At 40.4% G+C, this 138,819-nt stretch overlaps 19 protein-coding genes and 2 pseudogenes across 20 annotated transcripts; 11 read left to right on the forward strand and 10 right to left on the reverse strand.

Annotated features, from left to right (window-relative positions):
• Window positions 1-8,407: 8,407 nt before the first annotated feature.
• Window positions 8,408-26,175, forward strand: rftn2 (raftlin family member 2). Its single transcript, XM_067516813.1, has 9 exons — window positions 8,408-8,864; window positions 18,573-18,753; window positions 19,338-19,446; window positions 20,314-20,488; window positions 20,570-20,788; window positions 21,787-21,893; window positions 22,159-22,262; window positions 22,358-22,439; window positions 23,624-26,175. Exons 1-9 carry the CDS (start codon window positions 8,726-8,728, stop codon window positions 23,825-23,827), a joined length of 1,320 nt encoding a protein of 439 aa, XP_067372914.1. The 5' UTR covers window positions 8,408-8,725; the 3' UTR covers window positions 23,828-26,175.
• A 1,139-nt stretch (window positions 26,176-27,314) lies between these two features.
• mob4 (MOB family member 4, phocein) lies at window positions 27,315-32,211 on the reverse strand. Of its 2 annotated transcripts, XM_067516816.1 has the most exons (9): window positions 32,066-32,211; window positions 31,132-31,194; window positions 29,924-30,024; window positions 29,515-29,557; window positions 29,173-29,259; window positions 28,912-28,991; window positions 28,684-28,795; window positions 28,306-28,472; window positions 27,315-28,152 (listed from the first exon to the last, which is right to left on the reverse strand). In XM_067516816.1, exons 1-8 carry the CDS (start codon window positions 32,123-32,125, stop codon window positions 28,338-28,340), a joined length of 681 nt encoding a protein of 226 aa, XP_067372917.1. In that variant the 5' UTR covers window positions 32,126-32,211; the 3' UTR covers window positions 27,315-28,152; window positions 28,306-28,337. The 2 variants fall into 2 exon arrangements, with proteins under 2 accessions (XP_067372917.1, XP_067372916.1); XM_067516815.1 differs by having other exon boundaries at window positions 27,315-28,472.
• A 4,835-nt stretch (window positions 32,212-37,046) lies between these two features.
• LOC137133268 (trace amine-associated receptor 13c-like) lies at window positions 37,047-38,332 on the forward strand. The gene is made up of 2 exons (XM_067516721.1): window positions 37,047-37,216; window positions 37,513-38,332. Exons 1-2 carry the CDS (start codon window positions 37,047-37,049, stop codon window positions 38,330-38,332), a joined length of 990 nt encoding a protein of 329 aa, XP_067372822.1.
• A 3,310-nt stretch (window positions 38,333-41,642) lies between these two features.
• LOC137133420 (trace amine-associated receptor 13c-like) lies at window positions 41,643-43,126 on the forward strand. The gene is made up of 2 exons (XM_067517035.1): window positions 41,643-41,812; window positions 42,304-43,126. The coding sequence occupies exons 1-2, from the start codon at window positions 41,643-41,645 to the stop codon at window positions 43,124-43,126; spliced, it is 993 nt and encodes a 330-aa protein (XP_067373136.1).
• A 2,176-nt stretch (window positions 43,127-45,302) lies between these two features.
• On the forward strand, window positions 45,303-46,727 carry LOC137132923 (trace amine-associated receptor 13c-like). The gene is made up of 2 exons (XM_067515954.1): window positions 45,303-45,472; window positions 45,908-46,727. The coding sequence occupies exons 1-2, from the start codon at window positions 45,303-45,305 to the stop codon at window positions 46,725-46,727; spliced, it is 990 nt and encodes a 329-aa protein (XP_067372055.1).
• A 2,344-nt stretch (window positions 46,728-49,071) lies between these two features.
• Window positions 49,072-50,566, forward strand: LOC137132443 (trace amine-associated receptor 13c-like; annotated as a pseudogene).
• Window positions 50,567-52,994: 2,428 nt separating this feature from the next.
• On the forward strand, window positions 52,995-54,464 carry LOC137132527 (trace amine-associated receptor 13c-like). The gene is made up of 2 exons (XM_067515113.1): window positions 52,995-53,167; window positions 53,645-54,464. The coding sequence occupies exons 1-2, from the start codon at window positions 52,995-52,997 to the stop codon at window positions 54,462-54,464; spliced, it is 993 nt and encodes a 330-aa protein (XP_067371214.1).
• A 3,164-nt stretch (window positions 54,465-57,628) lies between these two features.
• Window positions 57,629-61,818, forward strand: LOC137132924 (trace amine-associated receptor 13c-like). Its single transcript, XM_067515955.1, has 7 exons — window positions 57,629-57,801; window positions 58,092-58,902; window positions 60,106-60,210; window positions 60,510-60,662; window positions 60,980-61,132; window positions 61,616-61,709; window positions 61,793-61,818. The coding sequence occupies exons 1-7, from the start codon at window positions 57,629-57,631 to the stop codon at window positions 61,816-61,818; spliced, it is 1,515 nt and encodes a 504-aa protein (XP_067372056.1).
• Window positions 61,819-63,180: 1,362 nt separating this feature from the next.
• Window positions 63,181-64,434, forward strand: LOC137132925 (trace amine-associated receptor 13c-like). Its single transcript, XM_067515956.1, has 2 exons — window positions 63,181-63,356; window positions 63,615-64,434. Exons 1-2 carry the CDS (start codon window positions 63,181-63,183, stop codon window positions 64,432-64,434), a joined length of 996 nt encoding a protein of 331 aa, XP_067372057.1.
• Window positions 64,435-66,718: 2,284 nt separating this feature from the next.
• LOC137132926 (trace amine-associated receptor 13c-like) lies at window positions 66,719-68,208 on the forward strand. The gene is made up of 2 exons (XM_067515957.1): window positions 66,719-66,900; window positions 67,389-68,208. The coding sequence occupies exons 1-2, from the start codon at window positions 66,719-66,721 to the stop codon at window positions 68,206-68,208; spliced, it is 1,002 nt and encodes a 333-aa protein (XP_067372058.1).
• A 3,800-nt stretch (window positions 68,209-72,008) lies between these two features.
• LOC137132927 (trace amine-associated receptor 13c-like) lies at window positions 72,009-73,314 on the forward strand. The gene is made up of 2 exons (XM_067515958.1): window positions 72,009-72,178; window positions 72,495-73,314. Exons 1-2 carry the CDS (start codon window positions 72,009-72,011, stop codon window positions 73,312-73,314), a joined length of 990 nt encoding a protein of 329 aa, XP_067372059.1.
• A 3,802-nt stretch (window positions 73,315-77,116) lies between these two features.
• On the forward strand, window positions 77,117-78,602 carry LOC137133650 (trace amine-associated receptor 13c-like). Its single transcript, XM_067517459.1, has 2 exons — window positions 77,117-77,289; window positions 77,783-78,602. Exons 1-2 carry the CDS (start codon window positions 77,117-77,119, stop codon window positions 78,600-78,602), a joined length of 993 nt encoding a protein of 330 aa, XP_067373560.1.
• A 2,149-nt stretch (window positions 78,603-80,751) lies between these two features.
• Window positions 80,752-81,987, reverse strand: LOC137133254 (trace amine-associated receptor 8a-like). The gene is made up of 2 exons (XM_067516697.1): window positions 81,815-81,987; window positions 80,752-81,571 (listed from the first exon to the last, which is right to left on the reverse strand). The coding sequence occupies exons 1-2, from the start codon at window positions 81,985-81,987 to the stop codon at window positions 80,752-80,754; spliced, it is 993 nt and encodes a 330-aa protein (XP_067372798.1).
• A 2,346-nt stretch (window positions 81,988-84,333) lies between these two features.
• LOC137132928 (trace amine-associated receptor 8b-like) lies at window positions 84,334-88,879 on the reverse strand (annotated as a pseudogene).
• A 7,460-nt stretch (window positions 88,880-96,339) lies between these two features.
• On the reverse strand, window positions 96,340-97,539 carry LOC137132929 (trace amine-associated receptor 13c-like). Its single transcript, XM_067515960.1, has 2 exons — window positions 97,298-97,539; window positions 96,340-97,156 (listed from the first exon to the last, which is right to left on the reverse strand). The coding sequence occupies exons 1-2, from the start codon at window positions 97,537-97,539 to the stop codon at window positions 96,340-96,342; spliced, it is 1,059 nt and encodes a 352-aa protein (XP_067372061.1).
• A 4,296-nt stretch (window positions 97,540-101,835) lies between these two features.
• LOC137132930 (trace amine-associated receptor 4-like) lies at window positions 101,836-104,408 on the reverse strand. The gene is made up of 2 exons (XM_067515961.1): window positions 104,382-104,408; window positions 101,836-102,690 (listed from the first exon to the last, which is right to left on the reverse strand). Exons 1-2 carry the CDS (start codon window positions 104,406-104,408, stop codon window positions 101,836-101,838), a joined length of 882 nt encoding a protein of 293 aa, XP_067372062.1.
• A 2,363-nt stretch (window positions 104,409-106,771) lies between these two features.
• On the reverse strand, window positions 106,772-111,260 carry LOC137132931 (trace amine-associated receptor 13c-like). Its single transcript, XM_067515962.1, has 3 exons — window positions 111,220-111,260; window positions 109,901-110,013; window positions 106,772-107,619 (listed from the first exon to the last, which is right to left on the reverse strand). The coding sequence occupies exons 1-3, from the start codon at window positions 111,258-111,260 to the stop codon at window positions 106,772-106,774; spliced, it is 1,002 nt and encodes a 333-aa protein (XP_067372063.1).
• Window positions 111,261-115,570: 4,310 nt separating this feature from the next.
• Window positions 115,571-116,419, reverse strand: LOC137132932 (trace amine-associated receptor 7a-like). The gene has a single exon (XM_067515963.1). It carries the CDS (start codon window positions 116,417-116,419, stop codon window positions 115,571-115,573), a length of 849 nt encoding a protein of 282 aa, XP_067372064.1.
• Window positions 116,420-118,714: 2,295 nt separating this feature from the next.
• Window positions 118,715-121,402, reverse strand: LOC137132933 (trace amine-associated receptor 13c-like). Its single transcript, XM_067515964.1, has 3 exons — window positions 121,374-121,402; window positions 120,896-121,126; window positions 118,715-119,531 (listed from the first exon to the last, which is right to left on the reverse strand). Exons 1-3 carry the CDS (start codon window positions 121,400-121,402, stop codon window positions 118,715-118,717), a joined length of 1,077 nt encoding a protein of 358 aa, XP_067372065.1.
• A 1,831-nt stretch (window positions 121,403-123,233) lies between these two features.
• Window positions 123,234-124,367, reverse strand: LOC137132720 (trace amine-associated receptor 13c-like). Its single transcript, XM_067515606.1, has 2 exons — window positions 124,201-124,367; window positions 123,234-124,050 (listed from the first exon to the last, which is right to left on the reverse strand). Exons 1-2 carry the CDS (start codon window positions 124,365-124,367, stop codon window positions 123,234-123,236), a joined length of 984 nt encoding a protein of 327 aa, XP_067371707.1.
• A 12,864-nt stretch (window positions 124,368-137,231) lies between these two features.
• Window positions 137,232-138,356, reverse strand: LOC137132934 (trace amine-associated receptor 8a-like). Its single transcript, XM_067515965.1, has 2 exons — window positions 138,190-138,356; window positions 137,232-138,048 (listed from the first exon to the last, which is right to left on the reverse strand). The coding sequence occupies exons 1-2, from the start codon at window positions 138,354-138,356 to the stop codon at window positions 137,232-137,234; spliced, it is 984 nt and encodes a 327-aa protein (XP_067372066.1).
• Between the last annotated feature and the right edge of the window lie 463 nt (window positions 138,357-138,819).

Genomic DNA, 138,819 nt, shown 5'->3' on the forward strand with positions numbered 1-138,819 from the left:
TTATTTCGCCCTGTGCGCTCTAAAGAGTCATTTGGGGACCTGTTACCACTTCATTGGATTTGTGTTTAGATAAAAAGTACAAATTCGCTTTTTAATTTGACAACTCGATTTCATGAGTTGTGTTGAAATAACAACGTTGGTAATTGCAGCAACCTCTTTTTGTTCGTCATGCACACTTACATTTCTGCATCGCATTCATCGATGTCAAAAGAAATTGAATTTAAAGGAAAAACAATTGCAGTTAAATCACGGTAACTTAATAAAACGAACTTGGTAACTCAATTTCGTTCGAGTGCAGCACTTTAAGTCCCCTGGTCCGTCCACTCAACACAAAACAAGTAGCGACTGTGCTGTACATGGCACGGAGATGTAAACAACACTTTCAAGGTGGAAATGATTTGAAATTATTTGACGTTCGGTTGTAGAATGTCTTACTGTCTACAGTTCTAGTGGAGTGATGGATTACAAAGCTAACAAACGTGATAGAATCTTTTGTCCTGGTTGCATTTAGCCACGTAAACCGACTGTCGTTGTGTCAGCAGATAAGGTTAATAAAGTGAAAACATAAATGCACTTGATTTTTGAAAGAAATGTTCATTTCCTCCGCGCAGTTTACTTTGTTGCAAATGACATTGTATTAACGTAAAAAGCTTGATGCGAACTTTTGCGGTAATTTTTTTCATTTTGTTTGTTTTGTTTTGTTTTTTTCTTTTTAGATTGCGGCTCAAGTGTGGCGTCCCAGCTCCTGCTGGGAAGGTGTTGCACAATCTGGATGCAGAGCAGCAACCGATGTACATTATCTGGATACTTACGGTGCACTGTGGTGTATCCAGCCATCATCTTGAACCACTTATCCTGTCACGGGGGGCCGGAGCCTTTCCCAGCTGAGCGAGAGGCAGCGTCTACCCTGGACAAGTCTAAAGTCTATGTCAGACAACCATTCACACCCACATTCACACCTACAGGTAATTCCGAGTCACCCGTGAAGCTAACATGCCCAGACAAGCATGGGCAGAACAAAGAAAGGCCACAGCGGCTCGGGATTCGAACAGAAGAACTTCTAGCTGTGAAGCAGCAGAGCTAACCACTCCACCACTGTTCTGTACCCGGAAGTGGGAATGTCCGAGTTCCCATTGGGGAATTTCAACTGGAACGCCGCCTAGAGTCTGATCTCTCGTTTGGAAAGTCGACTCTGATGTTGATGCTGGGAAGGAGCAATGTTCACAGTGTGAATAAACACAAAACTGGTTGAAATGTTATTAGTTTTGAATGTAAATAGACTCACCTCCCACTTTATTAGGCACACCTGTCCAATCTGATGACAACTGATACAGCAGCTCTCCAATGAGTCCTACAATACCACGTAGTAGAATATGCACTTTCCCGACAGTTTCAACTTAAAAACCGATGAATTATAAGCTCGTAAAAGTAGGATTAGACAAGTTGTAATACAGACCTCAAATACAGGCTCAAAATTAATCCGATAGTTGTTGAAACATTCCACTAGAAAATACCAATCACCTGATGATTGTTATTGCGGTGCTAAAAGAAAACTCATCAAAGTCAATTATCCTCTGGGAACCAGGAATGACTGTAGTAGCTCCAGAGGGAGGCAGGACATGGAGGCAGACAGAGAAGGGTGAAGTGTGGTCTGCAGAAAAGTTCCCAGGCTGGGAATTGAACCGTGGCTTTTTTGCAGTTTTGTGTAGAAACACTTCTATGTGGTGACTCCTGGAGGTACGCTGGTGGGCATCAACATAAAAATAATTCTATCAATATCTGCTTTTATAAAGTGAACAGTTATAGTTCACGTGAACGGATATGGAGAGGTGCTTCAGCTGTGACGGGGCTGTGGAGGGGAGGATTACACTGCTTTCATCTTTGTACTTATTGTCCCTATCTGAAACATTAGACTTTCATCCCACAAGGCCAGGATGAAGGTTAGCACGTCTTCAGAAGAGTTTATGTCCTAAATCCCACACGAACTGTGAGCCGTTTCTCATGTCGTGGAAACAGCTCGAAGGCAGCTGGGACTTGGCTTAAAAACTCGCCGCCTCCCCCGAATCACCCGAAATCTTTTTTTTTTGAAGTGGTTCCCGAGCGAGCAGATATGAGGGAGGTACGAGTATGTTTGCTTGGACCTTGAGCCACACAGCTGTGGAATGTGGTCAGCTGGTGAGGTCTATTAGCACAAGAAGCTCAGCAGTCTCACCTCAGCGTTAGTGTTTCTGAAAGCAGTGCTTGTTAGAGGGAAGACCGAAAATTACGCTGTTTTTCATTCAAGCTAAAGAATAGAATGTGAAGACGCAATGTCAAATGTCAGAATGTCAGACTCCCCTGTTGTATCCTGTAGTTATTTTATGTTATTTTAACCCTACTGCATTAATTCTGAGTGCAGCTATGATTTAGCAGGACAGCTTTTATATGAAAGGTGCCCCGTTATGTATTTATGAACAAAAAAAAAAAAAAATCCATTTGACATTTTGGGAAATGCACTAATTGAGTGAGATAAATGTACAGTATGATGGACCCAACTGTACATGAGTGGTCTGGGAAAGGAGGAACGGATTGTGCAGTTTGTCTGGTTTGATCCCAAGAAAGCACCAACCGCTGAAAGTTTTAATGCTGGACATTTGCTGGACTGGAGGCTGCGTAGCTAATTAATGCGTAAAGACCATCAGACGTGAGTCACGTTTTCAGGTCATGTGGTCATGTGGACAGATGGGAGTTTTAATGCTGTGGCTGATCAGTGTGAGCTATATTCCTTTACAGTCCTCGACTACTGGTTTCAAAATATCCTTCGGCGTGATAACAAAGCTGTGGCTGCTTCTATTCAAAATGGAGGTGCATTCACTTTCCTGTTTACTTCTTGGAGAATGCGATTTTTATTCCAGGCGTCAGTGACATTTAAATGCCACTTCACTGTGCTCGGCTGCAAAATGACAAAAAAAGGTTTTGAGATGAGGTGACAGTTAAATAAATGACGTCTGAAAAAAAAAAAAAAAGAAGAAAAAAAAAAAGGAATGCGACTGCTAAAACTCATGCCTTCATGCTACAGTGCCACCATGGTGTGAGAAGGTCAGAGCAAAGGCCTGACGACGACGATGATGATGATGATGTGTGCGTGTGTGTGTGTGTGGTGCATACTGTTCTCAGTTGGGTTTGTCTGCCAGTGCCCTCAGGACCTTGACAAAAACAAAAAAACCAATGCCGAGGAACAGGTCATCCTATTCTACAAACTCCTCTGTGTCAAGTAAACACATTAGTCCTCTCACAGTGCCTCACTTTGCTTTTGTGATTTTAACGGACAAAATATTACGGGGAGCTTTTCCTCGGTTTATTCTACCATTACTCACATAGACAGCTATAAAAAAAACATTCAGCGGTGAAGCACACGGCAGTGATCCACCACCTGGGTGGCTAATCCCCTCTTATCCCTTTTCATTGCCATACATTTGCACCAGTTGAGTGAAAGTTAAGCCTGGCAATCATTACTATAAATCATCCCGCCGGTGGTTTTCGACAATGGCCGCACATTTTGAGCAAAGGCCTCTGCAAATGGGGACATTTCTATCCGTGTTTGCAGCTGTCTCTGCGGATCCACCACACATCATCTCACACACACACACACTGTTCACATGCGAGTAAGTGGCAGGTGGGCCGAGGAGTGTCTGTGTGTGTGTTCCAGTGTTCAGGATGCTCCATGGGGAGCATATCGTACATAATGCATAATGTGTCGCAAACCTCTGTCTCTGCTTGCTGGGTCAGAGTGACAGCAACATCTTACACCCGACCATTTTTTTTCCATGTCATGATGACACCAAAGGCTGACAGACATGCTCCTATTGGTGCCATTAGTATAATAATAATAATAATGATAATAATGGCAAACGACTAGCTGACGAATCCACTGTTCTGTGTGTTTTCATTTTTGGCCTTTTTTCTGTTTCTTTCCAATCATTTTGTGATTTTTTTTTTTTAAACAAGAGACACACTGCTCTTTTTCAATAAACTCCAATAGTGTCAGACATTCTTATGGTCACATCTCACATCGTTTGTCAACTCTAAATCAGTGACATCATCAGCAGTCGTCAAAGGTAACTGCAGAACATCAAGAGGTGAATCACAAAGACTGCAGCTTTGCAGCAGCATCGTCGTGCAAATATTCAAATATTTTAACCAGAGATAAGAAAATCAACTTTATTTTATGTTTACAACATGGACCTTGAACAACATGACATCATACTTTTTAGAGTGTGTCCAGAGGACGAAAGTCCAAATATATCAAGTCTCCAGTGTTAAGAGAACAGCACACAAATAGGAACAATGTCTTAAATTACGTGTGTGTGTTATTTTTGTGCAACATATTAACCACGACCAGGCATCTGGTCTGACGTCTTCTGATTTTAAAAACCCTTTGCAGAGTTTAGTGCGTTTTCTCCAGCGAAACATGACACTGGTCAACACTAGATGGCGCCAGCTCCAAACAAATCAACACAGACAGCTGAGGCGACGGAGTGAATCACAGTGAATCGTTAGATTTTATGCACATATTTGTTTTAATACTTGTAACACAACCACGTGAGGGTCCATCGAATGTGTGACAATTAACATTTGCTTTCATTTGGAGCTTTTTCGTGTGCTCACTGCTCACATTACCATAGACCAAAGCTACTGTTAAAACTCCAGAAACCGCGACTTTTGGCTTGTTCCTATGTTTATAGAACAGCTGATCAACTTCCCCCATATTGTTTCACAAACCATTGACAAGTGTAGTTTAGTAATTAGATATTTTAGTACAGATATTTAAACAACTGCACATTAGCTATTTTTTTCCTGCTTGTAATCAATTACCATTAAAGGACCAGTCACACTGTGGGGATGCTATAAGATTATACATATATATTATATAATCATTATATATAATTATTAAATGATGGCTACAAACCTCTAAACTGAAGACAAATGACATTCAGTGGCTTTAGGAAGACAGACCCCTCACCTTTGCACACTTTTCTGGGTTGTAGGCTTCATTGTAAACTGATACATTTTGTGCTAAAAGTGCAGGACAAAAATAAAAAAGACACAAATTAAACCAACTCTGATCTAATCGTGATGTCATACACAACATTAGGGGGAAAACGTTTCCTGATTGCAGGTCATTGTACGGGTTTGCTGTATAAACTCTCCTCCTCCTTCCACAACTCTGGTCTGTGTTTAGTGAACACGGGGCTCCGGGTTTCCTTCCCAGCGCGTCTCGGCCCGGGTGGAGCTTCTAAATGATAGTGGTTTCCTGCCGAAGCCTCAGTCAAATTTAAAGCACGTGGGGTTATTTCTGAGACATACTTTACTTCCAGCATGGGCTTGAGCTTGTTTCTGCTTTGCTAAGTGTAAAACATGAACATATAGAAATTTAGCCTTTATTTGCTATATAACACTTAATACATTTATGAGAACACACTATATTATTTATAACTCCAGCTCCATACATAACAACAATTACAACCTCACATGAAGACATATGTTACATTAATATACACACAAACACTGCGTATAAATGCTAAACCGCGCCAAAGCTTAAACTGGAGACTGCAGGTGTTTGTGCTGAGCAGGCGACAAGAAAACTAATAAATATACATAAGCAGAGTTTACAAGCAGTAAATATATTTTTAGGACTTCCAATGCTTCCTTGCTCCCCTCCAATAGTTCCTCTCATCCATGTAGCTGCTTCCTTCCTTCCTTTCATTCACTCAGACAAAAGACTAGTAAATGTGGCAGATATCATCACACCGGAAAACGTGTGTGTGTATGTGTGTGTGTGACAGCACCTGGCAGCGGTTTCGGTATGATGACATGCAGCTGGTGTTACTGGCTCGAAGCCTCAGCTGCCACTTGGGCTTCACTGTGTACGTACTGATATCTCTGTGGGGACCGATTTTAGTTTAAAAGCATTGTATTGAGGACACTTCTAGGTAATGAGGACATTTCGGTTGTTCAAAAGACTTCGTGAAGGTTCGAGTTGTTTTTAGGATAAGGGTTGGGGTCAGTTAGCCGTTAAGTCATAATGCTTAAGGTTTGGATTAGGGGCTGGGGAGTCGACAAAGGTCCTCACAAGAGTAGAAAAAGGTTTTCAAATGTGAGGACGACTTCTCTTATTTAATATTTTCACATGCGTTAGGATTTAATGATGTTATCTCAGTGTTGTTTACCTTTATCCGTTGTAAGAAACCCAATTTTATTCGGCCACCTTCCTAAAGTTTGTGTTCCATCCACTCTTTATCTGTCACCACTTATCACGTTCAAGGTCACGGGGGGCTGGAGCCCCCCACCGAAAGGTCAGAGGACCCATGGACCACAAACGTCTTAAGTTAATGTTCATATTTCTTGGGAAAAATAGCGAAGTAAACGACACACAATGACCTCTAAAAAGCAAAAATGCAGACTGGTTAAAATATGATCGACTATGCAAAAGCGACCATGAAATGGCTGTAAGCAAAGCAAAAGAAAAAACAAAAAGCCAAATAACTAAATCCAGACAAAAGACAGAGTAAACATTGACTAAACAGGGACACAAAATGACAAACAGGAGGCTTAAAGTGATTACAAATAGACACTAAAGTAGTGGAAACAAACACATAAATAAACAGAAATGTGCACAGAACGACTGAAAAAACAAACACAACAATAACAAAAAAACAGACACGAAATATCTAAGATAGACGACACATCGACTAAATGTACACAATGATTGTAAATAGACCCAAATTAACAAAATAACCCAGAACCACTAAAAACAGAAACAGAATGACTGAACAAACAAAGTAACTGAAACGAGACACGAAATGAACTGAAGTTTGAGCCACAGTGACTTAGAAAACAGACTGAAAAAGAAACAGAACGACTGAAAAATGACTCCCTGCCTTCTGCATCTGCACCCGACTAAAAACCCAAACATTACACTTTTACGTGTTGATGAACCAAAAACAATGGAAGCACCAACACTTTTATGTTTGTATTTCCTTTCCCTAGTGAGAGACTTGAGCTGAGGTGGGGACTTCTGTCCACCAGGCCCCAACTCTCTAATGGTCTGAGTGATAGGAAGCAGAGAGTGACTGAGGTCAGAGGTCGGCAGTATTAAGGGGAGAGTGCAGGGAACCCAGACTAGACCTCACGTTTGATGCCACATGTTGCTCGTGCTCCAGATGTTGTTACACAGTCGTTCAGTGACATAAGAACATGAAGTGTGTCCACCTCAAGGATGGACTAGGACATAAAGGGCCCCCAGATACAGACCCAGGGCTGACAAAGGTGGCATGTTCAAACTAATGTAAGCAGTGCAAGAACGTGTGTTGGAAACAAATTCTGATCCTCCAGCAGCTGTTTCTTTAAATGTAAATGTCCCCGTTACAACTGAGTGCAAATGTGTTTTCCAGTTCCACGGCTTGTAAACAGGAAGCGCGTCCACGCCGCAAAGTCCTTCGGGCGCGAAGGACTCATGTGGCACCAAGTTTTCCAGTTACAAGGCTCCTCCCTCTGGGACGGACCAAGTCCAAATTATCCCTGCGAGACTTTGTGGATGTTTCATTTCATCGGCGGCGTCCTCCGTTAGTAAAGTTCAGCTTAAGTAAACGCATAACGAGGGGCAGGTTCTGCAGCTGCAACTTCGTCCTGCACTGAGAAACTTCCCAACATCAAGTGAACCACCAGTACTGGCCAAGGGACCGGAAGTTGTGCAGAACATTCTTCAAAATAAAGGCCTAAGTGAAGTGAACGTGACAAGGTCCTGAAATTAGGATCAGTATTTTTTTTTTCTGTGACCGAATAAAATATTTGAAGACTAAGTTGTTGTTGAACTATTTTCTGTGCGTGAACAAACTGACTGGTCGGTTTGGCTCTAAAGAGAAACCAGTTCACATTAAACCAGGTATTGAGAACTCAAGTCACAAACAGATAGGATGTGGGATGGACAAGTGAATTGGCCTGCTGGGGCCAGGGTGAGGGGCCCGGGGCATCAGGGGGGCCTCAAACCATCAAAGTGTGATGCAAAATGTTCTCAAAGTGACACAACATTTCCACAAATGCAGAGAAACAACACAATGTTTTGCCAAATGAGCACAAGCAAACGCACAAATGACCAAAAGGTGGAAAAAAGAGCACAGAGATGCAAACTACAAGCAGCTTTAAAGATACGAGACAAGTGCATAATGTCATGAAAAGACATAAATAACAGTAAAGACCAAACCCATCAACCAAAACCATCCAAAAACGAAGTAGCAATGGGCACAATGATGCAAAACCATCATACAGAGAGGAATTTTATTTTGAAAATTGCAAAGGAAGTGGCATTGTGTTGTCGCGCGTGTCTGTGGAGGAAACTTTTCTCCAGGGGGAGCGCTCCTCCTCCTCCTCCTCCTCCTCCTACTCCTCCTCGTCTCCACGCTCCCGACGTGCAGCCGCTCCAGCAGGACACTTTTCAGAGGACAAGCCGCGTCTCGAAGTCCCCCACCACCACGACCCACCTCCTCCCAGGTTTCTGTTCTCCTTACGGACCCGTTGCTTCTCGTCCCCGCTCCTCTGCCACTCTTCACCGGGACCAGCAGCGGGCACAGCGCGGGGATGGAGCGGGTCCGCTGAAGAAGCTGGAAGCGCAACAAGAGTCTGGTCCGTTGGCTCCTCCGGTTCTCCCACCCCCGCTGAGCGAGAGCCTGTCCACGCCTCTGTGGCCATGGGCTGCGGCTTGAGGAAGCTGGAAGACCCGGAGGACAGCAGCCCCGGGAAAATCTACTCCACCTTGAAGAGACCACAAGTGGAGAGCAAAGCCGACACAGTGTACGAGTATGTGCTGCTGGACTTCAGTTTGGAAGGTAGGACGTGGAGAATTTTCTTCCTGTCCCTTCTTTGATAAATCGATTAGTTTCGTTGACTAAAAATGTCAGAATATGGGGAATATGTTGGTAATAAAACCCACGAGCCACAAACCTCAGATGTTCAATTTACTCTCAAAAATGAAATGTCCACAGACCGAGCAAGCATCATAATCACTGCAACGGCCAATATAAGTTGCTTAGTAGTTTTCTCTTGTTCAACTAATCGATTAATTGTTCCATCTTCCAGCACCTCATACTCTACACAAAGGGCGATGTAACCCTTTGTTTAGGAACAATCGTTAATTAACCGATTGGTTGTCGTTGATTAACCGATTAGTCGATAGACAGTAAATGAAATCGGTCAAAGCTGTAACAATCAGTGGATTGATTGATGATTTGATCTACGGAGGAAAAAAAAGAGAAACTGTTTGGAATTTTGTGCATCTTTTTATGAAAGCGTCAAACATTTGCAGGTTCCAGCTGCTCATGTGACATAAATGTTAGTAGACAGAAGTAGTAGAACTTATTTGAAAGATGTTGTGATGCATTGTGGGAAACGTGACAAAGTGCATTAGTCACAAAATGATTAATCGATTGACCTAGAAGAAAGAAAGCGGCAGCATTCTTAGAGCAAACCTTCCACACATTATCCAGTCTTTGCGTTTTTAAATGGAATATATTTGCATGCTGGTCAAACTATTTTGATAATTCAATAATATAGTTGTTTTTTTTTTAAAAGCAAATATATGCTGTTCATACTGCTGTGGCTCCGGCTTCATCGGTGTGAGGATTCATTCATAGTGAAAACAATGCAGTTGCTTGTTTTGCAGAACAAGCGACTGACTGATTAATCGGTTACTTCATCGACAGAGAAGTGTAGATTCGTCACTGGCCATTTGTATAGATATCTTCATTGTAAACCTGATTAATCAGTCGGTTATTCTGGCTGTAATGGGTTTTTCTCAAACACTGGTCTTATAAGAACCCAAAGTGTTCAGTTTTACGATGGCCCTGAGAAAACCCAAAAACATTGCTTCCGGGGGCATTTTCTTCACTTTTAGGCTCAAATGATTGATTGCAGTAATAGTCGCTGAATCTTTTTTGATCAATCAACTAATCATTCTCAGCCAATGTAATATAAAGTATTGTTTTGACTAAACATCCCTATGCGTCTTTTTGTGTTACTGGTCATAAATAGCAGACAGACGCCCAACTGTACGGCCAAATGGGGAGCAGTTAGCGTTCGGTTTTCTTTTAAAGCCCTTTTTAAAATTGTTGCCAGACACACGGGCGTATGTAGCCGTGGACTTTTCCTAGCAACAGGGCTCTTCGCTCAGCCTATCTGGAAATAGGTCACACGAGGTTTTGTCCTGCCCTTGCTGGTAAACTGTCTTCCTTCAGCACACATGCGCACACACACGGTGTGGTAGGCGTTTGCGGGAGAATGCAGGAAAACCCACCCGCTGGGATACGGAGTCTACTTTGAACATGTTTGATAATCTCAGATGGCAGAGACGACTGCCATTTTTTTTCTTTTTTCTTTTTTTTCCAATAGTAATCCCTTCGTCTGGTCTTCGGACCGGCTGTTTTGACTGTGACCTATTTGGAAGGAAGTGGTGATTAAGTTGTGAATGGGTGCCTAAGCATGTAAACAGCAGGCCGCCACAGTAATGAATCATGGAGGAAAGTGCGGATTTTCCAAATTAGGGGCGACGGGGGAAGTATGGATCCTGCCTGCTAATGACATCAAGATTGGGCAACGTTCGGCCAATAGTTTTTTTCCCTGTGGACCATTGTCTCTGCGTCTACTGACGATTTTGTCCACAAAATGTCAGAAAATAGTTAAAATGAATATAGTTGCGACGTCTAAAGCCGCAAGTCTTCAAACAGGCTGAAAGGGTGTCACCGTGTGTATCCATCATCACACAACAACCCCGTGTGACAGGGTTGCCATGCATGCTGGGAAATACTAATAAAAGACGACTACTTTAAGGCAGCCTTCTAGTTATGGACATATCCCAAAAATAAAGCTGCTCCCAGCTCATAGAAATTGTAGACAAGCAACAAATTGGTACTGGGAGCTGGATGTGCTTTCAGATTGTCAACAACTTTCTATCATTCATTGTACTGGATTAGTTGCCTACAAAAGTTTGAAAACTGAGAAAATGTGCAGCACGTGTTCTCAGAGTCCAAGGTGTCCAACAGTCCAACAGTCTGCAGGGATATTTGGGGAAAGCAGAGGGACAGCACCTCCAAAAGTCTGGGAGGAGCATCAGTGTTGTAGAAAATACAAATAATATTGTGCTTTAAAAACTGCTGCTGCACGAGATTTTATTTGAGTCAGTCGTCAGCATGGAGTCATGAGTTCTGCTCTCAGACTTCTAAATACAGTGCGTCAATACAGGGTGTGTGCGTGTGTGTTTGTGTGTGTGCATGAGTAATACATCCACTTTAAACAAACAGTTCACACCAGTAATCAGCACACACCTCCAAGGCTTCTGCATGCGATCAGTGGTTAACTCATCCCCGGGTACAAACCTCAGAACGTCGTCCAAGTAGTTGGAAAGATCGGTCTTTTCCGTTTGTGAACAGGAGACACACGTGTCAAATGATGCCCGACAAATGATATATTCTCTGGTGCGGTCGCTGGTTGTTTGCGTCCTTCACTACCTCGAACTGTGTCTGGAGCCACTGGATCCTTAGTAGATGTTCAGTGCACAGCGTCATGTTTGGGACTGGATCACCCAGAGTTGCATTTTGCGAGACAAGTGGAGACAAATCCAAACACACTAACTACACTTTTGTGGTGTAATTAAATGCTGTAAATGCACAATTAAAGTGGGGGCTGTTGGTCATTGAGGATTTGTGCGACTGTGTGATCTGACTTGAAATCCGTGAACGCTCCCTAATTGGCACAGCTAAAAATAAAGGCCAGCGATTGCAGTGCAGCCTGGTGGAGAGCAGACGCATTAGTTATTGTTTGAAATCTGTGCCTCTAAATGCTCATTTTCCGGACTGTGAGCCAGATTCAAACTGCCTACATCTTCCCTTTGACCAAGTCTGCTGGCAGAATCCGCTTTCCACTTGGAACCATCTCTGTGGTGGACAGGATATTTGATGTTCTCCCAGATTTGCTCAGTGCTCACACCTCCCAGATGGAGCAAAAATGTGTTAAACAATCGCCTCGGGTGGTGTTTGGAAATATCTGGGCGTGACTGGACTAATATCAGGGGTGGAGGAATGATTTGATCCTTTACTTCCGTAGAACTACTAACGCCACAATGTTTTTGACTCGTATTTAATGAACTCTTTCGTTGCTAAAAGCCTGTTGCGTAAAGTTACAGGGGGCATAAAAAGGAAAAACTATGGATTAATGCACTAATTCCTTTACTGCAACAGCATCATTAAGAATGGAATCAAATAGAGCAGCGCAGGTTTCCAGACCCTATAGCCATCCCCTGATTTCTGACCGGTTGGAGGTGTTCGTGATGCTGGATTGAGAAGTAAAATTTAGTTATTATGCTTTTGTTCAGATCAAAAAGGAGTTGCCCAAGGTAACGCTGCAGCTCTTTGAAGTCATTGTCTTTTAAAAAAAAAAAAAAAAAAAAACAGTTAATGGGCAAAACCAACTTTAACTTGTGCATTGAGCTTTTAATTTTTAACGGAGGAAGTGAGACTTTACATTTTTAGGCCATTAACATCACATCTGGCAGTACATTCCTGAGCAGCACCTGGCCTGCAGATGCCGTACAGTCGAGCACGAGTTAACGGAAGTCATTGTTGAATCTCGTTGAACTTCTCCGACATGGTTTTGTTGAGGCGAGTGTCACCACCCGTATCACCTTGGTCCTATCATGGCTCCTGATGAATCTCTAAAGCTGCCGAGTGTCTGACCACTAGTGATGAGACATGAAGCGCCGTAGACACAGAAAGTCTTAAGGCATCATCACCACCCTGCTCCACCTTCCTTTGGCCTCCACGAGAAGGGTTGATGCGTTTCTGGGACACAGAGCGAGAGTCACACTTTCTTCCTCTCATTAAAGCTGGGATGCGGAAACACACACACACACACACACACCAGTCTCCTGTGAATCTCCCAGTTCTGTGCCCAGTAGCTGCTGCGCTCCCAGTCAGCTTGGCCTTGTTTCACTCTGACTGAGAGGACGGTGGACGTGGGGCCTGGTGCCAGAGGCAGCCAATCAAAGGACCTAGTGGCTAATACTTTCCCGAGCTGAAAGCTCTATATATAGTGTTTACTGTACGCTGTGTATAGCCTGTGTGTGTGTGTGTGTTTGGTTTTTTGTGTGAGCAAGAAAGCATGTGGACGTCTTTATGGTTATTGATCTCACAGTGCAAACTGCTCATTGCACTTTTTATGTTGCCTGCAGTAAACGGCCTCCACGTTGAGTTTGGCACTGTTTTTAAAAATCCGACGGCGCATGAAGCAGCACAACTGAGGGCTTCAAACTGCACCATAAGGACTCAACTATTTACGTGTCTCTGAACTCACTCGTTAGCAAACTGTAACATTTGTTTCATTGTTTCCATTTTAATTGCACGAGTCGCACCACGTTAACACGGTGACTAGATGTGGGGATGTAATGTTTCACAAGTGCTAGAATTTCTAGACAACACCTGGAATCATGTGAAGATATGTGTCGTTTTTACGGATTTCTTTACATTTTACAGCGAAAAACAATTCAAAGGAAGACAAACGATACAGGAAATAATAAAATGTGGGTTGAATCCCGTGAGAGATGGTGGCTGATTTGTTCAGAGGCGGTTTGACCGATCTAGGCCACAGTCCACTGTCTGCCAGCCTTTATTATTTCCAGGGATGAGTGCAGTTGTCTGTAATCTCTTTCTAATCTGGGAATCGAATGGACCATGTTGGATTATTGTGGATTAAGTTGGTATTTTGAATATTAAATTCAGAGGAGGTTTGAAGGGCAGTGCAAGACAGGACAAACCTGGAAAACTATAGTCAGGGATCAGGGTTAAGTGCCTCCCTAATCATTTACATCACCTCACATTTAATGCTTTAATTTATATATTACTATCAGGGGCAGTGGTGTTTATGTTGTTAGGGATGTCCTGATACCACTTTTCCCCAGTACAAGTACTGAGTACAAGTACTGTACCTCCATTTCAGTACTCGCCGATATCGAGTATTTATACAAGTGGTACAATGGTTTTGCTTCTGACATGAATTAAGCAGGAAAATCCTCATCGATACATTACAGAGGGGAGGTTCTTCTGTCAAAACAAATATGGCGGCAACCAGGGATTAATAATTGAGCAACCTTTGCACAGACAACATGGACAGCAGGGTCCATAAAGGTAAAAGAACTTTGTAAAACAAAGTGAACTTCAGGTAACATTCTAGTTATGAAACCTTGTGTCAGTCGCAAAACGTTGAACGTTTTTAAATACTCTTGAGAAACATGAGTAGGACTTAAGCACAGCTTACTTTGCATTTGGATTTACTTAAAACCTCTCTAATCCACAGGCATTTTCCACCTGTGGTCTGGTACCTTAGACGTTGTGCAAGTACCCGAGGATCATCCCTAAGTACTGTGATGGACAGGGGTCGGCATAGGGAAAGTTTAATGATCCACTGTGTCCACCACTGTCTTTACCTTCCTTACAGATTCAGGGAGATTTTTTTTAATATTCTGATTATCAGTAAACATGTAGTATAATATACAGTAAAATGTCGAGCAATTATTCTAATGCTAATTCTTTAATTAATTAATTAAATTTTGACTCAGATCCTAAGTTGTTCTGTTTAGTGTCGTAACTGAGAAAGAACTGCATCAAATACTGACGTAGAAGGATGTGACAACCGTAAATATCTGGCCACGTTGCTTAAAAATTAAAGCTAACAGAAGACTTGTCGATGAACGTTCTTTCATTTATCATTTATTTCATTTACACTTGGGTGGCTGTAGCTCAGTTGGTAAGGTAGGTAACCATAGACCACAGGGTCAGTGGTTCGATCCCTGCTCCTGTCTACAAGTCAAAGTGTCCTTGGGCAAGACACTAAACCCCAAGTTGCTCCCGGTGGGTCAGGTGAGCACCTTGCATGGCAGCCACCGCGATCGGTGTGTGAATGGGTGAATGGGAATCAACATGGTAAAGCGCTTTGGATAAAAGCGACTATTTCCCATTTATTTATCGAGTGATCCTTGCAGCTCTAAAGCAGATTTGCTTCCCCTGGAGCTGGATGTGTCACGTTTGCTGACACGTCAGCCCCACTCGACTAATTTGCAGACTTACTATCACAAGAACGCTTCTTCATGCCGAGTGTAAATGATGTGAAAGTACCGGTAATGCATCCTCTTACAGAGTGTGTTGGGATAGTGAACGCATCGCCCTCCTTGTTGCCAGGCAGCTTTGTCCCCTTCACACCTTTTCAGCTCCTTATTCACACATCATAAAATCCATCTTGTAGCCTCCTCCTTCCTCTCTCCTTCACCTCCCATTTTCCCAGCTCTGTCACCCCTCTCTGTGCCTTCAGTTGTTGCTCAACTCCTCTTCAACACCCAAACCCACCCTCCAGTCCCCTCCTTTTTTAACCTCCCCTGCCCTCCCTTTTTGTCTGTCCTCCTCCCTGTTTTTTTTTCTTCTACACAGCCCTGAACAGAGGCCTCAGTGTGCAGGTTGTCAGGGCTAAGTGGCAGCAGGGTGGGAGGGGGTGTGAGGACTGAAAGCATGGGAGGAAAAGGCTGCAACAAAAGCTTTGGAGGCGTGTGTGTGTGTGTGTGTGTGTGTGTGTGTGAAACAGTGGGTCTAGAAACTAGCAACAATGTTTCAAGCTCCAATAACTCGTAGCTGCACTTAGATATTTATTGTTTTTATTTTATAACTAAGTGCAAATGTCCATCATCCATGGACAGTTGGAAGTCTGGACACAGACATGCAGACTTTCCCCAGCGGGAGACAATGTGACCACATTGTTATTAGTCACCGTAGTCATTTTGGAGACATTTTGCTTCTGTTTTTCGATGCCTTGTTGTTTTTCATCCATTTGTGGTAGTTTTGTATCTCTGTGGTTGTTTTTTTACCCTTTTGTAGTCGTTGTTCTTCTGTTCTTTACCTCGTTGTGGTCGTTGTGTATCTCTGTGGTTGTTTTGAGGTCTCATTGTTTTTAGCATCTTTTTTCTGCTTGTTTGTAGCTCTTTGTGGTTGTTCTGCACCTTTTAGACATTTTGAAACTGCTGGCTCCATGCGTCTCCATTGTTTCTTGTTGGAAAGTCAGTCACTTTTGATATTTAACAAACCAACTATTGCCAATTATAGCCGCTTCTGTCTCCCTGGCACCAGAGGTCATTGGGCCTTTACCTCTGGTCCTGCTCATGGTCCTCCAGGGGGCCATAAATTGCAGCCTGGTTGTCTGCTTTTTTATTTTATGGTGTAACTCTCCAGACACTGCTAGTGATCCGTGTTTAACTTCACCGACTCTGGTTTGTCCTCCACTGGAAAGGTTGTTTAAAGTTGCATGTTCATAGTGAGGCATCACTTTCCTCCACCAGCTGCAACATGGAAGCCCATGTTAAATTTACATTCACCTCAAGCGTTTGGAGAGGGGTTTAAACCCGCAGGAATGCCTGCAAACTGTAGCCGTGTTTGCCCAGCCCCTGCTTTAGTGGCTTCATTGAGGTTCTGGTGGGCTTTAGTCTCATAATGGAGCCAGGCCGACAGCCCATTCAGAGGCTGCACTGATCTCTACTGTGTGCTGGTCTCCCCGAGCTCTGGGGTGCTCGTGAGAATGTGGGGGGTTGTGTTGAGGAATTTGTGGGGTTTCTCACGCACACACTTTCTCTTTTTCACCGTCTCAATCCCAATTTTTCTCATTTAATGGTGCATCTAGAATAAACCATTGGGTGTGTTGGAAATGCTTTAAATTGACTTTTTGTGTGTGTGTGTGTGTGTGTGTGTGTGTGTGTGTGTGTGTGTGTGTGTGTGTGTGTGTGTGTGTGTGTGTGTGTGTGTGTGTGTGTGTGTGTGTGTGTGTGTGGTGGGGGGGCACAAAGCCAAACCTCCCTGTGAACAGCCACTCTTTGTGGACACAGGAAGTATGGTGATAGTCACAGGGATTTCCAGCCAGGGTTTGAAGAAAAATGGCCAAAGACTTCAGCAAGAACACAAACAACTCGTCAACACTGACTGTACTCATTACACTGCTGATTGGAGACGGGAGCAAAAGAAATAAACTGAAAGGAGAGTTAAGAATAACAATGATGTAAAAGTGTATAGGCTTAAAGCAGGCTTCAACAAAGTGCATGTGAGACAGAGAGATAACTGTTAAACACAATAAATACAATATGAAAGCATGCAACTATTTAAAAACTAGTAAAATAAGGGAATGTTTTAGCCAAGGATTGTTAAAAAAAATAAAAAACAAGAGACTTCAATCCCATTATTGTTCAACCCCATATTACTCATTAGTGGCTCACAGTGGGTGATTTCAGGTTAAAGGTTTTATTATGTTTTTGGGTTGCTCTTAAATCTGTGTACTGTTCCAATTTTTGTGAGAGTAATCTTTTCCAGAACACCTTAAGTTTTTATAAATTTGGCTCAAACATCACCTTGGACTCGACGATCAACTGATTAGATTTTAGTGGTTAAAAGAAAAAGTCACTGTGGCCAACGCATCCACTTGGATGAACTGATTAGAAAGCGAGTCTAGGACAGACGAGTATGCCAACTGCAACTTGACTGCAAGAGACTTTTAACTGGGAGGTGATAATTCTAGTATTGCGTTGGGTTTAGATAACATACTATCAAGCTCGGATCCTACAAGCGAGTAAAAATGAAAAGCTAAGAGTTGGGACTGAAAACAATATTAGTTTCTGCCCTATAATAATCAGCTACACACAAAAAAAACCCCACCACAGCAGTATAACAACTACACTCTGCGCCTCAGAGCCACACCTTTTGCTGGGCCTCAGCAGTCTCAACCACGCCACACGCCACCACAGCTGGAGAAACGGCTCCGAAAGTATAGATATCCCGGAGTTTGTCTTTGTGCATCTATAAATTCTTTACGTAAAAATGTGGTAAACCCATGTTTCCTAAAACGTTTCTTTTTTTAGCCCAGACTGAGCCGACATGAGTATCTGAAAAGTCTCAGACTGAGCTGGGGACATTTTTAGCCCCCAGATCAAGGGTATCTTGGACATTTCTGTTTTATACACTGTACAATTTGTTTTCGTATGTAGGAGGTTTTAATAAATGGTTCCATGTGAGGTTTTACTAAAACTGCATCAACAGTGAGAGTTTTTACTAGTGGGATACAATACGTAACGGAAATTAATATAAATAGCTATAAAATAGTAATAGTTATTAAACAGTATATATTACTGGTGTAAGCAGCGATTTTGTGTTCGTGCTGTTCGTCTCCACAGAAGGTCCACAGGGGAAGTCATTAAAGGGGACGGAAAAGAGAACTTTCCCACACGGCAGATAGGATGATGATGATTTGTATTTTGTTAGGTTCCTGTTGGATGTTGTTGATTTGTATTCTGCTGCCATGCTGAAGTGACAGAAAATGTTTTAGTGCTCATAACACTGGTTTTGTTTGTTTGTAACGTGAACGATGAGGGAAATTGAAAAACGTCGGTGACAGTTTTATACACTGGCTAAAATGTTTGGCTAATTTTTTATTTTTTTTTTTGCCGACCCTCTTCTCTGTGCCTGCAGGCAGCCGTCCCACTGTGCAGTATGTGGCTTCGCTCTCCGATCTGCCTCAGGCCCTGCAGCCTTACTACACGCAAGGCTACGTCCTGGCCGCGCTGCATCCCATCATCTTGTCTGTGGGCCGAACACGCTCGCTGCCCTTCAGCCTCCTCTACCGCGCCATCCTGACCCGCCCTAGACCAAGGTACATGAATCCCTTAACCCTTTTTTCCCCCCTAAAGGCTAATAAAGCTTGATGTACATGAGCTGCGTGCGACTCTCACTGCCACACGCTCACCATCATACTGTCTAGTAAATGGATAAATCATAGATGAAGTCGGCTGCATAGTCTAATAAAGCTCACGTGGGAGGAGGAGGAGGTGGCATTGGTGGTTGGGGACTACTGGTTAGAAATCCCCCCAACAACAGGGGTCCCACAGCAGCCAATGGAGACGGAGCCTCTCTTAGGTTTGATAGGTCGAGTTACCGTATCCATGATGATGATTTCAGAACCTGGCAATGACAGTAGAGGTGAATTATGCTTTCCTTTTTATTCACTATAAATTGCCCATGTTGTTGTTTACTCTGTGTGTAATTGCTTAGACAGTAGCCACCTCCCATTGAGCCTATGAATGATTAACGTGTTAGTGTCTGTGAACTGTGAACCCTGCAGGTTTGCTGCCGCTAACCCACTAACTCCCCACTGACCTTAACAAAAAAAACCAAAAAAAAACAACTGGTGAGACGCTATTTCTGCTGAGCTCATCTCTTCTCTGTGTGTCTTTTCAGCAAGCAGACGGCGCCCATGTGCCACAGCGTGCCGATGTTGAGGGTGGAGGAGTGGCCGTTACCTGGCGACTCCCTGACGAGCGACACTGTCCGAGCGCTCATCGACAGGGTCAGTCCCACTGTGATATTTACTGCGTCATGGTTCCCACCCGTATTCTGGTTGTATGCTTTGCGCGCACCATCCTGGTTGCAGAAACAAATCAGAAACCGTGTTTTAGGCCTTGCAGGGGTATCAGTCAGTGGCTGCGTCAACACTCAGATGAAATGTCCTTACAGGATAATTTTGGATATTTAAAAAGAAAAAAATGTATTTTCAACAAATCTTTATACAGGTACTAAAACCAAATCAAACTATTATAATATATATATAATATATTTCCTCTACTCACTTTTAGGGTCAGTTCGTCTGCAGCCAGGATTAGCTTGTTCATCTGTGCTGGAGACCTTTTGTTACATTAGCTAGACACACTGATCCACCAGGTGACCAGGTTAATCTTTAAAAACGCCACTTTTCTTGAATTGTTTCCTATTTTAAGATGAAAACATCTGTCTTTCTTTCCTAAAACTGAACTTTTCCAAATGTGGCAAATTTGGAAAGTTTAACTTTTTGCTCTCTTCAGATAAACTTTTTTTTAAGTTTTAAACTTTTTGATTTGAAAAACAAAAATCAAAAACACAGACGTGTCTTGTGTCATTGAGACACATGACACATCTGTGTGTCTTGTGTCTTCTGTGTGGCAGAAGTGTAAAACACCTGAACTGGCAGCACAATATTTGTTGTCACTGGACACATTCTACAAAGTGACAAATGTACCATAGTTAACAGCTTGTTGCACTGCAACATGTTCTCATAAAGCCTGATCCCAACAGGCTGCATGGTGGAAGCACAACATTCTAAGTGGCACTTTAAGTCTTAGTTTATTATTATAGTTAATCCCCCACAGAGTTAAAAAGTGACGTGTGGTTTTTCGGGCAGGTCAACAGCAGTGCTCGAGGAGGCGTTCGGTTTGTCGGCTCGGTCCTCCAGCAGGTGAGCGGGATCACCAATGGCAGGGTTCACAGTCCCAGGAGGGGGTGTCGCTCTCCTCCGCGCACTCCTCCTCGTACCCCGCCTGGAGACAGAGAGCTGGAGGAAAACACTTATGGTCCAGGTGAGATATACTCTGCACATGTTGGTGTCACCAGCAGACAGATTGGTTTTAGTTTGTTTCCTTTGTCTTACCTTCTGTCAGACTTGAGGTTGCTGGTCTTCTTCCACTCCTGGGCTCCGGGCTGTGCTCCTCTGGACTCCCTGGCCTGTCAGTACCACCAGGGGGCGCTCTCCATGCGTGTTTCCAGGAAGGGCCAGGTGGTGAGCGCCCTGGAGGCTGACTGGCTGGAGCTGACCGCTGCCTACTACCGGAAAGGCTGGTCGTTGGTGGACTCCTTCGTCTACTGGGACACACCAAAAGGTAGGTGTGGGGTCCGATGGTTTGCTGTTCTTCACTGCTCTCTGAAAAATCCCTGTTGCAACAGTGCAGAGTGAAGATATTAATTATTAACCCATTGATATGTGCATCTATCCTTTTATTGAATCCTAACCAATTATTTCTGTTGTGGTGAAAACATTTAGAGCTACAGGCCAAAAAGCTATTTAAATTGCATGAACCTTTTCTTTTCAAAAAAGCTGGTTTAGAAAATGTGTATTTATTATTGTTACAAAAATAATGCAGTATGGAGGAATAATGACCTAATGCTAACTTGCAGGTGATTTTCTCAGTTAATTAGATTATTGTTATTAAAATACAAGAACTCAGAATCTTCTTTACATCAATCCAAGTGGAAAAAAAAGTAGAAAAACAGACATTTCATAGAGAAGGTCCAAAGGCCTCGTGGAAACTGATGTTATTCTTTGCCCGTTTTTGTCTTTCCGAGTTTAAAAACATGAATCACACAAACACAGAAAAATCAGTCGCTTCCTGTTTTGTCTCCTCTTTCCCACTGCATCTATATTTAGAGCATCTTCCTGACCTTTCAGACCTCACTTCCAGTTCCTCTGCAGAGGAGCAAATATACACATCATCCGTAGCCTAATGCAATATGATGATACAATGATGTGCACATTTTCTTAATCAGACTTTTAGCAGGGTAACATTTCAGTGCAGGACAGGTTTGTCCGCTGTGTTTAACTAAGGGCGTGATTACTTTCTCCACTGACAGGCAGCAAGAACGAGAACCCTCCACACCGCACTCCTTCCACACATGGGAAAACACACACAGAGCTCAACCTATTTCTAATAACTGGGTCATTATCAGCTCAATGACATCCTCCAACTGACATGTTTCCCCTCCAGAGGCTTAAAGCACTAAAAAGATGTGCTGTGTATCACTTAATTGCCCCCTTACTGTTTGATTTGAGCACAAGATTGGTTTTTTTTTGCACACGTCACTGTGAAGGATTGTGTTTCAGGTGAGCCGGTGCCCAGATCTTTGGAAGGGCTGTTTGTGTATGAAGAGAGAAGCACGTCTCCCCCGGCCAACGACACCATTGTCGTGGAGCAGTGGACGGTCATCGAGGTCGGTAACGGACTCGGTAACCTTCCGAGAAAATCGACATAATGGGAAAATAAATGCATGCTGAACGGAGAAGGCAGAGTGACAGAGCCAGTACGGCCAAGTTACAAGAACACAATGTCACTTTTAGCCAGTCGCCTGAGGCTGTGCACATATGTTATGTCCACAAACACATTAGCTGAAACCTGCAATTGAAAAATGAACAGGAACAACGGCAGCCGTGAGATTGTTTGTGAGGTGAACGTGTTTTGTTTGTGTTTACGTCCAGGGATCCGACGTAAAAACGGACTACGGGCCCCTCCTTCACACTCTGGCTGAGTTTGGTTGGCTGCTCACCTGTGTGCTGCCCACACCCATCATCCGTCACGACAGGTGTGTTCTTGACAAACACTAGTTACTAATTCAGTCCATTATGTATTGATTTAAAGTCCTGTTTCGCAAACTAACTCTTCTGTGTGTGTGTGCAGTGATGGTAATCTGGCCACGAAGCAGGTTGTGTTTCTGCAGAGGCCGGTCAGAAGTCAGGCAGCTGGGCAACAGAGGAACCAGGTGAGAGGACATTTATACCTAATCTTACACCAAAAATAAACCAGTTTTTGCAGCTCTCTCTCAAATTTAGTAATTAAGAGCATTATAACAAAGACAACTACTAAGACATGATATTATACCGCTGAACGGGGTTGAATTTTCCAATTAAATGTAACAGTCAAGGGTGAACTTCACAGAAGTTTTCAACTTTTACTTCCTATGTTTTTAGTTTGGGGTGTAAACTTCCCTCTGCCTTCCGTATTATTGTTATTATTATTAAAACATCTATGTGGACATAACTGGGAGTAGTTTACACATCGGATGATGTCATCTGGAGGAGTTCTGGGGGAAAAGCACCAAAGCACCTGTCACCTGGAGGTGTTTTCAGGTGAAGGCGGAGAAATCTTTGAATATAGTGGAGGCAGAGGACTGACTGGGAAAACAATGTGACAATTCAGTTTGGGCCACTCCGCTTTAGAGAGATTCATAGAAAGTTCCACCCCATTCAGTGTCTACACAACAAGTTTACTGCTGGAGTTTAATTCCGCTGCTGCAGGATGTTACGCAGTGGAGCCGTTATTAAATGAAGCCGACCAATAGTCAGGCTCCAATTGTAACACGGCGTTTAAACTGTGCCAAAAAGGTTTTTGGTTAGATCTCTTCGGCAACATCAAGACTGTCACATTTTTAGGAGTATTTGATGAGTAACAGTATATTTAGTCACAATGACTGACTGAAAGATGGAACGATGATACTGCACCCTGGTGCACAAAGTCAAAACTGCAGTTGACTTGCGGTTCCAATGCTTACATACCGATTACAAAAGAGAGTTTTGATTCAGGTTGGATCATCTTGAGGTCAAAACGTTAAAAAAACAGACCATCAGGAAACTTATCGCTCTTATCTCTTCAGAATTGTACCATGAAATATGTTTGTGTATGTTTAAAATGCACAGTTTAAAGGTTCCTCCTCTTAATGACATAAAGGGACATGTACTCTTTGAGCACCTTCCTCGGTTGTCTTGAGAGGGTCATCACCCTGGGGAGGTTGTAGTATCCATTTCTAACAAAGACCCCTAAACATGCCTGAGAAAGTCCAAGTGTAGTGACGGTGACAAGACAAAATTCACTTGAGTTAAGTGTGAAAGCATCTTTTCCCTGCAGTCATGGCGTGAAATTGGATCTAATGCCCGTTTGTGTCTCCAGGCTGTCTCTGTCCACAGCGACGTGACCAGTCGCTCTGTAAGTCGCACTGTCAGCAGCCCAGTCCCTCCAGAGGAGCTCTCCCCTATTGCAGGAGGCATCGTGGGCTTCCCAGTGTTTGGAGGGGGGTACCCCAGTGCCCTGTCCCACCTGGAGGAAGGTGCCTTTGAGCAGGAAGAGGGGAAGGCTGAGGTCACCTGCATGTAAGCAGGGATGCTGATGGATTCACGTGCAACAAAGTTCACGTTTGGTAATATGTTGTTGCATTTCTGAAGAGGTTTTCCAAGAAAAACATGTCGTCTGCAGAGTCCATCAGTCATCGCTTCCCCTTTTAAGAGACTTTGCCGAAGAACTCAGCACTTTTGTATTGTTTAAAAATAAGCCATAATGAAGTTTTATTTACGGGGGGGGGGGGGTCTGCTGCATGTCCCAAATTTTATAGATACACAAACAATAAGTCCACAGAAGACAGTGTGGACGTACTTAAATCCACTTTAGTCACTGTTAAATTGGTTTAGGTGCTCGTGTGGAATTGTTACAGCATTATAAAGCACATTGTGGAAACGACACTGGTATTGAGAGGAGGGAACTGGGCTCTACTTTATCTTTTAACCCGAATGACTGGTGGCTGGGATTCCTTCACAGCTTCGGAGAATTATTGCTATTTGATCCCCTCATCTTTCCTTTTTAAATTTTTAAATGTAAATATCACAACATTTTAACACCTTTGCACGAACCTGCTCCTCATTTACACGTGAAGACAGGTGGAATATAACCTGCAGTAGGATGTGAAGATCCATCAGTATCTGCAGGCTGACACAGGTTCACCTAAATGCAAAGGAGCCCACACACCCTCCCTCCTGAACTTGTTTGGCTGGTGTCATCTCATTATCATTCTGGAAATGAATGTGACTCACCGGGCATATGTTTTAAAGTATTATCGAATATTTGGCAGCAGTGGTGTACATGCTTTTGTCTTCTGTCAAAACTGCTGCTTGTTTTACTACAACTTGTATGGTACTGCGAGTCCTGGTCCCAGAGAAAAGCTGATTACACTTTAGCAGAGAGGAGGCAGTTAACCAAACTTATACATAGAGTTTGTGTATTTTTGTTTGGGGTTTTTTTGGGCGGATGCACTTTTTCTTTATACATGAAGTCACTTTTCTTGCACGCTTTCCTATGAGAAGCTGGGATTAGTCAATTTTTACCTAAATTGTTCCTAATAATTTTCTGTCAATCAAATTATCATTTCAGTTTGAGTAATTGTTTGGTTACTGGGCGTCTTCACAATGCTGATGAAATCACGTGTTTCGACCAAAATATCAAAAAGGTCAACATTTTTTTTTTTTTTTAGTTTATACCCAGGGAATTTTAATTTTTTGCAAAAGAAAGGAAGGCGGCGAACAGGTTGGTTTCGGAAAGGCACACGTGGTTAACTACACTACCTCAGTTAAAATGCAGCTCGCAGTATTTTTTTCTGAGCTTCTTTTGTGGGACCTTCCAGGCCTGTCTCCCACTAAGCAGGGGTCCATCTCAGGGCTTGGTACTGGCGACACATCACCTGTGTTCTCTGCAATGGATAAAGTTATTCTATTACAACTATGACAATTGTGTTACATTTAAACGGGAAACTCCAGCAATGTTTTACAAGTCTTATGTAAACAGCTTAAAAAAAAACGTTGTTGTGGTTTCATTTTACTGGTCCATACGTTACTATTTATTTCCAAATTATATCCTCCAAGAGGTTTAGGGCGGCAGTGGCTGCCCGGTTTGCACCCTGCTCTTCCTGACCACATGTCACGTGTCCCTGGATTTGAAAAACAAACACGTCCTCTAAGAAGTTTCCTGGAAAAACAATGAATTTGGTGCTAGTTACTGTTAAAATAATGGGTGAGGAGTTGGTACATTGTTATTACTAAATGCTAAGCCAGCAACACCCTTGAGTCTCGGAACACAGCAGAAGAAATAATTTATAATAAGGAAATGTGTCTAGAAATACTCAGCATAACCCCAGAACCAAGTTTCCAATAATTTATAGTAATAAATATTTATTGGCTTTTAAAGACAGTAATTTATTTCTCAGAAACTCACATAGACGTCAATGATCAACTGAACTAACTAACCTGAGAACTTTGGTACCAGGCTACGTTGGTCTCTCCAGGAAACTTAATCGGAAATAACAAAATGCAAATGATAAATTGGTAAGGGCTCTTTTATTGCAATAAAAATTTTGTTGTTTTTTTTGTTTAAGAGAAAACCATGTTATTGTATATAGTTTGTGGGTGGGGACACACCAAGCTGACCGGCAGCCCGTGTTAGTCCTTATAGTGCATCTGTTGGTCTAGTCCTTGCAGCGTGCCCCGCACCATTGGTCAGAGGTGAACTACTGGTGGCGACGTCCTTTTGTCCAATTTGACACGTTAAATCCGCGGTGGCCTGTCGGTGAAAGACAGTCTATGCACAAGAAGAGATCTCAGAACAATTTGTAACTTCATATTAGGCATATTTACAATTAGAGGTGGATACAAACCATCTGTGGTGACTGAGAATGATCAGACCCGGGAGCAATAAAAAAAAACAACTAAAAACCAACAACACTCCATCACAGACTGTGTATTTCTAATTGAGAATACGTCTAATACATTACAAATTGTATTGGTGACATTAATAATGTGGTCTTTTAGATATTGATTAGCGATGCTGAACAACCAACGAGTGGCTGATTCTCACACGTAGGACTGAAGTCGGTTTAACAAGACGAAACGGCTGAAAAGCTACTGATGGGGGGATTTGACTACCACCGACACCACGGGGGACACTGCAAAGATGGACACACTGATGGTATTGGTTACTGCCAAAGTGGCTTTCAGCCAGTCGCATTACATTATTTCTGCTTATGAGTAAAAGAAAAAGATGAAGTTGGGTGCAACTGGTGATATTTCCTTTGCGGATAACATGATAGTAAAGACAATTCTTTAAACTTTTGTCTGATCAACAGTCCTAAACCTAGACGTTCAATTTTCTCTCATGTGTGACAAACCTAAGCATCAGATTAATTGAGAAGCTAGAAAGGTTATTAAATTAGTAAAATTCACATTTTACTACAATAAAAAAAAAAAAATTGCTAACTACTGTTGATTAATTTCCTGATTCCATTTTGTATCCACCACCCAGGTATGAAAGCCACAGACTTCCCATCAGACTTTTAACGTGCACTAAGTTCAGTATTAACGCTCAACCTTTCCTTTTTGGACCGATGTTTACATAGATGAGCCACAATAACCAACTAGTGAGTTTAATGGTGAGGTGGACGGGTCTGCCAACCACGGTCAGCTTTACTGCTTTTCACATGGTGTCCACCTCAAATCTAACACCACCAGTCAGTATTGAGGCTCATCTGTGTATCTTTCAGTTGATTTCGTTCGTTTTTTAATTGTATTAAAAACTTATTGTCATGTGAGTTATGTCCTATTAAATTTTTTTTTTTTAAACATTTAATGCCATCCATCATTTGTAACCGCTTTTCCCGTTTCACTGGGCGACACACACTGACAAGCACAAGCTACGAGCAATTTCGAATGTCACCAATTAACCTAACATGCACGTCTGCTGCCCATTCAACATCACGATGAATAATTCGCAATGTCACACCACACATTGTAGGATTAATATTAAATAATTTACCCACGACTGCTTGAATAATAGATCTTTTTTATTAACAGACATGAAAATGTCAACAGTAACAAATTTTTTTTAGTCCATTAAAAAAAAGTGGGTTGGATTGACAAGACTCCCCCCACAAAATAACTTAATGATGGAGAGGGGGAAAAGAAGGCAGGTTGTGCTCCGATATTTAAATGTAGCCGATATTCAATCGCTCGGAAAGAAAGTTTAAAGCTGCAAAGACTTGCTAACAGCAGCACAGTCTCTGCCCATAAAGTCACTATTGTGTCAAAGAAAGGAATATCGGGCACATTTGACATAATATTAAAACGGGGGCACGTCACGAAGCAGGATCAGTTAGCCAACACACCTTCCTAAATACTCAGACACTTCAGAGGCCAGAGAGAAAGAATATCAGAGTGCAAGTACACGTACAAAGCTAGAGATTAAGGTTTTCTTTGTTCACTATCACACAAGCCACACACCTACACTGTGTTTTAATAGCATTATTAAGTCAGCAGGCTAATTTAGTGATCCATCTCATGGGACACCCCAAAAACAGGCAACACAAGCAAATAGAGAACAAAAGCAGACGGAAAAAAGTGAAGCACCATCAGGAAACATGATGGCGAATAGGGAGAAAGAGCAGAAGGGAGTGGGGTGTATATACATAGGGTGGAGGCTGTCAGAGTGGCCCCTTGTCAACAATACAGGTCATCATGATTACATAGGTTCTTGTAAATCCAGCTGCTTACACGGGATTATGGAAAGGGTTTTGCTAAAGAAATAGCGTGAAAGCAGAGAATGTACAGTTTCTAGTCCTGTAGGAATGGCTGAACTCTGCTCCCACAATTCCTTACACTTAGTTCCTTTCAGATAAACAAAGGTGACAAGGGAGGAGAGACATGGACAGTATTACAAGACAGGAGCCGTAATACACTGTAGTGTGTGTGTAAGTGTGTCTTATGGGTGCAGGTGTGTGAATCTGTCTCCTCTGCAATGTGTATATATGGTGTGTTTACATTTGTCCCTGGCGAATGGCAGCAGCTGGGCCTTAGGCCTCGCTCTCCCCAGCCGATGAGGTGTTCTGCACTTCCTCCTCCAGGATGGGCACGATCAGGTTGTCCTTGGACATCAGGTTGTACTTCATGACGAAGCGTGTGAACCGGTGACACAGGAACGTTTCATTCTGTACACAAAGGCACAACAATTAATTTGGTGTTCTCAATATTCGCCATTCTGTGGCTTAACTGTACTCAAATGAAGCAACGTGCTCTGTGGTCTTACAGAGTTCAGAAACAAAAAAACCACTGTGACCTTGTGGTGGCTTGGTAAATTACTAAAACAAGAGCTTTTTAATGTGTACACACATCATGGGAATTCTCTCTTAAGAAACGTACCTCATACTTGTCAAATATCTGGCGGTGATGGAAATAGGCATGAGAGAATATCCTATAGATGCGACGACAGACAGAGCCCAGTTTGGCCACCGAGGACTCCTTGATGCTCACCCTACAAAAACAAAGCAGTGGCAGCTGTGTGAAAGAGTTTCTACCCATTTTAGCTGTTTTAAGTGCCGTTTCATATGTTGTTAGAATGTAAAAAATTAAAATAAAAACTCAACTTACCTGCTGGGGAAGTATTTGTTGCTATTAAGAAGACAGGCAGCTCCGTCCAGCGTGTGCCTGGTATAATCAATGGCAGGGCACTTTGCAGAACACATAACGCAGATATAGAAAGTTTTATTCATTTTAAAAAACACACAATGACAGAGACAAATCGTGCTTTGGGATTCATACACGTGAAAGTTGCAGTTAGAGAGGTGAGTAAGATAAAGTGGTGCTTATTTACATTATTAGAGAAAATGAGCCTAACCACATTCCTCTCACCTCTTTGGGCGTCTTGTGGGCAGCACATAAAAAGATCCACTGCTCTGTGGCTGTCATCTGGGTGCAGGTGTCTGGATGGCATTCGCTCTGCGGGAGGAAACGTGAGCATCACGTATACAGCTCATGTTAAAACCACTCCACAGAACAAACAGCCTATTCTATCCGATACCTGATAGGTTAACTTGGAAAACAAGAGTTTGATTAAATTGCCAATGCTTCAATTTGTTCATGAGGCAACATCACTAATGGAACAGGGACCAATTTGTCCTTACAGAAGAAACTAATTCTCACATTAGAAATTTAAAAAAGAACATTGTGCATCGGGTGACTTCCATCAGTTACCTGCAATTTTACTGCTAAGCCATTGAGCTCCAGACAGAACTGCCTACAAAGGGATACAAGAAAGTCAAAGTTAAAATGAAAGAGTGTGAGAGAGTACAAGTGACTTGTCTGGCCTGATATGATTAGCCAAACTTTGTCCTAACTTTTTAATAAGGATCACATTTTAAAAAAAATATAAAACCTGCAGCCTTTTGCATTCCAACCCAATGCTCTACCGCTGATCAACCAGGCCCCCAGATGTGTGTGCTAATGAGATGTTGATTTAATCTGAATATATTTATGCATGCGTCTTGGGCGTTGAACAGTCCAGGATAATCTCGATAATCTATCAATCATTATATTTTTAAGAAGTGACTTTTGTTTGTACTGTTAGCATGTTGTTAATGATCTTTTTTTTTTATAAACGTACCTGAGGTGCTCATACTTCCACACTCCCTCATCCTGACCCTCTGGAGGTTCCAGGATTTTATCAATATTGGAGCAATCTGATCGAATGTTCTGCTGAATGTACTGAAACACAGTCGGTAAACACACATTAGTAGTTTGACTGAGCCACAGCAACAAGAGCTTAAACGTCTTATGGCCACAATGCAATAAGTACTTGTATTCTGATACTTTATATTTGGATTACACTGCATTTCAAGGCAAATTACTTTTGGCTTCCCTACACTAGATCTGACAGCTAAATTAACCTGTTACTTTTAGATTAACATTTCCATAAAATACATGCTATGCTAACCAAACACAGTTTAAGTAAAATTTCTGTTGTTATGTATGTAATTTATGACCATGAGACCTTAGTAGCTCCATAAACGCTCTAATAAACCAACAACTTTTTGAGCCTTAAGGCACAGTTAGTTCAAATGAGATGAAACAAGAAACATCAAAGAAAATGGCTATTTGTGTTTTTTGTTTCTTGATCTTGATGTCAAATGAGTATTTCTACTATTAATACTGTGAGTTCAGTTTGCCGATAGTACTTCTGTACTTTTACAACTACAAATGATTTTTAGTGCAGGATAAGACAACTTTATTCATCCTAATGGAAAAAAGATGAAAAAAGAAAAGAAAGAGAACATATTATTTCTGCTGGTTCCAAACCAAAGATTTGTCTTCTGAGAATGTGACAACCACTACACTAGACATACCTTACATTGGCAGAAAAGTATTTTTACTTGGGCAAAGGGTGTGATTACATCTCCCACTACTGAATATCAACCAGCCCTTGATTGGCTTAAGAGTACAAAGAGTACTCTCCACTCTACATTTTACTGTTATAGATAATGGAGACAGAGCTAGTTATAATTACTTTATAACCAGTTAAATAGTTTAGTCCAGCAGGTCATAAATTAGAAGCAAGACCCCTCAATGGTTCACAAGATAAATCTAACAGATCAGGATATGATTTAAAGCGAACGCACATTTCTTTCTGTTTTCGGAACTTTTCTGTACAACAAACAGACATCTGAATAACATAAACTAAATTTTTATACAAATCAATCAATCACAGCAAAAAGTCTAATGCTAATAAGGGTATTTGTTACTTGTTAGACCAGGCACACCTGATGGCCTTTAAAACACACACACACACACACACCCCACGGTATGACAACACACCTGCTGGACAGCCAGGGTGCTGTCCATCTCCTCAAATGATTCATCCGGCCAGTTGTAGAAATCCTATACATGGAGAGAGGACAAATTTAGTCTACTACACAAGTGGACAAAGCTGACATTGTAGCATAGCTAATGTTAGCACTGCTGTCATCTCACGTTTACTAACAGTGATTAGACAAGCACAACCCTGAAGTTAGTTCATGGCTTGTGGAAAAGGAGACATGACAACACTGAGACAATGCTGATTCTCCTGTTTCGACACAATTAATGTTACAAAATGGTGTCAGAGGTTTTGATTAAAGACACAAAAACCACTTTCATGGCCAGCTGAAGAACCTCTGACTAACGTTGGATTATACAAGAGAAGATGATCCGATATCTCACACTATGACAACCATGACTAGAAAGAATGGAAACAGGTCGACCGACGCACAGTTTTAAGTTTGATAACGACAAACGACAAGATCTCCCAAGCGAAGTTAACAACCTCAGTTACCTACAGTGTGTTACTGACAGCTAGGAAGCTACGCTGACGGTAGCTCGTTAGGTAAATGGGATGTGACTGCTTCCTGCTAAACTTAACAGCGTACGCGCTAAATGCTGACTTTCTGTGACCTCTCTGTTTCAGGTTCATTTACAAAACGCGTACCGAACTGACTCAATTATTATTTAGGTAACAATAATTAGCGCTACCTATAGAAGCTCAAAAACCAAGCGTCGTTAATCCGGGAACTAGACGGCGCACAAGCTAATGTTAGCTAACTTAGCTGGCCATTTCCAGGTCAGGCCCTTCCTATATGTTGCCTGGCTTCTCCCACAAGTTGTCGATAGACAACGTCTAGTAAAACAACACACCTCGAAGGAGGCAGCATCCCGCCGTCGCTGGGGCAATTTCTCAGCAATGTTGCAGTGTTTCTGTGGGGTGAAAACAAACCTTTGCCTTGGTTCCAGGCCGATTCCTCCTGAGAACTGCAGTACCCTCCGCCATGACCATCTCGACAGAATACCCGGATGTTCGTCCGCCGCTGTGTTGTAGCTGGGGAGACAGACGGCTGTGACGTGCGAAACGTGACCACGTGATTGACGGAGGTAGCCGAATAGAGCCGAGCGCTGCCGACAAAACAAAAAACTGCGAGTGAAGTTTAAAACGAACTTTCACACTGTATGTTTAATAATTAATTTAATGTCATTGTTTTCAAACTTTCTTGTTGCATATATTTCGCATGTGCTTTAATAATAGTTTATTTTTTGGGAACATTACAGAGCAGAGGACGTAGTAACATGACCTGTCCAACAGATGGTGGTATCAACCTTCAAAATGAAATGTGGCCCAACTAATGCAGAATCGAAGTTAGTCTATTTGGAAATTTCCATTATGAGTAAACTGTGAAAGACCCAACTTACTTTACCAATCCTGAAATGTGCCCACAGACAGGCAAATATTATTTATTATCAGACATGTTTGAAATGGAAATGATCATACGCAAACATTAGAAAACCAGTTTTTACATCAGGAACTTTAACATTCAAACTGTGATAACAGTTGACTACTAGTGAGAGTCGATGAAACCCACCCTGTAATAGTAAAAACAATTACTGTAAGAAATGTGCGTGATTGGCCCACAGAGCCAGAAGATGGCAATGTTGCTTCTTTTCAGTAGGAAACAGGAGCAAATTCAGCCCTGGTCGGTATCACATGTCAAAGGTCAAATCTTTATTAATTACATTTCCGTTTAATTTACATTCATTTGCTTTTATTGGAATCCAGAGATAATTGAAGTCAGTCTGAAGAACAAAGAACAAAAATGTTTGACTAATTAAAGCGGCTGACTAATTAAAAAGAGCCATATTTAAAGGGCAACTTCACCAGGTTTCCATTTGATTCTAGTTTGGGGAGCACATTTATGTGAACTTTATCAAACCTCAATTTACGCTACCTATTTATTTGCATATGTCTCTGCTTCTGCCAAAAAAAAGAGTCCTCCAGATGACATCATCTGAACTGGAAACTCCTCCAAATTGTCTCACTTGGAGTTTTTCAGCTAGAAGCAGAAAAATTATTAGATGCAAGGAAGGCAGATGGAAGTTTACAAGCAAATGAGCTAAAGCTGAGAATTGTTTGAGAATTGCCTTAAACACCAATGCATCCATTATTAATGAGATATGAGGTCAAAGTTTCTATGAGCTTCACATTCTCATTAGGGTAACAGTATATCCTGGGCCCCATGTTTATGTTCACATTTAGATATTTTAACACGGTTATTTGATCATACATGTAATCTTACATATCTCGGTGGACAATAGACGAGCGCAGAAGCAGCCACTGGGCAGTTTCCAGAGCAGTTACTTGACTTTTATGGTAGGAAAAGCATAAATGAGGATGGATACGCTCAGGTCCAGTGTAATCCACGACAGCATCAGTACTTGTTTCCATATGTTTATATGAGTCTTTTACAATGGAAACATGGCAGCTGGGGAAAGACAAATGTTTGCCCCAAACAGACAAAAATGCTGGTTTGAAACTGTCACCTGTGCAATAAGACATCAGGGTTAAATTTAAACACTAAAAAAACATAGTTAAGGTTAGTAGGAAGGTCACGGTTTCCCTTTAAAATCCCAGCTTCCACCTGATTTCTACAACTCCCACAGAGGTTATTTGTCCACACCCTCTCATATGACCCAATTAACTATTTGACTGATGAAATAGTGCCGTCACGTAGGGAGACAGTCTCTGTTTGTGTCACAGAATAACATGACGGATACCATTGCACATCTATTTTGATCTGTACAAACACCAACGTTTTAAAGTTAGGTGTTACGGTTAAAAGTCAGAGTCTGCCTTAAAAATCTGTACTTCCTTAGCATCATGCTACTTCACATGCATCACTTTAATGTTATACCAACTGTTGTTGTTCCTGTTTTTTGGTCCAGCGTTCACTACTGTCTCTAGACATCAAGGGTTAATACTTATTTGTTGGTGGGTTTGTACAACCAACCTATGTAATCAGATTTTATGGGTCAATCTCTGTTCACGTGTCACAGTAAATGATTGCGCACCTAAAAAAAAGGTCCATTTGTTGCAAATTTACAAACGAGCTGTTTAGCAGCATGTAAAATGGGATAATGAAGCAAAAGTACGACAGGTCTGTGGCTGTTTTTGATTTTGTGATAGATGTGACAAAGAGGAAAATGTAAGAGAATTTACGTGTGTGTGTGCAGATGGTTTAAAAGCTTATGTAAAACCAGATTAAACGAACAAACTGCAGGACCTCTTCATCCGCAGTGGTGACACAGCCACAGCTGGCATATGGAGATGCCAGCTAGTCAGCATGAGAGAGGCTGGAGTGCAGGTGACAATTTTGTGGATCCATCTTTTCTCATCCAGAGCTGGATAAGGTCAGCTAGAGTGGATCACACTGACACTACACTGATACTGAATATTTAAAGTTTTTTTTTTTTTACACAACATAGGTTTTTTTTTTTTAAATATAAATGCAGGATAATGATAAGCAGTATAGATAATGGATGAATATGCCAGAAAAAACAAGTTTCTATAAATTTAAAATGTTACTATTTTTGGCATCATAGCTGGAAAAACTGTGAGTAGGACAACAGTTTGTTTCTGTGTGTCAAGAAGCTCAAAAACTTCAAAAGTAGTAGAACTGTACAACATCATGCAGGTTGTAAAAACCCAACTGGCAAAGTTGTTCACCCAAAAAAGCAATGACAAACACTTGATGGCACCACAATCTCCCAGGACCTGAAGTGGGACATTCACATTGACTCCGTTGTGAAAAAGGCCCAGCAGAGGTTGTACTTTCTTCGCCAGCTGAAGAAGTTCAACCTTCCACAGGAGCTGCTGAAACAGTTTTACTCTGCAATCATAGAATCCATCCTCTGCACTGCTATATCTGTCTGGTTCAGCTCAGCTACCCAGTCTGATCTCAGAAGACTACGGAGGGTAGTCCGGACTGCTGAGCGAATCATTGGTATAGCCCTCCCCAGTCTCCAAGAACTGTACTTATCCAGAGTGAGGAAAAGGGCAAAGAAGATCACTCTGGACCCCTCACATCCAGCACACTCCCTGTTTGAACTGTTGCCTTCTGGTCGACGCTACAGAGCCCTGAGTACCAGAACGACCAGACACAGAAACAGTTTCTTCCCTCAGGCAATCACCCTCATGAACACTTGACCATCACAGAACACATAACACTATTGCACATAATCTAATTAAAACTCATACTCATTTACTTTTCAAGTTGCACACATAACTACTGTATTCACATTTGTCAATTTTACATTTTGTTTAGCTTTTTGCACTTATCTTTATATTGTATATTATTCCTTTATTCTTATTATTTGTTCTTGTATTGTCACTGTCATTCTGTTGCACTGTGAAGCTTTGTCATCAAAACAAATTCCTAGTATGTGTAAACATGCCTGGCAATAAAGTTCTTTCTGATTCTGATTCTGATTCTGATTGATAAGCATTTGGTAAATAAATATGCTTCAATTTTGTTAGCAAAGCATAAAACAAACTGTTTAATAGAAATGTTTAGAAAGAAAGAGTTTGGCCTCACAGCAGTCAGGCTCCAGTATCTGAAGTGTAACAATGAGTTTAACAGATTTTTTGATCCAAGGGTACAAGAAGGCATAAATAATAGGGTTTAGACAGGAGTTAAAATACAACAGAAACATCTGTGGAGCAGCAGTTGGAGCACTAACCAAGTTAAATGCCCGTGCTACACTGAAACTGTAATATGGACAGAAGCAAAGAAGATACGCAGCTACAACAATAACAAGATTTCTGGCTGCTTTCATTCCAGATTTCTTACATTTTACGTACCATCTCTGAAGCCTGGAGCATGACAGCTGCAGTGTGGGAGCGTTTTGCTCGAGTCTGAGACACAGCCACCCCAAATACGCTCATATACAAAGTTATGATGACAGTACCTGTGGTTCATAACCACTAACAACACTGAACATCACGCCTCAATCTCCAGCTTCAGACTCATCAATCTGTCTGATACTCTTTTCACCTCATGAACATTCCTCACAAACTCCTCTTTCAGGATAACTCCTACTCCATTTCCTCTTTCTATCTGACCCATGGTAGAACAACTTGAACCCTGCTCCTAAGCTTCTAGCGTTGCTGCTTTTCCACCTGGTCTCCTGGACACACAGTATATCCACCATCTTCTCTGCATCATGTCAATCAGCTCTCCAACCTTCCCTGTCATAGTCCCAACTTTCAAAGCTGTCAGTCCTACACTCTTATCTTTCCTTTTCTCTCTCTGCCTACGAACACACCTTCCTCCTCTCTTTCTTCCACCAACAGTAATCCAATTTCCACCGGTACCCTGTCGGTCAACAGCACCGGTGGCGGCCCACCAAAGGCGACTTATTGGTTGTAAGCATCTTAGACTTCACTGCCATCCTAACTGCTTTTGTTTGGGGTGTTAAATGTACGCAAAGAAAACTGAGTCAAGCCCAGGGAGGATGTGCAAAGTTCACGCAGAGAAGTCTAAACAAGGAGGTGGACACCTGGGATGTTCTGCTAACTGCTCCCCCACCATGGTACCCTGCTCAAAAAACCCAAACATCAACATTAACATTGAATTTGCCATTTTAACTAAATAATTTTTCCATGCAAGGCATGTACACAAACACAACTTCAGGTGCTGATGGGTAATTGTCATTTGTTTGAACTTTTTGTTGCTTTTTGTTATGTTAAAGGTTCGGACCACACATTTCAGTTCGACACATTTGCTCGACACAACACACTCTGAGTTAATTTGGTCATTACATCACTGAACAAATACTTTTTTTGGAGGATAAGAGGGAGGAGTGAGATAAATCAGCCTTATCATGATGAACTCTGGTGTCACGGCCTCTCTTGTTTTTGATCTGTTATTATGGAGCCTCGGCAAGAAGCTGAACTGTGCTTTCCACTCATCAACACCTCCTGCAAAAAGGCTTTGCAGCATCGTGCTGAGACCGTGTTCATGTACATTCTGCTTATCTGCATCTCTTTTCTTACTGTGACTCTGAACCTGCTGGTCATCATCTCTATCTCCCACTTCAGGCAAAGAGGCTTAACTTCCTTTAGATTTGTATTTTAATATTAACAAGAGTTTTTGAACCAAGTAAATGCAGAACATTACTATACTATACTATACTAATGCTCACCCTGCTTTATGTTTAGAACTTATTTCATTGCATCTGTTTCGATACAACCTTCTCTCCTATGCACATAAAGTATATTTCCTGCTTCTGTTGTTACATCCATGACTTTCTATTGTGTATCTAATATAGATATACTAGATACTAATATACATATACCGAACTAACTAGTTTAGTAATGATGTGCTTTTCCTCCAGGCAGCTCCATACCCCCACCAACCTCCTCCTCCTGTCTCTGGCTGTCTCAGACCTCCTTGTGGGTCTCCTGGTGATGCCTGGTCAAATTCTCCTCGGTTGGAGCTGCTGGTTTTTGGGCAACTTCACATGTGGATTATTTCACTATGCTTCTTTTATTATCACATCGTCCTCAGTAGGAAACATGGTGCTGATATCAGTTGATCGATATGTGGCCATCAATGACCCTTTGTGTTACTCCACTAAAGTCACACAAGCAAGTGTTAAAATCAGTGTCTGTCTGTGTTGGACCTGTGCTGTGTCCTATAATGGATTGATACTGAATGACTTCCTGAAACATCCAGGTCGATATAATTCCTGCTATGGACAGTGTGTTAGTGTAATTAATTACATTTCAGGAGCTGTAGATGTCATAGTGACATTTATTGCCCCCATCACTGTCATCATAGTTCTGTATATGAGAGTCTTTGTGGTGGCTGTGTCTCAGGCTCGAGCCATGAGGTCTCACATTGCTGCTGTCTCACTCCAGGGTTCAGTTGGTAGAATCGCTAAGAAATCTGAGAGAAAAGCAGCTAAAACTCTTGGTGTTGTCGTGGTGGTGTTTTTAATGTGTTTCTGTCCTTATTTTTACCCCTCTCTTGCAGGCCAGGACACGTCCACCACTGTGATCTTTTCAGTTTTTAGTATGTGGCTGCTTAATTGCAACTCGTGTGTAAACCCACTGATTTATGCTTTTTTCTACCCCTGGTTTAGAAAATCAGTTAAACTTATTGTTACACTGCAGATACTGCAGCTGGACTCTTGTGATGCCAATGTACTGTAGTAGAGCCTGTAACATGTTTAAAATACAGCAAAGCTTAGTCAGGAGACAAAGGGCAAATCAGGGTTTGAGCTTCTTCAGATCCAAATGTAAAAACTGTTAAAGCTTAAAATTGTAGAAAACGCTCTGAACTGACCCTTTGACATTATTATGCTTGATGTAAAGTAATGTTTGAAGGGAAATAAACTACAGTGATTTGGTTTTCGTGGGTGTATTTCTCTACCTGGTTTTCAAAGATTTAGAGCTGAACAGATGAAACCAACCTAAAAATGCAAATACACTGATAGCACAATAAAAGCTAATGAAATAAAATAACGATGTGGATTTTTGATATGATTGTGTGTTATCATGACTCCACAAAAAGACTTTTGAGGCAGCGTCTCAGTTTGAGGAACTTTACGGACTTTATAGCAGCGACAACATGACAACATCTTAGTTAGCACTGCTGCCTCAGCTAGAAAACCGAACTCTTTCATATAAAAAGGTTCACTATATGGACTGATATGGACTGATTCCCAATCGTAGATGAGACTTTTTTCGCCCACCCACAATGTCAAATTTCCTTAAAAAAAAAAAACACAAAGGAGACCAAGTGATGAGAGAGTGAGCATGTGTGAAAGTCACAGCAGGTTCCGTAGCTCAAAAGAAGAAACTTGTAATGATCTGGGATGAGAAAGGGTGCGATATGCTCAGACTGTGAAACACAATTCTTGAATCAGAGTGATGGTTAATTCATGTTTAGTCCTTTAATTGGATTAAAAGTCTTTGTACAGTTGAAAGTGGGGGGCAGTCAATGAAAGCAATGTCATTAATAATCTGTAAAGTGAAATAGATTTTATTTACTACGCCCTCAAGTATTAACACCATAATTGATTAACACGATCTCTGATGAGGGGGGAGTGGGGAAATACAAAGTCAATTGGTATCCTCCAGCTGCTGACTGACTGATCTGATCAGCAGGTGTTGGAGCAGGCTTTTTCAGAGTCTATGATGTGAGATTAGCTTGAGGAAATAAGGACAGACAGCTCTGTCTCTTAGTGCTAGAACAGAGCACGTGACATTCATGTGTCCAAAAGTAGAAGTTGCAGAGTACGGGGTGCAGAATTCATGAGGAAAGGGTGGATTCAGCTGCAGGAAATCCACTTGTTAAGTAAATAATGATGTATTACATATAACTCACATATGGTCCATACTACACTTTGCTGAGCAACAAGGAAGCTCAGCTTGTAAAGTTGCCATGAAACAGTAACCGAAAAAGAAATTCACTAAGCTGAGCCTCTATGGGTTTTGGTGAACCACCACTAGTGAGGATTACTCAAAGGTATCCTACCTTTAACACAATGTACAATATCTTTTAAAGAGGGGTTTTGGATGTGGTCCTGGAGACCTTAACTTGGAGACCTTAACTTGGAGACCTTAACTTGGAAATATAACCCAAGATTCTATGAGGTGCCACCACCCTCAATGCCAACGGTCTCAGTGGGGCTTAGAGCCCAGTGCACTACGCCAACACACAGAATCTTGGGTTGTAATAGATCTGTCTCACTGGTCTCAGCCCTCTGAACTCCTCTTTTAGGCCTGATGACATAAGCTCTGATTAGCTAAGGAACATTTGGATCCTGCATTTGAAGATTATTCATGCTCATTCCTTTGAACTTCTAGCCACTGCCAACTTCTAGCTAATGCCAATGCCAACTAGGTTGTTACTGAGAGGGGCTTCGTACCACTAAGTGAATTACATGTCATTCCAGGTTCTTCCAGTTGTCATTTTCTACAACTTGCTCCACCGTCTCCTCCACTTCTCGAGTTTAACCTCAGGGAAAAATCTCTTTTCTTGCTCAGGTCTCACTACTCAATGTATTTTAGTTTAAAGCGTTTCCTCTAGGAGAAATCATACAAATGTATGAGCTCTCACAGCACCATTAGAAGTCCTGAGCGGTATCCTGAGTAGGTTTCTTCTTGGGCTTACTCTAGTCATCATCCCACCAACTTTGTACACAGTCGGAGTAATTGTATTGCTCCTTAGGTTCAATCTGCTAGCGGCTTTATAAGTGACGTAGATGTGTCTGATTTGAGGACTATCCCTGTTCCAGTTTTCTGCCTTTGTTGCTGGTGACCTTCATTAGCATCGTGACAAAAGGTTTTCCCTTGCAGTACATTTTGTGAAGGCCTTTCTGCACCTTTCTGTTAGCTCCAGAGACAGCTCACTACTCTGTTAGCCCCTTTCTGTGCCCAATGTATCTCTTCACTTTCTGAACAACGCTTCGAGGATTCTCCCCTTGGATGGAGAAAGTCGCATTTGGGAAAAAGAAAAAACAATTGCTGCTGTTATCTGCACACAAAAACAAAATCCCACATTTCTGGAGTTGTCTGTCTCTGTTGCTCTTGTTTATCTGTTACCCTGAGCTGCTCAAATCTGTCAAATGCTCCCTGTTTCTTGAGGAATTTCAAGAGACCATTAAAATGGTCATCAGGTGTGATGCTGGGACCCTGGGATGGAGCGTAAAGATGTTCATGTCTTTCTGGCAGCACCTTATTGGCAACCTTCTGGGAGAAATCTTCTACAGCTCTTCTTTTGCTTCCATACTGATTGTGGCCTTATTACCACACCGTGTACCACCCTGTTATATCTGTACCCTGAACACGTTCTCAGCTGTACCATACAGTCTTTTCATTCACAAGGTCAAGTAGCTGAATGTTTGACCTCTACTCACCCAGATGGTTCCACTTGCCTTTTTTCCTTACAACAGTGAAAATTCCTTTTAATGTCACCGAATGCAGGTAAATGTATTGACTTGATAATCACAACTGGTGTAATGTGCACAGCTGGATCAGCTGTGATACCTATAGCTACTGCAGCAGGCTGCATACATCATTGCCTGTCGGTTTTTAGCTCTTTTTAACTCCCTAAATTGGTTTTGGAGATAATTCTTCCTGCTTGGGGGGTCAATTTTTCCAGTTTAGTTTAGTTTGCCAATCTCCTTAAGTTGAAATAAGTTGAGGTAACTATCAACAACAATCTAAAATATAGAAGGTGGAATATTTATTTGTATTAATGTTCAGGTGAACTGTCCATTTGGTTTACAAATGTCAAATAATAACAATTGGGCTCTGATTTGGATTAAATATTTGTATCTAAAAGTGTATTGTACTTAGTCACGGTAAATATGGTTAATAATTACATCAGTAAAAAGGTGCAGCTTGTTTGGTTTTGTTGTGGAGGGAGGAGAAAGATAAATTGGCCTCACTATGGAGACTTCTGGTCAGAAAGCTGTCGGAGCACAACAGCTTCTCTCCGTCCCTTTCTGTTATTATGGATTCCCTAGAAGAAGCTGAACTCTGCTTTCCACAGCTGATCAACACCTCCTGCAAAAAGCCAATGCGGCATCGTGCTGAGACCATGTTCATTTACATAGTGTTCTCCTGCATCTCTGTTGTCACTGTGCTTCTCAACCTGCTGGTCATCATCTCGATCTCCCACTTCAGGAAAAGATCAACTTATAAACATAACCTAAGATTTATTTTTAAATATCGAAAACTTTAATTTATAAGAAATATTCTTATATTAGTCATACTGAATTTACACACCCGGTATTTCATTTAAAGTAATTTATTATAGTATAGTTTGTTTACGTAGTATTAGTAACACTCATACTCTCAAAATGAATAATTATTCTCATGTTGCATCTATTATTACATGTGTCAATGATATAAATGTTAAGGTCCAAGCTGCTACATACTGTGCTCTAAACTTTGCCCCCTTTTACATACAGTACATGTAAATGTACTATATCAGTTGTCATATTCAGGCCCTTGAAGAGCAGATACTAGCAATTTAAAAATGTTTATGCGTATTTTACTGTGTACTGAATTTGGACATGTTTTGTTTCAGAAACATTGTCATACTTATACATTTGGGACTTGCACAACTGACTTTATACAATACTATAGTCAGCAATGATTTTCTTTGTCTCCAGGCAGCTCCAAACCCCCACCAACCTCCTCCTCCTGTCTCTGGCTGTCTCGGACTTCCTCGTAGGCCTCCTGCTGATGCCGGTTCGGATTTACCATATAGGAAGCTGCTGGCTTTGGGGGAGCTCCATGTGTGCATTATTTCGATATACTTCTTTTATCATAACCTCGTCCTCAGTAGGAAACATGGTGCTGATATCAGTTGATAGATACGTGGCCATTATTGACCCATTGTGTTACACCACTAAAGTCACACCGAAGAGAGTTAAATTCTGTGTCTGTCTGTGTTGGGCTGGTTGTATCTTCTATAATGGAGTCATACTGCACGACTTTCTAAAACATCCAGAAACGTATTATTCCTGCCATGGAGAGTGTGGTAATGTACTTACTTTTGTGTCAGGAGCGGTGGATGTCGTATTTACATTTATTGGCCCCATCACTGTCATCATAGTTCTGTATATGAGAGTGTTTGTGGTGGCTGTGTCTCAGGCTCGAGCCATGAGGTCTCACATTGCTGCTGTCTCACTCCAGGGTTCAGTTGGTGGAATCGCTACAAAATCTGAAAGAAAAGCAGCTAAAACTCTCGGTGTTGTTATTATTGTGTTTTTAATGTGTTTTTGTCCTTATTTTTATCCCTCTCTCGTGAACCAGGACACATCAGCCACTGTGGCATTTTCAGTTTTTGGGCTGTGGCTGCTTTACTGTAACTCCTGTTTAAACCCGCTGATTTATGCTTATTTCTACCCCTGGTTTAGAAAATCAGTTAAACTTATTGTTACACTTCAGATACTGCAGCTGGACTCTTGTGATGCCAACGTACTCTAAACTCCGGTGACTTGGTGAATGTTCTGCTCCCTATTGAGCTGTTTCAGCACAGAACCCCAGTCAGTTCTTTTAACCTGCTTTAACAAGATTATTCTTGCTTGTCATCACCAAGGTTCTTCTAGAGAGAGAAATTTTGATTATGTCTTTAAAAAAAAACCTTGCATTTCCTTAATTGTACAAGAAATGTTTTGTTAAAATGTCTTAAAAAAAAACGTGGGCACTTTAATAACTCAATTTTTATCTTGAGTATGTGGACAAAGCTATATATAAAATAGTTAAACATTTGTTTTTCTTGTTTCTGTGTGTGTGTGCACGCTGTAATCAGAATAAAAGGCAAAACCTTAAATTATGATGTGTGATTCATTCTGTTTAATTACTGCTTTTACCCCATTAAACACATTAAAACCTATTAAACTTCACCACGTTCAGCTCAGTTAAAAAACGTAAGTTGTCTATTCAACTTTCTTAATCCCTTTAATATTTTTTTTTAAACCATTCAAATTGGTTAAAAAGGGAAAGAATACGAAACATATTAGTGTCACAGTGTTTCTTTAGGGGAACAACGGTTTGTCACTGGGGCTGTAGCCTCTAGAAAGCCACATTTGTACCGTTCACACTGGGTACTTACTGCATCCTTGTGGTAATACTGTACCCGTACTCATTTATCAGCACCTTGCCACTTGAGTGCACATAAGTCAAATAATAATTAAGTTAATAATTATAATTGTCTCCTGAAATCGTACTTTAACTGAATAGATGGTACATATGTGTACATTTTACTGCTTGGGAACATGTATGTTTTTTTTGCTTCTCATGTAATTTTTTCCACCTTCAGGTCACATAGTTAAACTTTGGGTCCAATAATTAGCCATAGCGGGTACATTAGTGTAGATTGTACCATGGGGGACAGAAATGAACTCATACTGTCCCTTATTTCTGAGCGTCGGTGACAGCACACATAGACTGAGGGGAAACAGTTTTACTCTCTCTTAAAAAAATATCACCGAGTCCCCGTTTCTCCTACAGGTTTGTCTATTCATGGCTAATGTTTCTGTAAAATGTAGAAAAATCACTGTCTTTCAAACAGTGTAACTGTGGAAGCGGAAAGACTCACAACATGCACAGTGAGCCTCACAGTGTTTTCACATTACTTTAACAATAGCTGCCAACAGTGTGGCAAAAGCAATTCAGACACACAAAAGGAAAAGTTGAAGTTAACCTTTGCATAAAACTTTACCAGTAAACAGCAATTTGGCGTCGGTAGTGCAACTGCAGTGTTTCCAAACTTGGGAGCAGTAAAGCAGTTGTCCATTAACAACAGGGTCAGAGGTTCAATTTCCAAACATTTACTCCATCCATTGGAGTAAATGTATCCATTTGTTTCATCATGTCCAGAATTTCTTACTGGCCTCCTCTGGATAGTAGCTACACACAAACATCATACAAGGTCACAGGGGGGCTGGAGCTATTCTCTGTTGCCACTGGGCTAAGAGCAGGCAACTCTGTATCCAAAAATTATCGAAAAATGGAAAGTGAGTTGCAGGGAGACTGACTGATGTTTAAACCATTTTACCGCTGATGTTCTGATTGTGTCACTGTGCTGGCTGAAACTGAAAGCCGACAGAAATCACCTCATGGCTGCATCGCCTACTAAAAAAGCCATGTTGCTGTAATGGCTCTAACTATAATTTTGATTTTTCACTGCCGGTGTTTGGCTCAGTACATTAGCTTTTAGATTTGAGCTCTCCACGTCCAATTTCAATGAAAAAATGTCAATAAAATTTAGCAATTAAAGACATTTGTCTTAATTCTAATGTACATTTTGAAGTATTTGGAAGTATAGAACATTTCTTTTCACCAGTGGCTCATATATAGTTCAGGTTTAATTTAAAAATTGTTTTTATATAACGAGACTGGTCCATAATACAATAGAAAGTTTATTAAAAACTCTGTTTTTTGTTCAAATTATAAAACCTCAGTAGAGTTGAGAAGTCAGAAACTTACACTCAGTGTCTCAGTTGCCTTGTTCACTTAGTACACAAAAAAGTTACAATTACGTCACTAAATTGATGCCCTTTAGCTGGTTATGGGAAAAGAGGGAGGAGCATTATAATAAACCATATAGTGGAAACCTATGGGACGAGCTTCACTGTTAATAACAGTTTTTCTTTTTATTATGGAGCCTCTGAAAGAAGATGAATTTTGTTTTCCACAGCTCAACACCTCCTGCAAAAAGCCATTACAGCATCTTGCTGAAACTGTATTCACGTATATTCTGCTGTCCTGCATCTCTTTTCTCACTGTGGTTCTCAACCTGCTGGTCATCATCTCCATCTCCCACTTCAGGTACAGATACACTTATAGTATAACCTGATTTTATGACTATTATTATTATTATTATAGATTTGCCTTTATTGCAAGAGATTTTGTTACAAGACTTTTTATTAAAATATAACATTTGGAAATGGGAAAATTATTAGTTTACAATACTACTATTACATTGTAGTTATTTAGATAGTATTTGCAACAGTTATACTGCTGTAACTCTGCCCTTTGCAAATATCATTTAACGTGTCAGTAAGATAAATGTTAACATCCAATCTGTTGTCTAACCATCAGATCATCTTTATGCTTTGGCTTAAAAAACTTCATGCCTCTTCTTAACGATGTATTGATGCTGTCTGTTCATCTGTGTAATGTATCTGTGTATGTTTTGTATATTACACTAGTTGTTCTCATATATTAAGAGCATCTACAATGGCTTCTTTTCTTTTTCTCCAGGCAGCTCCACACCCCCACCAACCTCCTCCTCCTGTCCCTGGCTGTCTCAGACCTCCTCGTGGGCCTCCTGCTGATGCCGGTTCGCATTCTCCTCATAGGGAGTTGCTGGTTTTTGGGAAACTTCATATGTGCATTATTTCAATATTTATCATATATCATCACTTCGTCCTCAGTAGGAAACATGGTGCTGATATCAGTTGACAGATACGTGGCCATAATTGACCCTTTGTGTTACCCCACTAAAGTCACACCACAAAGAGTTAAATTCTGTGTCTGTCTGTGTTGGGCATCTTGTGTCTTATATAATGGCTTGATACTGACTGACTTCTTAGAACAACCAGATGCATTTTATTCCTGCCATGGTGAGTGTGGTAATGTCATTAATTACATAGCAGGAGCTGTAGATGTCATATTAACATTTATTGGCCCCATCACTGTCATCATAGTCCTGTATATGAGAGTGTTTGTGGTGGCTGTGTCTCAGGCTCGAGCCATGAGGTCTCATATTGCTGCTGTCTCACTCCAGGGTTCAGTTGGTGGAATCGCTAAGAAATCTGAGAGAAAAGCAGCTAAAACTCTCGGTGTTGTCGTGGTCGTGTTTTTAATGTGTTTCTGTCCTTATTTTTATCCCTCTCTCGTGAGCTTAGACTCATCAACAACTGTGGCATTTTCAGTTTTTGGTGTCTGGCTGCTTTATTGTAACTCCTGCTTAAACCCACTGATTTATGCTTATTTCTACCCCTGGTTTAGAAAATCAATGAAACTTATTTTTACACTTCAGATACTGCGGCCGGACTCTTGTGATGCCAACATAATGTAAAGGATGTAGAGTAAACCTTTCTTAATAAGCAAGGAACATGCATGTGAAAAAATGACATGGCAACATCAACTGACTGAAGGGTTTGTTCTTTATCAAGCTTTTAGAACCAAATCTCTGTCTAGGTTTTTAACCTTGTAAATAAAATGTTGATTTCATAATCCCCAGGTTATTGTATTTCATCCCTTTTTTCACCCATGGTAAATTACCAGGGTTTTTACCTATTTTTTCATTTCAAACTGGTCTTATGTGTTGATGTCATCAGACTTGATTGACTTCTGACACTTATACCAGTTTGTATAATTGATTCATTGTGTCTGGTGACTCCTTAACATAAGAACTTTATATAAACCTGACCTAACCTGAGCCTGACCTGACCTACATAAACCTGTTGCATCAACCTTGACGAGCTGTTGCAACAACAGCTCGTCCAACTTTAAGACGTTGTTTGTACTTATCCTCGTTTACTTCTAGGCCATTTGTTGAAACAGTACGGCGGCAGCATGTGTTGAAATTGCACCCCTTCTGACATCTGACATCCCTTCTGATGCCAGTTTCACTCAAAACACTCAAAGATGCAGAGTTACAAAACAAAACTGCGATTTTGTTAAGGTTAGGTACAAAAATGTTGGTGCTCCTTTAGTTTAGGGTTAGGAACTAAAGCCTGAGTATTGTACCAATTTAGTGTTTGCATCTAGCCGAGTACAGATCAGACGTATTCTATCGTGCTCTTGCTTCACCCATTTATTGATAAGCAGCCGACTGTTATGGACTTGCTGTAGCCGGGTTTCATAAAATGCCCTGCACACCAAAAATGTCATACACTGTGCTAATTAGGCTTCACTGATCACATCTCTTCAATCTCTTGGGCACGCAGGTTTGCAATTACAACCTCAGGAATATCAAACCCTACCTTTATGAAAATAATAGGTCTACAAGCATGCAGAATTAAACCACAATGGAAACATCACCCAGCTGTTGATATTTCTGTGCTGGCCTTCAGTCACTTCCTCCATGTTCTAAATGCTGACACTTGCCTGCAGAGTGGTCAACAAATTCACCTTTACCCTCATCCAGGCATACATTCACTCTTGCTGACTGACTTCTTCCCACAACAGTTTCTGATCTGGTCCCTACATGACCATACTTGGGAAACCTCCCAAGTATAAGTCTTTAGCTCAGTGGCCCCATGATGGTGGAACAAGAGAGTGATTAGGTGTTTTTTTTTTTTTTTTTTTTGGGTCAGGCTAACACAATAGCTTATAAATCTAATGATAAACCTTCGACTAATATCAGGTAAACCATTTGTACACCTTAAATGACCCACCTTTGAAAGTCTGGGTTGCTGTGGAGAAGGAGGGACTGAATCTGTATGGCCACAGCACTTTAAAGGCTTGGTTGGGAGAAGTGTGTTCACAGGTGGGTGCCATGTTCTAAGTTCTCATTCAAATGGTCTCATGAACTTAAAAATCAAACTGGAGATACTGATTGATTTTCTCCATCTGTTAGGCTCCATATCGTCAACCTCTTTGATATTCAATGTTTGCTGTCTCTTACTGACCTCTCACTAATCAAGTTCCAGATAGAGCTATGTATCCTTCTTGTGGCCTCCTCAGGGTACTACACCAAAGTCAGGCGCCCACTGGTATTCGCAGGTTACTAGAAAAAATCGTTTATAAAGGGTAAAGTTGTTATTTATACTAAATACAGGTACAGGCTCAGGTAAAAATGGACTAAATAACAATGATGAAAGTAGCAACATTGACTTACATGTGTCTTAAATGGGACACAATCTGTCTTTGGTCTCAAAAAAACAGTGTGTCATTAACCATTCATTGGCCCAACCAGCACAATGGGAAAAACTCCAACACAAACGACAGTTTAACAGTTTGTCTGAGCAGTTTTGTGAGGACTGGAACACTTTGACATGAACAGGACTAGCTGGAAATCAAACTGCTGGGCCGGTGGTTAAAGGGTAACAACATGCATTATAATGAATCCATTCAGATTTATCATGTGGTGGTGCAGCTGGTTACAATAATTTAATGTCGTTTACACATTTGCATTATCAACTGTGTCAAATTCAGTACAGTATGATACATTGTTATGTTAGTGGAGCTCTAGTTGCACTTTTCTGCCAAGTACTTAGTACTTCAATTTGAGAATCTAAAGTGGTACTTCTAATTACTATGTAATATCTCATTAAAAGTATTTGCACCCCCTTGGCCTTAAATTTGTGTTGTTTGGTTACAGGAATAAGGGTGGAGCATATGAAACCTTTTTATGGAGAGTACTTCACTGAACGCTGGCCGACCTCTGTAGCTTCTCTCATTTTCAGTTCAGGAGCATGGAGTCTCTGGAAGGAGCCGAACTGTGTTTTCCACAGCTCGTCAACACCTCCTGCAAAAAGCAGTTCCAGCCTCCCACTGAGACCATGTTCACTTACATCCTGCTTTCTTGCCTTTCTTTTGTCACTGTGTCTCTCAACCTGCTGGTCATCATCTCTATCTCCCACTTTAGGCAAAGATAAACTAATATGCTGAAATAAGATTTGTGTTTTTGATCGCACTTTTCATTTTTGCAACAGTTGCCTTTGTGACACAGTCACAGTTGTTAAACTTGTACATATCATTTTGTGATTTAAACATTTACAACAATTTACACAAGTAATTTTTCATTTGATACAACATTTTGTAACTGTTTATGCATAACAACATAAATTTTACATTAACAAGTGCTACAATGTATTTAGTTAGTAACGACTATAATCAATGCAATAATATTGAATGTGTCACTGATATGAATGGTGAACTCTAAGCTGCTGCCTACTTAATCCTTTAATGCGTATTTACATTATATAACAGGGTACATGTACTATATCTGTTGTTATGTTTGTTACGATAATGCCGCTGCACATTCTACAGTAAATATTTTATAGACATGTTTGGTGCTTAAATCTATATTAAAGACTTGTTAAACTTTTTATTTAGCTTTTCTTCATTGATATTATTCTCTTTTTCTCCAGGCAGCTCCACACCCCCACCAACCTCCTCCTCCTGTCCCTGGCTGTCTCAGACTTCCTCGTGGGCCTTGTGCTGATGCCATTAAGGATTATCCTAGCAGGGGGCTGCTGCTTTAGGAGCTTTGTTTGTGGCTTATTTGGGTATGCGTCATATATCATCACATTGTCCTCAGTAGGAAACATGGTGCTGATATCAGTGGACAGATATGTGGCCATTCATGACCCTTTGTCCTACACCACTAAAGTCACACCAACAAAAGTTAAATTCTGTGTCTGTCTGTGTTGGACCTGTTCTGTGTCCTACAATGGGGTGATGCTAAATGATTTCCTGAAATATCCAGATATATATAATTCCTGCTATGGCGAGTGTGTAGCTGTAATAAATAACATAACAGGAGCTGTGGACGTCATAGTGACATTTATTGGCCCCATCACTGTCATCATAGGCCTGTATATGAGAGTGTTTGTGGTGGCTGTGTCTCAGGCTCGAGCCATGAGGTCTCACATTGCTGCTGTCTCACTCCAGGGTTCAGTTGGTAGAATCGCTAAGAAATCTGAGTGAAAAGCAGCTAAAACTCTTGGTGTTGTCGTGGTCGTGTTTTTGGTGTGTTTCTGTCCTTTTTTCTATTCCTCCCTTGCAGGCCAAGACATGTCAACCAGTGTGGCTTTTTCAGTTTTTGGAGTCTGGCTGCTTTACTCCAACTCCTGTTTAAACCCACTGATTTATGCTTTTTTCTACCCCTGGTTTAGAAAATCAGTTAAACATATTGTTACACTGCAGATACTGCGGCCGGACTCTTGTGATGTAAATATACTGTAATAGAGCCTGTAGAGTGTGTAAGGGAACATCTTAGAATAGGAAACAAAAGAACTGGAATTGAATAATCTCCTCTTTATTGAGTGTTTGGCACAGAACCTCTCTGAGGGTTTTAAACCTCCTAAACAAAATACATTATTCTAGCACAAAGTGGATGTTTGATTCTACTCTGTATTTCCTAACCTCCGGGCAATTCCACAACATTAGAGGCTTTGCACATTCATTGTACTTTTACATTAATGCTCTAACGTTTCCCAGTTAGAACTTGTCTGATAATCTATAGACTGTACTTGATTAATATATCTCTGTTTTATTTATGACTATTCTACATCATTGGTGCCAGATGACTCACATCAACCCCAGAGATGCTCTGTTCACATCAACCTGTACAGACGTCACAATTTGTAGAATAAATCCAAACCCCTGTGACGACCGAGCTTTTATGATTTGAATCGACTTTGTTTCCTGTCACAAAATGTTTTATCCTGCTCACATATCATATTATATCATCCCCCTGTGTCTGGCTGTCTCTGACTTCCTTTTTGGTCTCCTGGTGATGCCGGTTCAAATTCTTCTAATAGGGGGCTGCTGACTTTGGGGGACCTTCTTATGTGGATTATATAGATATATGTCTTTTATCATTACGTCGTCTTCAGTAGGAAACATGGTGCAAACATGGTGGAGTCTCAATGAAGTTTTGGGGGTGTATGTCTCCATCAAGCACTGGAGCTCTGCATAGAGTCGAAGGAAGAATGAATGCATTAGCAGATTTTTTTACCATCAGCTATAAATAGAGGAACAGTGGATCCTTGTAAAAGACAAAGATCCAAAACAAAGTCAACTTGGGAATGGTTTAAAAATTATACGAATGTTTAACGATGGCTTTCCGAGTGGATGGATTTTAAGAAGAGTGCTTAGGGTTGTATACCTAGGTAGACTGGGAACAGTTACGCCACACAGGATAGGCTAAAATTACAAGTGAAAGGATACACTGCTCAGGTGGTACCCAAAGAAGTTTAAGTGGTTATAAAGACAAAGGGAGAACATACAAAGGATTAAAGGATTTTAATACAGGGGGATTCAAACATTTGCAATTGTATAATTTATTATTAAAATTATTATTTTTATTATAAATATTTATTTCTAAATGCAGTTGCACAGCAATTATGTAGCTAAAGTTCCACAGGGTTTTGTGTTAAGACCAATGGTTTTCAGTTCATACATGTTGCCTTTAGGCAACATTATTAGGAAACAGTAAGTACATCTCCCTTGCTACACAGATGACACCCAGCTATATTTATCTATAAAACCAGATGAAATAATCAAGTAGTCAAGCTTCAAGCACGATTAAACGACAAAATATCCTGTAATTTCCTGCTTCTAAATTCAGACAAAACTGAAATTATTGCATTAAGGCCTAAAAATCAACCCTCAACCCTGACCAGTGTCCCAGGTCCTGCTGTTGGAAAACACCCCCACAGCAAGAAGCTTCCATCACAATGCTTCACTGTAAGGATGGTGTCGGGAAGTGATGAGTGGTGCCTGGTTTCCTTCAGACATAACATTTAGTATTGAGACCAAACAGCTCAGTTTTGGTTTCATCAGACCAGAGAATCTTGTTCCTCGCAGTGTGAGAGTCATTCAGTTTTGCAAACTTCAAGTGGGATTTAACGTGCTTTGCACTGGAGGGAGCCTTCTTTCTAGCCACTTTGCCATAAAGCCCAGATAGGTTCAGGGCTGCAGTAATAGTGGTCATTCTTGAACTCTGTCCCATGTCCAGACACGATCTCTGGAGCTTGGTCAGAGTGACCATCAGGTTCATGATCATCTCTCTTATTAAAGCCCTTCTCCAATAGTTGCTCAGTTTGGCTGGGTGACCAGCTCTTGGAAGAGTCCTGCTTGTCCCACATTTCAGCAATGATAAAGAGAAATGAGATCAATTTTTAGTCCTGTTGCAAAAAGTCTGAATAGTATTGTGATTTACTTGGAAACATTTCTAAAACTCTGTCATCATAAGGTATCAAAAGGAATTTTAACAATTGTACCATGAGGCTGTAACATAAAAATAAAGCAAAGGGATATCATAAGAGTCTCTGAAGCAATCTATGAGCCAATTTAGTTTGATGTCTAACACAATCAAAAACAGTTGCAGCCTGGGGTAAATGTAGTTTGTGATTTTACTAAAGGCTCCATACCTACAGACAATAAAAGAGAGTCGATTAAAGTTACATTTTTATTGCTGCTATTTTAAAACAAACCTACAAAAAAAATAAGTTCAGTCCACTTGCCACCGTCATTTTAAGATAGGTTATTATTACCGTGCATCACTGCAAAGCTGTCTTTCACTGTCAAGGGAAAAAAGGGAGGAGCCACATTAACTTTATCACGGTCAACTCGGATCTGAACAGCTTCTCTCCTTTTCGCTCAGATGATGGAGTCTCTGCAAGGAGCCGAACTCTGCTTTCCACAGCTCGTCAACACCTCCTGCAAAAAGCAGTTTCACCCTCACGCTGAGACCATGTTCAATTACATCCTGCTGTCTTGCCTTTCTTTAGTCACTGTGTCTCTCAACCTGCTGGTCATCATCTCTATCTCCCACTTCAGGCATGAAGAAAAACATTAAAGCATGAGATTAATATTTGTAATACTAAACAACTTTTTCATTCACAATTTTTAATTTGAAAATTCACTAATGAAGTTATTATGATATATATATATATAAACTACTAATGCAAAGTATTTGTTTCATAGCATTCGTACCCTCACACGGCTTTAACTAACTTTCCTTGTGATCGTCATTAAACGTGTTAATGATATGAATGTTAAAATCCAAGTTGCTACCTACTCTGACCTTCTGTTCACCTACAGCATGTACATGTACTACATCTGTGATCATGTTCAGGCGTTTGATGAGCACATCCTTTCATTATTATTATTACTATTATTTCCAAATGTTGCGTATTCTACAGTTTACTCAGTCTGAACATATTCAGCTTAACTAGTCATTTTATATGTTTAGGATTTCCTCAGCTGCTTTATATATAATATGAATAACTCTCAGATGATTCTCTTTCTCTTTAGGCAGCTCCACACCCCCACCAACATCCTCCTCTTGTCTCTGGCTGTCTCAGATTTCCTTGTTGGCCTCCTGGTGATGCCGGTTCAAATTCTCCTAACAGGGGGCTGCTGGCTTTGGGGGACCTTCTTATGTGGGTTATATCGATATATCTCTTTTGTCATTACGTCCTCTTCAGTAGGAAACATGGTGCTGATATCAGTTGACAGATACGTGGCCATAATTGACCCTTTTTCTTACACCACTAAGGTCACAACACAAAAAGGTAAAATCTGTGTCTGTCTGTGTTGGTCATCTTGTGTCTTTTATAATGGTGTCATACAGCGTGACCTCTTGACAAATCTTGATACATTTTATTCTTGTTATGGAGAGTGTGTACCTGTATTAAATAACATAGCAGGAGCTGTAGATGTCATAGTGACATTTATTGGCCCCATCACTGTCATCATAGTTCTATATATGAGAGTCTTTGTGGTGGCTGTGTCTCAGGCTCGAGCCATGAGGTCTCATATTGCTGCTGTCTCACTCCAGGGTTCAGTTGGTGGAATCGCTAAGAAATCTGAGAGAAAAGCAGCTAAAACTCTCGGTGTTGTCGTGGTTGTGTTTTTAATGTGTTTCTGTCCTTATTTTTATCCGTCTTTCGTGAGCCAGGACACATCAGCCAGCTTGGCATTTTCAGATATGGGTGTGTGGATACTTTACTGTAACAGCTGTTTAAATCCACTGATTTATGCTTATTTCTACCCCTGGTTTAGAAAATCAATTAAACTTATTGTTACACTTCAGATACTGCAGCCAGACTCTTGTGATGCCAACGTACTGTAATAATGGATAATAATAATAATGGAAATATTTGACTCTAGACATGTGAAACTGGAATTTAGTGATCTGCTCTTTATTCTGTTTGGTACAGAATCTTTGTCAGGGTTTACAGCCCTTTAAATAAAGAACACATTATTCCAGCATGATGTGGATTTATGCTTTATTGCCTAATAATTCCCTGGTTATCATAACATCACTTCACACACTCATGTTATATTTATATTGGCTTTGTCTCTCACATTTGTAGGATAATACAGAAATAAGATTCTGTGTCCGTGTTGGAACTGCATGGTCCTACGCAGCACTTCTTACATGTGGAGAACCTCAAGGGTCTAAAATCAAAGCATTGATGTTAATATATATTTTGCACTTTAATGATAAAATATCGGGGTCATGCTGTTTGGCACTAGTGAGGCCTCCACAGTTCAGGTTGACCTGGGATTTTTAAATCAATATTTGAAATCTACAGAAGCAAACCAGGGTGTGAGACTGGACAGTGATCTCAAACTTGATGCACAGATTAGGTCAGTGGGCATGTTCAGCTTTTTTAAATTTGAGATAACTGGGCAAAGCGAAACCTTTTCCTTCTCAGCATCACTTTGAGATTTGAATTAATGCTTTTATTACAAATTACTACTGCAGCACACTTCATGTTGGGCTTAGCCAGATGTGACTTGCTCAGTTACAGCTAGTTCAAAATGCTGCTGCCCGGCTTTTAACTTGTATGAAAAAAATCAGAGCACATTCCTCCGATTTTTGCATCAGTTCATTTATTGTGTTTTCATGGTCTCGCCCCACAGTTTCTGTCTGACCTCCTCCTGCCATACACTCCATCTCGCTCTCTTAGGTTAGCAGATCACTCACTTTTAGTTGTAACCAAGACGAAGAGGAAGCTTTGAGGTGACCGCGTTTTTTCAGTTGCTCCCCCAAAATTGCCCCAAAGTTGCCCTTGCACATTTCACCTTGGCATTTAACTCAATTTCAGATGTTGTCTTTTATTGTGTTTTACTGTTTTAAATTTTGTTTTGTGTCTTATTATGAAGGGACCGGGTTTTAGTTTACACCTAATAAGGCGCTTAACACAACAACTCAGTTCAATAAGTTTATTATAAAAGATAGTTGGTAAAGCAGGATGAAGATGTAATAAGTCTTCTGACTCACTAGGTGGTGGTGAACTCCAGTTAGAATGAGTGGGAAGATGAGCTGAGTCTGGAGGAAAGGCAGGGGTCTTATGGGGAAGAGTGGGATATGGTCTTGGCAGTGTAGACAGATCCTTAGATGCAGCGAAGAGACAGTACGAAATGGTGGGAGGAGAGATATTGGTCTGGACCAGTAGTACAGAGGCAGGCCTGGTAGTGAGTGTGTGGATGGTAGCCGTGGTGGATTTCCAATCCCTGATGTGAAAAGAACTCCAATAATCAAGATAAACAAACACATATTTGTTCAGTATTCACATTTGTTCATATCTAGTCAACACATCGTTGACTAGATTCTGGAAAACTGCCAGGGAATTGGTCAGTCCAAAGGGCATGACCAGGTATTCGTAATGGCCAGCCGGCGTGTTGAAAGCAGTCTTCTATTTGTGAACCTGCTTTATTGTCACCAGGTGATAAGGTTTGCGTAGGTCAAGCTTTGTGTAGATGGTTGAGCCCTGGAGGAATTCAAAAGGTGAAGAGATAAATGGGATTGGTTTTCTGTTCTTGACTGATTTCATCGAGGCCCCGGTAATTGATGCATGGTCCTAAACTGCCATCTTTCTCGCCCACAAAGAAAAACCCTGATGACGGGCGGATAATGCCAACAGCCAGTGACTCTGTAATATGTTTCGGCATGGCTTGATGTTCTGGGCCTGACAATGAGAAAAGGTGAACTCTAGGGAGCATAGCGCTGAACAGCAGATCGATTGCACAGTCATATGTTTTGTGAGAGGGCAATGAGGTGGCACGGGACTTGTTAAAGGCCTCCTTGAGGTCGTGATACTGAGAGGGCACCTTCATACTCTGAGCAGAGTGTAGGCATGAAGCTAAGCATGGGGTGCCCCACACCCATGAATCCAAGAATCTTGCTGGTTCATCAGTCTATGTGGGGGTTATGTAATTCTAACCATGGTATGCCGAGGACCAACTGATGAAGAGTGGAATCAATGACATGGAACAGACTTTCTAAATGCTTAGCAATGGCTTGGGGAAAGGGCTTAGTCTTGAACTGTGCTTGTGGTAATAACTGATTGTTGAGTAAACAGACCTGGAGTGGTTGAAGTAATGGGGTGAGATAATGTTTGAGCTGATGAACCAAGTGTCTGTCAAAAAGTCAGCGTCAGTCCCAGAGTCAATTGGAGTGGCTACAGGAACTTGGCGTAGAGCAAACTTGGGTTAGGGAGCATGAGTAACCGTTGCTGTTTTTAAGGTTCTTTATAAATACAGTTGGATTGGAAGAGAGATCATATTCCTACTACTACTCTGTCCCATCTCCACACAGGATCTCTGGAGCTCGGTCAGAGTGAACATCAGCTTCATGGTCATCTCTCTTATTAAAGCTCTTGTTCACTAGTTGCTCAGTTTGGTTGGGTGACCAGCACTTGGAAGATTCCTGATTGTGCCACATCTCAGCAATGATCAAGCAAAATTAGATCCATTTCTAGTGCTGTTGCAAAAAGTCTGAATATTTGTGTGATTTTCCAGTTTTTCCTTTTAGATTCACTTGCAAACATTTAACTTTCTGTCATCATAAGGTACCAAGTATACATTAATGAAAAAAAAAGGATTTTTAACAATTGTACCATGAGGCCGTAGCATAAAAATAAAAGCAAAGGGATATCATAAGAGTCTCTGAAGCAATCTATGAGCCAATTTAGAGTTTGATGTCTAACACAATCAAAAAAGTTGCAGAATGGGGTAAATGTAGTGTGTGATTTTACTAAAGGCTCCAAACCTACAGACAATAAAAGAGAGTCGATTAAAGTTACATTTTTATTGCTGCTATTTTAAAACAAACCTACAAAAAAAATAAGTTCAGTTCACTTGCCACCGTCATTGTGAGATAGTTTACTATTACCGTGCATCACTGCAAAGCTGTCTTTCACTGTCAAGGGAAAAAAGGGAGGAGCCACATTAACTTTATCACGGTCAACTCGGATCTGAACAGCTTCTCTCCTTTTCGCTCAGATGATGGAGTCTCTGCAAGGAGCCGAACTCTGCTTTCCACAGCTCGTCAACACCTCCTGCAAAAAGCAGTTTCACCCTCACGCTGAGACCATGTTCACTTACATCCTGCTGTCTTGCCTTTCTTTAGTCACTGTGTCTCTCAACCTGCTGGTCATCATCTCTATCTCCCACTTCAGGCATGAAGAAAAACATTAAAGCATGAGATTAATATTTGTAATACTAAACAACTTGTTTTTCATTCACAATATTTAATTTGAAAATTCACTATTTAAGTTATTATGATATAGTAAAGTACTAATGCAAAGTATTTGTTTCATAGCATTCGTACCCTTACACTGCTTTAACTAACTTTCCTTGTTAAAATATTACTGCATATTCTAAAGTTTCTTGACATATTTTGTTTATTTCCACAGCTCGTTAATAAATAATATGAATAAAATTCTCAGATGATTCTCTTTTTCTTTAGGCAGCTCCACACCCCCACCAACATCCTCCTCTTGTCTCTGGCTGTCTCGGACTTCCTTGTTGGCCTCCTGGTGATGCCGGTTCAAATTCTCCTAACAGGGGGCTGCTGGCTTTGGGGGACCTTCTTTTGTGGATTATATCGCTATATTGGTTTTGTCATTACGTCCTCTTCAGTAGGAAACATGGTGCTGATATCAGTTGACAGATACGTGGCCATAATTGACCCTCTGTGTTACACCACTAAAGTCACAACACAAAGAGGTAAAATCTGTGTCTGTCTGTGTTGGTCATCTTGTGTCTTTTATAATGGTGTCATACTGCGTGATCTCCTGATAGATCTTGATACATTTTATTCTTGTTATGGAGAGTGTGTACCTGTATTAAATAACATAGCAGGAGCTGTAGATGTCATAGTGACATTTATTGGCCCCATCACTGTCATCATAGTTCTATATATGAGAGTGTTTGTTGTGGCTGTGTCTCAGGCTCGAGCCATGAGGTCTCACATTGCTGCTGTCTCACTCCAGGGTTCAGTTGGTGGAATCGCTAAGAAATCTGAGAGAAAAGCAGCTAAAACTCTTGGTGTTGTTGTGGTTGTGTTTTTAATGTGTTTCTGTCCTTCTTTCTATCCATCTTTCATGAGCCAGGACACATCAGCCAGCTTGGCATTTTCAGATATGGGTGTGTGGATACTTTACTGTAACAGCTGTTTAAATCCACTGATTTATGCTTATTTCTACCCCTGGTTTAGAAAATCAATTAAACTTATTGTTACACTTCAGATACTGCAGCCTGACTCTTGTGATGCCAACGTACTGCAATAGAGCCTGTAATGGAAATATTTGACTCTGGACATGTGAAACTTGAACTTAGTGATCTGCTCTTCATTTTGTTTGGTACAAAACCTCTCTCAGGGTTTACAGCCTTTTAAATAAAGAACACATTATTTCAGCATGATGTGGATTTATGCTTTATGGCTTTATTGCTTACTAATTCCCAGATTTTCATATTATCACTTCACACACTCATGTTACATTAACATTGGCTTTGTCTCTCAAATTTCAGTGTAGCACTTCTCTTAATACTGAGTTGTTTTGATGTCTTTGATGACTGACCTACAGTACCACTGATCCTTTCTCTAATTAGAGTTACATGTTTGCAACTGTTCTTTAACACTGGATCATGACGTATCATGACGTGTTTACCTCAACCACTTCATCCAATCCAATCATGTGCTGGCTTTAAGAACTTAACTGATTTTAATTGACTTTGTATCTTGTCACAAAATGTTTTCCTGTGTTTCTGGGGTATTTGGTGGGGAAAAGTGTGTCTGCTTTACTGTTCTTGCTTCCAGCGCAGTGGGACATGATGAAATTTAAATGAGGGCACATGAGTCTGCGGAGGATTCAGTCACTTCGACATTTTGAGACATACCAGGTTTTTGTGGTCAGTCAATACAATAAACGGGTGTTGTGCTCCATCCAACTAATGATGCCACTCTAAAAAGGCAAGATTGACTGGTGTTAGTGTACCCAGTCAGAAATAATCAGTCATAACTGCAGGGGTGAATTTGCTGGTCTTCCTTCTTTCCTGTGACAGAATAGCTTTTACTCCTAAGTATGATGTGTCCACTTCAACGATGAACTGTCTCGGAATCAGGGAGAGTCAGGATTGAAGCTGAGGTGAAATGGGATTGGAGGAGCGGCAATGGAACTGTAAGTTTTGATAAATTTTCTGTAGCAAATGGCAAAGCCAAGGAAGCACTGTAGCGGTCTTCAGTTTTCTGGAATAGGCCAATCCATCTCAATTCTGCCGACCGAGACGATGAACCCCCAGAAAGTGATGGTGGAAAGATGGAATGTGCCTTTTTCTGCTTTGATGTACAGGTGTCACAGCTGTGAGGCGGACTCTTGTTGCCCTGGTGATCAGCAGTCTGTCCTCCCTGCTCTGTTTTCTGGTCCCTAATCAGCCACACTCCCCTATATCTGCCTCTTTCACCTGTCCCTCTCTGTCAGATTGCTTCCTGTTCTTTCCGAGTGACCTGTGAATATCTGATCCCAGCCGCCTATCTAGATGTTATCCTCATTTTCTCCACCTCTGAGATTGAGCACATCACCCACGTAAGAAAGGTGCTGTCTCGCATATACCGGAACAACCTATTTGTTAAAACTGAGAAGTGCGTTTTCCACTTGTCCTCCGTCTCCTTCCTGGGGTCATTGTCTCACAAGGCGGGGTGGAGATGGACCCCGGGAAGGTAAGTCCAGTAAGGGACTGGCGCATCCTCGGTTCACGCAAGCAGCTGCAACGGTTCCTAGGCTTTGCAAATTTTTATGTGCTTTATTAAAACCTATAGTTCCCTTGCTGCACCTCTCCACAAACTCACCTCCTACAAAAGCTCTTTTTTCTGGGTCTCACTCAGGCAATCAGGCTTTTTCTCACGCTTAAAGACACGTTCTCCGCCGCTTCCATTCGCTCTCTCCCAGACCCTGGTAAACAGTTTATCGTGAAGGTAGACCCCTCTTACATAGGGTTGGGGGTGGTCCTTTCCCAGCGCTCTGGGGAAGACTCTAAGGTGCACTCGTGTGCGTTCTTCTCTCGCCGTCTCTCCGAGGCGGAGCAAAATTATGATGTGGGTAATTGGGAACTTCTCGCGGTAAAATTAGCTCTGGAGGAATGGAGGCATTGGCTAGAAGGGGCCAAACACCCCTTTGTGGTCCTTACTGAGCATCAAAACTTGGAATACCTTAAAACCGCTAAGAGGTTAATCCCTGTCAGGCTCGTTGCGTTCTTTTATTTAGTTGATTCCATTTCACCTTAGCTTATCTCCCAGGCCACAAAAACACCAAGGCTTACGCTTTTTCCCGTTTGTTTAGCTCGTCTCCTTCTCAGGAGCTACTGGAATTCATTTTCCCACCTTCCGCCCGTATAGCCCTCACCCAACTAGAGAATGAGGGGAAAGTGTCCCGAGCCCAAGCCAACAACCCCACTCCTTCCACTTGCCCCAATGAGTTTCTGTTTGTCCCCAGCCAACTCTGTTCTATGGTCCTGGACTGGTGTCATTCCTCCTGTTTATTCTGTCACCCAGATATTTCTCGTACCCTGTTTGTGGTGCAATGGCAGTTCTGGTGGCCCTCTGTGGCCAAAGATGTCAGGGAGTTTGTTTTAGCTTGTCAACACTGTGCTCAGGCCAAAACCAGCCGCTGCCCCCAGGCGGGTTGTTGCACCCTCTTCCCATCCCAGGTTGCCCTTGGTAACATATCTCCTTGGATTTTGTTACCGGTCTTCCTCCATCCTAGGGCAACACTGTCACCCTCACATTTTTGGACAGGTTTTATAAAATGGTCCATTTTATTCCCCTACCTTCACTACCCACAGCTAAAGAAACTGCTAAAACCCGCGTCAGACACGTTTTCAGAATCCACGGCCTTCCCCGCGACGTTGTCTCCGACCGTGGCCCCCAATTTATATCTAAATTCTGGAGAGAGTTTTTTAGGCTGCTCGGTGTCTCTGTCAGTCTCCCCTCAGGCTCTGGCCTTCTCTGTCAACCGCCTGTTGAGGTCGCGACGGAGAGGCCGGGGTGTCCAGTATCTGGTGGACTGGTCCCTTGGAGCCCTCCTGGGTGCCGGCCCGATTTATTCTGGATCCTGGTTTTATCTCTCAGTTCCATTATATATGCCTTTTTCACCTGTCCCTCTCTTTCAGATCGTCTTCCTGTTCTCCCCAAATGACCTGTGAATATCTGATCTAAGTACTCTCCCTGGTATTATCACTCCAGTTTGGAGTTTTGCGTTTACTCTTCCGAGTCTTTTGTTTTGCTTAGTTTGTTACTCTTGGTTGCCGCCTTGGCCCGGCGGCAGTCTTCCGAGGACACCTGTTTTTACTCTTTGTCCATTAAGTGACTTTATACCTTTTGATAACTGACTGAGAACTTTGTTGGAATATATGTTTAGAAGTGGATTCAGAAGATTCCGAGTTTAAGTTTCCTTCATCTCTGGATTTTTGGTTGATACTTTTCCTTGTTCCTTTTGGGTTTTTGTTGTTACTTTGTTGGTCTTGCTGTACTTGTCTCCCTGTTTTTTTCCCAGCCGCCTTTAATTTTCCCGCACCCCTTTGGCCAAGACTGCTGTTTTCTCGCTCTGATCGCCCCACCGCTTTCCGGGCACCTCCCTCAAACAACCCCCCCTCAATAAAACCGTTTTTGTCTTTCACTCCTCTGTGTTCTGCTCCTTTTTGGGTCCCACTAATTCCTTAAACCTGATAACAGGTGGTTTAGTAGGAAACACTGAAGTACCCTTCAGGCATGATTTACATGCTCTGTCGTAGTGTGGGCAAAGATCAGGATGTCATCTAGCTAAACAAATTTGTTAAGACATCATTGATCAAATTCTGATTGAAGGTAGGAGCATTGGTGAGCCTGAAGGGCATAACCAGGAAGTCAAAGTGGCCAATAGAATGGTTAAAAGCAGTTTTTCACCAGGAAGTAAACTTCTCCCCTTCTCAAATGAAAACCAGATTATATGCATTAAAGAGATCTAACTTGGTAAAAATGGCAGAAGTTCAAAAGCCCAAGAGATATCTGTTCTGAACTGTTATGTCATTGAGATTGTGAAAATCTATGAATTATTTGTTTCATTGTGGTTTTCTAAAGACTGAGTTACTGAGGACGAGCGGGGTAGTTAGAGTGACGAACAGGCGAAATGAATAAGACTTATGAGAGAAGTAAAACCAAGAGTAGACAGGTGGAAATGGGGAGATCCAAAGAGAAAGTATAGTCGAGATCTGATCAGGCGAAGGTTGTGACAGAACATGAATCATACATGTAGTTTATTTGAACCAAGGGCTCCATACTTAAAGATAACAACGTACAAAGTGTAATAAGTCTACAATAAATGTAGACTTATTACATTATTGTAGACATTTATAATTGGTGTCCATCATTGTAGTGTAGTTCCTTATTACTCTACATCACTGCAAAGGTTTTTTTTTTTTTACACAGGGAAAAAAGGGAGGAGCAACATGAATTAGCCTTATTATGGTTAACCCTGGTCCGAAAGCTTTCAGAGCTCCACATCTTCTCTTATTTCGCTCAGATGATGGGGTCCCTGGAAGGAGCTGAACTCTGTTTTCCACAGCTCGTCAACACCTCCTGCAAAAAGCAGTTTCATTCTCCCACTGAGACCATGTTGACTTACATCCTGCTCTCCTGCATCTCTTCGCTCACTGTGTCTTTCAACCTGCTTGTCATCGTCTCTATCTCCCACTTCAGGCATATAGAGAAACTAGACTAACATTTTTAATATTGAACACAATGTATTTATAAGAGCTTCTCACTGCTTTAATTAATGACTCTTGCAATCATCATTAAATGTGTTAGTGATATGTTATTTATCCTAGTTATTTCAAAATATTACTGCATATTCTAAAGTTTCTTGACATATTTTGTTTAACCATTCATTTCATATGTTTCACAGGTGATTTGTAAATAATATAATCAATATTCTGAAATGATTCTCCTTTTCTTTAGGCAGCTCCACACCCCCACCAACATCCTCCTCTTGTCTCTGGCTGTCTCAGATTTCCTTGTTGGCCTCCTGGTGATGCCGGTTAAAATTCTCCTAACAGGGGGCTGCTGGCTCTGGGGGACCTTCTTATGTGGATTATATCGCTATATCTCTTTTATAATTACGTCCTCCTCTGTGGGAAACATGGTGCTGATATCAGTTGACAGATACGTGGCCATAATTGACCCGTTGTGTTACACCACTAAAGTCACAACACAAAGAGGTAAAATCTGTGTCTGTCTGTGTTGGACCTGTTGTGTGTTTTATAATGGTGTCATACTGATGGATGTCCTGATACATGCAGATACATTTCAATCCTGCTATGGAGAGTGCATGCCTTTATTAAATAACATAGCAGGAGCTGTAGATGTCATATTAACATTTATTGGCCCCATCACTGTCATCATAGTCCTGTATATGAGAGTCTTTGTGGTGGCTGTGTCTCAGGCTCGAGCCATGAGGTCTCACATTGCTGCTGTCTCCCTCCAGGGTTCAGTTGGTGGAATCGCTAAGAAATCTGAGAGAAAAGCAGCTAAAACTCTTGGTGTTGTTATTATTGTGTTTTTAATGTGTTTTTGTCCTTATTTTTATCCATCTTTCGTGAGCCAGGACACATCAGCCAGTTTGGCATTTTCAGATTTTGGTGTTTGGATGCTTTACTGTAACTCCTCTTTAAATCCACTGATTTATGCTTACTTTTACCCCTGGTTTAGAAAATCAATTAAACTTATTGTTACACTTCAGATACTGCGGCCGGACTCTTGTGATGCAAACGTACTGTAATAGAGAATGCAGAGTGAGTACAGGGAAAAAATAGTTACGAAAGAAATAACGTTGGAACACAAACTGACTGAGCGATCTGTTCTTTTTTTTAACATTTACACAGCACAGAACGTCTGACAGGGTTTTCAGGTTTTTAAATAAAGAACAAATTATTTCAGCATGATGTGGATTTATGTTGTCATTGCTTCATAATTGGCTGATAATTGTAATTTAACCTTATACACTCAAGTTACATTTATTGTAGGTCTGGAATTTTTCTGGAAGTTACTTGTGTGAGTTGTGTAAAGACCAGAGAACAGAGTTTGCTTTTCTTGGTGAAGATTACCAGGGACAAACGACAGCATGTGACTAACAGGAAAAACAAGGGCACATTTCAAAATCAATAGTAAAATAAACAGGTGCACAGGTGAGAAAAAAACGGCTTTTCTTTCCGACCGTTGTCTACGACCTTCTCTGAATTATTTTCAGAGGCCTCTAAATAATTATCGTAGCCATTATTCCCTGGCAGTCTTGCATCAGGTGGAGTTCATTCCTCACGAGTCACACTGTGATCCACACCTAAAAATGACACTGTCATTAATGCGAAATTTGTATACTGGATCTCCTTGAGGCAAGTCCTTACAGGGATTGTTGGATTACAACAACGTCTTTGCTCTGTCTGTCCAAGTTTGCTTGGTGGAGAGGGAAGATTAAGATAATACGACACACCACCCATTTTGGAGCTGACGCTGCAAAATGTGGAGCTAAAAAAGCTATTAACATCATAGCCAATATAACTGATAGCTGGGGCAGGACCTCACTGCATGACATGGATATTTCCGCACGACAATGCTAAACCACATCCTGCATCTATCACAACAGCGTGGCCTCGCAGGAGAAGAGTCCGGCATCATAAAACAAGAAATGTGACTACAAAGGCCCAGGACACATGAACAGCTAGAATACTGCACCAGACAAGAATGGGACGACATTCCTGTCCTAAAACTCCAGCAACTGGTCTCCTCACTTCCCAGACATTTACAGACAGTTGTTAAAAGAAGAGGGGATGCTGCACCATGGTAACATCACCCTCTTTCAAAATGAGCCAATATTTTCCAAGAAATGTTAAAATTTCTCAGTTTCAAGATCTGACATATTGTTTATGTTCTACTGTGAAGAAAATGTGGGTTGATGATACTTGCAAATCATTGCAATCTTTTTTTATTTAGGTTTTACATATCGCTCCACCTTCTTTTAGAATTGGGGTTGTAGAAATACCAAAATTGGTCAGGGTTATAATAAAAACAAAAAACAAAAAAACAAAAAGGTACATCAGTGCAAAGATTTGCATCCACCTTTATAAAAACTCTATGTATTTAACTTTAATATGTGAAATCAAGAGTGTGATTTTTAGTACACATGATGCTTTATAAGTAGCACCAACTGTGTTAGGAGGTCCACGCTGTCCACGAAGTCAGAGGACGTCCACGTTGTTTGCTTGGGAAAACAATGGGAAAACAGCTCTCAGGAGACCTCTGCAGATGGATATAAACACATTGTTGTTTAGGGATATCAGTGCTGACTGTGAAGACCATAATGCAGAAATTGAAGTAATGTGAGCATGCTAAGGCTCTTCTTAGAAGTGGAAGACCAAGAAAAAGAACCAAAAAACGCCCTAGGATGCTTGATTGAGAGCTACGTAAAAATCAGTTAGATCAGCAAACAAACAAGGCTTGATAAAGTCCTTAGAGGACACTGATTAAAAAGTAAGATCTTGACAGTCAAACAATCTGCACATATTTGGACTGTTTGGGAAGAAAGGACCCAGGAAGCCATTTCCTACCTTTGGACAAAGGGCAGCACTCTTGCAGTTTGCTGATGAGCATGTGAAACCGCTAAACGATGGATTATGTGGTCTGAGGAAACCAAACTTTAGTTTAGTCATAATTTCCACAGGTACATGTAATGAGATAAAAAAACTGTCCAGGAAATGTGGGATAACTTCAAGAGTCTTTCATTTAAAAAGCATATGTACTGTAGTCATTGTCATATTGTAATATGAAGATAGAGTTCCGTGTTTACTGACAGCCAAATATATCTGTGATTAAATGTACACTTCATTTACTATTTCTCCATTGAATAGAGTTAAGGTGTCTAAAAACCTAGTTCACGTAATACTACAGAAATTTGTTGTTATGGGAAAGTTAAGGGAGGGAATGAGGGAGGATCGTATTTATCAGGGTTACAATAAAACACACCCATCTGAAATCTGGCAGAGCTCCACAGCTTCCGTCATTTTCTCAGGATGTCCATTACGGAGACAACAGGCCAAGCGGAACTGTGCTTCCCACAGCTCGTCAACACCTCCTGCAAAATGCCATTGCAACATCACGCTGAGACCATGTTCACTTACGTCCTGCTTTGCGGCATCTCTTCGCTCACTGTGGCTCTAAACCTGCTGGTCATCATCTCAATTTCCCACTTCAGGCATGAAGATAAGATTAAAAGCATGACATTTATGTTTAATACTGAAAGGTTTTGTAGAAGTTTCCTTTAGGGCAAAAGATGTTGACATATGTTATTAAGAGCGATATGTTGTACTAACACATATTTTTTAAATATTAGTACTGCATTGTAATATACTGCACTTGTTTACATAGTATTAGAACCATGTTATGACTAACAACTCTCTATGTAATCGTCATTAATTGTGTTAATCACATGAATGTTAAAATCCAAACTGCTGCCTACTCTAACCTACTACCTCTTTTCTGCATTTGTATCGTATCATGTATATATACTATCATCAAACGTGTCAAGATTGTGATTTACAAACTCTGGGTAAAACTGTTGTTGTATAGTGTACGGCTTAATTCATTTTTTGCATTAGGGACACTGTTGCATATGTTTTTGTCAGGTTTTCCACAAGTGCTTCCTACAACAACATCATAGGTAATGATTTTCTTTTTCTCCAGGCAGCTCCACACCCCCACCAACCTCCTCCTCCTGTCCCTGGCTGTCTCAGACTTCCTCGTGGGCCTTCTGCTGATGCCGGTTCGCATTCTCCTCATAGGGAGCTGCTGGTTTATGGGGAGTTTTGCATGTGGACTATTTCAATATGCATCATATATCATCACATCGTCCTCAGTAGGAAACATGGTGCTGATATCAGTTGACAGATATGTGGCCATCAATGACCCTTTGTGTTACCCCACTAAAGTCACACCACAAAGAGTTAAATTCTGTGTCGGCCTGTGTTGGGCCTGTTCTGTGTCCTATAATGGTTTGATATTGAATGATTTCCTGAAACACCCAGATACACATAATTCCTGCTACGGAGAATGTCTAGCTGTTGTAAGTAACATAGCAGGAACTGTAGATGTCATGTTAACATTTATTGCCCCCATCACTGTCATCATAGTTCTGTATATGAGAGTCTTTGTGGTGGCTGTGTCTCAGGCTCGAGCCATGAGGTCTCACATTGCAGCTGTCTCCCTCCAGCGTTCAGTTGGTGGAATCGCTAAGAAATCTGAGAGAAAAGCAGCTAAAACTCTTGGTGTTGTGGTGGTGGTGTTTTTAATGTGTTTCTGTCCTTATTTCTATCCGTCTCTTCTCAGCCAGGACGCATCAGCCACTGTGACATTTTCAGTTTTTGGCGTCTGGATACTTTACTGTAACAGCTGTTTAAATCCACTGATTTATGCGTTTTTTTATCCGTGGTTCAGAAAATCAATAAAACTCATTGTTACATTTCAGATACTGCAGCAGGACTCTAGTGATGCAAACATACTGTAGTAGAGGCTGTAGTACTGTATGTAACAGGACATTTTGGTAAAAAAAAAAAAAGAAAAGCAACCAACTGTCAGGGTTTTAAACCTCCGTTATAAAAAAAGGATTATGTCCACATGACCTCGCCTTCAAAGATTTTTTAAGAGTAAGACAGTTTTGAGGAGATCATGTCACTAGATGTTCGAGTAGTTAAGTCAAGGTTAAATAAAATAGAATTAACTAAAATTAATTTTTAAAATGTATATAATACACAGATATAAGAATTAAAATGCAAAGCATAGAAATAATGACATGGATATTTGATTGACTCTATATTGATGTGACCACTGTACACTACCTCTGACTCCATTACACCTTTACATCTATTGCATATTGCTGGTCGGTGGTATCTCACATTAGGCCGGTGGTATCTCACATTAGGGGGCACTTACAATGATGGCTCACAGGAACTCATATAGTCAACCGCTTACATCAAGCCGAGCAGTTAAAGCAGAAGTGCCTCTAAAGACGTGACGTAATGTGGTTGTGCTAGTGGAATTTTACTTTTTTATCAGACATGTGTTGACAGATATTGAGCAAATGTAGTAAACTTCCCAAATAACACACTAACAGTCAGTTTGTAAAATATTTCATGTGATGCCCACACACCCAAAGAATCTGAGTCGGCTGAACTATTTCCTGCTCCTGCCCTGGGTTCAGCCCATGCCAGCTCCTGTCCCGGTCCCTTCTCCTCAACTCCTGTTCCTGAGTCTCGACATCTCCCCTGCTCCTGTCTCAGGCTCGGCCCTTGCTCTCCTAGTTCCCGTGTCCCTTCCTGTGTCAATAGCAATGTTTTTCTCTGTTTGTTCTTTGCTTATACCGAATCTTCACTGTCCTCTGTAAGCTGGTACGTTTTAGTTTGACGTTAATACCTAATGCTGTATTTTCCTGAATGTTTTACACCTTTTGGTTTTGTAAAAACCTGCCCCCAGTAGTTCTGTTTTTCGCACAATCAGTTTACTTGGTTGTTTCTACACTGTCGTGTCAAGTTTAGCTCGTCTCATTTACACAGATTCCTTAGTTTTATTCATTTATGTTTACATTCTCAGTTTCCACAAGCTCTATTACGTTAGATCCCCCAATTAGGCTCTTTTCATATCTTTAGGTCCACTATCTATGTCTGTTGTCTGCTCTTCCCCTAGCTCGACTGTTATCTATTTTCAGACCCCTGTCCTGTGTTTTTTCTGTCCTCCTTGAAGGAGGGAAGTTTTGTTCTTTTATTATTGTTCTCAAAATAAAGCCGTCCTTTTTTGTCAATTCCCCTCGGGTCCTCGTTTATGCTAACAGTCACAACTTAGCTCAGTAACCAAGATTTCAACGACATAAAATTAGTTGAATAAAATTTCGCCCTAATAGAATGAAATGTGGAAGGATTTAATATCAAACACTGTGCAATGTATGAGAGACTAAAGGATGATGTCTTCTTTAACAGAACAAGGAGTTCGTTGTAGGACTCCATACTTAGGAAATAGAAAGATTACTAAACTACAATTCATTTACTGTTGATTCTATTTTTGTTAGAACTATATATCTTGGAGTCTGCAAGTGCAGTTAACCTGCTGCATAGCTATTGGAACAATGGCTTATTGTTACATCACCGAATACATGCAAGTTAATTGGTTACAGGTGGCGAGAAAGGGGTGACGATACACCAGCCCTGTGATAGAAACTCGATTCTGAAAGCTGCCCGAGCCTCACAGCTTCCTCACAGAGTCCCTGAAAGGGTCTGAACTCTGCTTTCCACATCTCAACAACTCCTGCAGAAAACCTTTGCAGCATCGTGCTGACACCATGTTCATTTCCAGCATTTCTCTGCTCACTGTGGCATTGAACCTGCTGGTCATCATCTCAATCTCCCACTTCAGGCATAAATATAAAAATCTGAATATATGATTTCGATTTATTTCAGGAGTTATGGTAAAGTTATTGTTGCATTAAGATATTTAATGGATGAAAATTTTGACATATTACATATATTTACATATTCTGTTTTTTATAATGCTATGGTCGGGTACAGTTTACTAGTGATTCTGTTCACAGTAGTGTCATTAACCGTCCTACTGCTATAACTAATATGGTCGTACATGCAAATATCAATGATTGGGTTAATGATATGCTTCATATTCTGTTTCCTATTCTGTGTACTCACAGTACAAATAGTGTTTTGTATACCGACATGATTTGTATTTTAAATACAATATATATTTAGAATTACCATAACTGCTTCCTTCTCAGCTATTTTTTTTTTCTTCAGGCAGCTCCACACTCCTACCAACATCCTCCTCCTGTCTCTGGCTGTTACCGACTATCTCGTTGGCCTGGTGCTGATGCCTGGTCGAATTCTCCTGACAGGGAGTTGCTGGTTGTGGGGGGGCTTCATGTGTGGATTATATCGATATGCCACTTTTATTATCACGTCGTCCTCGGTAGGAACCATGGTGCTGATATCAGTTGACAGATATGTGGCCATTCATGACCCTTTGTGTTACACCACTAAAGTCACACAACTAAGAGTTAAAATCTGTGTCTGTCTGTGTTGGACCAGTTCTGTCATCTATAACGGCGTGTTACTGAATGGCTTCCTTAAACATCCAGATGCATATTATTCCTGCTATGGACAGTTTGTAGCAGTGATTGATAAATTAGCAGGAGCTGTAGATGTCATATTAACATTTACTGGCCCCATCACTGTCATCATAGTTCTATATGTGAGAGTCTTTGTGGTGGCTGTGTCTCAGGCTCGAGCCATGAGGTCTCACATTGCAGCTGTCTCACTTATCGGTCCTTGTGATTAATCACACAATAGTTATAACTGATTGTAAGTAGCTGCAATTTTTTTCACTGGGTGGAGTTTTAACAAACAGTATTTAGAAAGCAGTAGGGATGTCCTAATAAAACCTTTTTTCTCAGATTGAAAACTAATACAAGTACTCTACAAGTACAGACTCTTAGTCTTGCTGTTTTGTCGCAGTCACCATTTTTATTTTCTATAACTGACTAAAAAGCTGAGAGTAGAGGGGTCAAATGACCCTTTTAACTTGTTGGGCAGAAGCTGTGCATTTCAGTTCAGCTGCTCAGGGAGGTAGTTGAAAACATGTATAAATATATGTAGCCACCTGCGAATGAAAAATACAAAAACAAAGCTGGGGGAAGTTTCATTCGTATTCAAGACCAGAAAAATATGTTTTTATTATTATGAACAACTAAAGGTTTATGCCATAGCCTCAGGTATTGTTGAACACCTTTAACAGCACAATGTCACAGTCCCCAGCTTCACTTTCATCTCTGGACTTTTATTTTGGAATCACCTCTTCTTCTTCTCGCGCCTCTGCACTGCCTCCAGTTGTGTACTGCACAGACCTGTTACTAACTTGCCTCCCCTGTCTTTCCCAGATCCCGGTTGAGCATTTCCCCCACCTGATCTGGTCTTTTAATTTGATTTAGTTTGGTGTGCGTATGCACAACGTCACACACTAATAATAATTGTTTGTTGCTCCATACTTACTGATACTAAAATAAAAGGCTTATTTAATCTGCATTTGATTTATTTTGCTTTGGTTTCATTAATATTCAATATAGTTTAAGATTCTGCCACTTTAAGTAAATTGCTGATCATTGTAACTATAGTTCATAATTACATCACTGAATAGAAGCAAGTTTGTTGGATTTTGGAAAAGAAGGAGGAGCGAGATGAACCTCATCACAGAAAGTCTGGTCTGAAAGCTGCCAGAGCTCCACAGCTTCTCTACTTTTCTCTCTTTCAGATGATGGAGTTGCTGCAAGGAGCTGAGCTCTGTTTTCCACAGCTCAACAACTCCTGCAAAAAGCCAGTGCAGCCTCATGCTGGGACCATGTTTCTTTACGTCCTGCCTTCCTGCCTTTCTTTGCTCACAATGAGTCTCAACCTGCTGGTCATCGTCTCCATCTCCCACTTCAGGCATGAAGAAAACCTTTTTTAAAAACTTTTTACAATGAGATTTAAATACATCATTTCACACAAGAAGCTTTTTATTTATTTAAATAAACAGCATCTCATTGTCTTGAATTGAATAGTACTCTTACTGTCTCAGTTAATTCTAGCTCTCTCCTTATTAATGTTCAAATCTCATGTCATATTCAGACATTTCAGGAGCAAATCTTAACTTAAAAACTTCAGGCATATTCTACAGTGTTTTCCATCTTAACAAATGTTGTATATGAAACTGCTTAATCTTTTGTAAAATAATCTCTCTGATAAAATTGTTTTTCTCCAGGCAGCTCCAAACCTCTACCAACATCCTCCTCCTGTCTCTGGCTGTCTCAGACTTCCTCGTAGGCCTCCTGCTGATGCCGGTTCGGATTCTCCTTACAGTGAGCTGCTGGTATTGGGGGAGTGTTATATGTAGAATATTTCGATATGTTAACTTTATTATCACATCGTCCTCGGTAGGAAACATGGTGCTGATATCAATTGACAGATACGTGGCCATCATTGACCCTTTGTCTTACCCCACTAAAGTCACACCACAAAGAGTTAAATTCTGTGTCTGTCTGTGTTGGGCTGGTTGTGCCTTTTATAATGGTTTGATTCTGCACGACTTCCTGCTTCATGCAGACACATATTATTCCTGCTATGGACAGTGTGTTAGTGTACTTAATTACATATCAGGAGCTGTAGACGTCGTATTTACATTTATTGCCCCCATCACTGTCATCATAGTCCTGTATATGAGAGTGTTTGTGGTGGCTGTGTCTCAGGCTCGAGCCATGAGGTCTCATATTGCTGCTGTCTCCCTCCAGGGTTCAGTTGGTGGAATCGCCAAGAAATCTGAGAGAAAAGCAGCTAAAACGCTCGGTGTTGTCGTGGTCGTGTTTTTAATGTGTTTCTGTCCTTATTTTTATCCCTCTCTCGTGACCCAGGACACATCAGCCACTGTGGCATTTTCAAGTTTTGGTGTGTGGATACTTTACTGTAACTCATGTTTAAATCCACTGATTTATGCTTTTTTGTACCCCTGGTTTAGAAAATCTGTTAAACTTATTGTTACACTTCAGATACTGCAGCCGGACTCTTGTGATGCCAACATAATGTAGTAGACTCTGTGGTGTGTTTTACAGTAAATCTTCATAAACAGGCAATAGACAAAATGGATAATATACAGATTGCAATTTTCCTCGTATTTACAAAGCACAACAAGGTTGGTAAGAGCAAACACGGAAATTATTATCTTTGTACTTTTAAGATTAAAATAAAAATTGAAGTGAAATGAAATGAAAAATCACAGATTTTAGTTTTATTGCATTTTTTTTTGTATGTGAGCTATGTGTATTCTGAATTCTATATTTGTTCATGGAGTCTGGTAACTCACATTAACTCAGGTATAACCCTGCTTACATCTGACTGATCAGAACGTTCACGCATCATGAATCCAAAGGTGTGTTGAGTTGCAGGATGTCATGTTGTGACATTGACCACTGCTACTAGATATTGGCCAGGTAGTGAGAGCTGTCTTATTCTTGTTTTTCACACAGAGCACAAACAACTGTATTTCATAGAAGAAGAGTTTCAGTGTCACTCTTTGTACAATACCCTTTGTAGACTGTCTATGGCTGTCGGGAAGGAGCACACACCTGACGAATGAGCGAAGTTCTCTGTTAGACCTCCAAATGATCTATTGCATTGAACTCAGTATTAATAATAGCATCTAAAACTTGCAGTTTAACAGGTACAAATCTAATTTCACAAGTTCCCCCAATAAAATTATATTTGGCAAATAATCAGAGTAACTAATGCTTTAAGTCTGTGATGTGTAAAGACTAAGGATGGGTGTTGAAAACTGGCTGGTGATTTACTAATGTATAAACTAAATCGACCAGTTTCATATACTGTGTAATTAAAATATATTTATCAAGTACCGAGCAGGACACCGTAAGACAATTGTTTTTGATTTTGTGTACTTCCTCTATCCCTGTTCCCCTCCGTAAATGCAAGACATGATGGTCCCAAAGAAGATGACAAAGTCCCCACCCGTGCAACTTCACCCAGAACACTTTTCCACCTGCTTCTTTTTCTCTTGCATGGTAGAACTGCCAGTCCTTTAATATCTAACTGTGAAGTGCTGTAATGATCTCAGCCCTGCTAGTCACTGACTTAACACCATGCGAAAAGTGTAGCCACTGCCTGATTCTCTTTTTTGGGTTGAGATTTTCTCCATAGCTCATCAAGGTGCAATGCTATAAAGTTCTTTCCACCAACTGCCACAGATTTCAAGTCCATGGCAGTCGGGAAGGAGCACACAGCTGATGAATGAGTAAAGTTCTCAGTCATAAGGCTGAGTGTTTTCTGGCAGGTGAGTCAGTGAGAAGGACAGGACCATGTATAAAATCTATTACTACATACTCATTTAGATGCTAATTAGGGATGTTAATAAAGGCCCAGTATTGACTTTGACCCTGTGATTTTTACAGGGAAAATCTGATTTAAATACTATCTTTAAATATATAAATATGATCTGTAGCCTCAGATATTGTTGGGCTTTAACAGGATAAATAATTGCTTTTTGTAATTTATGTACTAATACTAAAATAACAAGTAACTGTTTAATATATTTTAAGAGTCTGACACTTTAAGTCATTTGATGCATGATCATTGTAACTATAGTTCATAATTGCATCACTGAATAGAAGCACGTTTGTTGATTCGTGGAATAGAGGGACGACACTTATCATGGAGAAGTCTGGTCTGAAAGCTGCCAGAGCTCCACAGCTTCTGCTGGAAGAGACATTCCAGACTTGTGAAAGTCTTTTTCTTGGGTCTGCACCTGAGTTCCTTGGACAGCAAACCGTGTGTTGGTCAGTCCAATGTGTGTTATCAACCCTTTTTCTGTTGGCACAGAGATGCCATGAGCTGACATGGCAAGTTTTGCCCATTTTCCTCTTCCCTCAGATCTTTTACTTTACCAGCCCAGTACAGGGCCGTTAATGTTTAATTGCACAAATATCAAGGAAAAACCAGAGACCAGCAGGTCAGGATGCACTAAGGCTTGCAATTAAAACTGTCAAAGATTAAAACAGTTCTGGCACTTGGGAAAATGAATTGGTGACCGTAAAGATTTGAATAGATAACAGTTTAAAAACAGAACTTCAGGTTTCAATGTGACACGTTAGCTCCTCTTGTAAACAATTCTTTCGATCCACAGTTCCCTATTTACAGCAAACACCTTTATTCTTTATCAGTAAACAGAAAAACAAGGGATAAGATCCACAGTACTCCATCAAGTCTTGGCTCATTATTAGATCATGGTATCTTATTACATTGTCTCTAGTATCACACAGGCCTTCTGGGAACAGTTTTGGTCCAATTTACTTAATACAACTTTTCACATTTATCCTAACAAAATACAACCTCACTCTGCTGTACTGTATTTACATCTGGTGTCCCTCAGGGCTGCATCCTTGGTCCTCTTACTTTCTGCATCTATATGTTACAGTTTTAATTGTTATTCTGATATCATGGCGCTAGCCCATGCCCTGTAGAGAATAGGTGCAGATTTGTTACCACACACTAGCACCACCAATTATTTTCATTGTACCATGTAGTCGACAGAGTAGAGTTGTTGTTTAGTTGTGTGGACATATCCAACGTAACAGATAACCCTATCAATACATCTTCTAAAAACCACTGCCAATGCGATATTTATGAAATGTTCATGTTCCACTCCATCCACCAACAGGTCACAGGTCCCGATTATCATTATCTCACCTATTGTTGGGCGTAAGTCATTTGTTAAGTTAAGTCCTTTGCTGGTCATTGTAACTATAGTTCATAATTACATCCCTGAATAGAAGCAAGTTTGTTGGATTATGGAAAAGAGGGAGGAGCGAGATGAACCTCGTTACAGAAAGTCTGGTCTGAAAGCTGCCAGAGCTCCACAGCTTCTCTAGTTATCTCTCTTTCAGATGATGGAGTTGCTGCAAGGAGCTGAGCTCTGTTTTCCACAGCTCAACAACTCCTGCAAAAAGCCAGTGCAGCCTCATGCTGGGACCATGTTTCTTTACGTCCTGCCTTCCTGCCTTTCTTTGCTCACAATGAGTCTCAACCTTCTGGTCATCGTCTCCATCTCCCACTTCAGGCATGAAGAAAAACTTAAAAAAAACTTTTTAAACAATATTTTATGTCTTTTGATGATGTATAACAGTGTTTTAAGGTATTTATTTAAATAGCAGTACAGGAATTTTACTGCCTCAGCTAATAATTGGCAACTACTATATCATTGAATGTGTTCTGCATCCTCTAATCTGTTGTCATTGTCAAGCCTTTAATGAAAACTTCATTCAAAACAGTTGTTAAAACAACAACTTTCACAAATCTTAATATTCCTGCCTTTGGCTAATCCTCATTTGACACGGGTTTTTTTCTGAGCATTAAATTTGGACCTGTAAGTGAGAACAGAGTTTGGACATGTCATCATGCAATCACAAACCTTACGAAGCACATTTGACACAAATAATTGTCTGTGATCAATAAAATTATTAAATAAAATAAAAGTGTACAATGTCTCACGTAAACTGAAGTATTGCTCTGCTAACAGCTGCACGATCAGAAGTCTAATAATCCAACTTTTATGATTTCAAGTGTCATTTTTGTGTTTTATCCTGCTACAACTTAATATGACTTAATAACGATAACCAGGTCACAATATTTCATTAGTTTAATGACAAGCGAAAGCAAAATGTCACTCTGTGAATTAGTTGCATTACAATTACATCATCGACTAGTTGCAGGTGTTTTGTTTGCGGGAAAAGAGGGAGGGGCGAGACAAATCAGCTTTATGATGGAGGGTTTTGGTCGGAGGGCAACTAGAGCTTGTCAGATTCTCCCCTTCTCTCTCTGGTCATGGAACACAAGGAAGAAGCTGAACTCTGCTTCCCAGAGCTCATCAACGCCTCCTGCAAAAAGCCTTTACAGCATCGTGCTGAGAATGTCTTGATTTACAACCTGTTGTCCTTCATTTCTTTTGTCACTGTGGCTCTGAACCTGCTGGTCATCATCTCTATCTCCCACTTTAGGTAAAAGAAAAACTTGCAAGCATAATCTAAAATAACTTGAACTGCTTTTTATGTCAGTCACTTCTTTCTTCAGACTTGAAGTAAGCACAGGGGAAATGTTGTTAAAATGAGCCTTTAATTCCAGAGGAAAACTCAATTTACTCAACCACTTTGTTTTTGGTGTCATTTTAAGATGAAAACACAAGAAAGAAATACAGTGTATTTATTTGCATAGTATCACAGTACAAGTACTCATTTGTACTTGTAATAATCATTGAATGTGTCTAGTGTTAAAAACAAACTGCTGCCTACTTTAACCTTCTCTCTTCTGCTATACTAAAAACCTTTGGGAAGCAAATTCTATTTCAAAATGTTGCTGCATATTCTAAACAAATTGTATCTGCACATATTTAGTTTATTTGACAGTGATGCTGATGGATGTTAAAACCTTTTTATATTCTCCACAACTGCTTCACACATTAATATTCTTAGTGATGATGTGCTTCTTCTCCAGGCAGTTGCAAAGCCCCACCAACGTCCTCCTCTTGTCCCTGGCTGTCTCAGATTTCCTCGTCGGTCTCCTGCTCATGCCGGGTCGAATTCTCCTCATAGGGAGCTGCTGGTTCCTGGGGAGCTTCGCGTGTGGATTATTTCAATATGCTTCTTTTATCATCACATCGTCCTCAGTAGGAAACATGGTGCTGATATCGGTTGACAGATACGTGGCCATCAATGACCCTTTGTGTTACCCCACCAAAGTCACACCACTAAGAGTTAAAATCAGTGTCTGTCTGTGTTGGACCTGTTCTGTGTCCTATAATGGTGTCATACTGAACAAATTCCTCAGATATCCAGATATGTATAATTCCTGCTATGGAGAATGTGTAGCTGTGATTGATAACATAACAGGAGCTGTAGATGTCATATTAACATTTATTGGCCCCATCACTGTCATCATAGTCCTGTATATGAGAGTGTTTGTGGTGGCTGTGTCTCAGGCTCGAGCCATGAGGTCTCATATTGCTGCTGTCTCACTCCAGGGTTCAGTTGGTGGAATTGCTAAGAAATCTGAGAGAAAAGCAGCTAAAACTCTTGGTGTTGTCGTGGTCGTGTTTTTAATGTGTTTCTGTCCTTATTTCTATCCGTCTCTCGCAGGACAAGAAACATCAGCCACTGTGGCATTTTCTTTGTTTGGCGTGTGGCTGCTTTACTGCAACTCCTGTTTAAATCCACTGATTTATGCTTATTTCTACCCCTGGTTTAGAAAATCCGTTAAACGTATTGTCACACTGCAGATACTGCGGCCGGACTCTTGTGATGCCAACGTACTGTAGTAGCGATATCTTTAGTGTGTGTAAAATAAAACGTACAAGAGGCATTGTCAGGGTTTTTCCACTTCTAAATCGAAGGCTGATTATTTTGGTGAGTCATCACCAGGTTGTTTTTCACAAACAGCCTGTTGATCCGTGCCCTGTCATGTCTAGCATTTAGATTTATTTAGAGACTTACCTAAGTGAAAAATATGCACACATTTTAAAGCAGATTTTGGCACATACATCCTACTTCACATGACTGACCCCTACTGTCCATCATTGATTCATGAAATATGATGACTCACTCTACTTCCACGTAAGCTCTGCTAGCATCATCAGAATAGGAGTGACTGTTTTTTTTAAGATGTTTGCCCGTTGACACTTTAAACTGAATTATTATTAATAGTGCAAAGATCATCTTTTATTCATGAGGCCAGTTTAAATAGATGTATTATCATTTCCTTATTTACTATGACTATGTACATACTGAAAGCCTGTTAAAATGAAATGTCACTTTCTGTGTGAAAAAGTGCTGATGTAAAGACAGTCCACTGAAGTACAAATAAAAATATCCAAAATGTTATCAAAATTATGCCTGTTGCTGAACTGTTACATGTGATTAGTTTGGGTGTCAGGTAACTAACCTCACTGACCTGCAGACTCTGCTGTGCTGTGAAGTTTGCGTTGTTTGCATGACTTTGCTGGCTGTATTCTGCTAAACCTGCAACTCCATTATAATTCATTTGACTGACACAATGTAATCATCTGTTGAAATAGCGCCCTACATAGGGCGGCATGTGCATCTCTTAAAATTGCACCCCTTTTAATTCTAAATGTTATTTGACATTATTGAGGCAAATCCATATTGTTTTGCAGTAAACAGTCAAAAACACTGGATTTCAACTTGCAATTTACACAAAGATCAGTGTAAAGTTAGGTGAGTTTAATAATGGTTAGGTGTTAAAATGTGGTGAATTTTGCTTCAAATCCCTGATTTCTCACATAATGTGCGACTCTGCTTTGTTCAATCATTCATTTACCACATCATCCCCTTGGAAACAGTTCTGTGTCTACACACCAGGTCCCTATGTTATGTTTACTACAGCTGACACTCTTGTTTATCACATTATTGAGTTTTGAAAGTTTTTGTTAAAACGCTCTTTGGGGTTGTTTTTGTTATAAATTGAACTGCAGTTCGAATTCAATCATATTTTCTAGTTACTATGGAAATTGTATCAAGATTAAAGATTAGTACTAAATGCTTTGACATTACCACCTTTTTATTAACTACTACTATTTTTATTGAAAAGTCTCACAGAAAAGGGTTTTTAATGAACGATTTCAATCTAATGACTGATGTGAGGCAGATGTTAAGCGGGAAATTACAGACAAAAAAAAGAGTTTCATGTTGTCTGATAAAAACCCAGGTATTTATAATTTTTCGTTTGATCAGAGGACATCTCTATCCCTTTCAGTCCATCACAGTGTCTCTCTGCAACATGTTGGCATCAGGCTGCAGTATCTGAAGTGTACGAATGTGCAAACAGGGGTAGCAAAAATTGTGGACCCCAAGCTTTAAACAGGAGCTCCAACACAACAGCGAAAGTTAAAGTGATGCAGATGTTCATATTTTTCACAACTGCAAAATCTGAAAAACAGCCAGCACAAAGCACACTGAAGTTTTCTAGTGCTGCCCCAGAGCACAGAGACATGAGATATTTAATACCTTAATACACGGAAACATGCTGTTAGGACAAAATGAGGTTGGACATGTGTCCCTGTTCGAGTTTACATATAGAAATCAACTTGCCTCGAGAGAAACCTTTACTGTGAAATGTGCCCTGGTTACTTATAAACAGGTCAGATTAAGCAAACATTCAGTCTTGGTTACTTTTATTTTTCTAATTTATTTTCAGTTTAGGTAACAATTCTGTCATGGTCCTGTATGAAGGTGACTGATTTTCTTAGCATAGCCGCAAAGCAAATCGAATGGTCCATTCTGAATATCCAGTTAGAGTTATGACTGTGTGGTTATCTTCTTTTAATCAACTTTAATGGTTAAACACAGATACAGTATGTAAAAAAAGAACACAAACAGACCTTCATTCTGGACATTTTTGCTCAAGAGTGACACAAACTCACATCTCAGTTCAAAGACAAATGCAAAGCACTATAGTAATTTAGCATTACTTGAGCCAGACTTCAGTATCTGGAGTGTCAAAATGAGCTTAACAGATTTTCTGAACCAGGGGTAAAATAGGGCATAGATCACAGGGTTTATGCAGGAGTTAAAATGCGTCAGCCAGATCTCAATGGCCACAGATGCAGCATCGACCGAAGTGTCCTCACCTGCCAGAGAGGGGAAGTAATATGGACAGAAACACACCAAAAACATGACTATAACAATACCGAGAGCTCTGGCTGCTTTCATCTCCGCTTTCTTCACAGTTATACTCCCCGAGCGTTTGACTGATGCAGCTGCAACGTGAGACCTCATGGCACGAGCCTGAGACAAGGCCACCAGAAGCACTCTCATATACAGAACTACGATGACACTAATGGGTATAATGAAGGTGAGAACAAGGTCAACGACTCCTGCAACATAATCAATGACAACTACGCATTCTCCCAAACAGGAATTAGAGCTGCCCGGATGTCTTAAATGATCATTTAAAAGGAGACTCCTGTAGAAAATGGAACAAACCCAACACAGGCAAACACTCATTTGTGTTGTTTTGATAGTGACCTTGGTGACGTAGTGCAGAGGGTCACAAACAGCTACATATCGGTCAATAGATATAAGAACCATACTGGCTACTGCGGCTGAGGTGAGGGTGTAGTCTATGACATAATAGAGAGTGCACAGCATGTCACTAAAAAACCAGCATGTCTCTGTGTAGACGATTTCAACTGGCATCAGAAGGAGGCCCACAAGGAGGTCTGAGACGGCCAGGGAGAGGAGGAGGAGGTTGGTGGGGGTGTGGAGCTGCCTGGAGAGGGAGAACAGCATCACTACACACTCTGCAATTATACAGCCACAAGAAACGCTGTCATTAGTTCCTCTTTCGTAAAGCAGCATCGTGTGTGCATGCAGGAGAGGGAAAAAAAGCACTGTTATTGCAGCCTGTAAATAATTGTGAAGCCAGCACAGGGTGGCTCTAGTGTCTAGACGTGGCAACATTAACACAACAGATCAACACAATTTCTGCAAGATGTTGTATTATCGTATCTGCCTGAAGTGGGCGATGGAGACGATGACCAGCAGGTTAAGAGCCACAGTGAGCACAGAGATGAAAGAAAGCACAACATAAGCGAGCGAGGCCTGAGGGTGAATGTTTGTAGGCTTCCTGCAGGACGTGTTAAGTTGTGGATAGCAGAGCTCAGCTCCATCAAAGGTGTCCATCATCCACGAAGGAGAAGCTGCTGAGCCCCGGCAGCTCTCATGCCAGAACAAGTCTTTATCACTCTCCTCCTCGTCATACAGACCCCTCCTCCCTCACACTTTGCCTGCCCTCACTTTTTTCTTTTCTAAGTATTACTGGTAACACAATACACCCTGCAGATTAAACTATAATGTTGTTATGTAGTAAATCAACTAAATAACTACTGCTTTGCTAATTGTACTTAAATGTAGCTACAGTGTAAGAATGTAATAAATTAAGGGGACATGTATTTTTGTAAATATTTTTGTACACCAATGGAAAAACAAAACCTCTTGAAACACGAATAACATCTCCTGTGGTGTTAACCACAAGTTGTTATCACTTGAAGTCTTTTAACTTAAAATAAGTTAAATAAAATTCAAATAAAAGACAGAAAAAAAAAAAAAAACGAAGACTTTCCAGCAAGCATTGTTTGAAACTTAAAGCCTCTTTTTTGTAGCTTGATACTTTCAGGCTTTTTCTGGGTGTTTTAGTTGCTGACGTATATAGTGGAATTCAGTGCCTTTGCCTTAGTCAGTTTTGGTTTTAGTATTTTTAGTTAAGGTGGGAAAAATCTCCTAAGAATTGGTTTCAGGCCTATTTCACCGTAAAAGGCAGTGATGAAATATTTGAACTTGCCATATAATGAGCAGCCATCAACTGTACTGTGTCACCTTTGAGTGGTTATCTAAAAGCAGAAGCACTGACACTCACACGCATCACTCTTTTTACATTTCAGGAAGTGTAGCATTGAATTCTTTTGAAGCTTGTGTCTCACCTGGTTGACGTAGCCTACAGGTGAATGAATAGAGTTCAAAAGATCAAGGCTGTTGGCTTGTCCCTTCAGTGGTCGCCACGGCACTGCTTTTCTCTAGTTTTTACGCCAGATGTCCGATATAGCCAGTAATCAGTTTCACCATTAATTTGAACCCCGACCTCCCTTTTTTACTGAACTTTGTTCCTGTTAATTATGACTCTGCATTTAATTTATTATATATACAAACAACAAGTAAAATAGTCACTAAGCACTGAAGTTAAAATAAGAACGTCTGTCTATTCTGAATATCCAGCAGATGGCCAAGTGCTGGCTGCAAACTGCAGGCAAATCAATGTAGAAGTTGGAAATAAAGTAGTTGTAAATGTCTAAAAGTTGGGGGCGATGGCTAACAAAACAGCTCTAAGGTCACGTTGGATGTTTACTCTGTTCCTCTGCTTAGTCTTCAGCTGGACCACAGCCGAGCTGAGAAGCCACTTTCTCTAAGAGATATTGTTCTGAACAGGGAGGTACTTTGGTGTGTGGTCATCACCACACACCAAAGGCTCAGCTCAATTAAGTTTATTTCAGTTTTACCTAAAAAAGAAAACGAATTACAGGGTTTCCACTCATCATCCCTGTCATTTCTGGGGAAAGTTGTTAAAGCTGTCTGCAGTCCACGAGTGCACAACAATAATGTGCTGTTTCCCCTTGCAAGATTTTCAAAAGGGTCAACTGGTCAATCGCATCTGGGAGATTTTCTCTTTAGTATGAGTTGCTGGAGAGTAAAATCCTTATCAGTCCATTTCAGTTTAAGCAAATTCTGCAAGAACAGAGTCATTATATATAAGCCTTAGTCTTGCTGATATCACTGGCAAATAATAAACATTTTAAAAATGTTCTCGAGAAACATGACTTTGACTGTTAGTAACTAGATCTTCAGACTTTAACACACACAGAGTTTGCGTTCAGCTTTACTTTTTTTATCAATTATATTAAACAAGCTCTAAACCAAAAACATTTTTCCACCTCCATCTTCCTGCAGAGGATAATGTGCTATAATATGGTTAAACTCGCATTATCAATCATTATTGTTCCCTTTTGAGTTGAACATACAATAGCATGATGAAGATACACAAAGAATGCCCTGTGTTTTGGGTTAAATACAGCTTTATGTTCATATATGTATATTTAAATATGCTCCATTGTTAAATAAAGCGAGTGTAAACCTGTCGGAAACAGTCTGTATGCGTTTTGGTAATTTATTTTATAATCTGCATTAACCTTTTCAGTTCAACTACAGCACTAAAGCTCTGATCATAGGCTGCTGTCTGGTAATCACAAATACAATGTGCAGAAAAGATCCAGCTTACTGATTGTTCAGTTCTTCATAAGAGGAGAAATGTTTCTGTTTTTTTGAGAAAGCCTTGTTTTAGTTGCTTAACAGCGTATCGCAATAGTGTATGACTCCGAGCACCACTGGCACACATTTGATTCGGTGTGAGCTAAAGGTTAATATTAGGGTTGTATGGTTATCTCCACGTTACCATGTTCAAGGATAAGTGAATGCCTCATTTCAGTCACTCCACTGAACCCCTAACACACTGGTCTTACGGGAGCCAGGCTTCAGAATTTTAAGTGTAATAATAAGTCTAATGGATTTTCTGAACCAAGGATAGAAGAAGACATAAATCATAGGGTTTAAACACGAGTTAAAGTAGAACAAACATATTATAAAGGCGGCAGATGAAGTATTAAGCAAAGCATCCTGGCCTATGAGTGTACAACTGAAATAGGGGCAAATGCACACGAGAAAAACCATGATAACAACACCAAGAGTCCTCGCTGCTTTCATCTCGGACTTTTTCACAGTTTCTTTCACTGAACACTGGACTGAGACAGCTGCAGTATGAGACCTCATGGCTCGAGCCTGAGACACAGCCACCACAAACACTCTCATATACAGGACTATGATGACAGTGATGGGGATGATAAAGATGATAATAAGATCTGCAACTTGTTCAATAAATGTGATGATTATCACACACTCTCCATTGCAGGAATTGTACCTGCCTGGTTGTTCGAGGTTATCCTTCATCAGGACACTGAGGAAGACGAAAGAACACGTCCAGCACAGTGAAAGCCACATTCAAACTGTTCTTTGAGTGACTTTGGTGGAGTAATGCAGAGGGTCACAAATAGCCACATATCGGTCGATAGATATGAGAACCATGGTACCTACTGCGGTACCGGTAATAGTAGAGTCTAACACACAATACAGAGCACACATGAAGTCCCCCAGGAACCAGCAGCCATCTATAAGCATTATTTGAAATGACATGAGGAAGCCGATGAAGAAATCTGAGACAGCCAGAGAGAGGAGGAGGAGGTTGGTGGGAGTGTGGAGCTGCCTGCAGAGGAAAAGAAAACAACAAACATACAATTATTTTTTATATCATCCAAGCAGACAGAGAATACTGAAAGAGTGACTCTGCTAAAATGTCTTCTACTGTTACAGAGTTTAGAAATTACTGAAGTGTCTACTTGAAGTGGGAGATGGAGATGATGACCAGCAGGTTGAGAGTCACAGTGAGCAGAGAGATGAAGGACAGAACAATGTAAATAAGAACAGAGACAGAGAGAGGACGCTTTGTCTTCCAGCAGGACGTGTTGAGCTGTGGGAAGCAGAGTTCAACTTCCTCCATCGTCATCAGACACAGGAAGCTGCTGAACTCTGGCAGCTCTCTGACCAAAGCTCTCTGTTATATAACTTACGTGTCTCTTCTATGTCCCTCCTCTAACTTTGTGTCACCTTATTCCTCCTTGTTTTTTAACCGAGTATTGTTACATTAAACATTAGCATCTCTGCTGATGTCTAATGACAATATTTGTTTGTGTGTTACTGGAAAAACGTTCATACTGCAATCTGCACACATTTCACCTGTCTGGTGATGGTGTCACTCACCCAAGACAATCAGCACATTTTTAACTCTCATTATACATCAGTTGACCCAAGCTCACATCCACTCTTTTGAAGATTTCCTAATCTGAATAGAATATATGTTGAACATATGACAGAAACATTAACAGGGGACAAGGAACAGAAGAACCAGGGAGAATACTTGTAAAAATGACATTTTTTAGTATGCGGTAGTGAAAGGACTATTTAAATTCTGCACAATCCTACAACTTGAAAGTAATTTATAACTGTTTGAGTCCCGCTTTACTAAAAGGAGCTTCAGTGCACTGTATCACCCCCAAACTAATGGTTAGTTCACTACGCTACCTACATGGCACAAGGGTTAAGTTACATATTTGTAAACCTGGATTTCTACATTCGTCATGAATTCTTGAGATCCATTTTGTTATCTTTATACAACTGTACATTTGAGCAGGATCTGAAACAACATAACGAGGCCTACGAAGAAACCTGAGACCAGTGTGGAAGGAGCAGTGATGGAACATTGAGCATTGAGAGCGAGTTGACTGGGTAGTGTCACTAAACAGATGTTGTACTTGTACAAGTGGTCTCTCCAGCAGCCTCCTCTGAGATAAGAATAAAACCTATTTTCAACTCATCTCCAGTTTGCCTGAGCCTCAGGCAGTCATCCATGGACCACAGGGTCAGTGGTTCAATCCTCAGTCCCTGGCTCTGTGTTGAAGTGTCCTTGGGCAAGACACTAAACCCCAAGTTGCTCCCGGTGGGGCAGGTGAGCACTTTGACATGACATGACAGCCATCGCCATCCGTGTGTTTGTGATTGAGAAGCAACATTGTCAAGTGCTTTGGATAAAAGTGCAACATACACGGCTGGTTACCAAACACATTCCGTGCTCAGCTATGACGTCTTTTGTTTCTGCTTCATTCTGCTTCATTATAAAATCAACACAAATGTGCTACTACTGTATCTGACACGTGAGTTGACCACAACATCCCACTTCCATGTTTGCTTTGTGGTCTCCCACATTTTTTCCAGTCAATTAATATTTTAAACTCCTCTGATTTAGATAGAAAGCTAAATAGCTAGAGAGATACTTTATTCAATCCTAACAGGAAATTCACAAATTCCAGCAGTATCCACAACCTAAGGCAGTAAGGCAGGAAATAAATAAATGCATCTGTATAGCAAGTGTCTAGCTATTGGCAATCAAAACGCTTTACACTGTTCCTCAGTCACCCAGTGCCCAAGAGTAAAGCATTTTGCCCTCTGATTTTGAGCTGCAGAGATCCTCGTATGTTTAACCAGATGACCAGAGGGCCCCCAGAATTGACAACACATGGCCAGACTGTCCTGCCTGATCTTAAGTTTAGCCATGAAGTGACCATAGGGAAAAAGCTCCTGGATGTGCTGGTTTCAACAGAAAATGCATGTTCTGTAACCTTGTTACGACTGATTAGGGCCTTAAGATTGAAGGTGATATCCCAGAATTATAATGCCCACAGTGCTGGAGAGGCGTTCAGTGATCCTAAACCATTGTCGTGTATTGTTCCAGTGAAGAAATGTTATCTGTTAGGACCAGAGTGGAAATATTATAATGTTAACCGATGCTCACATAACTGGAAAAAGGAGTCACAGTTCATATAACAATTTTATTTAGGCATCGCTGAAAACATCAGTGTACACGTTCTAATTCAAGTGAGCACCAATGCTACATCAGCATAAAGTAGAACGTTAAATCATCTTCAGGTGTAGCATCTTACAATAATTCTTTAACTTGAATTACATAATACATAAAAAGCAGGGGCTGCAATATGCATCGTCAATGCAATAAAAGTGGGTACAGACATTAGAAAAAGGGCAATGTAACATGTTCTTTTCATGTTCTTATTTACAAGCTTCAGCACAGACGGGGAATTGGTTTCAAAATCCCAGTAGCATCTTATTTTACCCTGAGTTTAAATGGTAGCAGAAACCATTATAACCATAATAATAATAATAACAGTTTTGTCACCGTAGTGTCTCTGCTACAGCATTTTAGCATATCCGGAGCCATAATCCATAACTTGAAGTGTAACAATAAGTCTAATAGCTTTTCTAAACCAGGGGTAAAAAAAGACATAGATTATAGGATTTAGACAGGAGTTCAAATAGAACACACATATCACCAAGGCCTCAGATGTAGCACTGACCATGCTGTTCTGACCTATGAGTGTAGCAAAAAAATAGGGGAACATGCATAAGAGAAACACAAATATTACAAGACCAAGAGTCCTGGCTGCTTTCATCTCAGACTTCTTTGCAGTTATAGTGCGCGAATGTTGGAGGGAGACAGATGCAACGTGAGACCTCATGGCTCGAGCCTGAGACACAGCCACCAAAAAGACCCTCGTGTACAGAACTATGATGACAGTGATGGGAAAGATGAAGACGAAAAGAAAATCAGCAAATTGTTCTTTAAAAGTGACGACTATAACACACTCTCCTGCGCAGGAATTCTGCCTGCCTGGCTGATTTAAATTATTCTTCGTTAACACGGAGAGAGGGAAAACTGAAGAGCTCCAGAAACACAGTGAAATACAGATTCCAACTCTTTTAGGAGTGATTTTGGTGCTGTAATGCAGAGGCTCACAAATGGCCACATAGCGGTCAATAGATATGAGCGCCATGGTTCTTATTGATGAAGATGTAATGATGTAGTCTAAAACATAATACACAGCACACATGAGGTCACCCAGGAACCAGCAGCCATCTATGAGCACAATTTGAAACAAAATGAGAAGGCCAACGAGGAAATCTGACACAGCCAGAGACAGGAGAAGAAGGTTGGTGGGAGTGTGGAGCTGCCTGGAGAGAAGATCAGCAACATATGCATCAATAGTTCAGGTATCAATCAATTCAACTGATAGCAGATTAAAGTGTATTAAAACCAAAAGAAAGCCTTTTTTTCATAAAAAAAATATGTTGGAAACAATTTCTGTCTGAACAATTAATCATTTTAGAAATTGATAAAACGTGACTACTTGAAGTGTGAGATGGAGATGATGACCAGCAGGTTGAGAGTCACAGTGAGCAGAGAGATGAAGGACAGCACAATGTAAATAAGAACAGAGACAGCGAGAGGACGCTTTGTCTTCCAGCAGGACGTGTTGAGCTGTGGGAAGCAGAGTTCAACTTCCTCCATCGTCATCAGACAGAGGAGAAGCGAAACTGGTGCGCTCTGAGCGAAGACGTTCTCTCTTAGTCATTAAATAATATTCCTCCTCCCTTTTCTCTGTAGGATACTGTAATTAGTTTTTCCAACGGTGTGTCATCACAATATCTTTATGTACAAGTAGAAAAACTTTGTATAACTATAACTTTCCACTCACCCCAACCAGTTAAGACAGACAGCAGCCCACCCTGAACCTGGTTCTACTGGTGGTTTCTTCCTGTAAAGGGTGATTTTCTCTCTCCACAGTTGCCTAAGGCTTGTTCAAAGGGCATTTGTTGTGTTTTTTCTACATATCTGTAAAGTCTTGAGATGAACATGTTGTGAATTTGTGCTATATAAATAAAGGTTATTTAAGTGTGGGGCAGCTGCAGCTCAGTTTGTAAGGCAGTTGTCCAAGGACCACAGGGTCAATGGTTCGATCCCCGGTCCTGGCTATATGTTGAAGTGTCTCTGGGCAAGACACTGAACCCCCAACAGCCCTTTTTCATCCCCAGCTGTGCAGTGCTGGTCCAAGCTGGGTAGAAAATGGGGAGGGTTGTGTCAGGCAGGGAATCCGGCGTAAAAACTTCCAAATAAACATGTGATAAATGATCCACTGTGGCGACGCTGAGCTCAGGGGATAAACTGAAAGGACAAAAAATAAAAAAATAAAGTTGATTTAAATTGAAAAAGATTTAGTTGATGTTGATGTTGTGCTGCATGGAAGATTTAGCTGAACTTTCAGCTGGAGATGTCTTTCTCTCGTCCAAGCAGAGATGTCAGGTAGACAGGCAGAAGTGCATAATGACACAGTGGAGTCATCGGCTGAAAAGCAGAGAAATAATTGTGTATCATCAGCATATAGATAATAATTAAAGCTGTGTGAGCGAATGATAGAAGCCAGCAATGTTCTGTAAATTCAATTCAATTCAATTCAATTCAACTTTATTTATATAGCGCCAATTCACAACAAAGTCATCTCAGGGCACTTTACAGAATAAAGTCAAGATTATAAAGATGTATAAAGAGAACCCAACAATTCCCCTGGAGCAAGCCATAGGCAACAGTGGAGAGGAAAAACTCCCTTTAACGGAAGAAACCTCCAGCAGAACCAGTCTCAGGGTGGACAGCCATCTGCCTCGACCGGTTGGGGTGAGTGGAAAGGGGAGAGAGAAAAGAACAGAGCAACAAAGGCAACAACAAAACATCGGGCAGATTGGTAGGACCAGTAGCTGCACGCTGGAAGACACACAGCTTCAAAGCCGGGGGACACCTGCAGAAAGGGACAGCAAGAGGGGGACAGAGGAGGACAAAGACAACTACGGGAGAGAACACACAGAGTTAATGACATACAGTGGTGACAATTGTGGGGTGAGAGGAGAGGAGAGAGGGACAAGAGGAGGAAAGGAGCTCAGTGCATTGGGGGGTGAGTCACCCAGCAGTCTAAGCCTATGGCAGGATACCTATAACTAACTATATGCTTTATCAAAGAGGAAGGTTTTAAGCCTGGACTTAAAAGTAGAGAGGGTGTCTGCTTCCCGAATCTGAACTGGGAGCTGGTTCCACAAGAGAGGAGCTTGATAGCTAAAGGTTCTACCTCCCATTCTACCTTTGGAAATTCTGGGAACCACAAGTAGGCCTGCATTCTGAGAGCGAAGTGGTCTACTGGGATGATATGGTACTATGAGATCTTCTATATATGATGGAGCCTGACCATTCAGAGCTTTATATGTAAGAAGCAGGGTTTTAAATTCTATTCTAGATTTAATCGGAAGCCAATGGAGAGAAGCTAGTGAAGGTGAAATATGATCTCTCTTGCTAGTTCCAGTCAGCACTCTTGCTGCAGCATTTTGGATTAATTGCAGGCTCTTTAGTTACCGGGGCATCCTGAAAGTAGGGAATTACAGTAGTCCAACCTAGAGGTAACATATGCATGGACCAGTTTTTCAGCATCGCTTTGAGACAGGTTGCTCCTAATTTTGGCAATGTTCCGTAGGTGGAAGAAGGCTGTTCTAGAGATTTGTTTTATATGTGAGTTAAAGGACAGATCCTGATCAAAAATAACTCCAAGGTTCCTTGCAGTAGTACTGGAGGCCAGACTTATGCCATCTAGAGTAACAATATGGTTGGACATCATATCTCTGAGATTTTTGGGCCCAAATACTATGACTTCAGTTTTGTCTGAGTTTAAAAGTAAAAAATTGTGGGACATCCAGGCCTTTATGTCTTGTAGGCTTGAAGCTTTATTTTCATCTGGTTCCATAGATAAATATAGCTGGGTATCATCAGCATAGCAGTGTTTTCTAATAATGTTGCCTAAAGGAGACATATATAAAGTAAAAAGTATTGGTCCTAACACAGAGCCTTGTGGAACTCCATAGCTAACCTTTGTGTGCATGGAGGATTCATCATTAACATGAACAAATTGAAATCTATCAGACAGATAAGATTTAAACCAACCTAGTGCGGTTCCCTTAATCCCACTTTCATCTTCCAGTCTCTGTAATAAAATGTTATGATCAATGGTATCAAATGCAGCACTAAGATCTAACAGAACAAGTATAGAGATGAGTCCAGTATCTGAGGGAATGAGAAGATCGTTGGTGACTTTGACCAGTGCTGTTTCTGTACTATGATGAACTCTAAATCCTGACTGAAAGTCTTCATACAAATTATTCCCATGAAGGTGATCACATAATTGTTTTGTGACTATTTTTTCAATTATTTTAGAAATAGAAAGGGGAGATTAGATATTGGTCTGTAATTGGCTAAAACACCTGGGTCAAGACAGGTTTTTTTAAGTAGTGGTTTAAATGGAGAACAGAACAGAGCAGACAACTGAGCTTTGTGGCAAACTGGTGGAGGGGCAGTTAGTAATAGAATTTTGCCCCTGCCGAGATACAGCACACTGAAGGTTAGTCCAAATAAGCAGAACCTGAATCAGACCAGAGCTGTACCAGAGATGCCCAAGTCAGAGAGAGCAGAGAGGAGGATCTGGTGGTTTATAGTGTCAAAGGCCACAGATAGATCAGGAAGGATCCAGACAGAAAACTGAGCTGCACCTTTTGCAGCCCGCACGAACTCTACAACCATTGGGGAGCGATGCAGTTTCGTGAGCTTGGCAAGGTGATTCCACCTGGTGGAGAGAACTGGGTGCTCATGGCTGCCATCTTGTAAGTCAAGGAGAATGAGAAAGGTGGAACGGGTTGGGGGAGAGACAGTCTACAAGGGTTTCCTTGTGCCTGTGGGGTCACTAACCGTCTTGTAGTAGTGCGAGTATGAATTTGTACTCACACTCCCTGTTTGCCAACACTGTAGCTCTGCACCTTCCTACAACTAAAAACCAAGTTCTTGATTTTCACAAAGAACATGAGGAGATTTCCCTTTTTCATTCTTTAAACACAAGGCACAGTTAAGGTGAGTAGCCTACATCAGCAGCTTTTTCTTCACGTTTTGCTGTCAGAAATGGAAATGTTTTTATAAACATACAATCAATAAAGTCTAGACAATGAGAAATTAATATGAATTATGAAACCGGAGACCCTTTCACTGACCCTGATGTTCTATAACCTGTTTGAATACGGCTTCTGGGATTAACCCTCTGCAGGATCCAGTTCATCCTCCTGCTCCTTTTCTTTTTCTCCCCCCAAAAAAAACAACCTAAAATGAATGAAAAATAAATACATACAGTATCACCATTCAGCAAGCCTTCTTCACTATCCAACCAGGAACATTGGTCATGCTCCAAGTCAATAAAATGAACAGGTAAATGATAAGGGGTTCAACACGGTTTCCAAACAGGTGTGTGTATTAACACAATGAAATGTGATGGGTCTGAGAAATATCAGTCGTAACCTCTAACTGAAGGCAAGGCAACAATAAAACCAGCTGTAACTTCTAGAATGCTGCAGGAGTTTACTTGCTGTAATTCAGGATCTTTTTTGAAGTACAGTAAAGTTGGTAGAGCTGCCGCCTACCGACCATAGGGTTGGAGGTTCATGCCACATTCCTCCAGACCACAACACACTGAACCCCCGACAGCTCATCACCATCCCCATCCTTAGCTGTGCAGTGCCGGTCCCAGGCCTGCTAGAAATTGGGGAGGGTTGCATCAAGGGCATCTGGTGTAAAAAGTGTCCCAAATCAACATGTGGCGACCCTGAACTCACAGGATAAGCTCAAAGGACCCAAAAAAAAAAGGGTTCATCTTTGTATTTTTATATGTAGATAGTCTGCTTAGCGCTTCAGTAAAAGATTTAAAGTGGTACTATTTTGCAGTATTTGCCCTTTTACTTAAGTATTTAGTTTGTGTACTTCGCATGTTGCAGTACATAGGGCTGTGTATCGGCACACCGCTCAGAGCGGCCATGCTGAACCTTGTTCGCCATGACATCATTAAGGCAACCACTGTTAGTGTTGTGACTGATTGGTGCATGTTCAGTGTGTTTCTCCTCGATGCTCGCAGGAAATATGTCCTGTTGATTTTATTTACAAACCAGCGTGCACTCACTGAAGAAAATGTGTTTCTCAACATCCACTGGTGGTGAGTCACCAGAGGTTATTATTTTGTGGGATTTAAGTGATCACATCGATCAAGGAACAAACTATCATCTTTTCATGTGTGTGAGTTAACAGTTTAAACGGGTCATGAAAGAAATGAGGTCAGCCAAAAAAACCAAACAAAAAAAACCACTACTGTTAAGAGTTTACTTTGAATTGTTGGTCTGCTTAGCAATGATTGCGTAATGTGAGCTTGTTTTTGTCCTGTAACACCTTTGATTGCCGTGGTGAGATTAGGTGACACTAATGAAGGCAGGTGTGAAAAACTCTAAACCAGACAACCAGCAGCAGCAGCTAATTGGCTATACACAGTCTAAGCCCAACACACCACACACACTGATGACAAGTGACAACATCTAACACAACAATGATTTAGTCATCCCAAGGTAGCGTGTGTGTTTTTCTGAATCAGGTCACATAATAACATGTTTGTGCTTATAATTTTAAATAGAGCAAAGTTTTGTTGTGTCTAACTTTTTGTCTATCCACTTGTTGCATTACTCCAAGCAATGGTTGCCTCATGTGTTGGTGTTTTGAGGCTGGATCACAAAGTTTAAAGGCCATCAAGCAACTAAAAAATGTACTTGGTTATTAGGCAATCGTTGCATCATCTTGCACTGATGTAATCATGTGAAAATGAAGGAAAGATTGAATATGTCTTAGGCTCAAAAGTACAGAACTATGAGCAGCAGCTAATAGGATGCACTCTGTTCAACTCGGACAATTCAAATGTAAAAAGTCTTAGTACGTCACGTAACTCTCTGGGTGCGTGTCAAAGTGTGTGTTTGTGTTTCACTGCTCTGATACTGAATACACAAGCAAAACCGGCTCCTCTGGTCACGGGTTAAAATGTCTTTGAGCAAGACACTGAACCCCAGCTTACTTGCTCCTGGTGAGCGTTGGCCAGCCCCCATCGGTGTGTGCGATAGTGAGTGTGAATGGGTGAATAAGAACCCATTAAAAAAAAGAAAAAAAAAAGTACACTTAGTTGTAATACCGTACATAAAGAGTCCATACAATTTATGAACATTTTACAACAACACAGAATTATTTAACAACACTGAAAACTAGGGAATACTGCTTCCTAACCGAAATGCGCTGTGAACAGATTGAAACTTAAAGAACTGAAGTCGTTTATGCAGTTTAAGCCCAACAACATCATCAGGTGAAGTGATGCACCTGAAGTAGTCAGATAGAAACTGCAGTTTAGTTTTACCAGCCCCACTAAACCGTCTTTAGCCTACAATTATGTTGCTGCAACATCACAACCTTCTTTTGCTTTAGATATGATACCACAGGATGCAATCTGAAGTAGGTCAGCTATCTTTGTTAAGTCAGTATGGTAGCAGCAGAAATACATAAGGTTAAAGAGCATCTACATCACAGATAAGGACAGTGGTCCCAAACATATTTCCAACGTAACAAAGGACTTCAGAGGGACAAGGTTTTAGAATCAAATGCTCTTAAACCCAAACAGTTCATTTTAAACAATGAATTGTCTTTACTCATGAGGAATCTTGGACCTGAACTAGCTTGCTTGGCTGTGCTGTACAAAAACATGTTTGCAAAAAGTTTCTGCGTTTAAAAGCTTATTTATTTAAAAAGCTTATTAAGAAATGTAACATTTTCCAGCAATCACATAAGGAAAGTTAAAATGATACATTTTTAACTGAATAACCATTTCATGTGCTAAAGAGGAGAATGAAGGGACCGTAAAAAGCCTAAAAAAAGCATATCAATAGAAGAAACCAATCATTTGTTGTAATTGAGCCAGGTCATTGCAACTAAATATTACGTATTGTTAATTTGTGCTAAGTTTCTAATGCTTTTGCTTAAATTTGAAGATCTGGTTCAAAACATGCTATGTCATTTGATACATCAATGTAAATACCATCAAATAATAGCTGAAATTCTGAACTCTGGACCTGGCGACGTAAGTCTCTTTGACTCCAGAGAACACCTGGACAACCAGGTCCGGAGTTGCTCTTTTAGGACACATAAGAAGAAAGTCCAGGTGAGACATGTTTTTACTTGTGAGAAAATATTCGGTTTGGACTGGACAAAGGGTGTTGACTGCATACAGCGGGTCGAGGACATGATGCAAGAAGAACCAAGCAAAAATGGCAGTGTTTTCTGTACAACACATTAAAGGTCTCACATTATTCCCTGAATTTGTTTCACAACTTCAGTGTCTTTCCTAACCAGACAGAAGTTGGCCATTGTTGTTATCATCTTCATACAAATGAGCATTCTTTGCCGTCGGGTGTCTGTATTTTTTTTGCTTTCGCAGCAATCACAGGATAAAGACGTCATCAACGTGCCCATTTGGTCACAGTGAAATTCTCCAGATCATTGTCTGCTCTATTCACAAGCGAGCTAATGGATATTTTGCAGACTTTGTATTAGGGAGCTGGCTGCATAACATTTACACAATGCCTGGGACAACTTACTTGAGAGTTGTGTTCTCACCTACACCCCCTCTGAATAAAGTGTAGAGAGACTAATAATTCCAGTGCATGTCTGAAATGGGCTACATTGGACCCCATTTCAGTTCACCCGTGGACATCAGGAGCCTCATTTTACAAGAATTGCTTCATATGAAAAGTTGCATAAACGAGGGTTAAACATCTCTTTTTCTACATCTCTCTCTGCAAATTTTGGTATTTGTGCTAAACAAATTACATTTTTGTTTTATTTGTACAAAAACTGACTAGACTTTTTATCTGCAGGACATTGTAATTTCCTGGTGGGTTTTTTGCAATTTCACAGTGATGACAAGACTCCACAAATATTAGAAGTTTAAACTCAGACATTTGCTTTTAAATATAAAGCAACTTACAGTAAAAGACTGAACCAATAACCACTGACCACTTGACTCCACACTCCACTGTTTACAGTATTGTGGTGTCACGGGAGCCAGGCCTCAATATCTGAAGTGTAACAACAAGTCTAATAGATTTTCTGAACCAGGGATAGAACAAGACGTAGATCACGGGGTTTAGACAGGAGTTAAAATAGAACAGAAATATTAAAAAGACAGCACCTGACCCACTGATTAAGCTGTCCTGACCTTTAAAAGTGGCACAGAAATATGGGCAGATGCATATTAGAAAGACAACTATAACCACACCGAGAGTCCTGGCGGCTTTAAGCTCCGATTTTTTGGCTGATACTTTCATTGAACGCTGCAGGGAGACAGCTGCAATGTGAGACCTCATGGCACGAGCCTGAGCCACAGCCACCACAAACACACCGGTATACAGAACGATGATGACACTAATGGGGACAATGAAAAGTAAAAGAAGATGTGCAACTTGATCAATATATGTGATGTTTATAACACATTCTCCAACACAGGTATTAAATTTGCCTGGTTGTTCTAAATTGTCCTTCATCAGCACGCTCATAAAGAAGAAAGAAAAAATCCAGCACATTAAAACACACACTTGAACTCTTCTTGGAGTGACTTTGATTAAGTAATGCAAAGGATCACGAATAGCTATGTAGCGATCCACTGATATGAGCACCATTATTGCTATTGAGGAACAGGTGGCAAGGTAGTCAAAAACACACGTCAGAGTGCACATGAGGTCACCGAGGATCCAGCAGCCGTCTATGAGCATCATTTGAAACAACATGATGAGGCCCACAAAGAAGTCTGAGACAGCCAGAGAGAGGAGGAGGAGGTTGGTGGGAGTGTGGAGCTGTCTGGAGAGGAAAAGAGAAGATTTATGTGTGCTGTCAAAACCAGATGAAAAAAGTCTGAAGCAATTAAATAAGCATACATTTTCCCAGTCACTTCTTTCTACACAGCTAATAGTTTTATAAATCACTAAAACATGTGTCTACTTGAAGTGGGAGATGGAGATGACGACCAGCAGGTTGAGAGTCACAGTGAGTAGAGAGATGAAGGACAGAACAATGTAAATAAGAACAGAGACAGAGAGAGGACGCTTTGTCTTCCAGCAGGACGTGTTGAGCTGTGGGAAGCAGAGTTCAACTTCCTCCATCGTCATCAGACAGAGGAGAAGCTGCTGAACTCTGGCAGCTCTCTGACCAATACTCTGAATTTTGTCCCTCCTCTTACACATTCTCTGTTACATTGAATTGAATGTTCCACCTACTTTTCTCTGCATCATCATCCTATGCTAATGTGTAATCAAGTTATTTTTATGTGTTTGTGTGTGAGTTCAGCTGCAGAAGATGTCTGTATGTTTGTCTTCTGATACATTTCTGCTTTGATTGGACATCATCTTAATAAAAGTGAGGATTTTACCATTTGCAGCCCTTATGACTGAGCTGAACTGATTAGGCTCATCACCCAGGAAGGATGTGGATGCAGAGACCACTGTGTTTCTCTGATTCCCGTTCTTCATAAAATGCCCTGAACAAACTGCACAGGTGCCTGTAGGCCTCCTTCTATGTTCAGAATAAGTGGAGCTGGTAAAATTAAATGACACTTAAATAATAACCAAGTGTCACTAGTATCTGAAAAAGTTTTCTTTGAAAGGTTTCGTGTCAACATGTAAAAATGTCAATATCACACTCTGAGCTCCATTTTCAAATCTGTTGACATGGCCTCTCTGCTCATCCACAAACTCACACAATGAAGTTTCCTAACGACTGTATCAAGGTCTGTATCACTGTGCTGCCATTTGGAGTTTGCTGCTTGAAATCTTAATAAAACTGTGTTGCTAAACTTTGCCGCACGTGGCAGAATCAAACTGTTACATTTTATTTTTATCAGAATACTTAGTAGATATCTCTAATACAGAGGATGTTTTACGAATATGTGGTTGCCAGAGCTGTTCAGACTCAATAAACTGATCAGAAGGGACAGAGACATTGTGGATGACGGAGCCTGACACTTTCACAGCAATGTTAGCAGAAAGAAGAAAGCGATTTCCTCTCTCGGATTAAAAATGTATTTATTATTCTGATATCTGTCATTTTGATGTGTAAGAGAATTTTCTCTTGATCAGTGTAGAAAAACAATTAAATCTATAATGATTCAAAATATTTTTAAAATGATTTACATCAATGTTTGTTGAATCAAATTAGAACCTTCCAATACTGCAGAAATCACTTCCACCCACTCAGAGACAACAACCCCAGAAATGAAAAACTAGTAAAACCGAACAAAACAATCTGAGGTTTAATGAAGATCAGTGTGATCTGATAGTTACAAGTATTTGCACTGGTGCAGAAAGGTGATTTCAGAGTAAGACGGCGTTTTACTGAATCTTTTTTCAGCTTCTGAGCAGGGACTTCATTTCAGTGACTGCACAGCGTCTCTCAGGAGCATTTTGGCGTCAAAATGTAAAAAATAAAATCTAAAATCACAAATATTTTCATTTGATTCAACTATAAGTTTGTTTGAATTGTTGTTGACTCAACATTAACTTGTGAATACAGATTTATTTTAACAATGTAAAGGCCTGATTTCAGTCCGTCCACTCCATATTTGTCTCACAGGAACCAGGCTTTAGTATTTGAAATGTAACAATAAGTCTAATTGATTTTCGAAACCAGGGGTAAAACAAAGAATAAATCAGTGGATTTAGACAAGAGTTTGAATAGTAAAAACATATTACAATAGCAGCAGATGAAGCATTGAACAAAGTGTCCTGACCTGTTACTGTCACACCAAAATATGGGCACATACACATTAGAAACACAACTATAACAACACCCAGAGTCCCAGCTGCTTTAATCTCAGACTTTTTAGCTGTTACTTTTACTGAACGCTGGAGTGAGACAGCAGCAATGTGAGACCTCATGGCTCGAGCCTGAGACACAGCCACCACAAATACTCTCATATACAGAACTATGATGACAGTGATGGGAAGGAGGAAGGTGAAAATAAAATCTGTAACTTGGACAATGCTTTTGCTGACCATCACACACTCTCCAGCACAGGTGTTAAACCTGCCTGGTTGTGTCAATTCGTCACTCATTACTATCATAGTGTACAAGAAAGAACTGAACCAGCACAATAAGACACAAAGTTGAACTCTTCTTGGAGTGACTTTGGTGGAGTAATGCAGAGGGTCACAAATAGCCACATATCGGTCGACTGATATCAGAGCCATGATTCCTACTGAGGTACAGGTAGTAATATAGTCTAAACAAAAATACAAAGTGCATATGAGGTCACCCAGGAACCAGCAGCCGTCTATGAGCATAATCTGAAACAACATGTCGAAGCCCACGAGGAAATCAGAGACAGCCAGAGAGAGGAGGAGGAGGTTGGTGGGAGTGTGGAGCTGCCTGGAGAAGAAAGAGAACAACATACTTATTATGTGTAATATCAGTTATCATCTGAACAGATAAAGTTTCTTTATCAAATTCAAAAATATATGTAGAAAAAATTAAAAATTAAAGTGTCTACTTGAAGTGCGAGATGGAGATGATGACCAGCAGGTTGAGAGTCACAGTGAGCAGAGAGATGAAGGACAGCACAATGTAAATAAGAACAGAGACAGAGAGAGGACGATTTGTCTTCCAGCAGGACGTGTTGAGCTGTGGGAAGCAGAGTTCAACTTCCTCCATCATCAGCAGACAGAGGAGAAGCTGCTGAACTCTGGCAGCTCTCTGACCATTACTCTGACTTTTGTGCCTCCTCTTACACATTCTCTGTTACATAGTAAATTCATGTTCCACCTCCTTTTCTCTGCATCATCATCCTATATGCTAATGTGTAATCATGTTTTTTTTGTGTGTTTGTGTGTGAGTTCAGCTGCAGAAGATGTCTGTATGTTTGTCTTCTGATACATTTCTGCTTTGATTGGACATCATCTTAATAAAATTGAGCGTTTTACCATTTCCAGCCCTTATGACTGAGCTGAACTGATTAGGCTCATCACCCAGGAAGGATGTGGATGCAGAGACCACTATGTTTCTCTGAATCCCGTTCTTCATAAAATGCCCTTAACAAACTGCACAGGTGCCTTCAGGCCTCCTTCTATGTTAAGAATAAGTGGAGCTGGTAAAATTAAATGACACTCAAATAAAAGCAGTGTCTCTCTTTCACTTTAGCATAGTATCTGAATATGTCTTGCATTGTTTTCTTTGAAATGTTTCATGTCAATATGTAAAAATGTCAATATCACACTCTGAGCTTCATTTTCAAATCTTTTAATAAGGCCTCTCTGCTCATCCACAAACTCACACAATGAAGTTTCCTACCGTCTGTATCAAGGTCTGTATCACTGTGCTGCCATTTGGAGTTTGCTGCTTGAAATCTTAATAAAACTGTGTTGCTAAACCTCATATCATTAACTCTGTGTGTTTTCTCCCATAGTCGTCTTTGTCCTTCTGTCCCTTTCTGCAGGTGTCCCCAGCTTTGAAGCTGTGTGTCTTCCAGCGTGCAGCTACTGGTTCTAACAACCTGCCCAATGTTTTGTTGTTGCTTTTCTTTTCTCTCTTCACTTTCGACTCACCCCAACCAGTCAAGGCAGATGGGTGCCCACCCTGAGCCTGGTTCTGCTGGAGGTTTCTTCCGTTAAAGGGAGTTTTTCCTCTCCACTGTTGCCTATGGCTTGTTCAAGGGGGAATTGTTAGGTTCTCTCTATACATCTTTATAATCTTGACTTAATTCTGTAAAGTGCCCTGAGATGACTTGGTTGTGAATTGAAATTGAATTGAATTAAATTTGGCCGCAGGTGGCATCTCTAGAATCAAACTGATACATTTTATTTTTATTAGAATACTTAGTAGATATCTCTACTACAGAGGATGTTGTCGAATATGTGGTTGCCAGAGCTGTTCACACTCAATAAACTGATCAGAAGGGACAGAGACATTGTGGGGATGGAGCCTGACACTTTCACAGCAATGTTAGCAGAAAGAAGAAAACGATTTCCTCTCTCGGATTAAAAACTTATTTATTATTCTAATATCTGTCATTTTGATGTGTAAGAGTATTTTTCTCTTCATCAGTGTGGAAAAACAAGTAAATCTATGATTATTCAAAATATTTTTAAAAAATGATTTACATCAATGTTTGTTGAATCAAATTAGAACCTTTCCAATACTGAAGAAATCCCTTCCACCCACTCAGAGACAACAACCCCAGAAATGCAAAACTATTAAAACCGAACAAAACAATCTGAGGTTTAATGAAGATCAGTGTGATCTGATAGTTACAAGTATTTGCACTGGTGCAGAAAGCTGATTTCAGAGTAAGACGGCATTTTACTGAATCTTTTTTCAGCTTCTGAGCAGGGACTTCATTTCAGTGACTGCACAGCGTCTCTCAGGAGCATTTTGGCGTCAAAATGTAAAAAATAAAATCTAAAATCACAAATATTTTCATTTGATTCAACTATAAGTTTGTTTGAATTGTTGTTGACTCAACATTAACTTGACAATGTAAAGGCCTGATTTCAGTCCGTCCACTCCATATTTGTCTCACAGGAACCAGGCTTTAGTATTTGAAATGTAACAATAAGTCTAATTGATTTTCGAAACCAGGGGTAAAACAAAGCATAAATCAGTGGATTTAGACAAGAGTTAGAATAGTAAAAACATATTACAATAGCAGCAGATGAAGCATTGAACAAAGTGTCCTGACCTGTTACTGTCACACCATAATATGGGCACATACACAATAGAAACACAACTAAAACAACACCCAGAGTCCCAGCTGCTTTAATCTCAGACTTTTTAGCTGTTACTTTCACTGAACGATGGAGTGAGACAGCAGCAACGTGAGACCTCATGGCTCGAGCCTGAGACACAGCCACCACAAACACTCTCATATACAGAACTATGGTGACAGTGATGGGAAGGAGGAAGGTGAAAATAAAATCTGTAACTTGAACAATGCTTTTGCTCACCATCACACACTCTCCAGCGCAGGTGTTAAACCTGCCTGGTTGTGTCAATTCCTCACTCATTACTATCATAGTGTACAAGAAAGAACTGAACCAGCACAATAAGACACAAAGTTGAACTCTTCTTGGAGTGACTTTGCTGGAGTAATGCAGAGGGTCACAAATAGCCACATATCGGTCAACTGATATCAACATCATGATTCCTATTGAGGTACAGGTAGTAATATAGTCTAAACAAAAATACAAAGTGCATATGAGGTCACCCAGGAACCAGCAGCCGTCTATGAGCATAATCTGAAACAACATGTCGAAGCCCACGAGGAAATCAGAGACAGCCAGAGAGAGGAGGAGGAGGTTGGTGGGAGTGTGGAGCTGCCTGGAAACGTGAGAGAGCAAAATACGTACCTGTAATATCAGTTATCATATGAACAGTTGAAGAAACTTTATCAAATTCAAAAACATTAAAAAAAAAAAAAAAAAAAAAAAAAAACTCTTTCACAATAGTGTTAACAATTTCAAATTAATAAATAAGTGTGTACTTGAAGTGTGAGATGGAGATGATGACCAGCAGGTTGAGAGTCACAGTGAGCAGGGAGATGAAGGACAGAACAATGTAAATAAGAACCGAGACAGAGAGAGGACGCTTTGTCTTCCAGCAGGACGTGTTGAGCTGTGGGAAGCAGAGTTCAACTTCCTCCATCATCATCAGACAGAGGAGAAGCTGCTGAACTCTGGCAGCTCTCTGAACAATACTGTGACTTTTGTGCCTCCTCTTACATTCTCTGTTACATAGTAAATTCATGTTCCACCTCTTTTTCTTTGCATCATCATCCTATATGCTAATGTGTTTTATTTGTGTGTGTGTGTGTGTGTGTGTGTGTGTGTGTGTGTGTGTGTATGTAAAGTGCAAAAGTATTCATTCCCTTTGAACTTCTTTACATTTTGTTACGTTTCAAATTTATTTTATTAAGATTTTATGTGATGGACCAACACAAAGTGGCACATAATTGAAATAGAAGCAAAATGATAAATGGTTTTCAATTTTTTTTCAAATTGAGTGTCTATAAAAAGTGCCCTTGTATTTAGCTTTTTACCCTTGTATTGGCATAAATCAATCATGTGTAATAAAAGTTTGTGACTTTGACAATTAACATTCCCAGTATTCTCATTCCCGCAATCATTTAATCCTCTACCTTTACAAGCCTTCTGGGGCCGGCTGCCGAGAAGCATCCCCTCTGCATGATGCTGCCACCGCTGCCATCACAGTGGGAATGGTGTGTTTGTGCTGATGTCCAGTGTTTGCTGTCTTGTCTGATGGTCAAAAAGTATGATTTTGGTCTCATCAGAACAAAGAACCTTGTTCCCCTTAACTGTGGAGTCTCCCACACGCAAACCAAAGTTGTGATTTAACATGAGTTTTCTTCAACAGTGGTTTTTTCTCCTTGCCACTCTCCTAAGAAGCTTTGTCTGGTGAAGAACCCAGGCCACAGTTGTTGTGTGCACTGGACCTTCCAGACACAGGTGTATTCATTCTGCAATGAGACACAATCAGTGAACTCAGGTGCTTCTCATTTCACTATTTGTGGGATTGCTAGCACCAAATGGCTGGACCCATGGAAGTCATTTTAAGGGGATGAATATTTATGCAAAAACTTATTTCACATTACATATTTTTATTTAATTGGCATCACTGTGTAGAATCCTGTTTTCACTTTGACATTAATGAGGTGTTTTTCTGAAATGATTTTGTCATATTTGCCAACTTACATTCACCATGATTGATTTGTGTCAACAAAAGGGCAAAACATCTAAGTGGGTGAATATATTTTATATTTTATATATATATATTTATATATATTATATATTTTAGTTACCATGGGCCTCTTGGCAGCTTCTCTGATTAATGTTCTGATTAATGTCTGGCCTGTCAGTTTAGGTGGACGACCATGTCTTGGTAGGTTTGCAGATGAGCCACACTATTTTCAGACGAGAGATTGTACAGTGCTCCATGAGATTTTTAAAGCTTGGGATATTAAAAAAAAAAAAAAAAAAAAAACTAACACTGTTTTAAACTTGTCCACAACTTTATCCCTGACCTGTCTACTGTGTTCCTTGGACTTCATGATGCTCTTTATTCTCTAGTGTTCTCTAACAATCCTCTGAAGGCTTCACAGAACAGCTGTAATTATACTGAGATTAAATTACACACTCTATTTACTAATTAGGTGATACTGAAGGCAATTGGTTCCACTGGATTTTAAGTAGTGGTATCAGAGTAAAGGGGGCTGAATGCACGCCCAACTTTTCAGATATTTATTTGTAAAATATTTTAAAAACCATTTATCAATTTCTTATCACTTCAAAATTATGTACCACCTTGTGTTGGTCTATCACATAAAATCCCAATAAAATACATTTGTTTGTGGTTGTAAAGTTCAAGGTACTGTAGATTCAATTCAATTCAATTCAATTCAACTTTATTTATATAGCGCCAATTTACAACAAAGTCATCTCAAGGCACTTTACAGAATAAAGTCCAGACTACACAAGTATGTAGAAGCAACCCAACAAATCCCCCTTGAGCAAGCCCTAGGCAACAGTGGAGAGGAAAAACTCCCTTTAATGGGAGAAACCTCCAGCAGAACCAGGCTCAGGGTGGGCGGCCATCTGCCTTGACCGGTTGGGGTGAGTCGAAAGTGGAGAAAGAAAAGAAAAGAGCAACGAAAAGCAACAACAAACAGTAACAACAAGAAAAGCAACAACAACAACAAAAAAAAGCAACAACAAAGCATTGTACAGGTTGTAGGACACAGAATTAATGGCATACAGTGGTGACTAATAAATGTATAGAGAAAAGATAGTTAGGGTTGAGTGAGGAATTTTAACTATAAGCTGTATCAAAAAGGAAAGTTTTAAGCCTAGTCTTAAAAGTAGAGAGGGTGTCTGCTCCCCGAATTTGGATTGGAAGCTGGTTCCACAGGAGAGGAGCTTGATAGCTAAAGGCTCTGCCTCCCATTCTACTTTTGCAAACTCTGGGAACCACAAGTAGGCCTGTATTTTGGGATCGAAGTGGTCTAATCGGGCGATACAGGACTATGAGATCTTTTAAATATGATGGCGCTTGACCATTAAGAGCTTTGTATGTAAGGAGGAGGGTTTTGAACTCCATTCTAGATTTTATGGGAAGCCAATGAAGAGAAGCTAGTGAAGGTGAAATATGATCTCTCTTTCCTAATCCAGTCAGCACTCTTGCTGCAGCATTTTGGATTAATTGAAGGCTTTTTAGAGAGTTATTAGGACACTCCAGAAGTAGGGAACTACAGTAGTCCAACCTAGAAGTAACAAATGCATGGACCAGTTTTTCGGCATCACTTTGAGACAGGATGCTTCTAATTTTAGCAATGTTCCGTAGGTGGAAGAAGGCTGTTCTAGAGATTTGTCTTATATGTGACGTAAACGCCAAATCTTGGTCAAAGATAACTCCAAGGTTCCTCACCGCAGTACTGGAGGCCAAAGTTATGTCATCTAAAGTAACTATATTGTTAGACAGCATATTTCTCATGTTTTTAGGCCGAAAGAGGATGATTTCAGTTTTGTCGGAATTTAGAAGTAGGAAATTGTAAGACATCCAGGTCTTTATGTCTTTTAGACATGCTTCAAGTTTGACTAATTGGTTAGTATCTTCTGGTTTCACAGATAAATAGAGCTGGGTATCATCTGCATAGCAGTGGAAGTTTATGGAATGTTTCCTAATAATTTTGCCTAAAGGTGACATGTACAGATTAAAAAGTATTGGTCCTAACACAGAGCCCTGTGGAACTCCATAGCTAACTTTGGTGCATAAAGAAGAGTCATCATTAACATGAACAAGTTGGAATCTGTCTAACAGATAAGATTTAAACCAATGTAATGTGGTTCCTTTAATCCCAAATCCATGTTCTAGTCTCTGTAATAAAATGTTGTGGTCAATGGTGTCAAATGCGGCACTAAGGTCTAGTAAGACGAGCACAGACACAAGTCCAGACACAAGATTGTGCCGGCTTTTAAATTTCTTCTTTGTACTGATTAGACATCATCTTAATAAAAGGGAGAGTTTTACCTGCTTTCATGACAAAATATTACTGTAGCATGAACGTTTTACACTTTTCATTAATTTCACCTGAAAGTCAAATAGTGTATATGATCAGGATCCTTCTTCTCAATTTCTTATTTCAAGAAACAGTTACTTTGTTTATGTCTGTGAAAGACCTTTGTGACTTTTCCTTACTTGGGGTCATGATTTTGGGTGTAGGTTGTAGAGGCAGTGTAGCTTTGAGCTTTTTCTCTGTCAATGTTTCACTTGATTTTTACAAAAGCAGAAGCTAAAAAGCAGATTATTTGTAGTAAGGCAGTGCAGAGAAAACAATCTGACCAATTACATGATGGCTGTATTTCTTTGTTTCCAACAAAATCCACCGCCGAGAATATGATTCCATTCTCGGTGGTGTCACAGAATCTTTGTGTCACGGGAGCAAGGCCTCAATATCTGAAGTGTAACAACAAGTCTAATAGATTTTCTGAACCAGGGATAGAACAAGACGTAGATCACGGGGTTTAGACAGGAGTTAAAATAGAACAGAAATATTAAAAATACAGCAGCTGACACACTGATTAAGCTGTCCTGACCTTTAAAAGTGGCACAGAAATATGGGCAGATGCATATTAGAAAGACAACTATAACCACACCGAGAGTCCTGGCGGCTTTAAGCTCCGATTTTTTGGCTGATACTTTCATTGAACGCTGCAGGGAGACAGCTGCAATGTGAGACCTCATGGCACGAGCCTGAGCCACAGCCACCACAAACACACCGGTATACAGAACGATGATGACACTAATTGGGACAATGAAGAGTAAAAGAAGATGTGCAACTTGATCAATATATGTGATGTTTATAACACATTCTCCAACACAGGTATTATATTTGCCTGGTTGTTCTAAATTGTCCTTCATCAGCACGCTCATAAAGAAGAAAGAAAAAATCCAGCACATTACAACACACACTTGAACTCTTCTTGGAGTGACTTTGATTAAGTAATGCAGAGGATCACAAATAGCTATGTAGCGATCCACTGATATGAGCACCATTATTGCTATTGAGGAACAGGTGGCAAGGTAGTCAAAAACACAAGCCAGAGTGCACATGAGGTCACCGAGAAACCAGCAGCCGTCTATGAGCATAATCTGAAACAACATGTCGAAGCCCACGAGGAAATCTGAGACAGCCAGAGAGAGGAGGAGGAGGTTGGTGGGAGTGTGGAGCTGTCTGGAGAAGGAAAAGAGAAGATTTATGTGTGCTGTCAAAACCAGATGAAAAAAGTCTGAAGCAATTTAATAAATAATATTAAATAACATACATTTTCCCAATCAATTCTTTCTACACAGCTTATAGTTTTATAAATCACTGAAATATGTCTCTACTTGAAGTGTGAGATGGAGATGATGACCAGCAGGTTGAGAGTCACAGTAAGCAGAGAGATGAAGGACAGAACAATGTAAATAAGCACAGACACAGAGAGAGGACGCTTTGTCTTCCAGCAGGACGTGTTGAGCTGTGGGAAGCAGAGTTCAACTTCCTCCATCATCATCAGACAGAGGAGAAGCTGCTGAACTCTGGCAGCTCTCTGACCAATACTCTGAATTTTGTGCCTCCTCTTACACATTCTCTGTTACATTGAAATTAATGTTCCACCTACTTTTGTCTGCATCATCATCCTATATGCTAATGTGTGTGTGGTTGTGTGTGTGTGTGTGTGTGTGTGTGTGTGTGTGCGCATCCACACAATCACAAAAGATGTGTGTAAAGTGCAGAAGTATTCATACCCTTTGAACTTTTTTACATTGTCACATTTCAACCTCAAAGGTAAATGTATTTTATTGGTATTTTATGTGATTGATCAACACAAAGTGATAAATAATTGTGAAGCAGGAGCAAAATGATTAATGGTTTTCAATTTGTTTTGTACAAATACAGTGCCTGACATAAATCAATCATGTGTAATAGAAGTTGGCAACTCTGACAAACATTTTTCCAGGATTGTCCTTTATTTTGTCGCATTCATTTAACCCTCTACCTTTACAAGCCTTCTAGTTTCGGCTGCCGAGAAACCTCCCCTCAGTATGATGCTGCCACCACCGTGTTTCTGTTACATTTTATTTTTATTAGAATACTTAGTAGATATCTCTACTACAGAGGATGTTGTCGAATATGTGGTTGCCAGAGCTGTTCAGACTCAATAAACTGATCAGAAGGGACAGAGACATTGTGGGGATGGAGCCTGACACTTTCACAGCAATGTTAGCAGAAAGAAGAAAGCGATTTCCTCTCTCGGATTAAAAACTTATTTATTATTCTAATATCTGTCATTTTGATGTGTAAGAGAATTTTTCTCTTCATCAGTGTGGAAAAACAAGTAAATCTATGATGATACAAAATATTTTTAAAAAATGATTTACATCAATGTTTGTTGAGTCAAATTAGAACCTTTCCAATACTGCAGAAATCACTTCCACCCACTCAGAGACAACAACCCCAGAAATGCAAAACTAGTAAAACCGAACAAAACAATCTGAGGTTTAATGAAGATCAGTGTGATCTGATAATTACAAGTATTTGCACTGGTGCAGAAAGGTGATTTCAGAGTAAGACGGCATTTTACTGAATCTTTTTTCAGCTTCTGAGCAGGGAATTCATTTCAGTGACTGCACAGCGTCTCTCGGGAGCATTTTGGTGTCAAAATGTAAAAAATAAAATCTAAAATCACAAATATTTTCATTTGATTCAACTATAAGTTTGTTTGAATTGTTGTTGACTCAACATTAACTTGTGAATACAGATTTATTTTAACAATGTAAAGGCCTGATTTCAGTCCGTCCACTCCATATTTGTCTCACAGGAACCAGGCTTTAGTATTTGAAATGTAACAATAAGTCTAATTGATTTTCGAAACCAGGGGTAAAACAAAGCATAAATCAGTGGATTTAGACAAGAGTTTGAATAGTAAAAACATATTACAATAGCAGCAGATGAAGCATTGAACAAAGTGTCCTGACCTGTTACTGTCACACCATAATATGGGCACATACACAATAGAAACACAACTAAAACAACACCCAGAGTCCCAGCTGCTTTAATCTCAGACTTTTTAGCTGTTACTTTTACTGAACGATGGACTGAGACAGCAGCAACGTGAGACCTCATGGCTCGAGACTGAGACACAGCCACCACAAATACTCTCATATACAGAACTATGGTGACAGTGATGGGAAGGAGGAAGGTGAAAATAAAATCTGTAACTTGGACAAAGCTTTTGCTCACCGTCACACACTCTCCAGCACAGGTGTTAAACCTGCCTGGTTGTGTCAATTCCTCACTCATTACTATCATAGTGTACAAGAAAGAACTGAACCAGCACAATAAGACACAAAGTTGAACTCTTCTTGGAGTGACTTTGCTGGAGTAATGCAGAGGGTCACAAATAGCCACATATCGGTCAACTGATATCAACATCATGATTCCTATTGAGGTACAGGTAGTAATATAGTCTAAACAAAAATACAAAGTGCATATGAGGTCACCCAGGAACCAGCAGCCGTCTATGAGCATAATCTGAAACAACATGTCGAAGCCCACGAGGAAATCAGAGACAGCCAGAGAGAGGAGGAGGAGGTTGGTGGGAGTGTGGAGCTGCCTGGAGAAGAAAGAGAACAACATACTTATTATGTGTAATATCAGTTATCATCTGAACAGATAAAGTTTCTTTATCAAATTCAAAAATATATGTAGAAAAAATTAAAAATTAAAGTGTCTACTTGAAGTGCGAGATGGAGATGATGACCAGCAGGTTGAGAGTCACAGTGAGCAGAGAGATGAAGGACAGAACAATGTAAATAAGAACCGAGACAGAGAAAGGACGCTTTGTCTTCCAGCAGGACGTGTTGAGCTGTGGGAAGCAGAGTTCAACTTCCTCCATCATCATCAGACAGAGGAGAAGCTGCTGAACTCTGGCAGCTCTCTGAACAATACTCTGACTTTTGTGCCTCCTCTTACATTCTCTGTTACATAGTAAATTCATGTTCCACCTCTTTTTCTCTGCATCATCATCCTATATGCTAATGTGTGTGTGGTTGTGTGTGTGTGTGTGTGTGTGCGCATCCACACAATCACAAAAGATGTGTGTAAAGTGCAGAAGTATTCATACCCTTTGAACTTTTTTACATTGTCACATTTCAACCTCAAAGGTAAATGTATTTTATTGGTATTTTATGTGATTGATCAACACAAAGTGATAAATAATTGTGAAGCAGGAGCAAAATGATTAATGGTTTTCAATTTGTTTTGTACAAATACAGTGCCTGACATAAATCAATCATGTGTAATAGAAGTTGGCAACTCTGACAAACATTTTTCCAGGATTGTCCTTTATTTTGTCGCATTCATTTAACCCTCTACCTTTACAAGCCTTCTAGTTTCGGCTGCCGAGAAACCTCCCCTCAGTATGATGCTGCCACCACCGTGTTTCACGGTGGGACTGGTGTGTTTGCTGCCTGCCAAATATTGAGTCTTGTCTGGTGGCCAAAAAGGATCATTTTGGTCTCATCAGACCAAAGAACCTTGTTCCACTTAAGAATGGATTCTCCCACATTCGAACCCAAGTTGTGATTTAACATGGGTTTTCTTCAATAGTGGCTTTCTCCTTGCCTACTTACATTCACCATGATTGATTTATGTCAACAAAAAGGTGAAACATCAAAGGGGGTGAATATTTTTTATAGGCACTATGAAAATATTTGAAAAGTGTAGTGTGTATTTATATTCATCCCCCCTGAGTCAATACTTTATAAAACCACCTTTTGCTGCAATTACACCTTCAAGTCTTTTTGGAGTTTGTCTCTACCAGCTTTGCATATCTAGAGAGTGAAACTTTTGCCCATTCATTTTTGCAAAATAGCTCAAGCTCAGTCAGATTGGATGGTCAGTGTCTGTGAACAGTAATTTTCAGGTCTTGCCAGGCATCAGGGGCCTCATTTTATAAGAATTGCTTCATACAGAAAGTTTCAAAAACGAGGGTTAAACCATATAAAAACACATCTCTCTCTGGTACTGTTGGTATTTGTGCTGTGTCTGTGCTGACCAACTAATAGCATTTTTGTTTCACCTGTACAAAAATTGACTCAACTTTTTATCTGCAGGACATTGTATCTTCCTGAAGTCTGATGACTCAACTCCACAAGTTACATTTAGACTTTTGGCATAAGCTGTTAAGTATAAACCAACTTACAATGAAAGATTGAACCAATGACGTCAAGGTGCATGGACAACTGCCAACAGTCAGAAAAAGAATATTAAAAAGTATATTACATAACAACTGCTTTAACAGCAACAGGTCCTTTAACATGTGTTGAACCATGCAGAGGATGTTTTACGAATATGTGGTTGCCAGAGCTCTTCAGACTCAATAAACTGATCAGAAGGTCCAGTGACATTGTGGGGATGGAGCTGGACACTTAAACGGCAGCGTCAAGCCGAAAGATGCTGTCCAAGCTTCAAGAGATAATGGAGAATGGTTCTCATCCTCTGCAGGACATGCTGGTGAAGCATAGATGCACCTTCAGTGCAAGCCATAGCATCACACTACCAGAGTGCACTGCTGAGCACCACAGGAAGTCATTCCTCCCTGTATGCATCGATCTTTGGAACTCCTCACTTTGCGATCAGATACTCTGATTAAATCTTCTATTTTTACCATTTAACTTTTTTTTTTCTTATTTGTGCATACTGTATATAAGAACTTGAGATATAAGCATCAATTTACTACTCTTGGATGGAGCATCTGGGAAGAAAGCAATTTTCCCTTCAGGGATTAATAAAGGATTTATGGATTTAAATTTATAATGATTCAAAATATTTTAAAAATGGTTACATACAATGTTTGTTGATTAAAATTAGAACCTTTCCAATACTGCAGAAATCACTTCCACCCACTCAGAGACAACAACCCCAGAAATGAGAATTGCTTCATACAGAAAGTTTCAAAAACGAGGGTTAAACCATATAAAAACACATCTCTCTCTGGTACTGTTGGTATTTGTGCTGTGTCTGTGCTGACCAACTAATAGCATTTTTGTTTCACCTGTACAAAAATTGACTCAACTTTTTATCTGCAGGACATTGTATCTTCCTGAAGTCTGATGACTCAACTCCACAAGTTACATTTAGACTTTTGGCATAAGCTGTTAAGTATAAACCAACTTACAATGAAAGATTGAACCAATGACGTCAAGGTGCATGGACAACTGCCAACAGTCAGAAAAAGAATATTAAAAAGTATATTACATAACAACTGCTTTAACAGCAACAGGTCCTTTAACATGTGTTGAACCATGCAGAGGATGTTTTACGAATATGTGGTTGCCAGAGCTCTTCAGACTCAATAAACTGATCAGAAGGTCCAGTGACATTGTGGGGATGGAGCTGGACACTTAAACGGCAGCGTCAAGCCGAAAGATGCTGTCCAAGCTTCAAGAGATAATGGAGAATGGTTCTCATCCTCTGCAGGACATGCTGGTGAAGCATAGATGCACCTTCAGTGCAAGCCATAGCATCACACTACCAGAGTGCACTGCTGAGCACCACAGGAAGTCATTCCTCCCTGTATGCATCGATCTTTGGAACTCCTCACTTTGCGATCAGATACTCTGATTAAATCTTCTATTTTTACCATTTAACTTTTTTTTTTCTTATTTGTGCATACTGTATATAAGAACTTGAGATATAAGCATCAATTTACTACTCTTGGATGGAGCATCTGGGAAGAAAGCAATTTTCCCTTCAGGGATTAATAAAGGATTTATGGATTTAAATTTATAATGATTCAAAATATTTTAAAAATGGTTACATACAATGTTTGTTGATTAAAATTAGAACCTTTCCAATACTGCAGAAATCACTTCCACCCACTCAGAGACAACAACCCCAGAAATGAGAATTGCTTCATACAGAAAGTTTCAAAAACGAGGGTTAAACCATATAAAAACACATCTCTCTCTGGTACTGTTGGTATTTGTGCTGTGTCTGTGCTGACCAACTAATAGCATTTTTGTTTCACCTGTACAAAAATTGACTCAACTTTTTATCTGCAGGACATTGTATCTTCCTGAAGTCTGATGACTCAACTCCACAAGTTACATTTAGACTTTTGGCATAAGCTGTTAAGTATAAACCAACTTACAATGAAAGATTGAACCAATGACGTCAAGGTGCATGGACAACTGCCAACAGTCAGAAAAAGAATATTAAAAAGTATATTACATAACAACTGCTTTAACAGCAACAGGTCCTTTAACATGTGTTGAACCATGCAGAGGATGTTTTACGAATATGTGGTTGCCAGAGCTCTTCAGACTCAATAAACTGATCAGAAGGTCCAGTGACATTGTGGGGATGGAGCTGGACACTTAAACGGCAGCGTCAAGCCGAAAGATGCTGTCCAAGCTTCAAGAGATAATGGAGAATGGTTCTCATCCTCTGCAGGACATGCTGGTGAAGCATAGATGCACCTTCAGTGCAAGCCATAGCATCACACTACCAGAGTGCACTGCTGAGCACCACAGGAAGTCATTCCTCCCTGTATGCATCGATCTTTGGAACTCCTCACTTTGCGATCAGATACTCTGATTAAATCTTCTATTTTTACCATTTAACTTTTTTTTTTCTTATTTGTGCATACTGTATATAAGAACTTGAGATATAAGCATCAATTTACTACTCTTGGATGGAGCATCTGGGAAGAAAGCAATTTTCCCTTCAGGGATTAATAAAGGATTTATGGATTTAAATTTATAATGATTCAAAATATTTTAAAAATGGTTACATACAATGTTTGTTGATTAAAATTAGAACCTTTCCAATACTGCAGAAATCACTTCCACCCACTCAGAGACAACAACCCCAGAAATGAGAATTGCTTCATACAGAAAGTTTCAAAAACGAGGGTTAAACCATATAAAAACACATCTCTCTCTGGTACTGTTGGTATTTGTGCTGTGTCTGTGCTGACCAACTAATAGCATTTTTGTTTCACCTGTACAAAAATTGACTCAACTTTTTATCTGCAGGACATTGTATCTTCCTGAAGTCTGATGACTCAACTCCACAAGTTACATTTAGACTTTTGGCATAAGCTGTTAAGTATAAACCAACTTACAATGAAAGATTGAACCAATGACGTCAAGGTGCATGGACAACTGCCAACAGTCAGAAAAAGAATATTAAAAAGTATATTACATAACAACTGCTTTAACAGCAACAGGTCCTTTAACATGTGTTGAACCATGCAGAGGATGTTTTACGAATATGTGGTTGCCAGAGCTCTTCAGACTCAATAAACTGATCAGAAGGTCCAGTGACATTGTGGGGATGGAGCTGGACACTTAAACGGCAGCGTCAAGCCGAAAGATGCTGTCCAAGCTTCAAGAGATAATGGAGAATGGTTCTCATCCTCTGCAGGACATGCTGGTGAAGCATAGATGCACCTTCAGTGCAAGCCATAGCATCACACTACCAGAGTGCACTGCTGAGCACCACAGGAAGTCATTCCTCCCTGTATGCATCGATCTTTGGAACTCCTCACTTTGCGATCAGATACTCTGATTAAATCTTCTATTTTTACCATTTAACTTTTTTTTTTCTTATTTGTGCATACTGTATATAAGAACTTGAGATATAAGCATCACTTTACTACTCTTGGATGGAGCATCTGGGAAGAAAGCAATTTTCCCTTCAGGGATTAATAAAGGATTTATGGATTTAAATTTATAATGATTCAAAATATTTTAAAAATGGTTACATACAATGTTTGTTGATTAAAATTAGAACCTTTCCAATACTGCAGAAATCACTTCCACCCACTCAGAGACAACAACCCCAGAAATGCAAAACTAGTAAAACCAGACAAAACAATCTGAGGTTTAATGAAGATCAGTGTGATCTGATAGTTACAAGTATTTGCACTGGAACAGAAAGCTGATTTCAGAGTAAGACAACGTTTTACTGAATCTTTTTTCAGCAGGGACTTCATTTCAGTGATTGCACTGCATCTCTCAGGAGCATTTTAGTTTCAAAATGTCTAAAATCTAAAATCACAAATATTATTTTCATTTGATTCAAATATAAGGTTGTTTGAATTGTTGTTGACTCAACATTAACCTGCGAATACAGATTTATTTTAACAATGTAAAGGCCTGATTTCAGTCCGTCCACTCCATATTTGTCTCACAGGAACCAGGCTTTAGTATTTGAAATGTAACAATAAGTCTAATTGATTTTCGAAACCAGGGGTAAAAAAAAGCATAAATCAGTGGATTTAGACAAGAGTTAAAGTAGTAAACACATATTACAATGGCAACAGATGAAGCATTGTATAGGATGTCCTGGCCTGTCACTGTGACACTGAAATATGGACACATACAGAATAGAAACACAACCACGACCACACCAAGAGTCCCAGCTGCTTTCATCTCAGACTTTTTAGCTGTTACTTTCACTGAACGCTGGAGTGAGACAGCAGCAATGTGAGACCTCATGGCTCGAGCCTGAGACACAGCCACCACAAACACTCTCATATACAGAACTATGATGACAGTGATGGGAAGGAGGAAGGTGAAAATAAAATCTGTAACTTGGACAAAGCTTTCGCTCACCGTCACACACTCTCCAGCACAGGTGTTAAAGCTGCCTGGTTGTGTCAATTCGTCACTCATTACTATCATAGTGTACAAGAAAGAACTGAACCAGCACAATAAGACACAAAGTTGAACTCTTTCTGGAGTGAATCTGGTGGAGTAATGCAGAGGGTCACAAATAGCCACATATCGGTCAACTGATATCAGCACCATGATTCCTACTGAGGTACAGGTAGTAATATAGTCTAAACAAAAATAGAAAGTGCACATGAGGTCACCGAGGAACCAGCAGCCGTCTATGAGCATAATCTGAAACAATATGTCGAAGCCCACGAGGAAATCAGAGACAGCCAGAGAGAGGAGGAGGAGGTTGGTGGGAGTGTGGAGCTGCCTGGAGAAGAAAGAAAACAACATACTTATTATTTTGTCACTTTAGCAGATAAAGAAACCCAAAAACGAAACACATTCAGAAGCTTAAAAACACTGAAATTGTAAAATAATCTTTTCTTACAATAATTAGTACGGTCACAAGTTTCAGAAATTAATAAAAAGGGTCTACTTGAAGTGGGAGATGGAGATGATGACCAGCAGGTTGAGAGTCACAGTGAGCAGAGAGATGAAGGACAGCACAATGTAAATAAGAACCGAGACAGAGAGAGGACGTTTTGTCTTCCAGCAGGACGTGTTGAGCTGTGGGAAGCAGAGTTCAACCTTCTCCATCATCATCAGACGGAAGAGAAGCTGCTGAACTCTGGCAGCTCTCTGACCATTACTCTGACTTTTGTGCTTCCTCTTACATTCTCTGTTACATTGAATTGAATGTTCCACCTCCTTTTCTCTGCATCATCATCCTATATGCTAACGTGTCATCAAGGTTTTTTTTTTGTGTGTGTTTGTGTGTGAGTTCAGCTGAAGAAGATGTCTGTATGTTTGTCTTCTGATACATTTCTGCTTTGATTGGACATCATCTTAATAAAAGTGAGGGTTTTACCATTTGCAGCCCTTATGACTGAGCTGAACTGATTAGGCTCATCACCCAGGAAGGATGTGGATGCAGAGACCACTGTGTTTCTGTGATTCCCGTTCTTCATAAAATGCCCTGAACAAACTGCACAGGTGCCTGTAGGCCTCCTTCTATGTTCAGAATAAGTGGAGCTGGTAAAATTAAATGACACTTAAATAAAAGCAGCATCTCCCTTTCACTTTAGCATTGTATCCGTTAATGTCTTTGTCATTGTCTTCTTTGACATGTGTCATGTTGAAATGTCAGGATAGTGTTGGTGTCACACTCTGAGCTGCATTTTCAAAACCGTTGAAAAGGTCACTGTTCATGCACACAGTCACACATGGTTAAAGTTTGCTGCTTAAAAATTTTAAACTGTTGCAAAACCTGGCCCCTGAAGGCATCTCTAGAATCTTCAATTGTGCACAGAGCACAACCACTTGAGCTCACTGAAACTGCTAAATTGTTGATTATTTTGCCATAAACGTGGGGTAATTTAACACATCTTGTGCTGAGGCAGTGTTCTCTAAAAACCCTGTTGCTTCATTTTTTGCCCATCCATGCACTGTGCACACAGCACTTGGCGCCAAAAACCACAGGCAGCCAGCAGTTGGATTTGAATTGGGGACCTTCTAGCTGTGGAACTTCAACATGTGACCGAAGGAGCTGGGGATCCAACCAACAACTGCAAGGGTGGCGGACAACCGCTCTACCTCCTGCACCACAAATGCAAAAGTAGTAAAACTAAACACAATCCAAAGCTTAATGAAGGTCAGCGTGGCCTGATAAACACGCTCATGTGCACTTGGTGCAGATTGACAGCACAGAAAGCTGAGTTCTGAGTAAGATGGGGTTTAACTGAATAACTCAAGCAGGGACTTAATCTCAGTCAATTCACAGCTTCTCTCCGTAGCATATGGTTTCAAAATGTAAAAAATGAAAGACCTTTAAAAAAAATTGCAACATCTTCTAAATGACGACTCGCCTTCCTTCCACCTTTATTTCAGTCATTCCAGTGTCTTTTTACAGTATATTTGTCTGTCGGGACCCAGCCCTCAGAATTTGAAGTGTAACAATAATTCAAACAGATTTTCTAAACATAGGGGGGAAGAGACTTAGCCCATAAGGTTTCAACAGGAGTTAAAATAAACACACAGATGAGGCACTGAACATGGTGACTTGGCTAAACATGGACAGATGCATTTTATTCTCTTTAAATATTTTCTGTATTTGTATAAATGTCCTTCTCAAAAAGCCATAGCATCTTTATGGACTTTTATTGTGTAAGTGAGACACAGCACTTATGCTGAGCCCCAGTTAACCCACATCACTAATTGAACATCAACCCAAACTTATTTGAATACTCAGGTAATAAAAGCGTTAAGTGGCTCAACTCTTAAAACCAGTTCTTGCCTATGTTCAGTCTGTTGTGAAAATTCACCTTGGGGTTGACCCCTTGAGGAAATCAGTGTCGTTTGACAGTTATGTGCACTGAAGAGAGCTGATTGCGGAGAGTTCTTAAAAGAAAGCAAAACATAATTCTGCTCAATACAATCACTCTATTATGGTCTAAGTAGCATATTTATTTAAATAAAAATACCAATAGGATTATTTTCTTTTGAAGGTTGTTTGAATTGTTGTTGACTCAACATTAACCTGCGAATACAGATTTCTTTTAACAATGTAAAGGCCTGATTTCAGTCCGTTCACTCCATATTTGTATCACAGGAACCAGGCTTTAGTATTTGAAATGTAACAATAAGTCTAATTGATTTTCGAAACCAGGGGTAAAAAAAAGCATAAATCAGTGGATTTAGACAAGAGTTAAAGTAGTAAAGACAAATTACAATGGCAACAGACAAAACATTGTATAAAATGTTCTGGCCTGTCATTGTGGCACCAAAATATGGGCACATACATATTAGAAACACAACTATAACAACACCCAGAGTCCCAGCTGCTTTAATCTCAGACTTTTTAGCTGTTACTTTCACTGAATGCTGGAGGGAGACAGTTGCAATGTGAGACCTCATGGCTCGAGCCTGAGACACAGCCACCACAAATACTCTGATATACAGAACTATGATGACAGTGATGGGAAGGAGGAAGGTGAAAATAAAATCTGTAACTTGGACAAAGCTTTTGCTGACCATCACACACTCTCCAGCACAGGTGTTAAACCTGCCTGCTTGTGTCAATTCGTCGTTCATTACAATCATAGTGTACAAGAAAGAACTGAACCAGCACAATAAGACACAAAGTTGAACTCTTCTTGGAGTGACTTTGGTGGAGTAATGCAGAGGGTCACAAATAGCCACATATCGGTCAACTGATATCAGCACCATGATTCCTACTGAGGTACAGGTAGTAATATAATCTAAACCAAAATACAGATTGCACATGAAGTCACCGAGGAACCAGCAGCCGTCTATGAGCATAATCTGAAACAACATGTCGAAGCCCACGAGGAAATCAGAGACAGCCAGAGAGAGGAGGAGGAGGTTGGTGGGAGTGTGGAGCTGTCTGGAGAAGAAAGAGAACAACATACTTATTATTTTGTCACTTTAGCAGATAAAGAAACCCAAACACGAAACACATTCAAAAGCTTAAAAACACTGAAATTGAAAAATCATCTTTTCTTACAACAAATAATACGGTCACAAGTTTCATAAATTAATAAAAGGTGTCTACTTGAAGTGGGAGATGGAGATGATGACCAGCAGGTTGAGAGTCACAGTGAGCAGAGAGATGAAGGACAGCACAATGTAAATAAGAACAGAGACAGAGAGAGGACGCTTTGTCTTCCAGCAGGACGTGTTGAGCTGTGGGAAGCAGAGTTCAACTTCCTCCATCGTCATCAGACAGAGTAGAAGCTGCTGAACTCTGGCAGCTGTTTAAACAGCACTCTTTGATACTATGAGAATATAATGGGAGGGACTAATGTTTCTACTCCCCTCATGGTCAGTAGTCTCCCTTCTAAAGTCTAAACAATTCTTTGTGCATCACAAAAAAACAAAGCTATCGCAATTTAGAAATAAATTTGTGTATTATTGATTCTATGTGTTTCCTAAGGTAATGTTCTGCACTTATACAGCACTTTTCTAGCTATTGGACCTCAAAGCGCTTTACACTGCTTCTCATCAACACTCACACACCTGCGGGGGAGCTGCTATGCAGCTGGCCAACACTCACCAGGAGCAACTAAGTTGGGGTTCAGTGTCTTGCTCAAGGACACTTCGACATGTGACCCACCTGTGACCAACAGGAGCTGGGGATTGAAGTTAGCATGCAAAGCTGTGATCAATAACAAATTTAAAGTATGTACACAAAGACACAATAGAATACAATCAAAATAAAATAAGAAGCCATGTAAAGAAAGTAAGAGTGACTTGAAAAACGAGAGTGACTGACAGTGAGTAGAGGGGCGGCTACTGTATCTCGGGGGGATTTGGGTGCTGTACTGCAGAGTGTCTGCAGTGGGGAAGAAACTGTTCTTGTGACATGAGGTCCTGGTCTTGATGAATTGGAGCCAACAGAGGGGTGGGGCTGAAACAGATTATGTCCTGGATGAGAGGGGTTGGCTGCAATCCTGGCTGCGCTTCATTGGGAGGCTGCCGCCAATAACCTTTTTAGCTGAGTGGATAATGCGCTGCAGCCCCGCCTTGTCCCTGGCTGTGGCTGCAGCGAACCAGGCCGTGATGGACGATGTCAGAACGGATTTGATGATGGCAGTGTAGAAGTTCACCAACATCTTCACAGGGAGGTGAAACTTCTTCAGCTGCCGCAACAAGTACAGCCTCTTGGTAAGGCAGCTGATATTCTGCCACCAGTGGAGCTCTGATGGTAATGGCGGTGCCCAGGAAGTGGAAGTACTTGACAGAGCTCACTGGAGTGTTGCAGAGGTTAAGGGGGGTGGAAGGCTGGGTCTTTTTCGGAAATCCACTATCATCTCCACTGTCTTGAGAGTGTTAAGCTCCAGGTTGTTCATGCTGCACCACGTCACCAGAAGGTCTGTCTCACTCCTGTAGGCCAACTCGTCTCTATCAGGGATGAGGCAGATGAGAGCGGCGTCATCTGCGAACTTCAGGAGTTTGACAGACTGGTGTCCAGATGTGCAGCTGTTGGTATAAAGAGAGCATAACAGAGGAGAAAGAATGCAGCCTTGACGGGTTCCAGTGCTGATGGTCATTGAGTCAAAGATGTAGGGAGGCTCGAGACATGGAATCTGATTGGCCCATGTTCAAGTATCCTATTGTGTAAGAAGCTATTTTGAGTTCTGACTAAGTTGTTGTTGCTTCTCAACCTGAGGGCCTGCTGGTGAGACCAGCTGTGAAGGATTTGTCAGGCTGAAAAACAAAGCCTTACTGTAGGCATGGTTGGCCCATGGCACCCATAGCAGCTACCAGCAAGCCAGAAAGATTACAGCTTAGGATGTTGAGGATGCAAGAACTCAAAATTTTGAAAAGGCTAAAAAAAGGAACTCATTTGTCCTCAAGGACTTCTGGCAAACCAGCAGACGGCTCGGAAGCAGATACAGGCCTAATGCTGTACTCAGCAGAGGAGGAGAACTGCTGAACAACTACTCAGACATTGTGCTGAAGAGAGAGCTAATCCACATGGCAAACCACACAATTTAGCAGTCAATCTATATTCCAACCCTCACCTATGGTCACGAAGTCTTGGTAGTGACCAAAACAATAAAATTACAAATGCAAGCAACTAAAATGAGTTTCATGTGTAGCGTTGCTGGTCTCTACGAACGATGAGAAGCTTGGACAACTGCAGGGAGCTTGGAATAAAGCTATAAAGCTTCTTCACACTGAAAGAAGCAGGTGGAGGCGAGTCGGGCCATCTTATAAGAATCTCTCCTGGGCATCTTCTATTCCATCATCTATAAAATATGTACGGTGTAACCCTCAATCTAGATTATTCCTCCGGTATTTCTGTACCTGTCCAAATAAGAAGACCATTACTAACAAACTGCCAGTTGTTCATCAAAAAGCAGTCTTTGTGGAGAAGTGTACCAATCATGAACATAAGATAAATATCGTGCGTTATCTTATTACAAACCTTTCAAGGGAAGGGCTTTATTAAGAAGCAAGTAAACAATCAAAGCTTGAAGTTAACAAACAGAAGAAAGAAAGATATTTAGATGTGATTTTTTTTATTTTTGAATTCTTGTTTCACTCACTTCACAGCATGTCTCTTAAAATATTGGTTTAAAAATACCAAGGTTTTATTTTAAATGACCGTGTAAACATTAACATGTTCAAACATATTTCCTTTATCAGAATAAAGCTCTTCTGTCAGCTTGTCCTTGTCTCACTCCACAGCATACTTGTCTCCGTGAAAATCCAAATGATTTTGTAAAACTGGGTAAAGAAAATGCATGAACCATCGGGGTTTAGGCAAGAGTGAAAAGTCTACCAAGATGTTGTGGCAGCAGATAAAGAAATGAACAAGGTGTGACACATGAACATGAGCAGATGCATAACAGCAACACAATCTCATTAGATTCTCGTTAGATTCATTGAACACTGGAACCACACATGTAAAACCTCTTTGCTGAAGCTGGAGACACAGCCAGCACAAATACTCAAATAATCTATACAGAATTGATTATAATGAGAATAATGGTCAAAATAGGGTTTTCACACACTGTCCTGCATAGGAATTAAACCTGCCTAGTTGTTCTTTCATCACCACCACACTGAGAAGAAAGCGAACCACCACAGGGAAAAATGGACTTTGACTCTTTTGGAGTGAATCTGGTGGATCACAAATAGCCACATAAGGGTCAACCGATAATGGGACCTTGATTGAGGAACAGATAATAAAATAGATACACGACTATACAAGTCGCGTTAAAGCTGGGAAAGCACGTATTTAATCACAGTTTTTGTACTTATTTTTAACAAATTTAATTTTTTAATGTTGATCATTGGGGGAGAAGAGGTATTACATTAACGATTCAAATTATAAAATATAAAAAGTAAAGATTTACAAGTGGTTAGTTTTTATAGGTGCTGTACATTAATATCTCCAGAGATCAAAAGGGGGCTTGTGCAACACTGCAGAAATCATGTCACCCAGAGGATACAACTCCAGAAACTAGTACAAGTAGATCAATAAAAGACCTAATGAAGAGTGTGATCTGAAAATTGCAATTATTTAATATAATTTCTAACTCCAAAATCCTAATTTTTGTGACTCCTCAGTGTCTCATTACAGCATATTTGTCTCGCAGGAGCCAGGCTTCAGAATCTGAAGTGTAAAAATAAGCTTAATAGATTTTCTAAACCAGGGGTAAAATAAGGCATAGATCAAGGGGTTTAGACAGGAGTTAGAATCATAAAGAAATAATACAAAGGATGCAGATGAAGCACTGACAAACGTGTCCCGACCTTTTACTGTGACACAAAAATATGGACATATGCATATTAGAAACACAACTATAACAACACCCAGAGTCCCAGCTGCTTTCATCTCAGACTTTTTCACAGCTACTTTCACTGAACGCTGGTGTGAGACAGCTGCAATGTGAGACCTCATGGCTCGAGCCTGAGACACAGCCACCACAAACACTCTCATATATAAAACTACAATAATAATAATAGGAATAAGAAATAAGACAATAAAATCTGTAAATTGATGAATAATGTCACAGCTCATTAAACACTCTCCGGCACAGGATTTATACCTGCCTGGTTGTTTCAAATCATCTTTCATTACTATGACGGCATAGGAGAGAGATAAGATCCAACACAGTGAAACACCGAATCTAACTCTTCTTGGAGTGACTTTGGTGGAATAATGCAGAGGGTCACAAATAGCCACATATCTGTCAATAGATATGAGAACCATGATTCCTATTGAAGTACTGGTAACAACATAATCAAAAACAAAATACAAAGTGCACATGAGGTCACCGAGTAACCAGCAACCGTTTACAACCAGAATTTGAAACAACATGTCGAAGCCCACGAAGAAATCAGAGACACCCAGAGAGAGGAGGAGGAGGTTGGTGGGAGTGTGGAGCTGCCTGGAGATGTGAGAGAGCAATATACTTATAATGTGTAATATCAGTTTTCACTTGAGCAGAAGAAACGTTATCAAATTTAAAAACTGATTTTAAAAAACTACTTTCTCTCACAATAGGATTAAAACTCAACAAATCAAAAAACGTGTGTACTTGAAGTGTGAGATGGAGATGATGACCAGCAGGTTGAGAGTCACAGTGAGCAGAGAGATGAAGGACAGAACAATGTAAATAAGAACAGAGACAGAGAGAGGACGGTTTGTCTTCCAGCAGGACGTGTTGAGCTGTGGGAAGCAGAGTTCAACTTCCTCCATCGTCATCAGACAGAGGAGAAGCTGCTGAACTCTGGCAGCTCTCTGACCAAAGCTGTCTGTCTTATAACTTATGTATCTCTTTAGTCCCTCCTCTAACTTTATCTGTTCGTTAAAAATTAATGTATCTTTCTTTTCATGTTTCATCCCATGGTTTGGTCTTGTGTGTGTGTTACTGTACAACCTGATATAGGTGTGTTTGGTAGGTAGAGACAGATCCTAATCAGCAGAGTGAGTGCCGCTAGGAGAGTATGCTTGAATAAGAATATGAATCTTGGTGTGTGATTATGTATAAGTACATTGGATGGTGTGAAGTTCTTTAAATAATCAGCAAATGATACTGACTGTTTCCAAAAGTCCAAGTTTTTTTTAATTTTTTATTTTTTTAGTGGACGTCGAGCTCAAACATAAACTGAGCCCGGCCATAAGTTAATAGTGGAAAATCACAATTATATTTTATACACTATTGTACACACAAGTATATTTATCACCACACTCTTCAAAATACTACGCAACCCCCCTAAAAACAAACCACATTTGGCACAAACCCCCAGGAACTTAACTATAAAAGGAGTCCAAATGGACTGTGACTAGTTTGGCAGTTCCTGGGTCTAACAGAGGTTGGGCAAGCACAGCGTGAGGGGGTGAGACACAAATGTATGAAAACACACAAACATGTTAAATAGCTGTAACCCTTTTAAGATTATGTATAGTAACTGAAGCGGACAAATAGGGTGTGCAGGTTTACTTGGTTTAACGGTTTAAGGGTTGTCCATGCGACATTTCCCCTGCCCCCATCTTAAGAGGTTTCTTGTGCTGACCCGGACAGTTCTGTCCTTTTCTGTAACCAACCTCAAGGTCGTAAGGCTGCAGTGTCAGAAACCACCTGGTTATTCTGGAGTTGGCATCCTTTATGTTACACAGCCATGACAATGCACAATGATTCCTCTCCAGAATTAACTTTCTTCCTAACAAATAGTGCTTAAGTAAGTCCAATGCCCACTTGATCTCCAGACATTCCTTCTCTACCACAGAGCACCTCATCTCATGCTTCAGGAGCTTGAGGCTAATGTATGCAAGAGGCTGGAGGTTACCTGGCTCCCCCTCTAGCAAGGCAGCTCCATTGCCACTTCACAGTCATCCCTGTGGACTGATGGATGGGCTGATAAAAGGGGCTCAGACTCGGAAAATCAGCAGGGTCTGCTTAAAATGCTGTAATCCCTACTTTTTTTGCCATCTGCTTTGCTGTTGTAATGATTAGTCATTAATGATAATTAATTAGCCTCACATATAATATACATTAGCCAGACACAACATGTTCAGTGTATAAAAAGGCTTAATAGAGGAAAAATGCATACAAGATATTTGGACGAGTGTGGCGAAGGAGCGCTTGCAGGGATTCCTGAATCACTAGGTGGCACTATTTCCCAGGTCTACAGAAGAGATAAGGGTGAGTATCCAGTGGAATGATTTCCGGCTTACGTGCTTTCAAGGAACCACAGGTTGAGCCTGGAAGGTGTGTGTGTCAGACGGGGGTGAATATTAGGAAAACTAAGATGACGTCAGAGCAAGATGCCGTCGCTCCATGTTGGCGTCCTCCTAATGGCTGTGAATTTAAAAGGATGAGAGAAAGAGAGGCAGCAGTCCCATGATGTCCTTCAACAAAAAGCTCTACTTTTATATCATCTGTCTACAGTATCTTCTCCTAGAAAGACTGTGGTTTTGTCACATTAGTTTTGGCAAACTCCAGTCTTGCTTTTGTCAGCAGTGGTGTTCTCCTGGGTCTCCTACCATAATGTCCCGTTCATTCATATGTCAACAGATAGTGCTAACTGACACAGTTGTTCCCCGTGTCTGCAGATAGGCTTGGATTTGTTTGGAAGTTAATCAAGGTTTTTTATCCACCATTTAAACAATCCAAGTACAGGAAGGAACCTCTTGATGATATAGTGCATAGTGGACAAAGGCACATTAAGATCTATGGAGATGGACTTCTAGCCTTGAGATTGTCCATGTTTTTCAAAAATTCTTTCTCTTAAATCCACAGACACCTCTTTAATTTAATTCACTTCAATTCAAATTCATTTATATAGCCAATTCACAAGTCAACTCAAGGCACTTTACAGAATAAAGTCAAGACTATAAAGAAGTATGTTAGAGTTGTGCAGGACATGTATGAGAGCTGTAAGACCGTGGTGAGGTGCTGTAGGTGTTACAGAGGACTTCAAGGTGGAGGTGGGTCTGCATCAAGTATCGGCTCTGAGCCCCTTCTTGTTTGCTCTGGTGATGGACAGGCTGACAGATGAGGTTAGACAGGAATCTCCATGGACTATGATGTTTGCAGATGACATTGTGATTTGTAGTGAGAGCAGGGAGCAGGTGGAGGAAAATCTAGAGAGGTGGAGGTCTGCTCTGGAAAACAGAGGAATGAAACTTAGCCGCGGCAAGACAGAATACATGTGTGTGAATGAGAGGGATCCAGGTGGAACGGTGAGGTTACAGGGAGCAGAAGTCAACGGTTCAGAGCAACGGAGAGTGTGGAAAAGAGGTGAAGAGACGAGTGTAAGCAGATTGGAACGGGTGGAGAAAAGTGTCAGGTGTGTTGTGTGACAAAAGAGTATCAGCAAAAATGAAAGGAAAGGTGTTCAAGATGGTGGTGAGACCAGAGATGTTGTTCAGCTTAGAGACAGTGGCACTGAAGAAAAGACAGGAGGCAGAGCTGGAGGTAGAAGAGCTTAAGATGTTGAGGTTCTCTTTGGGAGAGACGAGGATGCAGAGGATAGAGTTAGATGGAGGCACATGATTCGCTGTAGCGACCCCTGAAAGGGAACAGCCCAAAAGGAAAAGAAGAAGAAGTTATGCTGCCTTCTTCTTTATTAAAGAGGAAGGTTTTAAGCCTATACGTAACCCTCCTGTTATGTTCAGGATCAAATTGACCCTTTTTAAAAGTAGAGAGGGTGTCTGCTTCATGAATCTGAACTGGGAGCTGGTTCCACAGGAGAGGAGCTTGATAGCTAAAGCCTCTGCCTCCCATTCTACCTTTGGAAATTCTGGGAACCACAAGTAAGCCTGCATTTTGAGATCGAAGTGGTCTACTGGGATGATATGGTGCTATGAGGTCTTCTAAATATGATGGAGCCTGACCATTCAGAGCTTTATATGTAAGAAGCAGGGTTTTAAATTCTATTCTACATTTAATTGGAAGCCAATGGAGAGAAGCTAGTGAAGGTGAAATATGATCTCTCTTGCTAGTTCCAGTCAGCACTCTTGCTGCAGCATTTTGGATTAATTGCAGGCTCTTTAGGGAGTTACTGGGGCATCCTGAAAGTAGGGAATTACAGTAGTCCAACCTAGAGGTAACAAATGCATGGACCAGTTTTTCGGCATCACTTTGAGACAGGATGCTCCTAATTTTGGCAATGTTCCGTAGGTGGAAGAAGGCTGTTCTAGAGATTTGTTTTATATGTGAGTTAAAGGACAGATCCTGATCAAACATAACTCCAAGGTTCCTTGCAGTAGTACTGGAGGCCAGACTTATGCCATCTAGAGTAACAATTTGGTTGGACATCATATCTCTGAGATTTTTGGGCCCAAATACTATGACTTCAGTTTTGTCTGAATTTAGAAGTAAAACATTGTGGGACATCCAGGGGTTTATGTCTTGTAGGCTTGAAGCTTGATTAACTGATTATTTTCATCTGGTCCCATAGATAAATATAGCTGGGTATCATCAGCATAGCAGTGGAAATGTATGGAGTGTTTTCTAATAATGTTGCCTAAAGGAGACATATATAAAGTAAAAAGTATTGGTCCTAACACAGAGCCTTGTGGAACTCCATAGCTAACCTTTGTGTGCATGGAGGATTCATCAATAACATGAACAACTTGAAGTCTATCAGATAGAGAAGATTTAAAACAACCTAGTGCAGTTCCTTTAATCCCAATTTCATGTTCCAGTCTCTGTAATAGTCTCTTGTTGGTGACTTTTACCAGTGCTGTTTCTGTACTATGATGAGCTCTAAATCCTGACTGAAAGTCTTCATAAAAATTATTCCTATGAAGTTAATCCCATAATTGCTTTGCAACTACTTTGTCAATTATTTTAGGAATAAAGGGGAGATTAGATATTGGTCTGTAATTGGCTAAAACACCTGTGTCAAGACAGGGTTTTTGAAGTAGTGGTTTAATTAAAGCTACCTTATAGGCCTGTGGTACATAGTCTGTTTCTAAAGATAGATTGATGATATCTAATATGAACATATCTGTTAAGGGTAACTCTTCATTGAGCAGTCTACTTGGAATAGGGTCTAGCAGACAGGTTGTTGGTTTAGATGAGGTAATAATTGAAGATCTATGGGTAAAAAGCAGTCTAACAGGGATTGGGGCCTTATCGATGATTCTAGCACTGTTGTACGTGAAGATCTATCTGTAATATTTTGGTGGAGGATCTGGTGAATTCTTTCTCTAATAGCTACAATTTTATTCAGATCCTGCTCAGAGTTAAGGGAATACTGGGTTCAACAGAACTATTGCTCTACAATGTATAAAATTGTATATAAGCAAATCTCTTCTCATGGATCTATGATTTAGAGATGCAACGACTTCTCAAAGACTAAATGTAAAGGTAATGTTGAGTACAGAAGGTTCACTGTAGTACAATCTCTATAGAAAGAAAAGTGAGGAGGAGGGGGTTGATGGAGATAAATAAGCTGTATGAAAATAAGATTTGGCCAAAAAGCTGCCAGAGCTCAGCAGCTTCTCCTCTCTGGTGATGGAGACCTTTGGGGAAACTGAACTCTGCTTCCCACAGCTCCTCAACGCCTCCTGTGTGAAGACAAAGCGTCCTCACTTTGAGACCATGCTGAACAACATTCTGCTGTTCTCTGTCTCTCTGCTCACAGCTTTTCTCAACCTTCTGGTCATAATCTCCATCTCCCACTTCAAGTATCTACATACTTCCTGAATTAGTGAAATAAAAGTAGTTTGTAGTAAAGATCATGCTAAAAATTGTAATGTTTTGTGTTTTTAACTTTCTGTCTGATTTGATCTGAATGATAATTGCTATCATCACTAATCATGAATACAGTGCTGTTTTTTCTCTCCAGGCAGCTCCACACTCCCACCAACCTCCTCCTTCTCTCTCTGGGTGTCTCAGACTTTTTCATCAGCTTCCTCATACTCTGCCAAATTGTGCTGATAGATGGCTGCTGGTTTCTGGGTGACCTCATGTGTGCTTTGTATCAGCATCTAGCAGCAATCATTACTGCTGTGTCAGTAGAAACCATGGTTCTCATATCAGGTGATCGCTACATTGCTATTTGTGATCCTCTACATTACTCCACTAAAATCACACAGAAAACAGTTAAAATCTCTGTTTGTCTGTGTTGGTTTGGTTCTGTAATGTATGCAAGTTTAAGTCTGAGGGATAGTATGAAACACTTAGGCAGCTATCAGTCCTGCTATGGAGAGTGTGTCATTGTCGTTAATTACATTGCTGGGGTTGTAGATGTCATACTTTTCATCATTGTCCCCATCACTGTCATCATAGTTCTGTATATGAGAGTGTTTGTGGTGGCTGTGTCTCAGGCTCGAGCCATGAGGTCTCACATTGCTGCTGTCTCACGCCAGCGTTCAGTGAAAGTGACTGTGAAAAAGTCTGAACTGAAAGCAGGCAGGACTCTCGGTGTTGTTGTAGTCGTGTTTCTAATATGTCTCTGTCCATATTACTGTGTGACTCTTACAGCCCAAGATGGACAGACAAATGCTTCAGCTGCTGCTTTTGTATTATGTTTGTACTATTTGAACTCGTGTCTAAATCCTATGATTTATGCCTTTTTTTACCCCTGGTTTAGAAAATCTATAAAACTCATAATTACACTTAAGATACTGCAGCCTGACTCCTGTGAGACCAACATACTGTAGAGACAGAAAAATGATGGTGATCACAGGGCTTTTATGGTACAGGTGAGCTAAAATAACACCCAGAGCACCAGCAACTATAGGCGCACCAACGAGGAGGAAGCAATATTTTTACATTATATTAAGTTTTCCAGTTGTTCTCTGTGGGACATTGTTACAAATAAGAAGTATGATAAATATAGGAAGTTACTTATATTGAAAATATGAAAAAACACTTCTCACAATGCATTTAACATCTGACAGTGATAAAAATACTGTCGGCCGAATAAATGTAGGCTCAGTAATCAGCGTTTAGTATCACTTTGACCAGGTTACTTACAAACTTCAAAACGTGATTCACACCTGGACAAAAAGTTCTTCAGCTTCCATTGATTACTGTAAGTTCATGTAATAAATGTTACTCACTCAACATGGAAACTCTGTGTAGACTATTCGTCAGAGGCTTGTTCAAATTAATACATTGACAGCCATTTTCAACCTGTTATTAATTCACATTATAAATTGTGTTGCTGTCACAGACGTTTAAATTACAGACCTAAATGCTCAAATCTGACAGTCAAAACCTTTATTTCTACTTTAATTACAGTACTTTGGAGTTAATATAGTCCAAATTTTATTTACATGAACACATTAATAAGGTTTTGTTTCGTGAAAAAAACAACAATATTTGTATTTGAATGTTTATGCATAAAATCTGAATTCACATTTACAAATACAAATCCTTCAACAGCACAGATGTATTGAGGTTTTACATCAGTGTCAACGAGTCATGAACTTTGTCATTTTTGCCATAATAGACATTTCACATTTCACAGTGATAATGTCAGCTGAATTATTTGACCTATGATTCATGTTTTCATGGCCTGGGATTTGTTATTTAATAAATTGTTCCAGGACTTGTCATGGCTGCTTTTCTGATCAAAGTAGCGTCATTTTAATGTGTTAAAATGTGTTGTGTGGACACCAATGTAACATAAAACTGGGCCGACATCTAAAAATTTAATGTAAAAAACGTAGAGTCAAAGCCATTGTTCACAACTGCCAAAAGAGTTGCTCTAGCTACCTACACCTTCTGATGAATTAGTTTGTTTGGCATGACATCCGTGACAACATTAGAAACATTGTTAGTGTCACCGCTATGTCAATGAAACACAGCTGTTCCTGCTCTTTCCCCTGGAGGAGTCCGTTATCACTGCCTAGATGAGAGACAACAAATCCCCCTGGAACAAGCCCTAGGCAACAGTGGAGAGGAAAAACTCCCTTTAACGGGAGAAATCTCGAGCAGAACCCGGCTCAGGGTGGGCGGCCATCTGCCTTGACCGGTTGGGGTGAGTGGAAAGTGAAGGGAGAAAAGAAAAGAGCAACTAAAGATACAACAAAACGAGGTTGGTAGGACCAGTAGTTGCATGCTGGAAAACGTTTTCTATATCTTTGTCTTCTAAATATGATGGAGCCTGACCATTCAGAGCTTTATGTGTAAGAAGCAGGGTTTTAAATTCTATTCTACATTTAATGGGAAGCCAATGGAAAGAAGCTAGTGAAGGTGAAATATGATCTCTCTTGCTAATTCCAGTCAGCACTCTTGCTGCAGCATTTTGGATTAATTGCAGGCTCTTTAGGGAGTTACTGGGGCATCCTTAAAGTAGGAAATTACAGTAGTCCAACCTAGAAGTAAATACATGGACTAGTTTTTTGGCATCACTTTCAGACAGGATGGCTCCAATCTTGGCAATGTTCCGTAGGTGGAAGAAGGCTGTTCTAGATATTTGTTTTATATGTGAGGTAAAGGACAAATCCTGGTCAAAAATAACTCCAAGGTTCCTTGCAGTAGTACTGGAGCCCAGACTTATACCATCTAGAGTAACAATATGGTTGGACATTATATTTCTGAGATCTTTGGGCCCAAATACTATGACTTCAGTTTTGTCTGAATTTAAAAGTAAAACATTGCGTGACAAACAGGTCTTTATGTCTTGTAGGCTTGAAGCTTGATTAACTTGATCATTTAGGTTTTTTGCCTAAAGGAGACATAAATAAAGTAAAAAGTATTGGTCCTAACACGGAGCCTTGCAGAACTCCATAGCTAACCTCTGTGTACATGGCAGATTCATCATTCACATTGAACAAATTGAAATCTATAAGATAGATAAGATTTAAACCAACCTAGTGAAGATCCTTTAATCCCAATTTCATGTTCCAGTCTCTGTAATAAGGGAGGATCTGGTGAATTATGTTTCTAATAGCTACAATTTTATTCATAAAGAAAGTCATGAATTCATTGCTGCTCAGAGTTAAGGGAATACTAGGCTCAACAGAACTATGGCTCTTAGTCAGCCTGGCTACAGTGCTGAACAGAAACTGGGGGTTGTTCTTGTTTTCTTTTATTAATGATGAATAATATGCTGTTCGGGCATCACAGAGATTTTTAGTACAGTTTTAAACTGTCCAGGCTAAATGAGATTCTTCTAAAATTCTGGAACGCCACTTCTTTTCTAACTTTCGTGTTGCCTGTTTTAAGTTGCATGTTTGCAAACTAAACCATGGAGATCACCTCTTCTGGTTTACTGCCTTCTTTTTCAGAGGGGCAACATTATTGAGTATTATATGTAGTGAGGCTGCAGAATTGTCAACAAGATAATCTACTTGTGCAGGAGTAACATTAAGGTGGCTACTTTTCATTGTATTAACATATCGTGAAGCAAATGATGAAAGAATCATTTCTTTAAATTTTTTGACAGCTTTTTCACTTAAGCATCTGTTATAGTGGAATTCTTCCCTAACTGCTGTATAGTCTGTTATTCTAAATTCAAATGTTATTAGAAAATGGTCAGGCAGAAGAGATTTGTGAGGAAATATTGTTAAATTATCTGTTTCAATTCAGCTGTACATGGTGTCAGTGGTCAGATTCTTTCTTCCTGATTTCACTGTTACTATTGGTTTTCACGGGCCTGTGAAAAACCATTATCCAGCAAGGATGCATAAGGTTTACCATTTAATTGTACACTTGACTCGGGTAAGTTTGATTGCTCACAGGAGGAAATGCTCTCATGTATTTGTACATAGCAGAGACTGTTGACTTTATGCTTTTTGTTAGGAAAAACTTTACAAGTATTACCTACTTCTCACAGTTATAACATACCATGTCTGTGCTGTCACGTTCAGACTTACCCCAACAGTCCAGCATATCGATGAGCTCCCAGAATAATGTGGGCCGACATGTAGCCAGCTCCACGGCGTCCACTGCTGACTTTGGATTGCACTCCTTAACCCACATTTGTCTTCGACGTTTGTAGCCAGTTGCCAGTTTTTCAAAAGGTCAGAAAATGTTTTCCAACTGGTATCCCAATGGCTTATGAGGTAGGCTACCCTGTTCTGGCATCCTTCAAATCTAGCTGGATCTAGGTAACCTGGTGGTTGGGGGAAAGTCTACTGTAGGTTGGAATCCATGCTCCAGAGCTCCCCTTTGCCACCCTCTTCCTTTGGAGGTACACCATGCTACTCCTGCTGCTAACACGTTTGTGGTTTATTTGCAGGTATCCTTCACACTGTCTCCTTTTCTTCCAACACCATATGTAAGGTTGGTCAAGTGGTAAGGACAAAAGGGGACTCAATTGTGTTCAAAAGTAAAACTTTTTATTTATTTTTTCTCTTTCAAGGAGGTGGTGCAGCATATTTAGAGTGGAGCTCAGCTTGGACAATAGTGAAGAAAGGAAAATATGACTAACTAATCCAAAAGACAAAATAAATGAAAAAGAAAAAAACACTCCTCCATGGGCTTTGTGACCCCTTTTAAGTCAGGACCCTTAGCAGCTACTGTGGCCTCCTCCTGCCAGCACCTACAATTTAGCTTTTTATAGGCGATGACTCTGCTTACAAGAAAACGAACAATTAATAACCCATTCAACTTACTACAGTGATTCATCTTTCACTCTATAGAAAACAGTTATAAAATCTAAATTTTATACACTGAAAGTATATTTATCAAAAAAAGCTTCTCCAATATCACCACTTTCTTTAAAAGGCTTAGCAACCTCCATCCATCGACACCACACTTGGTCCAATACCCCAGGATCTTGACTATAAAAGAAATCCAAATGGCCTGGAACTGGTTTGGCAGTTCACAGAGGACGGCCAAACACAGTCTGGGGGAGGGGTGAGAAACAAACATATTAATAACACAAAAGTACATGTAACCTTTTTAGGTTTTGTCGTTACAAGACAAACGTGTTTGGGTTGTTTGGTAAGAAGTACTGGGTGGTGATGTTGAGGCTTATTGTTTAACTGGGACTACACTAGTTTCTGTAACATACACAGTCCCCTGCTGTTGAGCTCAGGGTTGAGGCGCAGAAGGCAGCAGGTTCCAATCCCAGCAAGTGTGGTGCTGCTCAGCCACCTGTCCTGAGACCGGATAAAATGGGAGGGTTGCTTCAAAAAACTCATGCCAAATAAACATGCAGAACACATTCCTATGTAGGGACTCCGAAAGGGACGAGCTGAAAGCTTTTGAAGTGGGCAAGTAGTGTGTGTGGGCTTAGTTGGCAAGCTACAGAGCATACATGAGACTAACGCAAGGTTTTAAAGGCTATTGTAATAATCTCCCCTCTGGTCTCTCTGGAGTTAAAAGTCGACAAAGATCTTGCAACAACAGATATAGAAATGGTGTGACACATGAATATAAGAACATTTCTAATAGTAACACAAATAACACCCTGAGCCCAGGCTGTCTACATCTCAGACCTTTCAGCATTCAGACTCATTGAACACTGGAACCTCATGTAAAACCTCCTGTTACAAGCCTGAGAAACCGACACCACAGATACTCACATACTCTATACAGAATTGACAGGGAAGGTGGTTGAATTAGGGCCTTCACACACTCTCCTGACACAACATTAACATATGCAGACAGATTTCTTTTAGTCCTCAGTGTCTCTTTACAGCATGTTTGTCTCACAGGAGCCAGGCTGAATCTGAAGTGTAAAAATAAGCTTAATAGATTTTCTAAACCAGGGGTAAAATAAGGCATAGATCAAGAGGTTTACTTGAAGTGTGAGATGGAGATGATGACCAGGAGGTTGAGAGTCACAGTGAGCAGAGAAATGAAAGACAGCACAGTGTAAATAAGAACAGAGACAGAGAGAGGACGCTTTGTCTTCCAGCAGGATGTGTTGAGCTGTGGGAAGCAGAGTTCAACTTCCTCCATCGTCATCAGACAGAGGAGAAGCTGCTGAACTCTGGTAGCTCTGTGACCAAAGCTCTCTGTTTTATAATTTATGTAGCTCTTCAGTCCCTCCTCTAACTTACTGTTTCTTAGAAATGAATGTGTTTGTTCATGTGTCATCTCATGGTTTGTGTGTGTGTTATGTCTCAGTCCAGTTTCCATAGTCATGGCAGTGCAGACACAGCCTTAGTCAAAATAGTTAATTATATTAGGATTAATCTCAACGTTAGGACTAATGAACTTATGTGCTGCTTTTAATACAGTTGACCATCAGATTCTTTTAAATAGATTGAAGGGACACGTTGGGAAATCTGGAACTGCTTAAACTAGTTTTCATTGTATCTATGTGGCAGACAGTTTGTTGAAACTTGTGAAAATGTATTCAAACCCCCCAGGGATCAATTTTAGGACCACTACTTTTTTTAACTTTTATATGGTCCCACAACTAGCAGCTTAACCAGAACACAACTGCACACACATAGTATCTACACACACAGTACATAAGGAAGGGGGCAAATACTTTTTGTCAGCACTGTATATTCAGCAGATTGAACTATTGTAACAATCTCCATTCTGGTCGACCCAAATACCTCATATAACAGTTACAGTTGATTCAGAACTTTGTTTCCAGAGTCCTGACAAGAACCAGGAGAAAACATATTACAGCTGTTTTAAAGTCCTTACATTGGTTGTTTGTCAGCTTCTGTAGTGATTTTAAAATAGTCACTTTTTTTTTAAAGCACTTCATGGTCTTGCATCAGTCTATTTATCGGACATGTGTCCAGTCCATACACTCAGATCACCTAGCACAAGTCTTTCAGTTGTTCCAAAGTTCAGGACAGAAACCTTTCGATAAGGCAGCTTTTAGTGTTTATGCTTCAAACAGTCTGAGGATCTCACAACAACAGGAAGTCTTGGTGTTTTTAAACACAAACTTAAAATCCAACTATTTAACCTGGCTTTTGATTAAAACATCTTGTGTGCGATATTGATTCATCATCTTTATATGTGTGTGTGTGTGTGTGTGTGTGTATGTATATATATATATATATATATATATATATATATACATACACACACATATATATATATTCTGTTTTGTCATTTCTCTCATATATCTCATATCCATTACATTGAATTCATCCCTGTTTTATCTATATTTTTATGTAAATGAAATGTGTTTAATTGTATTCTTATATTTCATGGACTATAATTTTTAAATGTATTTTTATCTTGTGTGCATTTGTCTCACTGTCTTCTTGTCCAATACTTAGATGTGTTATCACCTCGTTTTAATGCTTATGCTTTATGGCCATTATTGTCATTGTTTGACTTGCCTTTTATTGTCTTTGTGTCATGTTGGAACAAGTGGATCCATCATTTTCTGGCACGTTTTATATTCAGACAGTAACACAGAATAGCATTGACAGCACAGAGAGCAGCCTCCGTTTCTCAGCAGCAGTGGTCTTGTATTCAGGGACAGTACAGAGAGAAGTTCATCCTTGTTGTTGTAATGGTCATAGGAAAAGAGCCTGTGCTCCTGACAATAACCAGCCCCCCCTCACCAAGAGACCAGACCCTGAAATGACTTTTGGAGTCAGCTACCACAGATACTCACATACTCTATACAGAATAGACAGTAATGGGAAAATAGTTGAATTAGGGCCTTCACACACTGTCCTGACACAACGTTAACATATGCAGACAGATTTCCTTTAGTCCTCAGAGTCTCTTCAAGGCATGTTTGTCTCACAGGAACCAGGCTTCAGAATCTGAAGTGTAAAAATAAGCGTAATAGATTTTCTAAACCAGGGGTAAAATAAGGCATAGATCAAGGGGTTTAGACAGGAGTTGGAACCATAGAGACATACTACAAAGGACGGAGATGAAACACTGACAAATGTGTCCTGACCTGTCACAGTGTCACAGAAATATGGACACAAGCATATTAGAAACACAAGTATAACAACACCCAGAGTCCCAGCTGCTTTCAACTCAGACTTTTTCACAGTTATTTTCATAGAACACTGGAGTGAGACATTTGCAATGTGAGACCTCATGGCTCGAACCTGAGACACAGCCACCACAAATACTCTCATATACAGAACTATGACAACAGTAATAGGAATAAGGAAAATGACAATAATATCTGTAAATTGATGAATAATATCACAGCTCAACACACACTCTCCCACACATGAATTATATCTGCCTGGTTGTTTCAAGGCATCTTTTATCACTATGACGGAATAGGAGAAAGATAAGATCCAACAAAGTGAAACACAGACTGTAACTCTTCTTGGAGTGACTTTGGTGGAATAATGCAGAGGGTCACAAATAGCCACATATCGGTCAATAGATATGAGAACCATCATTGCTATTGAGGAACTAGCAACAGTATGGTCAAAAACAGCATAGAAAGTGCACATGAGGTCACCGAGTAACCAGCAGCCGTTTATGAGCATAATTTGAAACAACATGTCGAGGCCCACAAAGAAATCAGAGACAGCCAGAGAGAGGAGGAGGAGGTTGGTGGGAGTGTGGAGCTGTCTGGAAGCATAAGAGCAAAATACTTCTGTAATATCAGTTATCATTTGAACAGATAAAGAAACTTTATCAAATTCAAAAACATTAAAGAAAAAACTACTTTCTCACAATACAGTTGAGTTACAGATCAAAACATGTCTCTACTTGAAGTGTGAGATGGAGATGATGACCAGCAGGTTGAGAGTCACAGTGAGCAGAGAGATGAAGGACAGCACAATGTAAATAAGAACAGAGACAGAGAGAGGACGCTTTGTCTTCCGGCAGGACATGTTGAACTGTGGGAAGCAGAGTTCGACTTCCTCCATCGTCATCAGACAGAGGAGAAGCTGCTGAACTCTGGTAGCTCTGTGACCAAAGCTCTCTGTTTTATAATTTATGTAGCTCTTCAGTCCCTCCTCTAACTTACTGTTACTTAGAAATGAATGTGTTTGTTCATGTGTCATCTCATGGTTTGTGTGTGTGTGTTATGTCTCAGTCCAGTTTCCATAGTCATGGCAGTACAGACACAGCCTTAGTCAAAATAGTTAATGATATTAGGATTAATCTCAACGTTACGACTAATGAACTTATGTGCTGCTTTTAATACAGTTGACCATCAGATTCTTTTAAATAGACTGAAGGGACAAATTGGGAAATCTGGAACTGCTTAAACTGGTTTTCATTGTATCTATGTGGCAGACAGTTTGTTGAAACTTGTGAAATTGTATTCAAACCCCCTAAAGATCTATTTTAGGACCACTACTTTTTTAACTTTTATATATTCTCTCTATAGTA

This window comes from Channa argus, chromosome 9, assembly GCF_033026475.1.
Source record: "Channa argus isolate prfri chromosome 9, Channa argus male v1.0, whole genome shotgun sequence".
In the NCBI taxonomy this organism is placed as follows: domain Eukaryota; kingdom Metazoa; phylum Chordata; class Actinopteri; order Anabantiformes; family Channidae; genus Channa; species Channa argus.

What these genes read in the sequence shown, in the direction of transcription:
- LOC137132930 (XM_067515961.1), bottom strand. Translation starts at nt 104,408, where the DNA reads ATGAAGTCCAAGGAACACAGTAGACAG. An exon ending in CCAAGGAACACAGTAGACAG is followed by an intron (nt 102,691 to 104,381) that starts GTCAGGGATAAA and finishes CTGATATTACAG; the next exon opens with GTACGTATTTTGCTCTCTCA.
- LOC137132720 (XM_067515606.1), bottom strand. Translation starts at nt 124,367, where the DNA reads ATGACGATGGAGGAAGTTGAACTCTGCTTCCCACAGCTCAACACGTCC. An exon ending in ATCTCCATCTCACACTTCAA is followed by an intron (nt 124,051 to 124,200) that starts GTACACACGTTT and finishes TCACATCTCCAG; the next exon opens with GCAGCTCCACACTCCCACCA.
- LOC137133420 (XM_067517035.1), top strand. Translation starts at nt 41,643, where the DNA reads ATGGATTCCCTAGAAGAAGCTGAACTCTGCTTTCCACAGCTGATCAAC. An exon ending in ATCATCTCGATCTCCCACTT is followed by an intron (nt 41,813 to 42,303) that starts CAGGAAAAGATC and finishes TTTCTTTGTCTC; the next exon opens with CAGGCAGCTCCAAACCCCCA.
- LOC137133650 (XM_067517459.1), top strand. Translation starts at nt 77,117, where the DNA reads ATGGAACACAAGGAAGAAGCTGAACTCTGCTTCCCAGAGCTCATCAAC. An exon ending in ATCTCTATCTCCCACTTTAG is followed by an intron (nt 77,290 to 77,782) that starts GTAAAAGAAAAA and finishes CTTCTTCTCCAG; the next exon opens with GCAGTTGCAAAGCCCCACCA.
- LOC137132933 (XM_067515964.1), bottom strand. Translation starts at nt 121,402, where the DNA reads ATGGGTGCCATGGGCCAACCATGCCTACA. An exon ending in ATGGGCCAACCATGCCTACA is followed by an intron (nt 121,127 to 121,373) that starts GTAAGGCTTTGT and finishes TTATACCAACAG; the next exon opens with CTGCACATCTGGACACCAGT. An exon ending in TTAACCTCTGCAACACTCCA is followed by an intron (nt 119,532 to 120,895) that starts GTGAGCTCTGTC and finishes TTTCTTCTCCAG; the next exon opens with ACAGCTCCACACTCCCACCA.
- LOC137132931 (XM_067515962.1), bottom strand. Translation starts at nt 111,260, where the DNA reads ATGAATGGGCAAAAGTTTCACTCTCTAGATATGCAAAGCTG. An exon ending in TCTCTAGATATGCAAAGCTG is followed by an intron (nt 110,014 to 111,219) that starts GTAGAGACAAAC and finishes TTTCTTCTCCAG; the next exon opens with GCAGCTCCACACTCCCACCA. An exon ending in AGACGGCTGCTGGTTCCTGG is followed by an intron (nt 107,620 to 109,900) that starts GTGACCTCATAT and finishes TGGTTTTGACAG; the next exon opens with CACACATAAATCTTCTCTTT.
- LOC137133254 (XM_067516697.1), bottom strand. Translation starts at nt 81,987, where the DNA reads ATGATGGACACCTTTGATGGAGCTGAGCTCTGCTATCCACAACTTAAC. An exon ending in GTCTCCATCGCCCACTTCAG is followed by an intron (nt 81,572 to 81,814) that starts GCAGATACGATA and finishes CTCCCTCTCCAG; the next exon opens with GCAGCTCCACACCCCCACCA.
- LOC137132924 (XM_067515955.1), top strand. Translation starts at nt 57,629, where the DNA reads ATGGAGTCTCTGCAAGGAGCCGAACTCTGCTTTCCACAGCTCGTCAAC. An exon ending in GCTCTGGGGAAGACTCTAAG is followed by an intron (nt 60,663 to 60,979) that starts GTGCACTCGTGT and finishes TCTCCTTCTCAG; the next exon opens with GAGCTACTGGAATTCATTTT. An exon ending in GTCCCTTGGAGCCCTCCTGG is followed by an intron (nt 61,710 to 61,792) that starts GTGCCGGCCCGA and finishes CCTCTCTTTCAG; the next exon opens with ATCGTCTTCCTGTTCTCCCC.
- LOC137132927 (XM_067515958.1), top strand. Translation starts at nt 72,009, where the DNA reads ATGGAGTTGCTGCAAGGAGCTGAGCTCTGTTTTCCACAGCTCAACAAC. An exon ending in GTCTCCATCTCCCACTTCAG is followed by an intron (nt 72,179 to 72,494) that starts GCATGAAGAAAA and finishes GTTTTTCTCCAG; the next exon opens with GCAGCTCCAAACCTCTACCA.
- mob4 (XM_067516816.1), bottom strand. Translation starts at nt 32,125, where the DNA reads ATGGTCATGGCGGAGGGTACTGCAGTTCTCAGGAGGAATCGGCCTGGA. An exon ending in CCCACAAGACGCCCAAAGAG is followed by an intron (nt 28,992 to 29,172) that starts GTGAGAGGAATG and finishes TGTTCTGCAAAG; the next exon opens with TGCCCTGCCATTGATTATAC. An exon ending in AGATATTTGACAAGTATGAG is followed by an intron (nt 28,473 to 28,683) that starts GTACGTTTCTTA and finishes CTTTGTGTACAG; the next exon opens with AATGAAACGTTCCTGTGTCA.
- LOC137132934 (XM_067515965.1), bottom strand. Translation starts at nt 138,356, where the DNA reads ATGACGATGGAGGAAGTCGAACTCTGCTTCCCACAGTTCAACATGTCC. An exon ending in ATCTCCATCTCACACTTCAA is followed by an intron (nt 138,049 to 138,189) that starts GTAGAGACATGT and finishes TTATGCTTCCAG; the next exon opens with ACAGCTCCACACTCCCACCA.
- LOC137132929 (XM_067515960.1), bottom strand. Translation starts at nt 97,539, where the DNA reads ATGTGTAAGAGGAGGGACAAAATTCAGAGTATTGGTCAGAGAGCTGCC. An exon ending in ATCTCCATCTCCCACTTCAA is followed by an intron (nt 97,157 to 97,297) that starts GTAGACACATGT and finishes TTTCCTCTCCAG; the next exon opens with ACAGCTCCACACTCCCACCA.
- LOC137132932 (XM_067515963.1), bottom strand. Translation starts at nt 116,419, where the DNA reads ATGTTGTTTTCTTTCTTCTCCAGGCAGCTCCACACTCCCACCAACCTC.
- LOC137132923 (XM_067515954.1), top strand. Translation starts at nt 45,303, where the DNA reads ATGGAGCCTCTGAAAGAAGATGAATTTTGTTTTCCACAGCTCAACACC. An exon ending in ATCTCCATCTCCCACTTCAG is followed by an intron (nt 45,473 to 45,907) that starts GTACAGATACAC and finishes CTTTTTCTCCAG; the next exon opens with GCAGCTCCACACCCCCACCA.
- LOC137132925 (XM_067515956.1), top strand. Translation starts at nt 63,181, where the DNA reads ATGATGGGGTCCCTGGAAGGAGCTGAACTCTGTTTTCCACAGCTCGTC. An exon ending in GTCTCTATCTCCCACTTCAG is followed by an intron (nt 63,357 to 63,614) that starts GCATATAGAGAA and finishes CCTTTTCTTTAG; the next exon opens with GCAGCTCCACACCCCCACCA.
- LOC137133268 (XM_067516721.1), top strand. Translation starts at nt 37,047, where the DNA reads ATGGAGCCTCGGCAAGAAGCTGAACTGTGCTTTCCACTCATCAACACC. An exon ending in ATCTCTATCTCCCACTTCAG is followed by an intron (nt 37,217 to 37,512) that starts GCAAAGAGGCTT and finishes CTTTTCCTCCAG; the next exon opens with GCAGCTCCATACCCCCACCA.
- rftn2 (XM_067516813.1), top strand. Translation starts at nt 8,726, where the DNA reads ATGGGCTGCGGCTTGAGGAAGCTGGAAGACCCGGAGGACAGCAGCCCC. An exon ending in AGCAGTGGACGGTCATCGAG is followed by an intron (nt 21,894 to 22,158) that starts GTCGGTAACGGA and finishes GTTTACGTCCAG; the next exon opens with GGATCCGACGTAAAAACGGA. An exon ending in CCCATCATCCGTCACGACAG is followed by an intron (nt 22,263 to 22,357) that starts GTGTGTTCTTGA and finishes GTGTGTGTGCAG; the next exon opens with TGATGGTAATCTGGCCACGA.
- LOC137132926 (XM_067515957.1), top strand. Translation starts at nt 66,719, where the DNA reads ATGTCCATTACGGAGACAACAGGCCAAGCGGAACTGTGCTTCCCACAG. An exon ending in ATCTCAATTTCCCACTTCAG is followed by an intron (nt 66,901 to 67,388) that starts GCATGAAGATAA and finishes CTTTTTCTCCAG; the next exon opens with GCAGCTCCACACCCCCACCA.
- LOC137132527 (XM_067515113.1), top strand. Translation starts at nt 52,995, where the DNA reads ATGGAGTCTCTGCAAGGAGCCGAACTCTGCTTTCCACAGCTCGTCAAC. An exon ending in ATCTCTATCTCCCACTTCAG is followed by an intron (nt 53,168 to 53,644) that starts GCATGAAGAAAA and finishes CTTTCTCTTTAG; the next exon opens with GCAGCTCCACACCCCCACCA.